The 144,179-nt window shown below is 43.1% G+C and overlaps 1 long non-coding RNA gene across 1 annotated transcript; it reads left to right on the top strand.

The window, feature by feature from the left end:
* The first annotated feature begins 25,854 nt into the window (after window positions 1–25,854).
* LOC137538633 (uncharacterized) lies at window positions 25,855–100,321 on the top strand. Its single transcript, XR_011024855.1, has 4 exons — window positions 25,855–26,068; window positions 61,265–61,362; window positions 94,719–94,767; window positions 100,204–100,321. It is a non-coding gene; the product is annotated as an uncharacterized lncRNA (long non-coding RNA).
* The last annotated feature ends 43,858 nt before the right edge of the window (window positions 100,322–144,179 follow it).

Below are 144,179 nucleotides of genomic sequence, written 5' to 3' on the forward strand. Positions count from 1 at the left end.
GCCATTTTGCACCATTATTGTGAATTTCACTGTAAAATTACTGGTATGCAAAATTCAAATCTTCAGTAACATACACAGGCAGAATATAGAATTGCATGTATATCAATCCATTTCCTATACATACTATATAGGAAAAGAAAGAATCCGTGCTACCTGAGTGATAACATTGTAAACTTTATACAGGTATTGTAAATCATCAGTTCTGAATACATAAAGTTCTATTTAAAACACTTTTTAATAAAACTATAAAATACATCACTGTACAATTACCTGGAGTTAAAGGGAACCTTAAAGTAAACGTGAGGTGAGAGCGATATGGAGGCTGGCATATTTGTTTCCTGTTAAACAATACCAGTTGCCTGGAAGCCCTGCTGATCTATTTGGCTGCAGTTGTGTCTGAGTCACACCATAAACAAGCATGCATCTTGTCAGATCTGACAATATTGTCAGATACACCTGATCTGCATTTGCTATTACAGGGTGTATGGATAAAAGTATTAGAGTCAGAGGATCAGCAGGACAGCCAGGCATCTGGTATTGTTTAAAAGGAGATAAATATGGCATCCTCCATATACCTCTCACCTCGGGTTCACTTTAAGGGCCATAATCCAGGCCAAATCTGCGGCATTTCCCTGCATACAAGAGGGGCAGAGAAAGGCTGCTGCCTATCTAACTAGTGGCTCGCACTGCAGTGTGACTGCTGCATATACCTGAAGCATGCAGCCAAATCCCTATGGCCTTGAGTGGCACAGCAGCTTAGCGATTCGGGCTGAGAACGGGAGCCTCTGCCGAACTGGAAACGGTTGCGTCTTCTAGTGGAAACCGGCCTGAAATGAGAGGGATATGGAGGCTGCCTAATTTATTTCCTTTTAAGCAATACCAGTTGCAGGGCAGTCCTGCTGATCTCTTTCGCTGCTGCTCCCCTACAGAAATCCCTACACTGACTCCTCCCACTACTCCTCATCCACAGCTCCTCTCTGCAAATCTCTACACTGGCTTCTTCTACCATTTCTCATCTGCTACTCCTCACTACAAAGTTTTGCACTGGCTCCTCCCACCACTTCTTATCTGCTGCCCTTCTCTGAAAATTTCCACTTTGGCTCCTCCGACAGTCTCTTTATCCGCTGCTATTCTCTGCAAAACTCTACCCTGGCTCCTCCCACCGCTTTCCATCTTCTTCTCCTCTCTGCAAATCTCTACACTGGCTCCTCCCACTGCATCTCTTCTGCTGCTCCTCTCCGCACTCCCTACACTGGCTCCTCCCATCACCCCTCATCTGCTGCTCCTCTCTGCAAATCTCAAATGTTAATACAGGTTAGGGGTGGAACCTTCCTCTTGTGTTGATCAGGTGACTTATTGCATACTAATATTCCACTAATGACAACCTACCAGATATAACTCACTCATTACTTATTTTCATGTTCTTCTCCAAGATTTTCCCAGGGCTGCTCTCAACCTCTGGAATCCCCCTCCCTTCCCCTGCCCAAACATTTAATACAATTAGACAGGTTTTTCCAACTTGACTACTTATCTGCCTCTCTTTCTAAAACTGCATTAATTAACACATTGTAATTTTCCTGTTCATGGTATCCTAAACTCTCTCTCCTCCCCCCTTCTGGATTGAAGAGGATTCTCCTCTCCATTCTAGATGGTTACTGAACTACTATTACCGTACTTTTAGCAACGCATACAGCACATTGTTCCATTTTATATACAGCTTACCAGCAGCTTCCATCTCCCCCAATACCTCCCCTGACCTCCTCTTATCCCCAATGTCTGTAGCCTTAGGGCCCGTTTCCACTATCGCGAATCCGCATGCGGGCATTCGCACAGTCAGTACAAGTGGATGGGACTGTTTCCACTTGTGCGTTTCCCCGCACGTTTTTCTGTGCAGAAAAAATCTGCAGGGTAGGGGCCTCAGAATTTGCCTGCGTGTGGAATGCAGGCGAATCGCACGCAATGTATTTAATCGGGAAATCGCATGCGTTTTCCCCATGCGTTTTTTGCCGCGATTTCGCATGCGATTTCGCATAGGTACCCATGTTAATTCACACAGGCAGTGACATGGTTAAAAGTAACCTTCTTTCCTGCTGTATCTCGGTATTGCTATATCTGCTCAACTATCCATGTAAGTGTTCTTAGTACAAGGTGTGCTATACTCTGTATTATCTGCCTCTGCTTGTCAATGACACTTATTATTATTATTATTAAATTATAAGGAGCCACTGTCTTCGGTGGTGCTGTACAAAGTAAGAGCCCAATGTGGGTACATAACATACAGATGGGTGGGTGGGTGACAGTATAAATGTTGCAGAGAATAGAGTTATATGTCTTACAAAACACACACACAAAAAGAAAACAAAAGAAACAGAATGCTTAGAGTGGAGGCCTGCGCAGGTCTAATTTTTCAGACCCGCCCCCGCAACCCCGCTAACCCGCCCCCGACCCGCAATCCGCTTTCTGGTGAAGCTGCTACCTGCACCCGACCCGCAACCCGATTAAAATCAAAACCGGGTACCCGACTAGCATTTTGGGTAACCTGCGGGTTCCCGACCTGATGCAGGACTCTAGCTTAGAGGTAATAATAACTTTTGTTGAAGATGCTGTATAAAATAAAAGTAATAGTAATAATATAACTGAATCCTAAACACTTTTAAGGGTTGATAATAACTCCTTTGTGCTTTGGGTCTGATGCTACCCTATTTGCAATTGCAGCAGAGTAAATGATTTCTTGATCATCATTAGCGATGAGCACAAATTTCACATAATTCTAATTTTTCCATCGTAATTTGTAATTACGATGCAAAATCGTCATGCAAAATTTTGGGAAAAATCGTCATTCATTTCATTTGTAACAGTAATTAATGACCATCATATTTGCATAATTTTGTGCTAACTTTACATTTGCAACAGTAATTAGTAATCGTTATTTTTTTATAATTTTCACGTCATTTGTGCTGACTTTGCAGTCTATAACAAAGCCCTATGCTATCGTCACCAAAATTGCTACGTTTATTAAGGGGAATAGTGGACACGTATCTATCCTGTTGTTTTTAGTGTTCATCAATCTGTGTCAGATTTAAGAGAAATGTGATATGAAAAACAAAATAATATTTCTGCTGTATTTCATCTTTACTGTTTCTCTGTGATGCCAAAAGTGACATCACTTCTGCCCTTTCCTTTTTTTTTTTCCTTAATCCAGCTCAGTGTTAATTTACTGTTATTTTGGAGATTACTGTCCCTCTCACTCACAACAACACCTAGATAACAGGCTTACACCACTGTGTAAACTCTTCAAACAGAGGAATGATTCAATAAGCTTCTGGTCACAGTGTCCTTATCTTATCTGAAATGGGAAGCTTCAGTTATTTGCATTTTGAGATAAGCTTGTTACTGTAGCTAAAAAGACTTCCCACAGTCCTGTTGACACTGCCCAGTTCTGCACAGTTCAGCAAAGGCACACAGACCAGGTAAAAAATAAAATAAAAATTAGAGGACACATAGACAAGACACACAAGGTGGACACAAAGTGCTTCAGGGCTGCATCCAATTATGGTGCACTCCATGGGCAACCAGGATCATTAGGGAGTCTTTCCCAAATACTCCCTACTGTTTTATGTACTGGCTTGAGCCAGGACTCTTATATATTTGGGACACTGACTATTTTTTATTTTTATATGTGACATCCCCTTTAATGTTAGTCTTTAGATTGTTGCCCTAAAAGGCTTTTACTGTTAAGTGTTATTGGCATTGCGTTGTTAGTCCTATTTAACTATATTTACAACTGGAGCTTATTAGACCAGTGGTTGAACTAATGCTAGCCCTAAGCTACTTTACTGTACTTTATCATCAGCAGCATTGCATTATGCTGCAGGGTTTTTCCTACTATATTTGCAATGGCAGCAAATAAAACCAGGTATTGGACAGCACTGCTGCTTATTCTCACATTATCATCTTAAACATCTTGCTTTGTGTTGTATTCTACTACAAGGCAACTTGTGTTACTGTAAAGGTCCGTACACACGCCGGACTTTAGGCAACAACGGGTCCGTCGTTGCCTCCCGCTGGGTGGGCGTGCCAGCGACAGTCCGGCGTGTGTACGCTCTGTCGTCAGACTGATACGGCTGTTTCTGAGCGATCCGCCGGGCGGATCGCTCAGAAACAGCCGTATCAGTCTGACGACAGAGCGTACACACGCCGGACTGTCGCTGGCACGCCCACCCAGCGGGAGGCAACGACGGACCCGTCGTTGCCTAAAGTCCGGCGTGTGTACGGACCTTAACACAGAAGCAATTTGCAAGCATAAGTTTCACTTATTCAAAAAGTGACACCTAAGATGCATAACAGTGGGAGGAGCCATAAAAACAATTCTCCGTAGTTCATGGACAGTTGGATTATAGCATTCTATTATTTTATTTTATGTTCTTGTAGCTAGTCACTAAAAGTATAAAAAAATACTTAAAAAGAAAGTTATATTCAATGATGACAGTGTTCAAAGATTAGACAGTTTTATTTAAGGGAAAAAACAACGCATTTCGGGGTCTGATGCCACTGCCTCAGGTAAATAAGCCTTAAAAGAAACCAGAAGCTGTAATCAATCTCAGTATATATAGCTCAATCTTATGCAAGTAAAATGTTCACATAACATACAAAACTAATATACAGTATATATATATATATATATATATATATATATATATATATATATATATTCCTCTATACAGTATTTCTGTAATATCCTATATTGCTCTCTTTCCTTAATAAAAATAAACAACATACATGACAATGACAATATATGTATCACCCATATTTAGAGGCTATACTTCCTTAGATAATGAACAGCAGGTAATTATAGGGGACGGAAGAATGTGTACATTGTATCAGTATGTGTGCACTGTCTGCAACATATTGCACAGCAATAGTACGCATATACACTCGGCACGAGCCTCTGACGAAGCGGTACTTACCGTAAAACGGCTGATAGGCTGCGATTTTCCCCTATCCCCCCACTGCTCTGTTTGTCTGCCATGTGTTTAACCCAAAGAGGGTAATAACATTTTGAAGATCTTTCTGCTGTCCTACCTCTCTGGTTCAATAGTACGCATATATTTGGTATACAGATTGAAATCAGTATATCAAATATTTTTTACTATTTTTTTTCATTAGGGAAAGAGAGTATTATATTAGATAAACACTTCTATCTGTATAGAGAAATGACAGAGATACTTTTTTTTTTAGTTATATTTGTAGAGGAACTCCAGTGAAAATAATGTAGTAAAAATTATGTATAAATGATTTAGTCAGTGTTTGCTCATTGTAAAATCTTTCCTCTCCCCGATTTACATTCTGACATTTATTACATGGTGACATTTTTACTGTGGGCAGGTTATGTAGCTGCTCCTAGCTGTTTTGGCTGTTAGAGACAGCTGTAAACAGCTAATTCCTGTCTGTGAACCTTGTTACATTGTAACAAACTGCCAAAAGTACCGCGGTACTCAGAGCTTCTTGTGGGAGGGGTTTCACCACAATATCAGTCATACAGTGCCCCCTGATGGTCTGTTTGTGAAAATCATTATATTTCTCATGTAAAAGGGGGTATCAGCTACTGATTGGGATAAAGTTCAATTCTAGGTTGGAGTTTCTCTTTAAGCTTTATGTTGCTTGATAAATTGCTTTAGTTGCAAAAGACTGGGCTATTAATACTGAAATTATTTAGAGCTTCTTTTCGTTTCTTTTAAAGCGGACCTGAACTCAGAACTTCTCTGCTCTAAAAAATAGGCAACAGCATAATAACCTTTAAAGAAAAACATTTCTTTTTTACAGATACAAATCCTGCAATAAATCCTGCATTAAATCATCAGTGTGTCTACTTCCTGTTTTCATGGAAGCAGACAAAGGGTTAACATCCTGTTTTTACAAGGCTGATGCAGCCAGCTGACACAGCTGGGAGACCAAATTACACATGTTATTAGTCACAGATGAGGAGGAATTAGAAAGGCTAAACTCTCTAAATACATACAGGGTGCATTTCTCTGTGTTTTCCTTCTGTCCTGTGCAAGAGTTCAAGTCCACTTTAAGGCTTGTTTACCTGAGGAAATGGCTTCAGCCTAGGAAACACTTTTTTCTGCCCTTAGTAATAAAATTTTATAAACTTTGAACGTTGTCATCATTGAAGGTATACTTAGTAGTTATCTTCCCTTCAAACAATTTTTTTTAGCAGGTTTGCCATATTACCTTAAAAGAAACTTCTAATTAAAGGAACACTATCGATTAACCTGTTTTTTTTCAATTGAGATAGGAAATGTTTGGGAAGTGCTTCTAAGTACTGGTGTATACATTTGAATCCTTATCTCTTTGTTTACTGTTATCGAATTCCTTTCACATTTTTCAGACAGCAGTCTGCTGTAATCTGATGCCACAGAGAGCCATGAGGGGGGGGGGGATTTCCCTCACAGTGTATCTGTTAACCCTGTGTGTGCGCAGAGAGCTCAGGCAGAGACAGGCAGAGCTTTCTCTCAAAGAGAGCAGAGGAAATGTATCTTATGTGCACCACTTCCTGCATCCCTTACATATCCCTTCTTCCTGGGATATGTAAGGCTGTTTCATTTCAGTAATCAGTGCTGCTTCTCATACCAGACAGGCCCCACCCACATCCAGACAGTAGTGATGTCACATTGCACGCTCCTCCCCTCATTCAGCTGCTAGTTAGATCTGTCTGCTCCCTTTTTCTTGGTGTGTGTAAAGCAGCTTCATATCACTAATGAGAAAACACCCGTTAGAGTTTTTGCTCCTGCCATATATTTGCTGGTCAAGTAATTGCTTCTAATTGACAGAGAAGATCCTTCAAATACAGTATCAGCTAGGTGCAGGTTGGTGTCAGAGCGCTTCTTGAATCTCTCATTTGTTTCCCTTAAAGTGAACCCAAGATGAAAATAAACTGAAGAGATAAACAATTATATTTATCCTCCTACTACTAAAAATGAATAGTGTTTGGGTTTTCTCTTATATTTAAACATTTACTAAGTAAGTTGAATGTTTTACAGTCTCTAATCAGTGGCAGCCTATTAAGTGTTCCAGAGTTCGAAAAAGGTCATTAGTTCATGTATTTTATCTCTCCCTACCCTCAGAAGTTGTGTTCTGCCAGGAAAACTTTTATGGCTGTAATTTGCTTATCAGTGATGGTTAATAAATTCCCGACAAGGTACAGACAAGACACTTCCATGCCTAGAAATTAACTCTTTTAGGCAGCAAAATTAAACAAGTAAAACAGCCTGGTTATTAATATGTTTTGTGTTTTGTACTGTACATAAATTTGTACTGTACATGAGAGCATTTGGGGGTAGGGCCTGCATTGCTCCTCCCCTCCACCAATGCTTAGGGCTCTCTTTAGGTAAGTAAGCTCCTGAGCCATATTGGATTCTGTATTTTTTTATTTTTTTGGCGAAATTGGGTAACTCTTCAGCAGATTAGGGCAGGGACAGAAAAGAAAACCTAAATGGACCATCCTTGTATAACATGTTGATATGTGGAGACAGTTTCTCTTACAGATATAGAGATTAGTTTACTAGTTTATTAGTGCTGGAGCATCATCGTATGTGAGAAGCCTTTCCTGCAGCCAGATATAAGTCCGGTGCTGCTTGATGTCCTTGATGTCTCCCTCCTTCTGTATGGCTCACTTTGCACATTCCTCTCCCCATAGCAATCCAGTGGGCGTGTCCCTGACTATCCTGCATAAGCCTCCAGGAGGCTGAATTGCGGTCAGAGAGGACACTCTGATGAGATTGATACATGGAGGAGATGGAAGGAAAAAATGAGACAGTTGTAACAGTTATCGCTATTCCAGATGGTTCTGTTTAACAGTAGCAGGAAAAAAGGGCGCCAGTGGCTAGTGATTGAAAAGGGCACCGCAATAGACTCTAATTCAATGATCGTTAATACGGCAAAAAAGCAGAAAAGAGGGCACCCGATAAATATCGTTAACCACATTAGAACATTACTGTTTTTAAAGTATGTTATCATTTTATAAGCTTGCAACGTTATAGTATTTGTCATATTATTTTGTTTGTATGTACAGATTCTACGTTATCAAAGATATTATCGTTTCTATGTGTAAAATAGTATTTCTGCAGAGGGAGTGGTTAGGGTTAAGATACCAATAGGGGGTGGTGGTTATGGTTAGGCACCACCCTGGCAGCGGTTAGTTTTAGGCAACACCAGGGTGGGCGTGGTTAGGGTTGGGCACCACAAGGGGGTGCTTAGGGTTAGGCACCACCAGGGGCATGGTTAGGGTTGGAAACCACCGGGGGGCTGGTTAGGGTTAGGTGCCACCAGGGGAGTAGTTAGTTTTAGGCACCACCAGGGGAGGGTTCTATGTGAGAGCAGAGTTGGGTTAAGATTTCTTGTTGAATTACATAACAATTTTTAACATTCATATCTTTTCGTTATTATCTCCCGTCTGTTTTAAAATGGTAACCAAGTTCAACAACAGTGTTTATCATTATTAAGATTTCGTTATCCACCAGCTTCATTTCGTTATCCAGCTGGGCCATTTTTTCATGGCGCCCTTTTTTTCATGTACGCCAGTTTAACAGAATATATAATAGTCGTATTTACAGGAATTCCTAGCAATTGGTGACTCCAGTGCTCCAGAGTCCAGACCCAAATTGACAGTCCGTGAATATAGTAGAAACAGCGTCTAGGCACATCCAGGGTAAAACATACTTTTAATAATTCACTTTTAAAATTCCAGTTTCATCAATCGTGGGAAAAGCAGGAAAGGGAGGGAGGGATAAGCAGGTTCAGTCGACAGCTGTTTCGCACCCGCTATAGGGGCGCTTCATCAGGACCGTTTCTATTTCCCCCATTGGGTGAGGGGAGTTTATTGACGATGTACGTATTAGTATGCCGCCCAGTCAGTTGGGCACAGGGCCAGCTGAATGATAGCTTACCCTGCTGCCGCTGAATCACTGGGTGATGTTAAATAATATTTCCCCTCCATCGTAGCAACTTGGAGGGAGATGTAATTTGTGGTCAGCAATCATAGGAAGCCTGAATTACTCTTATGCGGGACGCAGATAATAGCATTGCAACTATAGCCGTGCTGTCATTTGGCGCTACGCACCTCTGCGTGTCCCCCACATGATGTGCTTCAGTATATTGGAGGAAAGTGAGTTGTACCTTTCCTCAGATCCATAAAGTCTGATTGAGGAGATCAGTGAAGGGATCATACAGTACGTCACAGCAGAGGCATCATGAGTGAGCATTGCACCCATAGTAACCTCCATATGTACCTTATATATCTGCATCATCATTGCATTCTGGCCTGAGAACTGAGAGACATGCTGGGATTACCTATAGTTACATAGTTACATAGTTATTTTGGTTGAAAAAAGACATACGTCCATCGAGTTCAACCAGTACAAAGTACAACACCAGCCTGCTCCCTCACATATCCCTGTTGATCCAGAGGAAGGCGAAAAACCCCCACAAGGCATGGTCCAATTAGCCCCTAAAGGGAAAAATTCCTTCCCGACTCCAGATGGCAATCAGATAAAATCCCTGGATCAACATCATTAGGCATAACCTAGTAATTGTAGCCATGGATGTCTTTCAATGCAAGGAAAGCATCTAAGCCCCCTTTACATGCAGGTATAGAGTTTGCCATAACGACTTCCTGTGGCAATGCATTCCACATCTTAATCACTCTTACTGTAAAGAACCCTTTCCTAAATAAATGGCTAAAACGTATTTCCTCCATGCGCAGATCATGTCCTCTAGTCCTTTGAGAAGGCCTAGGGACAAAACGCTCATCCGCCAAGCTATTATATTGCCCTCTGATGTATTTATACATGTTAATTAGATCCCCTCTAAGGCGTCTTTTCTCTAGACTAAATAAACCCAGTTTATCTAACCTTTCTTGGTAAGCGAGACCTTCCATCCCACGTATCAATTTTGTTGCTCGTCTCTGCACCTGCTCTAAGACTGCAATATCTTTCCTGTAGCGTGGTGCCCAGAACTGAATTCCATATTCCAGATGTGGCCTTACTAGAGAGTTAAACAGGGGCAATATTATGCTAGCATCTCGAGTTTTTATTTCCCTTTTAATGCATCCCAAAATTTTGTTACCTTTAGCTGCAGCTGCTTGGCATTGTGTACGATTATTTAACTTGTTGTCAATGAGTACTCCTAAGTCCTTCTCCAAGTTTGATGTCCCCAACTGTATCCCATTTATTTTGTATGGTGCTTGACCATTAGTACGTCCAAAATGCATGACTTTACATTTGTCAACATTGAATTTCATCTGCCATGTATGTGCCCATATAGCCATCCTATCCAGATCCTGTTGCAATATGACACTATCTTCCTGAGAGTTGATGATTCTGCACAGTTTTGTATCATCTGCAAAAATAGCAACATTGCTCACTACTGCATCTACTAGGTCATTCATAAATAAATTGAACCTATATACTTTATTTTTCCATATTACACCTTTGTTAAACAAAAACAGCTCTGACCTGTATCATGGCTACTCAAATCAATTCAGCCTTCGGAGGCGCTTTGCTTTGTACTAGAAATACATGAGTTTTATGCTCCGTTCATAGCCTGAGGAAGCGGGATATGCCTGTGAAACGTGTTGCACTTTCTGGAGTATGTGAATACATTTTTGGTTGAACTCTATCAACAGTTTGTTGTGTCTACCTGGAGGAGGGAGATCCACCTTGGCCTCCCACTATTTTTCAACTTTTTCTCGACTTTTATCCTTTTGGCGTCTCTGTTTGCCTGTACATGTTCTAAGTCCACCCTTGGTGGAGGGGTGTTGTCCCCTTTTTTCCGAACTACAGAGAGCGACTTCTTAATAATGAGTGGGGAAAGGTCTAATCTCCCCACCTGCATTGACAGTGGTTGCCTGGATGGTAACCCTGGTTTGTGAGTATTAATATCATATACTTACTTTGTCACACCCATATGACCAGTGCATACTACACTATATTGGGCTCTCTGTGTCTCTTTCCGTACATAAGAAATTGGACACCATGGTCTTGATTCATTCAGCTGTCATGCTAAAGCGGTGGAGCTTAATATGAAGGAGTGCCTGCTATGCACATTTTACATAGCAGCGCTCGCAGCTTTGTAAGGACTGTGCCTTCCTTAGTTACACGCGTTGCTTACATAGCTTAAAGAGACACTGAAGCGAAAAAAAAACTATGATATTATGATTTGTATGTGTAGTACAGCTAAGAAATAAAACATTAAGATCAGATACATCAGTCTAATTGTTTCCAGTACAGGAAGAGTTAAGAAACTCCAGTTGTTATCTCTATGCAAACAAGCCATTAAGCTCTCCGACTAAGTTAGTGGTGGAGAGGGCTGTTATCTGACTTTAATTATCTCAACTGTAAGTGAACTGTTTACTTTTTCTCTGCTAGAGGAGAGGTCATTACTTCACAGACTGCTCTGAAAGAATAATTTTGAATGCTGAGTGTTGTGTAATCTGCACATATTATAGAATGATGCAATGTTAGAAAAAACACTATATACCTGAAAATAAAAGTATGAGAGTATTTTCTTTGCAGCTAATCTTTTAGTAATTATTCATAGTACACAACTAATTCATTATATCATATATTTTTTTTCGCTTCAGTGTCTCTTTAACTTTAAAGAGAATCTGTACTGTAAAATTCTTACAATAAAAAACATACCATTCTATTCATTATGTTCTCCTGGGCCCCTCTGTGCTGTTTCTGCCACTCCTTGCTGCAATCCTGGCTTGTAATTGCCATTTTTATGCAGTGTTTACAAACAAAAGACATAGCAAGTGATAGGCTGAGAGTAGCTCAGTGTGTGAGTCATACAGAGTGTGCAGGGGGCCTGGAGAGGGTGTGTATAGCTTCTATCCAATCACAAGCAGCACAGCACATTCCTGCCTGACTGCCTCAGCCCGACAGAGCCGACAGAGGAGAGAAGATTAGATCATATAACAGAGTTAATACAGCCACTGTGCAACTAAGAAAGGCTGCAGTTAGACAGAGCACATTAGAACAGGTATAGGAACTTATAGGATAGAAGAAATAAGGCTCAACATTTTGTTACAGAGTCTCTTTAAATGTGGGCAGTCCAGTGAAGTATCATCACCACAATACTTCACTAGTAGCTGCTACTAACATAGTAGCGGCCCAGGCCCGGATTTATCTCCCAGAAGCCTATAGGCACATATGTCCTGACACTTTAGACTTTGCCCTCTGTGAACCTCCGCCGAATTGCACCGCAAGTGTGCTGGCTGGCCCAGCCATCACTTCTCCCTTACTTCCTTTGCCTGTCATAGGTAGCTACAGTTACCCCTAACTATCAGGTAGCCAGAGGTACCCTAAATATTAAGTAGCTTGAGATGCCCCCAAGTATTAGGTAGCTAGAGGAACCTCGGTAATAAGTAGCTAGAGGTGCCCCTGACTGAAGGGAGATCTCGTCAGTGGAATGTTGAGAACAGGGTGAGTAACCTCTAGTTTACACTCTCATCAGGACTCTGCATAGGGAAGGAGGGAGCTGCTCTGGGAGGGGAGTGAGCCATCTTTTCATCATCAGGCGCCTGTAGGCACGTGCCTACAATGCCTTATGGTAAATCCGGCCCTGTAGCGGCCGCTAGTAAAGTATCACGGTCGTGATACGTCACAGGACTGCCCACATTTAAAGTTACGTGTGTTGCTATGTAAGCAACGCGTGTAACTAAGGAAGAATGCTCCTTACATAGCTGCAAGCACTGCTATGTAAAGCATGCATAGCAGGCACTCCTTCACATTAAGCTTAACCTCCTTGGCGGTATGGACGAGCTCAGTTCGTCCATGACCGCCGGAGGGCGCCGCTCAGGCCCCGCTGAGACGATTTTAATATATATTTTTTCAAAACATGCAGCAAGCACTTTGCTTGCTGTGTGTTGGGGCCGATCGCCGCCGATCGCCGCCAATGTGCCGCTACCCGATGCGTAACGGGCCACCCCCCCTCCCCCCCGAGACCCCTGCGCAGCACTGAGGGGTGGATCGGGACTCCCTGTGACGTCACGACGTGGATGACGTCATTATGTTCTCCGCCATGGCGACGGGGAAAGCCCTAAAGGAAATCCCATCCAGAATGGGATTTCCTTATGGTAATATGGGCCGGCGGCGATTGGAGGGTACGGGCGGACGCCGCAGAGAGGGGGGCATCATGTAGCTATTGCTAGGCTAGCTACATGATTAAAACAAAATCCCAAAATACCACTGCGCATCCACCCTGGCGCAAACAATAGAACGCCAGGGTGGTTAATAAATCAAACCCCTGTTTACAAAAAAGATTTAAAGATCTGAAAAAAAAGGGAATTTAATTTTTATTAGCAAAATAAAAATATCCTGTTAAAGACAAACTTCAGGACAAAAAAAACCCAAAACAAATAGTTTTGGATAGTCTAGATTGATTTTCTTATTTTCTTAGCTGGTAGCAAGTGGATATATTTTTCTAACAGGGATTTGCCCTATATTGTTCATTCATTAAAAAAACTGACAAAGAACTGCTACCTCCAACCATGCACACATAGGCGAACAAAAACGTACACACAGGCAGATAGGGTCAGAGTATGCAGAGAAGGCGATAGGGTCATGGGGTGCTGTCTGTTACTGGGACCTGTCATGGGGTGCTGACTGTTACTGTGATTTGTCATAAATTGGTGTCTGTTGCCTAGGGGCTGTCATGGGGTGCTGTATGTTACTGGGAGCTGTCATGGGGTGCTGTCTGTTACCTGGGGGCTGTCATGGGGTGCTGTATGTTACTGGGGCCTGTCATGGGGTGCTGTCTATTACTGGAGTATATCATGGGGTGCTGCATGCTACTGGGATCTGTCATGGGGTGTTGTCTGTTACTGGGACCTGTCATGGGGTGCTGTCTGTTACTGTGGCCTGTTATGAGGTGCTGTCTGTAACTGGGGACTGTCATGGGGTGAAGTCTGTTACTAGGGACTGTCATGAGGTGCTGTCTGTTACTGTGGCCTGTCATGAGGTGCTGTCTGTAACTGGGGACTGTCATGGGGTGCTGTCTGTTACTAGGGACTGTCATGAGGAGCTGTCTGTTAATGGGGACTGTCATGGGGTGCAGTCTGTTACTGTGGCCTGTCATGAGGTGCTGTCTGTTACTGGGGACTGTCATGGGGTGTTGTCTGTTACTGGGGCCTGTCATGGGGCGCTGTCTGTTACTGAAGTATGTCATGGGGTGCTGCTACTGTGGCCTGTCATGGGGTGCTGTATTTTACTGGGGCCTGTCGTGGGGTGCTGTTACTGGAATCTGTCATGGGGTGCTGTCTGTTACTGGTGACTGTCATCAGGGGCTGTCTAATACTGGGGACTGCCATGGGATGCTGTCTGTTACTGGAGTATGTCATGGGGTGCTGTCTGTTACTGTGGCCTGTTATGAGGTGCTGTCTGTTATTGGGGACTGTCATGGGGTGCTATCTGTTACTGGGGTCTGCCATGGGGTGCTGTTTGTTATTGGGGGCTGTCATGAGGTGATGTCTGTTACTGGGGACTGTCATGGGGTGCTGTCTGTTTCTGGGGACTTTCATGAGGTGATTTATGTTCCTGGGGACAGCCACGGGGTGCAGTCTGTTACTGTCTGTTACTGGGATTTGCCACTGAGCGCTGTCTTTCACTGGTACCTGTCGTAGGAATCCTGGAGTAGGACTAGGATTACATTTTCTTCAGAATAAAATACATACATGACAGACATGATGAAGTCTTTGTGATCTGATCTATTTTCTCTTAATTTGCAGTTCTTACCGCACAGAAGAGAGAAAAAGAGAGAAGCAGAGAGAAGTGGATGGTGAAATTGAAAGGGGGACACAGGACAGAGTTTCTGGGTAAGTCTCTTTTGCCTCCTCTGTGTGTAGATTTGTCACACAACACTCATGAAGGAATAATTACACACCAGGAAAGGGACTTCATCTTCTAAAGCACAGTTCCCCAACCCTGTCCTCAATGCACAGGTGGGGTAATTAGTGTCTCAGCAGAGCTGATTAACTACCTCTGTGTATTTCCACAAAACATGCACTGTTGGTGGGCCCTGAGGACAGGGTTGGGGAACACTGCTCTAAAGAATGCAGAGAACTGGAAACAGTGACCGGTCAGCAGAGAGGATCCGACACACCTAGGCTGGGATATTATATTTATTTTACTGAGTCATAATAGTGCAGTGTTGGGGTTACCTTAGAGGTGGGAGAAGTTATATTTGTGCAGCCACAATCTTGTTTGCACAACTTCTCTTTTTCATAAATTCAGCAGCTAGACTATCCTGGATGTGTTCAAGATAAGTTCTTGCTGCACAATAGCAATCCCCAAACTTTATTTTCCAGAAATGGTCCCCTTGAGAAAGCACGGCATTACCGGGGGACATCGTGGGAGCTGTCGGGTAACCGGCGCAAAGGAACCTATTTACTGAGAGAGAGAGAGAGAAATGAACTTCCTCAGGTAAAATAATTCCATAATTACAAAAACTACAACTTACCTGAAGAGGTGTGGAATTCATTTTACAAGAAAATAGAGCGATAATTATGTCCCTCCTCCCGCTCACATCTCTGGGATGAAAAAATGGGACACTTTTTAGGGTTAGGACACACCCACTGCAACTCCACATAAAAAAAGGGCTGTAAAGAATCCCTGTAAAGTAAAAAGTGATTGCCATGAATATATAGATATAACAGCAAGAAAAGAGTATTGGGGACGGTTTCTGCGTTCTACTCATCACAACATACTTGAGGCGAACTTTACATTCATCTAAGACTTAAAGGGAACCTTAACTGAGAGGGATATGGATGTTTCCTTTTAAACAATACCAGTTACCTGGCAGTCCTGTTGATCTCTTAGGCTGCAGTCATGGCCGGATTTCTGGCAAGGCCACATAGGCCATGGCCTAGGGCACCAGATAAACAAGGGGCGGCCTGCAGACAGTGGGCATTATTTTCAGGGCATTATTTGCAAGTGTCCAAACAAATGAAAGTGGTCAGGATAACTGCACTATTAGTACCAGCTGGCATCTGCCTGTGCTGTGCTACAGGCAGCTGCAGTCCGTTAACCAAACGTTTGTAATCCGTGTGTGACTAGCAAAAAGCCAGACCTTGTCCAATGACATAACAGCAGCTGCAGGCAGTTACAGAAGGCCGGGTCTCACACACTTGGTGTGGGGGATGAAAGGACCAGGGGCAGCACCAGCAAATAGTACAGAATACAGAAGGCAGCCTCTCACAGTACCCATTTCTTAATTATTGATGGCCAGCGCTGTTACCCTGGAGACAGCAGTGGGTACAGGACTCACTTTTATGTGTTGCTGACCCCACCCAATGTCCAATTGTGAGCCACTTTTGACTATGTGTGTGTGGTGGACGGCTCCCACCACGCCCATCACCTGTAGATGGCTTGATTGACCAGTTCCCCCGTGTGACATGATTGATTCACTTCACGTTGCCATGGAGACCTCGGCACTAGCCCCAATAGTAGACACCATCGGCCCAAAATTTTTTGCGTGGGTGTGTGTGTGGAAAGAGGTAGTAGGATACGGTTTCGGTTGAGGCGGCTGGTAATAGTCGGCCTTGGGCGGTAAGAAGTACAAATCCGGCCCTGGCTGCAGTAGTGGCTGAATCACACACCTGAAACAGGCATGCAGCTAATCCAGTCTGACTTCAGTCAGAGCACCTGATCTGCATGCTTGGTGAGGGGCTGTGGCTGAAAGTATTAGAGACACAGAATCAGCAGGAGAGTCAGGCAACTGGTATTATTTTAAAAGGAAAAATCCATATCCTTACCTTAGTTTAGGTTCCATTTAAATAATGCCCTAACACTAACCTTCACCATAAAGACTAAAACATCAGATCTGAGAGAGGGACATAAGACAAAAAAAGAGCAATGGGGATTTGGTTCTGAAATAAGAACTGTCTCTCTAATAGCAAGGTCTGCTGGGAGCTATTTAGCAAAGTAGCATAAGTAATGTGAGAAAGAAATGGCATGTTATAGTAATCCACTAATCAGAGATGCATCCAGGCAGCTAGTGACCTACTGGATCCATCCAGAAACCTGCCGGCTGGTATGACCAGCTAGGCTTCTATCAGCTTCTCTCTGTCTTTTCAGTTAGGAGGTGTCTGGGTGAGGCAAGCTTATCAGTGACAGTCAATGAGGTTACACCAATCGTATGAGGGCACAGAGGTGAGTGAGGTGCGGGAACATAGCACCAGAGACACAGGAGTGTCAGAGGGGGGCTGCGCTGCACAGTGGGGTGGAATAATAATGGAGGAACAAAAGGGCCTCCGAGGGGAAGAAAAAGTGCCTCAGTGGCATGATGACAAGTTTTCCGTCCTCTACAGAATGGGAAGTGTGATTGTCAGGATTAGGAACACCCGCCACAGGCCACAGTGTGCTGTTCCCCAGGCCACCTGATGTGTGGATAAGGGCTAGGTGATCAATTCTATACACTTCATTTATTATAAGTGGAGAAACTGAAACCTCACAACATGAGTAACATATAACTGACATATAACTAAGATACGTTCCCTAAAGTGTAAATACATAACTGCCACAAAAAGATTATACACTAACTATCATATCTGCAAGTATCAATGTAAAAACAAAGCAAATACCAATACGAAGAAACAAATAGGACTGGCCACTCGCCACGGGAATAAAATACAACTAATGGGTATGCAAAAACAAAATCATTTTTTGCACACACATTTATTTTATTTTATACATTTTTTCTTGTAGTGCTTGGTCAGGTACATTTATCTTTATATTGATATATATATATTGGTATTTGCAGTTTTATATACTGTATATTGGTTTTTGCATTTGTGATATTTATTAAACTGTATATATATATATATATATATATATATATATATATATATATATATACACGTTATTGTCTAATGCTGCAGCTTGACAGCTAGTTAGGTTACTCTGTCAGATAGGTTGGAAGTTGAGTAGGCCATACCAACTAAACGTACATTTAAATAAATTGGATAAGCAGAAACTTATGGCTAAACTGTTACTTCTGCCACAGACGCCAGTGACGCTACTAATTATTGATAATTATTACAGATTATTTTTAAACAGACAGAGCGTATTATTGATTGGTCAAAAAATTCTGAAATAGTTAAACAGAAATACTGTTGTTTTCTTAGACAGGCATTGGCCTTTTTTGGACAGATTAGAAAGATTACCTGTTAAGTTAAACTAGTAAATTTCCTTAAAAAGCCTTTAAATTACAATACAAAACTTGGAACGCAATAATTGACAAGGCTGGGAAAACAAATCATTTCTCACATAGTACATTAGCATCCATATTAATGTTTAAAATGTACAGTGGGTGTGGCCTAGCTGAATAATGTTGAATATTTAAAGTGATGTCGTCAGGTCCAGCCAAGTGTCATGCGTCTGCCGTATATATGTTGGAGATTTAAGTAGAACGTCCTCCCCCCACCACCACACATACAGCTGCTGATTTTCCACTGTCACTTACTCAGCAACAACATCTTTTTTTAATTGTGAAATCTCTCTTAGCTGTGTTTCAACTTTTCCTGTAAGCCATCAATCTCCTTTGATTATAACAGATGCATTAGCAAGGATGAGGCTATGTAGTCAGTAACATAAATGTCTTTCTTATATAGCTCTTTTACAACTAATGAAAAAAAAAACGTAGGTAAAAAAAGATTCCTTTGTATAAATAGAGATCTTTAATCTAAAAATTATTAAAAAATACACTATTAGCTACACAGACAATTCATTTTAACCCTTCTAAATGGAATATTAATGCAAAGCACATTATCACTGTATTAATTACATAGGCCAATATTGTAAAATCTCTACAGCCATGTAATTAGAGTTAAAACTATTTTTTTACCGCTTTCTGGACACAGTCAATTGTCAAACAGGTGCCGACTGATTACCAATATAATGCATAAGAATGAGAGCAGAAAAACGATTGTTTCTGATTGGTAGTTGTACAGACGGCTGTAAATGTGGCAGTTGTACAGGCGTTTGCGGATGTGGGGGTTGTACTGGCATTTGTGACTGTGGCGGTTGGATGCATTTTTAAATGTTACATGACGGGTCTGTTAGTTGGGTCAACCATAGACATGAATAAGAACGGCAGGCAAACGTCTGGATATCGCTGAAGATGGTTGCCCAGGGTTATGGTGTGGTTAATGGACATTGACACATAGGGAAATATACTGCCTTGCCATGCTTATAGCTGATGTCACATATTTGACAAATGCCTACTAACTGCTTGTCCACTACCTTAAATAACCACGTGGAAATGTGGACGCGGTTGTCAGCGATTGATTTGACGCAGCTGAGAAGTAGTGACCAAAATGTTACCCGATCATCCATGTGAACCTGGCAGTAAAGAAACCGAACTGTTTTCAAGCAATTGGAAATAGATATAGTTTATAGACAAGTATTTGGTGCTATACATATTTTACTGACAATCTACAAGGCAAGTAAGAAAATGTACATATAAAAGAAATAAAAAATTATAAAAGTGTATGTGTATGTCTGCAATTCAATTCTTTTTCTATGGTCTACGTGACATAGAAGTAGATTATTTTAATAAAACATGACAGGTATAACATTTGATTATACTTGCAATGTCCCTCATGCCTGGAAAAAAAAAACAGTACCCAAAATATCTAGCACAAAACTAGAAGGAAACACCCAGATGGGCTTATTTGAAAGCAAACTAAATATATCCTGATAAGAATTTTAAACATAGATCATGTCAAAAATGCACAAATATATAAATGCACACACTAATGGGGAATAGATCTACGTCCTGATACACAGCATGCAAGGCTTGAAATTTTGATATGCTGCAGCACAAATTTATCAGTTTTAGGCTTTTGTTTTCTTGCTAAAATATTTAAAATCTACACTATATATAATTGTAGTTCACGTTTAAAATTATTGAATTATATCCCATGTGTGCACTGAATGTACTATCCGAAAAAGTTTGAGGGCCAGAATTCTGACGAGGGCCTGGTTTGGGTTTCTTAAGGAAAGTTATATTGATGCAAATTATAAAGTAACAATAAGTGACACCCCATACAGAAGGGTCAGTCTGCTACACAAAGGTACAATGAAAGTCTCGTGGCCTAAGCTATTATTGTAGAGGACGGAAAAGTAAAATACTGTATAAGATATAAGTAGTAAAGGGCAAGCTGGCATGGGTATTTACCATGGTTATATATATATATGTATATATATATGTATATGTATATGTATATATATATATATATATATATATATATATATATATATATATATATATATATACCCCAATCAGTCAGTGGAGTTATGTTTTTTTTATACAAGGAACACTGGCCTTTATAAAACAAACAATACTCATTCAGTAATATTATGAAGACTTCTCTTCCCTTGGTCTGAATCTTAGTAATTTTTTTGCCCCTTCATTTGATCATACCTGGAAGGTTGGATAGTTCTCAGTTTATCTTCCTGGTCAAAAGGTTAATAACCAAAAGTTATTCTCCATAGAACGTAGACGTGTCTTGTACCCAATGGTTTAACCCTGTAGGTGCTATTGAAGCTCATCCAATATCATTTGACCTTAAATACTTTCATTATTATTTAATTACAAGGCATGATATGTAACAGCTGACGCCCTAACAGCTTATAATAATATCCTTTATGAGTACATATCCACTACATGTTAGGTTCTTATGAGTTGGTAGATGATAAAGATGTAAATGTAATGCACACTTTCAAATAGATCATTTTCCCATGTAAAATCCCAACGTCAAGGCCTATAATGCCTCATAAAAAGTTTCATGATGCACAAAGTATCTAAAAGAACAAAGCATCATTGGGTAGGTTGAACTTGATTGGCTCTTAAGGTGTGAATATAGTGGTAAATAAAAGGCTGTAATAATTTGGCAAGGTCTTCAAGGTAGATTTTTGAAAATTTGGTGATACCCGTATCATTACCCCCGTACTTATGTATCTGTTCTTAGAATAGAGTTAGGATGTAAAAGATAATATGATGAATACAGAAGGGACAGACCGCACATTTTTAACCCTATTGATGCTTTTGGAGTGAAGCCAAAACCCTCTTTATCCCAATTTCCTTGGTCATTATTCAATTATGGAATCTGAGCTCTAACAAATGATCCATGGACAATTAAAATGAAGCAGATGACAGAGTACATATGTTAGAGTTGGGGGGAGGGGTGTTGAAATTGCAAGAGAAGCTTGTTTTATCATGGATAATAAAATATAATTAAAAGGTCAATTGATGAACTTAGGCTGGTTAAAAAAATTAGAGTTGATGATGGCCCTTAGCTTACAGTTGTCTGGTTAGTTTCCACATTGACCCTTAAAGATGCAGTTTTCAACCCAGACAAAATGTATATGTAATAGCATCTATATTATATGACCGTCAGTCTATGTCATAATGGTTCTGTTAAAAAACAGTTCTCAAGGCCCAAGTTTAGGTCTAGCTTTTTTTTTTAAAGCTATAAGGACTTTGCTTGTTGTACTAAAATGTACATAATATATTGCTCTATGCCAGATACGTAAATATAACAACTCGGGTAGATTACAAGCTTTGGGGACTGAGTTAGATATGCCTAATACACAGAGAAGACTACATTATGCTTGTTGTGAGATATGCATTGTACAAATTATAAATAGGAAAAGGGGAATCAATTACAGGAGCTTTGCCATACAGGAGAAAATGTGCTAAGGAACATTTTTTTCATGTTCAGTAAAAAAAAAACTACTCAGGAAAATACACTTTTCCTTATCATACAAGAAATTTCCTCTTAGGCACACATATGAATGTAAATTATTAGTAAAAGGGTATTTTTAGATTTAATTAAACCTCACGACGTACTTTCACAACGTATTTTTGTACAGATATCACAACCGGTTGGCAATAATATCAGCAGCTTAGAGGCAATGAGATGACAAGAATCAAAAGAAATATGCACGCACACAATCCATATTTAGCGTAGTAGATATCATATGTACATTTGTCAATATTACAACTGTTGCCAAGTATACAAATAATTCAATGCAATGAGCCCATTGTACCCAGCCAAACTTTTTGCATTCTGTCTTGTCTTAAAAAACGACTTGGTCAGTAGTGGTTGGCTGACCAGTCCTGTTTGCTAATGATCTGCCTTTATGAGGAAGAATATCTTAATTTTGGTGGTAGTGTTTGCTAATATTTAAAAAAAAAAAAAACTGTGAAAAGTGAGTGATCATATCTGTTCAGTATGTTGTTAAATGTTGCATGTTGGAGGGAAAAAAATGTTGAGTGCATTTCAGCGTAATGTGGACAAAAGTATTTTTTAATTTGTTAAAATTATGCTATTTTCAAGGTCAAACACTGGCTTATGATGATTTCATGTCTCTGACTGAACTTTTCTCATGTTGTGTTGTGTTCTCAGTAATAATTTTCGCAGTTTGTTCCATACGTGCGTTTGAGAATAAAAATGATGGTTGTTATATTTGAGATTGGTGTGGCATATTTCTGTTGCCTTAGATGGGATCTTGTAGACTGGCTGTTTTTTTCTGTATAATAGTCCATGTTTGAAATGTTAGATGGTTGAGTGCAGATTATTATTAAAACATTTTTTTTGGGGGGGTGGGGGGGATAGGAAGTACTGTATATTTATAGCACTCTTTCCTATCGTCTGTAATTGTAATAATAATGTAGATATCGTCCTGGAAAATGCTGAACATCCAATTTTTAATGCAGGCAGTTTTTAAACATTTGACACTTGTGGCCTCTCTCAAACCTTCAAAATATGCTAAGAAGGTGTTGTTGTTGTTGCTGTTGTTTTTTTTTACTTTTGGTACGTTCACAAAAATGTTTTTTCTATTATGATCAAAAGAAAAAGAAGAGTATTTTTTCTGTGGTGCTGAAGGCCTCAATTTAGAATATGTATTACAGAAAATAAGCAGAAATAATGATTAGTGTTATTTTGTGGTAGTTGTATTATGGGACGATAGTCCAAAGTGCCGGAGACTGTTCATAGATAAATTCTGATGACCCCAAATCAATTTTTTGGGGTAAATACCAAATCATTAGAGCTCGAAAAAATTAAAGATGCAATGGGCATTTATTTTAGAAAATAATATTGATTTTCGGACTGTTGCACTAAGATATTGTACTAAAATAAATATTTTATGCAGAAATGATTATTGAGCTTGCAATATTGCCCTAATATAATAAATGAACGTCTAAAATTAATAATATGATAGGAAGTCTGCAAACTTTTTGGATATAGAAATAATGACTTATCGTCACCTGTAATTAGCCCAGATCGATAAAACTGTACAGATGCATATGTTAAGATGACAGAAGCCGAGGTTCAAACTAACTTGTTGCATGTGTGAGAAGAACAGTGTTGTGGATCAGGTCGTAGCATTATAGAAATATCGTTTGCTTTGTACAGTCATAAATGCTGAGTAAACAGCAGTAGAAAATGTTTTTTTTCAATTTTTTATTTAAATGCCTGGCATTTTTGAACTGAGAATTCTATCGGTCGGGCCTCTAAAAAATGCTACTTGCTTCTTGGATTATGCAGAGACTTATGCAATGTGGCAGACCTGGTGGTACATTTAATACTACAGTATTGTGTCATTGGATTAATGTGAATATTGAGAGATATATGGGGGATTTGATTCTACCAATTAATACGACATGTCTTTATTTTTATGCCACAGTTAAATGTATATATATATATATATATATATATATATATATATATATATATATATATATATATATTTGATTATTAAATAGAAGTATTTGGGATACTAAAGAAACAGTGGTGATGAATAAATGTAAAAATAATAAACCATAATAATAAAAGTTGTGGTAGCATTCTTTGTGACTGTAAGTATGTGTGAGGATGTTGGGAAATACATAAGTGTAGAAATTTATGAAATGATTAAAAACAAAACAATGTTTTTCATTGAACTAAATATTCCTAGCTCCTAACACATAACTGTACTCATGTAGAGCAGTAGCTGGCATTGCTAATATGTGCCATAAGGCAGGCCATGACAGCAGATCAACTGTTGGGTTTACAGTGTCATTTTGTACATTTGTTGGGAAAAAGGCTGTGTCTAGTGCAATGTGTGGCAAGAGAAAACAAATAGATTGTCATAAATGTCTCTACCTATGCCTGTACTCAGATGTAGGTCGAGCATGCCTGTGTTTATACTTAGTAACATTACTTCCAAATGGTTGACTGAGTTCTGCTGCTGTCTCCCATTGAAGAAATTTGTGCAAGGGGGAAGGGACTGAGACAGAGGAAAAAAAGAGGGCATTTCAATGAATGAGATGTGAACTTCTTAGAGGGCAAATAAGTCTAGGGGAGAAAAATACCAGTAGATTTTTTTTCATCCAACCAGGCAAAGGACATTGAAGCATTTGCACTTCACTTTATTATGGTCTATTTTTTTTTTACACAATTAGAGATAGACTTAAAATAAAAATTGTATTTTTCAAAAATACTTCACTAAGATTTTTAGGTATGCTAAGGCCTTGCAGGCCTCTGATTATGTTCTTGGGGCCATGAGGGGGGGGGGGGGGGGGGGGTAGTCATGACAACACTATAACATGACACTATAAAAATGTGGAAATGACTATTGAATTTTGAAACATTGTCAACCTATCTTTGGTCTTAATATATAATTTCATACTCAATAGAACTGAGAAATAGAAATTGATATATATGACCCCCTGTCCCCCACACTAAACAAAAATAAAAATAACATTCTTAATAGTGTAGGACTGGCTCCCTAATTCAGTTAAGTTATGTTATGCTGTCATTATATATATATATATATATATATATATACATATATATATATATATATATATATATATATATATATATATACTTGGAGTAATTTTCTCTGTTTCGGGCCTCTTGCACACTACATGCGATTCTGATTTTTTATACGATCCAATTTTTTATTCTGCTTAAAAAAAAGTACAGCATGCTGCTATGTTTCTTAATTGGAATCAAAAATTGGATTATATAAAAAATTGGAATCGCATGTAGTGTGCAAGAGGCCTCAGAATTATCCTTCACCTCCCTGGCATTCAATTTCCCCAAGATTTCTGAGCAAAAAGTTATCCAATTAATTTTCAGGATTTTTTTTTCCTGTAACTTGCCAAAATCTGTCAAGCAAGGGTCTAGTATACAGTGCAGGAGAGTATTGACGTGTATGCACGTCAATACTGTTCACAGCATGTTTTGTATTGATGTGTATAACCGTCAATACCGCTAGGGAGGTTAATCTCATTTATTTGGAGTATGAGCCCCTATGTGATATTTAGTTATCTTGCATAGAAAACTTACAACAGATATATACTGTATTTCAGTGCATATGGCAATAGAAGATGACAGTTATTTCAACTGTCATCAGCATAAATATGGTAACGGAAGAAAGTATTAAATATAGATACATGTTATAGTATCAGCAGATCTTTATATTATTAATGTATTTTATATAGATGGCAGAATTAAAAATGCATAAAACATCTGTCAATACATGTGATCATTTAATAAGAATGGTATATGTATATACATAAATATTTCCCCCACTGTTAAATATTATCATGAAATATTTTATAAAATATATTCAGATTAGAACTGTTTTCTTCATGCTTGAATGTGTTCTGAATATCTTATCAGTGTGGTTTGGTGTTGTAACCAAGGCTACGTAGCAGAGAGGCATGGGTTAAATATCTGGTGCTCCATTTGCATGCTGGGAGTTGAAGGCCCCGTGGAATGCTGGGATATATTTCCTTTCCACTCAGATAGGATGGAGATTCAGTGTGTGGCTGGCCTGGGTGGCATTCTCTGGTGTTGTTTTGACAGAGGGATCTTGCAGGAGACAAAGGATGCATTACTGCAGCAGTGGTTCAGGCTTCATGGTTTTGTATTGTTTCTGGTAAGACAAGGAGATAGAGAGAGAAGAATAGGAGCCGTCTGTGCATTTGGCCAAACGCAGTAGTCTGTCAGGTAATGGTGCTGTTATACGTATGTAGAGCCTGTAACTCATTGTTGGATTCTTCACTTTGGCTTAAGAAATGAAAGGATACAGCTGTGTGTCTGATGACAGTTCCAGCCTGCAAGAAGCAATGATTGTAGTGTGGCGGAGGATATCACAGGGACTAGAAGTCCAAGCATTGACTCTTCATGTGAGGTGTCATATATATATACTGTACTGTCTATTATTATATTACTATATGTTATTTTTTGCTTGCTTTACTAACGAGTAGTACTGCATATGTCACCTTCTGGTATAAAGGTCAAGTACTTGCCATGGAAAACTGACATTTTCTGCAGCACTTTACAGAGTGCATAGTCATGTAGCTGTCCTCAGAAGAGCTCACATTCTAATCCTACCATAGTCATTGTTCTACCATGATATTAGTATGTATTTAGATAGCACTGACATCTTCTGCAGCACTTTACAGAGTGCATAGTCATGTAGCTGTCCTCAGAAGAGCTCACATTCTAATCCTACCATAGTCATTGTTCTACCATGATATTAGTATGTATTTAGATAGCACTGACATCTTCTGCAGCACTTTACAGAGTACATAGTCATGTAGCTGCCCTCAGAAGAGCTCACATTCTAATCCTACCATAGTCATTGTTCTACCATGATATTAGTATGTATTTAGATAGCACTGACATCTTCTGCAGCACTTTACAGAGTACATAGTCATGTAGCTGCCCTCAGAAGAGCTCACATTCTAATCCTACCATAGTCATTGTTCTACCATGATATTAGTATGTATTTATATAGCACTGACATCTTCTGCAGCACTTTACAGAGTACATAGTCAGGTCACTGACTGTCCTCAGAGGAGCCAACAATCTAATCCTGCCATAGTCATATTCTAATGTCCTACCATATTAATATTATGTATTTAGATAGCACTGACATCTTCTGCAGCACTTTACAGAGTGCATAGTCATGTAGCTGCCCTCAGAAGAGCTCACATTCTAATCCTACCATAGTCATAGTCTAATGTTGTACCATGCTATTAGTATGTATTTATATAGCACTGACATCGTCTGCAGCACTTTACAAAGTACATAGTCAGGTCACTGACTGTCCTCAGAGGAGCTCACAATCTAATCCTGCCATAGTCATATTCTAATGTCCTACCATATTAATATTATGTATTTAGATAGCACTGACATCTTCTGCAGCACTTTACAGAGTACATAGTCATGTCACTGACTGTCCTCAGAGGAGCCAACAATCTAATCCTGCCATACTCATAGTCTAATGTCCTACCATATGAATATTATGTATTTAGATAGCACTGACATCTTCTGCAGCACTTTACAGAGTACATAACTCACAATTGAATCCTGCTATAATCATAGTCTAGTGTGCTACCATATTATTATTATTATAATTTTTATATTTATATAACACTGACAACTTATGGGCACTTTACAGAGTACATAGTCATGTCACCGACTGTCCTCAGAGGAGCTCACAATCTAATCTTACCATAGTCATAGTCTAATGTCCGTCCTAGCATATTATTATTATTATGTGCAGTATTTGTATAGCACTGGCATCTTCTGCAGGACTTTACACAGTACATAGTCATGTCCCTGACTATTCTCAGAGAAGCTCACTATATAATCCCAGCCATAGTCATAGTCTAATGCCTTTCCATATTATTATTATGTATTTATCTAGCATTAACATCTTCTGCAGCACTTTACAGAGTACACAGTCATGTCACCAACTGTCCTCAGGAGCTCACAATCCAATTCTACCGTAGATATAGTCCAATGTCCTACCATATTAATATGATTATGTATTTTTCCATCACTGCCATCTTCTGCAGCACTTTACAGAGTACATAGTCACTTCACTGACTGTCCTCAGAGGAGCTCACGATCTAATTCTGTCATAGCCATAGTCTAATGTCCTACCATATAATTAATATGTATTTATATAGCACTGACATATTATGCAGCACTATACAGATTACACAGTAATGTCACTGACCAACTTTAGAGGGGCTCATAATCTAATCCCAGCCATAGTCATAGTCTAATGTCCTACCATATTAATATGTATTAACTGTATATAGCACTGACATCTTCTGAAGCACTTTACAGAGAACATAGTCATGTCACTGACTGTCCTCAGACAAGCTCACAATCTAATTCTACCATAGTCATAGTCTAATGTCCTTTGATATTATTATGTTGTATTTATATAGCACTGACATCTTCTAAAGCACTTTACAGAGAACATAGTCATGTCACTAACTGTCCTCAGAGAAGCTCACTAACTAATCTTACCATAGTCATAGTCTAATGTCCTACCATATTATTATTACACATTTATGTAGCACTGACATCTTCTGCAACACATTAAAGAGTACATAGTCATGTCACTGACTGTCCTCAGGCGAGCTCACACTCTAATCCTACCATAGTCATAGTCTAATATTCTGCCATATAATTAATATGTATTTATATAGCACTGACATCTTCTGCAGCACTTTACAGAGTACATAGTCATGTCATTGACTGTCCTCAGAGGAGCTCACAATCTAATCCTACCATAGTCCTTGTCTAATGTCCTACCATATTATTATTTATTTATATAGCACTGACATATTCTGCAGGACTTCACAGGGCACACAGTTATGTCACTGACTGTTCTCAGAGGAGCTCACAATCCAGTTCTACCATAGATATAGTCTAATGTCCTACCATGTTATTTTTATATCACTGACATATTCTGCAGTACTTCACAGAGTACATAGTCAATCGTCATGTCACTGACTGTCCTCAGAGGAACTTACAATCTAATCCTACCATAGTCATAGTGTAATGTCCTACCATATTATTATTATTATTATAATAATTATTATTATTATTATTATGTATTTATATAGCACTGACATCTTCTGCAGCACTTTACAAAGTACATAGTTATGTTTCTGACTGTCCTTAGAGGACCTCAAAATGTAATCCTACCATAGTCATGGTTTAGTGTCCTACCGTATCATTATTTTGTATTTATATAGCACTGACATCTAATGCATGTCATTGACCGACTTCATAGGGGTTCACAATCTAATTCCAGCTATAGTCATAGCCTAATGTCCTACAATATTATTTTGTAGTGTTTATATAGCACTGGCATCTTCTGCAGCACTTTACAGAGTACATAGTCATGTCACTGACTGTCCTCAGAGAAGTTCAGTAGCTCACTATCTACTCCTACCATATTTGTAGTCTAATGTCCTACCATCAGGTGTGCCGCCAGGGTACAAACAAGGCAAGCCCCTACTGGGGCCTCACTTTAGAGGGAGCCTCGCTGTCCCTAGCAGGTTGCCCTGTGCTCCACGCCCACCGGGGCCCTTTTGCCGTAAATCAAATGCCCTGGTCCAGCGCTGAATGTCACCGTTACCATGGTTAGTTCCGTCATAGGCATTGGCCGGAAGAAACCATGGTAACCGGAGCTAAGCCAGCCGGCAGGGGAGTAGTGAGATTCGGCACTGAATAGGGGATGCAAATTATTTGCTGCTTGGGGCCACAAAAATCTTAGCAGCACCCCTGCCTACCATATTATTATTTATTTGTTTTTATACAGCACTGGCTTCTTTGCAGCACTTTATAGAGAACATAGTCATGTCTCTGACTGTCCTCAGAGGAGCTCACAATCTAATCCTGCCATAGTCATAGTGTAGTGTCCTACCATATTATTAATAGTATGTATTTATATAGCATGACATCTTCTGCAGCACTTTACAGAGTACATAGTCATGTCTCTGACTGTCCTCAGAGGAGCTCACAATCTAATCCTGCCATAGTCATAGTGTAATGTCCTCCCATATTATTAATATTATGTATTTATATAGCACTGACATCTTCTGCAGCACTTTACAGAGTACATAGTCATGTCTCTGACTGTCCTCAGAGGATCTCACAATCTAATCCTGCTATAGTCATAGTGTAATGTCATCCCATATTATTAATATTATGTATTTATATAGCACTGACATCTTCTGCAGCACTTTACAGAGTGCATAGTCATGTCACTGACTGTCCTCAGAGGAGCTCACAATCTAATCCTGCCATAGTCATAGTGTAATGTCCTCCCATATTATTAATATTATGTATTTATATAGCACTGCCATCTTCTGCAGCACTTTATAGAGTACATAGTCATGTCACTGACTGTCCTCAGAGGAGCTCACAATCTAATCCTACCATAGTCATAGTGTAATGTCCTTCCATATTATTAATATTATGTATTTATATAGCATTACATCTTCTGCAGCACTTTACAGAGTACATAGTCATGTTACTGACTGTCCTCAGAGGAGCTCGCAATCTAATCCTGCCATAGTCATAGTGTAATGTCCTCCCATATTATTAATATTATGTATTTATATAGCACTGACATCTTCTGCAGCACTTTATAGAGTACATAGTCATGTCACTGACTGTCCTCAAAGGAGCTCACAATCTAATCCTACCATAGTCATAGTGTAATGTCCTTCCATATTATTAATATTATGTATTTATATAGCATTACATCTTCTGCAGCACTTTACAGAGTACATAGTCATGTCACTGACTGTCCTCAGAGGAGCTCACAATCTAATCCTGCCATAGTCATAGTGTAATGTCCTCCCATATTATTAATATTATGTATTTATATAGCACTGCCATCTTCTGCAGCACTTTATAGAGTACATAGTCATGTCACTGACTGTCCTCAGAGGAGCTCACAATCTAATCCTACCATAGTCATAGTCCATTGTCCTACCATATTATTATTATTACTACTAAAAAAGCCCACCCATTAAAAAAACCGGCTCTAGGCCACGGCCACTACCACCCACAATGTGCATCCAGCTCGCCCGTCCTCCACCGCTGTCTGCAGTATATGCACACAGGGAGATGTTGCTTGCTTGGCAGTTGAAAAAAGCTGTTATTTCCCACAATGCAATGAGGTTCTCAGACAGCAAACTGTCAAGTCTGGAAGCACGGACACACACACAGGGACACGACGCAGAGACAGGGGTGGTTTATTATATAGGATTATTATTATGTATTTTTATATCACTGACGTATTGTGCAGTGCTTTACAGAGTACATCGTCATGTCACTAACTGTCTTCAGAGGAGCTTACAATCTAATCCTACCATAGTCATAGTCTAATGTCCTACCATATTATTATTATTATTATTTATTTATATTGCACTTACATCTTCTGTAGCACATTACAGAGTACATAGTCATGTCACTAACTGTCTTGAGAGGAGCTTACCATCTAATCCTACCATAGTCATAGTCTAATGTCCTACCATATTATTATTATTATTATTTATTTATATTGCACTTACATCTTCTGCAGCACATTATAGAGTACATATTCATGTCACTAACTGTCTTCAGAGGAGCTTCCCATCTAATCCTACCATAGTCATAGTCTAATTTCCTACCATATTGTTGTTATTATTATTATTTATTTATATTGCACTTACATCTTCTGCAGCACTTTACAGAGTACATAGTCATGTCACTGACTGTTCTCAGAGGAGCTCAAAATGTAATCCTACCATAGTCATGGTTTAGTGTCCTACCATATTGTTATTATATGCATTTATATAGCACTGGCATCTTGTGCAGTACTTTACAGAGTACATAGTCATGTCACTGACTGACTTCAGAGGTGAAGACTATCTAATCCCAGCTATAGTCCTACTCTAATATCCTATGATATTATTATGTTGTATTTATATAACACTGACATCTTCTGAAGCACTTTACAGAGTACATAGTCATGTCACTGACTGACTTCAGAGGTGATGACAATCTAATCCCAGCTATAGTCCTATTCTAATAACCTATGCTATTATTATGTTGTATTTATAGTACATAGTCATGGCACTGGCTGTCCACAGATAAGCTCACTATCCAATCCTACCATAGTCATAGTTGAAACTCCTACAATATTATTATTACTATGTTTTTATACAACACTGGCTTCTTCTGCAGCACTTTACAGAGTACATAGTCATGTCACTGACAGTCCTCAGAGGAGGTCACAATCCAATTCTACCATCTCATAGTCCAATGTCCAATGTTATTGTTGTTGTTGTTATTATTATTATTATTATTATTATTATTATTATTATTCTGCAGCACTTTACAGAGTACATAGCCATACCAACCAACATATAATGAATATGTATTTATATAGCACTGATATCTTCTGCAGCACTTTACAGAGCACATAGTCATGTCATTGACTGTCCTCAGAGGAGCTCACAATCTAATCCTACCATAGTCCTAGTCTAATGTCCTACCATATTATTATTATTATTATTATAATAATAATTATTATTATTACTACGTATTTATATAGCACTGACATCTTCTGCAGCACTTTACAAAGTACATAGTTATGTTTCTGACTGTCCTTAGAGGACCTCAAAATGTAATCCTACCATAGTCATGGTTTAGTGTCCTACCGTATCATTATTTTGTATTTATATAGCACTGACATATTATGCATGTCATTGACCGACTTCATAGGGGTTCACAATCTAATTCCAGCTATAGTCATAGCCTAATGTCCTACAATATTATTTTGTAGTGTTTATATAGCACTGGCATCTTCTGCAGCACTTTACAGAGTACATAGTCATGTCACTGACTGTCCTCAGAGAAGTTCAGTAGCTCACTATCTACTCCTACCATATTTGTAGTCTAATGTCCTACCATCAGGTGTGCCGCCAGGGTACAAACAAGGCAAGCCCCTACTGGGGCCTCACTTTAGAGGGAGCCTCGCTGTCCCTAGCAGGTTGCCCTGTGCTCCATGCCCACCGGGGCCCTTTTGCCGTAAATCAAATGCCCTGGTCCAGCGCCGAATGTCACCGTTACCATGGTTACTTCCGTCATAGGCATTGGCCGGAAGAAACCATGGTAACCGGAGCTAAGCCAGCCGGCAGGGGAGTAGTGAGATTCGGCACTGAATAGGGGATGCAAATTATTTGCTGCTTGGGGCCACAAAAATCTTAGCAGCACCCCTGCCAACCATATTATTATTTATTTGTTTTTATACAGCACTGGCTTCTTTGCAGCACTTTATAGAGTACATAGTCATGTCACTAACTGTCTTCAGAGGAGCTTACCATCTAATCCTACCATAGTCATAGTCTAATGTCCTACCATATTATTATTCTTATTATTTATTTATATAGCACTTACATCTTCTGCAGCACATTATAGAGTACATATTCATGTCACTAACTGTCTTCAGAGGAGCTTACCATCTAATCCTACCATAGTCATAGTCTAATTTCCTACCATATTATTATTATTATTATTTATTTATATTGCACTTACATCTTCTGCAGCACTTTACAGAGTACATAGTCATGCCACTGACTGTTCTCAGAGGAGCTCAAAATGTAATCCTACCATAGTCATGGTTTAGTGTCCTACCATATTGTTATTATATGCATTTATATAGCACTGGCATCTTGTGCAGTACTTTACAGAGTACATAGTCATGTCACTGACTGACTTCAGAGGTGAAGACTATCTAATCCCAGCTATAGTCCTACTCTAATATCCTATGATATTATTATGTTGTATTTATAGTACATAGTCATGGCACTGGCTGTCCACAGATAAGCTCACTATCCAATCCTACCATAGTCATAGTTGAAACTCCTACAATATTATTATTACTATGTTTTTATACAACACTGGCTTCTTCTGCAGCACTTTATAGAGTACATAGTCATGTCACTGACAGTCCTCAGAGGAGGTCACAATCCAATTCTACCATCTCATAGTCCAATGTCCAATGTCCAATGTTGTTGTTGTTGTTGTTATTATTATTATTATTATTCTGCAGCACTTTACAGAGTACATAGCCATACCAACCAACATATAATGAATATGTATTTATATAGCACTGATATCTTCTGCAGCACTTTACAGAGCACATAGTCATGTCATTGACTGTCCTCAGAGGAGCTCACAATCTAATCCTACCATAGTCCTAGTCTAATGTCCTACCATATTAATTATTTATTTATATAGCACTGCTACTGCAAGACTTCACAGGGTACACAGTTATGTCACTGACTGTTCTCAGAGGAGCTCACAATCCAGTTCTACCATAGATATAGTCTAATGTCCTACCATGATATTATTATGTATTTATATATCACTGACATATTCTGCAGTACTTTACAGAGTGCATAGTCATGTCACTGACTGTCGTCAGAGGTGCTGCTCACAGTCTAATCCTACCATAGTCATAGTCTAATGTCCTACTATATTATTATTATTATTATGTATTTATACAACACTGACATCTTCTGCAGCACTTTACAGAGTATATAGTCATGTCAATGACTGTCCTCAGAGGAGCTCACAATCTAATCCTACCATAGTCATAGTCTTATGTCCTACCATATTATTATTATATATTTATATAGCACTGACATCTTCTGCAGCAAATTGCAGAGTTACATAGTCATGTCACTGGAGCTAAAAGCTGTATACTCACTTATGTAAAGAGAAGGTTCAGGATCCTCTCATGCGAGTGCGCACTTAAACATGTGCAGTGCGGATGCACCCATGTTCAGAAGCACTCTCTTACACGAGTGCTTCTGAAGCCTTCCAAGGATTCCCAAAGGCGCAGACTTTCATGGGAGGACATTGGAGGACCAAGGACAAAGAGAGGGGACCCAGAAGGCTTTATGGGATCCAGAGAGTTCCCTCTCCATAGGTGAGTATCTAACTTTTTTCAGGTTCACTTTAGATTTGCTTTACGAAGAAGCCTTGCTAGAGGTGCATGCATAGATTAAAGGATACCCGAAATGACATGTGACATGATGAGATAGACATGGGTATGTACAGTGCCTAGCACACTAATAACTATGTTGTGTTCCTTTTTTTCTTTCTCTGCCTGAAAGAGTTAAATATCAGGTATGTAAGTGGCTGTCTCAGTCCTGACTCAGACAGGAAGTGAGTACAGTGTTACCCTCACTGATAAGAAATTCCAACTATAAAGCACTTTCCTAGCAGAAAATGGCTTCTGAGAGCAGGAAAGAGATAAAAATGGTGAATTGTTCATAGATTTTAGCTCTGGCATACTTCAATGAAGGTGTCGTTGAGCAAAAACAGTTAACACTTAAAAATAGATTTGAACATAAAATAAAACTGTGGAATATCTTTAAAAAATCATTTTTAGGAGAAGGAAAATAGATACAATTGTTTATTTCATTAGTTTATTTTCACCTCGGGTGTCCTTTAAGTCAGTCTGGAAGTGCAGCCATGCTGATTTGACAGGAAAATAGAAAAGAAAGCAGACAAGCAAAGAGTTAATTCTCTTTACATTTTATTTTTGAGTTCCTTTTTTTGTAACTTCATATAGAATGTTACGTGGTCATAATAATAACCAGAATCCTATTAAGTACAATCTACTAAATGGAAAGATTACACATTGATATTCCCAGCTTAGTTGATCATGTAAGCATAAGCAGATGGACAGCATCAGCAGAAACCATTGCAGTGTGTTTATATTACTCTGGTGCTCTAGCCTCCAATAAAATGAATAGAAAAACACTGCGTGTACACTTCCATGCTTCGCTATGCATCCCTGACCAGAGATGGTGCCACAACTGCAGAAGAGTGCAATGGCTGTTACAATTGGTGCATGGCAAAATTACCTTTGACATCACTTTGAGCATACGAGTCAAACAAATGTTGATTACTAAGACCTATTAAGCCTTTGCCCCCACACAGGTTGGTATTTTAGTAAAATTCAAAGCCCACAAGCATGGGGTTTCACCACCTGAGCAATACCAGCCCTCATGGTCAACAACATTACAGGGTACTACTCTGCATAAAAATGGTGGAACTCCCCTCCACCCCACACACACTGTACGTACACTATTGTCCAATGTTATGGAAAAAGTCCTCAGGTTCGAAGGTGCAGCACCGTTGTAGGTATGAAGCAGTTGTAGGTATGTAGTGAAGGATTTGGTTAAATATTGGAAGATTCTTTTAATCATTGGGGGAACTCCAGATGTCTCCATCTCCCAGCTAAAAGGGGTCATTTAAGTCCCCAGTACCACATTAAAATATCGGAGTGAAGAGGAATGGTCAAATATTTTATTTCAAATAAATGTATAAAAAAAATAATTTCTATCATTTTTTTCTCAATGTTCAACTGTATTCTTGTGTCTTCTGATTTGTATATTCCTTGCTTCATTTGTATCTTCTTACATCATCTTTTTCTACATACTTTTTCTTCATCTGTATCTTTTTACATCTTTTTTATATACTTCTGTCTTTATCTGTATATTCTTGCATAATCTTCTTCTATATATTTCATTCTTCATCTGTATCTTCTTACATTGTCTTCTTTTGGGTATTTTTTCAATTGTAAAATGCTTAAAAGTTATTTGAAAGAAAATATTAAAATGATCTCCTAGGAGATATCCCAGGTGAAAATGTTAATTGCATATGGGCCCCTGTGTCTTATATGGCGAATTACACCATTACCCCCTCCCCCCTACACACACAACGTTTGTACACCATTGTCCAATGTTATAGAAAAAGTGCTCAGGTTCCAAGCTTTCGACATACTAATGCCCACAGATAGGAACTGCTGACCCACAGCCACATCGGGGATTTCCTGTATTAGCTTCCCCAGTGTGTCCTCAGCTCCCCCTGTGTGGTCCGCTCCCCTCCTGTGTGGTCTGCTCCCCCTGTGTAATTAGCACCAGCGGCTCCCATGGGGATTGAAGACCACTCTTCTCTCTTGCAGCTCCTCCTAGTGATGGCTTTTGCTGATGACACACTGGAGACAGAAGGTGACACATGGGGGACAGAAGGGGACACAGGAGAACACATGGGGAACACAAAATGGACACACCCGTTTTAGAATATATTTTTCCATGTTTTTTGCTCTTTAAAACTAGGTGTGTCTTATATCCCAGAGCGTCTTATACAGCGGAAAATACAGTACCTCTTTCTTCCTCTGGATCTACTTACATTATTTTCCTCTATATTCTTATTTTTTTCCTTTGTATCTTACATCCTCTTCTTCAATGTAATTCTTTCTTCATCTGTATCTTCTTACATCATCTTTTATATACTTTTTTCATTATTTGTATATTCTTACATAATTTTCTTCTATATACTTATTTCTTCATCTGTATCCTTTTATATCATATTCTTCTATAAACTTCTTTCTTCATCTATATCGTCTTATATCATCTTCTTCTATAAACGTATTTCTTTATCTTTATTTCCTACATCATCTTCTTTTACATACTATTTTCTTCATCTGTATCTTCTTACATCGTTTTCTTCTATATTCTTCTTTTTTCCTCTGTATCTTCTTACATCATCTTCTTCTATATAATTATTTCTTTATCTGTATCTTCTTACATCATCTACTTTTTAATTATTTCATCATCTGTATCTTCTTACATCTTCTTTCTATATACTTCTTTCTTATCTGTATTTTCTTACACCATCTTTTTCTAAATAATTATTTCTTCATCTGTATCTGTTTACACCATTTTCTGCTGTATAATTCATTCTTCATATGTATATTCTTACTTCATTTTCTTTTATATACATTTTTCTTCATATGTATCTTCTTACATAATCTTATTTTTTATTGTTTCTTCATCTGTATCTTATTTTATCATCTCCTTTTCACTTCTTTCTTTACTTGTATCTTCTTACATCATCTTCTATATACTTTTTCATTATGTGTATATTCTTACATCATCTTCGTATATATAATTATTTCTTCATCTTTATCTTTTGATATCATATTCTTATATACACCTCTTTCTTACTCTTTCTGTACCTTCTTATATCATCTTCTTCTATAAACTTTTTTCTTCAACTAGATCTTCTGACATTATCTTCTTCTATATAAGTATTTCTTTATCTTTATTTCTTACATCATCTTCTTTTACATACTATTTTCTTCATCTTACATCATCTTTTTCTACATACTTCTTTCTTTATCTGTATCTTCTTACATCATCTGTATCTTCTTACATCATTTCTTCTATATACTTCTTTCTTCATCTGTACCCTTTTACATAATATCCTGCTATATACTTCTTTCTACTTCTGTATATTCTTACATCATTTTCTTCCAAATGTTTCTTTCTTCATCTGTATCTTCTTACATCATCTTTTTTTCAAATAATTCTTTCTTTATCCATATTTTCTTACATCATCTTATTCTATATATTTCTTTCTTAATCTGTATCTTACATCATCTTCTTTGAAATAATTATTTCTTCATCAGTATCTTTTTATAGCATATTTTTCTATATACTTCTTTTTCACCCAAATCTTCTTACATTGCATTCTTTTATATACTTCTATCATTTATATTTTATTACATCATTTTCTTTTATATAATTATTTCTTCTATATCCTATTACTTCTTCTTCTTCTTCTTCTTCTATATACTTCATTCTTTATTTGTATCATCCTACATTATCCTCTCCTATAATTTTGTTCTTTATCTCTATTTTCTTACATCATTTTAGATTCTTCTTTCTTCACTTGTGTATTCTTAAATCTTCTTCTATATATGGGACATCTTTCTTCATTTCTATCTTTTTACAGAATCTTCTTTTATATACTTCTTTCTTAATCTGTATATTATGTCATCATTTTCTTTCATATATTCTTTTTGTTTATTTTGTTTATTTGTATATTCCTATATCATCTTTTTTTAAATACTTATTTCTTTATCTATATTTTCTTACATCATCTTTTTATATTTTCTTCTTTCTTCATCTGTACCTTCTTACATTGACTTCTTCTATACAATTTTTTCTTCATCTGTACCTTCTTACATCATCTTCTTATAAAAATTATTTTTTCATCTGTATCCTTTTTATAGCATCTTTTTCTATATATTTCCTTTTACCTCCAAATCTTCTTACATCTTCGTCTTCTTCTATATTCTTTTTCCTTCCTCTATATCCTATTACATCATCCTCTTCTATATACTTCTTTCTTCATCTACATCCTCTAATATCATCTTCTTTTTTTACACTTCTTTCTTCTCCTGTGTAGTCTTACATCTTCTTCTATACACCAACTTCTTTCTAATCTTCTCACAGCATCTTCTTTATAATACTTCGTTCTTGATCTCTATCTTATTACATTATTGCATCATTTTTAATATTTTTTTTTCTTAATCTGTATTTTTTTCATAATTTTCTTCTTTATACTTATTTGTTATTTGTATCTTTGTACATCATCTTCTATACTTCTTTGTTTATTTGTATCTTCTTAAATCTCTTTCTATTTACATCTTTCTTCATTTATAGCTTATTATTAATTTTTTTCTCTATATACTCCTTTCTTCATCTATATCTTCTTACACCATCTTCTTTTACGTACATTTTTTCTTCATCTACAGTGGGATGTGAAAGTTTGGGCAACCTTGTTAATCGTCATGATTTTCCTTTATAAATTGTTGGTTGTTACGATAAAAAAATGTAAGTTAAATATATCATATAGGATACACACAGTGACATTTGAGAAGTGCAATGAAGTTTTTGAATTTACAGAAAGTGAGCAATAATTGTTAAACAAAATTAGGCAGGTGCATACATTTGGGCACCACAAAAAAGAAATGAAGTCAATATTTAGTAGAGCCTCCTTTTGCAGAAATTACAGCCTCTAAATGCTTCCCGTAGGTTCCATTGAGAATCTGGATTCTGGTTGAAGGTATTTTGGACCATTCCTCTTTACAAAACATCTCTAGCTCATTCAGGTTTGATTGCTTCCGAGCATGGACAGCTCTCTTAAACTCACACCACAGATTTTTTAATTATATTCAGGTCTGGGGACTGAGATGGCCATTCCAGAATGTTGTACTTGTTCCTCTGCATGAATGCCTTAGTGGATTTTGAGCAGTGTTTAGGGTCGTTGTCTTGTTGAAAGATTCATCCCCTGCGCAGCTTCAGCTTTGTCACTGATTCCTGGACATTGGTCTCCAGAATCTGCTGATACTGAGTGGAATGCATGCGTCCCTCAACTTTGACAAGATTCCCAGTTCCTGCTCTGGCCACACGGCCCCACAGCATGATGGAACCACCACCGTATTTTACTGTAAGTAGCAGGTGTTTTTCTTGGAATGCTGTGTTCTTTTTTCTCCATGCATAACACCCCTTGTTATACCCAAATAACTGAATTTTAGTTTCATCAGTCCACAGCACCTTATTCCGAAATGAAGCTGGTTTGTCCAAATGTGCTTTAGCATACCTCAAGTGGCTCTGTTTGTGCTGTGGGTGGAAAAAAGTTTTCCTCTGCATCAATTCTCTCCTTGTGTAATGCACAGTGACTCCATCTGCAGCAAGATGATGTTATAGGTCTTTGGTGCTGGTCTGTGGGTTGACTCTGACCGTTCTCACAATTCGTCGCTTCTGTCTATCCGAAATTTTTCTAGGTCTGCCACTTCGAGCCTTAACTTGAACTGAGCCTGTGGTCTTCCATTTCCTCAATATGTTCCCAACTGTGGAAACAGACAGCGGAGATCTCTGAGACAGCTTTCTGTATCCTTCCCCTAAACCATGATGGTGAACAATCTTTGTCTTCAGGTCATTTGAGAGTTGTTTTGAGACCCTCATGTTGCTTCTCTTCAGAGAAAATTAAAAGAGGAGGCAAACTTACAATCGACCCCTTAAATACTCTTTTTTATAACTGGATTCACCTGTGCATGTAGGTCAGGGGTCACTGAGCTTACTAAGCGAATTTGAGTTCCAATAATTAGTTCTAAAGGTTTTGGAATCAACAAAATGACAAATTTAAGCACCTGTCTAATTGTATTTAAACAATTATTACACGCTTTCTGTAAATCCAATAAACTTAATTTCACTTCTCAAATATCACTGTGCATGTCTCCTATATGATGTATTTAACTGAAATTTTTTATCATAACTACCAACGATTTATACAGGAAAATCATGACGATTAACAAGGTTGCCCAAACTTTCGCATCCCACTGTATATCTTCTTACATCATCTTCTTCTATATACCCATTTCTTCTTCTGTATCTTCCGATATACTGCTTTCTTTTTTTTTTTTTACTGCTTTTCTCGCCTTGCAGCGCTGGGTCCCCGGTTCAAATCCCAGCTAGGCCAACATCTGCAAGGAGTTTGTATGTTCTCTCCGTGTCTGCGTGGCTTTCCTCTGGGTACTCCGGTTTCTTCCCACATGCCAAAACATACAAATAAGTTAATTGGCTTCCCCCTAAATTGGCTCTAGATTATGGTATATGCACTACACGATACATACATAGACATTTGACTATGGTAGGGACTAGATTGGGAGCCCCTCTGAAGGACAGTTAGTGACAAGACAATATACTCTGTACTGCGGCGCTATATAAATAAATAAATAAATAAAAGCTATATATCCATACATCAGCTTCTTCTATATACAGTACTTTTTACTTCATCTGTATATTTTTACATTTTCTTCTATATGCATCCTCTTTCATCCAAAAATTGTTTATTTGTATCTTCTTACATTGTCTTCTTATATATACTTCTTTCTTCATCTATATCTTATTACAAAATGTTCTTCTATGTACTTGTAACGATTGGTGTCAGCACACAAAGAGAATCTGATTATTGGTGATCTGCAGTATCACCAACAATACAGATATATACCCGATTATTGATGATCTGCAGAATCACCAATAATACAAGTATGACTAACCTCTGGACACCTGATAAAATGTAAGTGTTTTGGTGCAACAGTAGACTGTCTCCCGTGGGGCGGGAGACGCAGATAACAATGAGCATGGACCACCTGAGGAGCAGATGGCCCTTGACTGGGTGTGAACTATCTCCTAGGAGAGGAGATAGAGATAAGCTGCGAGCCAGTGATTACCTGCAATACTGGGAAACAGACTATACTGCAGCCAAAGGACTCCTAAGGGAGAGAGCCCCTGACTGGACTGCCGAGAGGCCTCTCTGAGGAACAGGAGGTCTCTGCGACTACCGGACACTTGGCTGGGTAGTGTCACAGGTAGTACAGACAGACTGAACACTCAAGGTATGAGTGACAGCCAGAAGGGTCGGCCAGGACAGGTCGGCAACACACGAGCAGATAAGGTACAGAGACAGAAGGCTGATTCGGTAACCAGGTTCAGGCAGGGTTTGGCAACAGGTAGGCAGATATGCAAAGGTACAGAATCAGAAAGCAGGAGAGAGGTCTAGAGAGCAATAGGTCATAACAGATAAAGCAGAGGCCTAGTCTAGAGTGTGAGGTCCGTGGCCTCAACACCCAGGAACTGGTCTAAAGTATAACACAGCAATGACACAGTATCCCTAAGCTTGGGTGTGAGGTCCTTGGTCACAACACCCTGGAACTGGTCTAAAGTATAACACAGCAATGACACAGTATCCCTAAGCTTGGGTGTGAGGTCCTTGGTCACAACACCCTGGAACTGGTCTAAAGTATAACACAGTAATGACACAAGCGTAATCTGGCTAATTGTGAATTCCCAGGTCCACCTGGTTCTAACACACTGTGGGATCTGACTATGGTCTGAGTGCTCACACGTATGTATTCGCAACGGTAGACAACCTGAGACTGACCAGCGAGATCTATATATAGTGCATCGCTCCTCAGCGCCACCCAGCGCTACTCAGCCAATGACAGTCTGCGCTGGGATCAGCTGACCAACCTGATCAGCTGATCCCTCTCCTCCTGGCATAAAGGTCCTGCCTCCCAGCGCGCGCGCGCAGCTCTCCATCTGTGTGCACTAGAAGGCTCAGACAAACCAGACGCATGCTGCTGTGCGGAAACCGCCGGTCTGGACACGGAGACAGCCACCCCGCCGCCAGACCGCGCGGCGGCATCTCCGCACACCTTTACAATACTTCATTCTTTATTTGTATTTTCTTACATTATCTTCTTCTATATACTTCCTCTTTCATCCAAATCTTCTTTCATCGTCTTCTTCTATATACTTCTATCTTCATCTATTTCTTATTACATCATCTTCTTCTATATACCTTTTTCCAACTGTATATTCTTACTTCATCTTCTTCTATATACTTCTTTCTTCATCTGTTTCTTCTTACGTCATCATCTTCTGTATCATTATTTTCATCTCTATCTTCTTACGTCATCTTCTTCTATATGATTGTTCCTCCATCTGTATCTTCTTACATCATTTTCTTCTATATATTTCTTTCTTCATCTATATCTTCGTATATCTTCTTCCTCTTCTTCTATATACCGTTTTCTTCATCTGTACATCTTCACATCTTTTTCTAAATACTTATTTCTTCATCTGTATCTTTTTACATATTCTTCTTCCATATACTTATTTTTTTTTTAATCTAAATCTTCTTACATTGAGCCATATGCAATTCACTTTTTCTCCTGAGTTTTCTCCTAGTTGATATTTTCACAATTTGTCAATAAAATGTCTTTTAAGCCACCAGGAAGCAATAAAATACTGTAAATGATTTTGAAAGTACTTTTTCAACTACTTTTGGTACGTTTTCAACTGCAAAAAGCTGGAAAGTTATTTTGAAGAGAAGATGGAAAATTATCTCCAATGAGAAAACGTTTATTGCATATGTGCCATGGTCTACCTCTATATACGTCTTCCTTTATCTGTATCTTCTTACAGGAGACAGAGACAGACAAGAGACAGGAGTACACCTGTTTCTGTGTCGCTGGGTCCGTGCTTTTAGCTATTGCACATGTGCGCAGCACGGACCTACACAGCCGTTGGGACTTGCGGACGGGGCCAGTGAGCTGCACGGGCATGTGTGTGGGTGGACGGGAGCGCGCGCATGCACCAGCGGAGGGAATGCGCACTGCACAAAGACAGACCTAGAGCCCGTTTTTAAACGGGCTTGGGTGAACTAGTTCTTCTATAAACCTCTTTCTTTATTTGTATCTTCTTACATCATCCTCTATAAATTTATTTCTGCATCTATATCCTATTACATCATTTTCTTCTATACACTTTTTCCTTCATCTTTATCTTATTACATCGTGTTCCTCTATGTACTTCATTCTTTATGTGTTTCTTCTTAAATGATCTTCTTTTGTATTCTGCCTTTTCCATTCAAATATTCTTACATCTTCTTCTATATACTTCTGTCTTTATCTATATCTTATTATATCATTTTCTTCTATATTCTTTTTTCTTTATCTGTATCTTCTTACATCATCCTCTTCTATTTTCTTTCCTCATCTATATCTTCTTTTATCATCTCCTTTTATATACTTCTTCCTTCATCTGTGTATCCGTACATCTTTTTCTATATTTGTGATGTCTTTCTTCATTTTCATATTCTTTTATATACTCCTTTCTTGATCTGCACATACTCATATTACATATTTTTCAAATACATGTTTTTTTTTTCTTGATATGTATACCAGGGTTGCTCGTAAACTACGCCAGCGCGAATCTATGCATCGTAGTACGCAACTACGCATCGTAGTTCATAGGCGAAGTTTAAGAACTACACTTACGCATTTCCGCGTAGTCGTAGTCCCGCTATGCGTAGCTTCGCCCGCTACGCGTAGTTGACGTATGTATTGCGAAGTCAACTACGCGTGCGGTAACTGCATTTATATGGGTCATTGCGCATGCGCAGAAATTTTATTGCCCTTTATACGCATACAATTCCGCATTGGATGTTGGAATGTATGCTAAAATTAGTTTGTGTATGCGCATAGTTAGCAGATTATTGCGGAAATTTTTCCGCATAAGGGCATAAGCGGTCGCATCAACTACGCTACGCAATACGTGAAGCTTGCGTATTTTAATGCGTAGTCTACGGTATGCTAACGTAGCGAAGTGGCTGATTTCGGAGCCGTAGATTGCGAAGCGTATTTGCGTAAAAATACGCGTAGTTCCAGCGTAGCGAAGTTGGCTGCCTACGACCATCCCTGATGTATACTTCTTTCTTTATCTGTATTGTTTATATCATCATCTTCTATATCCTTCTTTCTTCATATTTAGCTTATTATTAATTTTTCATACATCATCTTCTTTTATATACTTTTTTCTTTATCTATTTCTTCTTACGTCATCTTCTTCTATATGATTTTATTTCATCTGTATCTTCTTACATCATTTTCTTCTATATACTTCTTTCTTCATCTATATCTTGCTACATCATCTTCTTCTATATACTTCCCCTTCATCTGTACATCTTCACATCTATTCTATATATTTATATACATAATCTTCTTTTATATCCTTATTTTTTCATCTATATTTTCTTCCATTTTCTTCTTCTATATACGGTACTTCTTCCTTCATCTGTATCTTCTTACATAGTCTTTTTTAATATATTTTGTATCTGTATCTTCTTATATCATTTTCTTCTGTATACTTCTTCCTTTATTTGTATCTTCTTACATCATCTTTTTCTATATACTTTTTTCTTCATCTGTATCTTCTTACATCAACTTATTTTATTTACATCTTACTTCATTTGTGTATTTTTACATTATCTTTAATATACTTTTTGTTTATCTGTATCTTCTTACATTGTATTATTCTATATATGTATTTCTTCATCTATATCTTATTACATTATTTTCTTCTATATACTTCTTCCTTCACCTATATCTTATTATATCATCTTCTTCTATGTGCTTCATTCTTTATTTGTTTCTTCTCACATTGGGCCATATGCAATTAACTTTTTCACCTGAATTATCTCCTAGGAGATAATTTTCATCTTCTCTTTAAACTAAATTTCCAGCATTTTACAATTGAAAAACTACCCAAAAGTTGGTGAAAAAGTACTATCAAAATTATTTTGAGTATTTTCTTGCTTGTTAGTGGCTTAAACGGCATTTTGTGACAAGTTGGGAAAATATCACTTAGAAGAAAACTTAGGTGAAAAAGGTAATTGCATATGGGCCATTATCTTCTTTTATATACTTTCTTTTCATCCAAATCTTCTTACATTGTCTTCTTCTATATACTTCTGTCTTCATCTATATCTTCTATATACTTTATTTTCATTTGTATCTTCTTACATCATCTTCTTTTATATACTTCTTCATTCATCTGTGTATTCTTACATATTATATATATGGAATGTCTTTCTTTATTTGCATCTTCTTACAACATCTTCTTTTATAGACTTCCTTCGTGATCTGTATCTTATTACATCACCATCTTCATCTTAATACATATTGTTTTCTTTTATATACCCCATCCTTCTTTTTTATTTTCTTACATCATCTTCTTTATACTTCTTACTTTATTTGTATTTTCTTACATTATTTTCTTATATATATATATATATATATATATATATATATATATATATATATATATATATATATATATATATATATATATATACATACATCTACTATATACTGTGTCCTTCATCCGTACATTAGTGCAGCTTTTTCTATATACTTCTTTCTTCATCTATTTCTTATATCATCATAATCCTCTTCTTTATCTTTTTTTTTTTTTTACTATGTCTCCTTACATCATCTCCTTCTATTTGATTCTTCCTTCATCTTTTATATACCCCATCCTTCTTTTTTATTTTCTTACATCATCTTCTTTATACTTCTTACTTTATTTGTATTTTCTTACATTATTTTCTTATATATATATATATATATATATATATATATATATATATATATATATATATATATATATATATATATATATATATATATACATACATCTACTATATACTGTGTCCTTCATCCATACATTAGTGCAGCTTTTTCTATATACTTCTTTCTTCATCTATTTCTTATATCATCATAATCCTCTTCTTTATCTTTTTTTTTTTTTTACTATGTCTCCTTACATCATCTCCTTCTATTTGATTCTTCCTTCATCTGTATCTTCTTAAATAATTTTTTTCTATATACTTCTTTCTTCATCTATATCTTTTTATATCTTCTTCTATATACATCTATTTCTTATTACATATTTTTTCTTCTATATACTTTTTCTTTATTTGTATCTTCTTACATCATGTTCTTCAGTTTACTTTGCTCTTTATCTGGTTCTTCTTACACTATCTTCTTCTATGTACTTCCTACTTCATCTGTATATTCTTATATCTTCTATGTACTTCTTTGTTTATCTATATCTTCTTACATTGTATTCTTCTATATACGTCTTTCTTCACCCATATCTTATTACATCATTTTCTTCTATATACTTATTTCTTGATCTTAATATTTTTACATCATCTTCTTTTATGTATTTCTTCCTTCACCTGTGTCTTATTACATACATTTCTTCTATATGATTTTTTTTGACCTGTATTGTTTTTAATCATCTTCTGCTATATACTTTTTTCAACATCTATATTTTATTAGATATATTTCTTCTATATACTTCTTCCTTCATCTGTATAAACTTACATCATCTTCTTCTATATACTTCTTTCTTCATCTGTATCTTCTTACATCATCTTCTATAATATTTGTTTATTCATATCTTCATACATCGTCTTCTTCTACACTGCTCAAAAAAAATAAAGGGAACACTTATCTACTTAAAGACTGCCTCACGCCAATGGGCGTGAATGTGGCGGCAGCCCCAGGACCGCCTAACGCCAATTAGTCCTGGGGATGCAGTTTGCCAGGGAATGGCCGCGCGCATGCGCGATCGTTCCCTGCCGCTTCACGGAGCGGAGTTCTGTGAATAGCTGCTTGTAAAAGTAAGCGGAAAGAAATCCTCATTGTTTACATGCATACAGCGCGGCCGGGGGCCGCAGCGCTGTACGAGATCGGCGATCCCCGGCCTCTAATTGGCCGGGGAGCACTGTCCTCTCATAGGCTAATGCCTATGAGGGGCGGACCAGGACGGATCGCCGTCCTGTTCCAAATCAGATGCCGGAGGGAAGGAGGGAGGGGGAGGGAGGGGGAGGGAGGAGGGAGGGAGGGAGAGAGAGCCTCAAAGAGGCTAAAGAAAAAAAATACAAACTGCCGCAGTGATCGGACCCCTCCGGCGACATGTTGCCTTAGGGACAAAAAAAGGAGGTGAGTCCGATCGCTGGACTCTTAAGCTGGGCTGTGTTGGTGGCTGAAAAGCCTGCACAGCCCAGTACTGCAGAAAACGGCCTGGTCTTTAGGGGAGTTAGCACTGTGGGCGTGAAGTGGTTAACCTATTTTGGTTCCTGGACGTAGTTTCTACGTCCAGGAACCATGCACGCTACCGCGCGCTCCCATGGCCCATCGCGCGCGTGCACGCGCACTCCCGGCCGCGGATTCAGTAGCCAGGGAATCAATGTATCAGGCTATGGTGCCCGATCATTGATTCCTCTCCCCCGCTGAAAAAGCAACAGCTTCTCTCGGAAGCTGCGCCTTTTCTGGCCGTTCCCTTCCCGCTGCGTCACTGTAAGCGAATGTTACGCTTAGAGTGACGTCATGTAAACAAACTCATGGCCGCCATCTTGTGGCCAAAAAGTAATACTACACCTGTAAAAAAAAAAATTAAAATTAACACACATTTACATTATAAATCTATTGTTTACCTCCCACCCTCCCAAAACTACCCAAATAAAATGTTTACTATAAAAAAAAAAAAACATTGCAATAAAAAAAAACCATGTAAATATTTACCTAAGGGTCTAAACTTTTTAAATATCAATGTAAAGATAAAATATTTCTATATTTTTTTATTTTAAACTTGTAAATAGTGATAGATGCAAAACGGAAAAAATGCACCTTTATTTCCAAATAAAATATTGTCGCCATACATTGTGATAGGGACATAATTTTAACGGTGTAATAACCGGGACATATGGGCAAATACAATACGTGAGTTTTAATTATGGAGGCATGTATTATTTTAAAACTATAATGACTGAAAACTGAGAAATAATGAATTTTTTCCGTTTTTTCTTATTCTTCCTGTTAAAATGCATTTACAGTAAAGTGGCTCTTAGCAAAATGTACCCCCCAAAGAAAGCCTAATTGGTGGTGGAAAAAACAAGATATAGATCAGTGCATTGTGATAAGTAGTGATAAAGTTGTAGGCTAATGAATGGGAGGTGAACATTTCTCACGTGAAAATGACGGAACCTGAATGGGTTAAACAGCAAGTCGATCATACATATGTTAATGTGAAATTAAACTGTCCACCTAGGTAGCAACATTGATTGACAATCAATTTCACATGCTGTTATGCAAATGGAATAGACAGCAGGTGGAAATTATAGGCAATTAACAAGACATCCCCAATAAAGGAGTGGTTCTGCAGGTGGTGACCACAGACCACTTCTCAGTTTCTATCCTTTTTGGGTGATGTTGTGGTCCCTTTTGAATGCTGGCAATGCTTTTGCTCTAGTGGTAGCATGAGACGGAGTCTACAAACCACACAAGTAGCTCAAGTTGTGCAGCTCATCCAGGATGGCACATGAATGCGAGCTGTGGCAAGGTGGTTTGCTGTGTCTGTCAGTGTAGTGTCCAAAACATGGAGGTGCTACCAGGAGACAGGCCAGTACATCAGGAGACATGGAGGAGGGCAACACCCCAACAGCTACTTCTGCCTTTGTGCAAGAAGAACAGGAGGAGCACTGCCAGAGCCTTGAAAAATGACCTCCAGTGGGCCACAAATGTGCATGTGTCTGCTCAAACGGTCAGAAACAGACTCCATGAGGGTGGTAGGAGGGCCCAACATCCACAGGTAGGGGTTGTGCTTAAAGCCCAACACCACGCATTTGCCATATAACAAGATTGGAAATTTTGCCACTGGTGCCCTGTGCTCTTCACATATGAAACCAGGTTCACATTGAGCACATGTGACAGAGGTGACAGAGTCTGTAGACTCAGTTTGTCCACTGCCTGCCTCATCCTCCAGCATGACCGGTTTGGCAGTGTGTCAGTAATCATGTGGAGTGGCATTTCTTTGGATTGGCCACACAGCCCACCATATGCTCGCCAAATGTAGCCTGACTGCCATTAGGTACCGAGATGAGATCCTCAGACCCCTTGTGAGACCATATGCTTGTGCAGTTGGACCTGGGTTCCTCCTAATGCAAGACAATGTTAAACCTCATGCGGCTGGAGTATGTGAGCAGTTCGTGCAAGGCGAAGGCATTTATGCTATGGACTGGCCCGCCCATTCCCCAGGCCTGAATCCAGTTGAGCACATCTGGGACATCATGTCTCAGTCCATTCACCAACACCACGTTGCACCACAGACTGCCCAGGAGTTGGTGAATGCTTTAGTCCAGGTCTGGGAGGAGATCCTTCAGGAGACCATCCACAACCTCATCAGGAGTATGCCTAAGCATTGTAGGGAAGTGATACAGGCACGCGGAGGCCACACACTACTGAGCCTCACTTTCTCTTGTTTTAAGGACATTACATCAACATTGGATCAGCCTGTAGTATTTTTTTTCCACTTTAATTTTGAGTGTGATTCCAAATCCAGACCTCTATGGGTTGATAAATCTGATTTTCATTGATAACGTTTGTGTAATTTTGTTGTCAGCACATTAATTTATGTAAAGAATGAAGTAATTAATAAGAATATTTCACTCATTCAGATTTAGGATGTTTTATTGTGTTACTTTTATTTTTCTGAGCAGTGTATATACATCTTTCTTCATCTATATCTTACTACTTACATTTTCTTAAATCATCTTCTTTTATATACATTTTTCTTCATCTATATCTTCTTACATCATCTTCTTCAATATACCCTTTTTTTCAACTGTATCTTCTTACTTAATCTTCTTCTATACACTTTTTTCTTCATCTGTACTGGTTGAACTCGATGGACGTATGTCTTTTTTTAACCAAAATAACTATGTATCTTCTTACATTATCATCTTCTGGTATTATTAAGGTATAGGAGTGGGCAAATGGAGGTAGGAAAGAGGGAGAGGGAGGTTTAATTAAGTTAATGATCAATGGAATATGGTAATTAGATGTACATGAGTAATTGATATGTGTATTTATGCAGTGTATTTATTTGTGTTCATTTTATTCTTATATTTATACCTTTGGAATACAGCTAATTTTTGAACAATTATTTTATCTGTATATTTACCCACCTCACTAATGCAGTAAACTGTCTAAATGAATCACAGAGCTAACATTTTCTAATCTAACTGTCTAACTGAATCACAAAACTATCACTCAAATACACAGCACTGCTCTCTCCAACACAACCTCTCACAGTAGAGAAAAACACAGGAAGGAGTTAATACAAAATGGCATCCGCCTTATAGAGGGATATAGTAGGAAAGATGGGTCGGCACTACCAAGGTATATTATAGCGCTTTAATTAGTGCATAGGCAGCAGTAACAGATGCTGTTTTGGGCTATGTTAGACCTTTCTCAAACTGCTTAAAGCCAAACAATGTAAAGTAAAACAAACCACCATTAATATACACCCACCAAAGTGGGCGGGACAACAGGTGGACCTGATGGGAAACTGTTATAAATCTGCATAGTGTATACAACGTGAACTCACCATAAAAGCTGAAGGCTGGCTGCTCACATACACACTGTATACCCATTCAAAAAAAAGTCCAGGGGCGGTCATAACCCAGCGCCAATCGGGTCCTGACCAAGATCCAGATCGAAGCAGGGAGTCTCCTGCCGTACAACATCACAGGAGACCCCTTGGAACGCACGGGGGTGGTCCAAACTCCCCACCAATCACGCCCAGACCAAGACACCACCCGCCGCATGATGTCACAAAGAGGTCCCACACTTGCGCGCGCCAGCATTACCGATAGTTACAAAAAACAAGAGACCAATCTGTCCACCATAGCCGGGGTCAATGCGCAGATGCGCTGCACATATCAAATTACACACATTCTGGCTAATGCGGAAGCGCGCTACATCTGTCAGAAACTCACGTTATAATATTATACATATAAATAGGACCGCGCATGTGTGCAGCCAACCCACTAGTAATCCTAAAGACAAAACAGCATCCTATACGTTTAGAGGGAAGGAACAATACACATTACAGAAAAACAAATGCACCTATAAAAAAAATGTTAAAAACTCACAGTTAAACGATCAGATCTGCACCACAGTCCTATAAAAACAAAATAAGAGCATGATTCCAAACATCAATAAATACTAATAGAAAAAAATATGGATGAGACAGCCAAGATCCCTCTTTATAGAGGGATATAGTGAGGGGTGGGTCCAAGCTCAGCTGATTCCTATAGGGTGCTAGAGACATGCTAAGGATACTTTAATTGGTCTGAATTTTTTTTTTAAATGCACTTCTGAAATTACTCGCAGTACTCAAAATTACGGCTTGTAATCAAAATTAAAAGTGTACTCATAGTCAGAAATCGTAATCAGAGGCGTTCCGATTACGGGTTCCGATTACGATGTCATAACCACATATTATGACTCGCAATTATAGAAATAAGTCATTTTTGAGTTACTATGAGTACCACTACATCAGTGGCATAGCTAAGGCGCTATGGGAACCAGTGCAAGTTTTACATTGGGATCCCCAAGCACGCTATACATAACAATTGATACGGCGCACGAAAACCTGCCAAAGACAACCACAGTGTCAGAGGTGCAAGAAGGGGATGGGAATAGGGATGATCGGAACAGGCAATTTCCAATATCGCGGTAATTCTGCATTTCACGGTAATGAAATTCTGTCACCGCTACATTCCGGCGCATCCCCACGGTATTCCGCATTCCGGCAGAACCATTTCCACAATGTTAAAGGGAACCTAATGGATGTTTCCTTTTAAACAAATACCAGTTCCCTGGCAATCCTGCTGATAACTTTGGCTTTATTGGTGGCTGAATCACAATCCTGATTACAATTTTTTTGGAGCAACAGGAGTTGTCGTAAGCCATAGGACCTAGAGGTGGTTTCACAGCGGTCATCACAAATTTTTTCTCTGGAGCAGCAGGAGTTGTCGTAGGCCATGGGACCTAGAGGTGTTTCCACGGCAGTCATTTCAATTTTTGTTTGGAGCAGCAGGAGTTGTCGTAGGCCATGGGACCTAGAGGTGGTTCCACGGCAGTCATTACAATTTTTGTTTGGAGCAGCAGGAGTTGTCATAGGCCATGGGACCTAGAGGTGGTTCCACGGATGTCATTGCAATTTGTGTTTGGAGCAGCAGGAGTTGTCGTAGGCCATGGGACCTAGAGGTGGTCATTACAGCAAAATTTTAATTTAGTCTGTCCAATCTTCATCATGAATCAGTTAGAGGGGCCTTGTAAATATCACTGATCCATGACTCATTCATTTTTATGAACGTTAGTATGTCCACATTGTCTGTGGACAGATGGGTCCGTTGGTCGGTGACCACCCCACCTGCAGCACTAAATACTCGCTCAGAAAGAACAATGGCAGCGGGGCATGCAAGAACATCCAGCGCATACTGAGCAAGTTCAGGCCAGGTATCCAGTTGTTTTGTCCAATACTCCATGGGGTCATCATTATTCTTCATATTGTCTGGAGCACTGGCCGACCCCAAGTAATCATTCACCATACGGGCCAGCCACTGGCGGTGACCACTTTGTCCGCTGGTGGTGCTGCTGCTAGGAGTATCTGGCATTGGCTGATAAAATTACTTCAACATACTCAGCAGGTTCACAGATTGGCTATTGGTGCTGCTGCTGGAAGTGGGACCACTAGACCTTTGCTGAGTATGATGAGGCTTGGTAGCTTGGGCCTGGGATACAGGTTCAGGAAACGCATCTTCTACCAAATGAAGAAGGGCATCCCGGATGTGGCTCATCCTGGTGTCTGCTTGTGAGGGGGGTATGAACTGCCGCATTTTCCCCTTGCACCGGGGATCTAAGATGATGGTGACCCACATGTCGAGCCTTGATTTTAAAGTTTTAATCCGGGGGTCCTTACGGAGGCACTGGAGCATATGCACAGCCATAGGGAAGAGATGTCTGCCATTAATCACCTCTTCTTGGCTGTCAGAACTGTCGTCATGCTCCAGCTCTACATCAGAATCTTCTTCCCACCTTCCCAATGGGCTCTTCCGCTTCCCCAAGCTCTGCCTCCTCATCCAGGACTTGAGCATGCTCACTCACTCCCCCACTTGACTGACCACTGTTCAGTAGGGCTTCCTCCCCCTGTCCGAGCACTTTGTCAAGAGCCTTGTCCAGCATGAAGACAATAGGGAGCACTTCTGATATGCTGCAGTGCTCCTCATTGACCAATTTTGTTGCCTGCTCAAACGACGCCAAGACTTTACAGACCTGTCCAATCAGCTGCCACTGGTCCCCAGTAATGTAGTCCAGTGGCCCTGTTCTGGAGGAAGATGTCTGAGACAGGTATAGCCTGACCACCATTCGCTGCTCCCACAACCTCTCCGGAGGGTGGAGTACCACCGTGTCAGACAATCAGAAATAAGCCTGTGCTGCGACAGGCTATGGCGGCGCTGCAGGAGTTTCAAGGCTGCGGTGGTGTTTGCAGAGTGACGGATGTGGGCTGACACTTTTCGTGCTGAGGCCACAGCGTCCTTCAACCCATCAAAAGTTCGTAGAAATTTCGGGACTACAAGGTTGAAGACATGGGCCAAGCAAAGTAAGTGAGTGTAGCCACCTTCCGAAATGGCGGCCAGCATGTTAGCACCATTATCAGACACCACTACACCTGTCTCCAGTTTTCAGGGGAAAAGGCACTGCCGAATCTGATCCTGTAAGGCTGCAAGGATTACAGATCCGGTTTGCCTGTTCGCGTCCATGGATTCGAGTTTCAGCCCTGCTTGGCATCAATGGTGCTGCAGACCAGTGTAGGAGTGGGACCACTTGCTGGGAGGTTCAGCAACGGTGGACTGGCCTTGGACAGAACAGGTAGCAGAGGGAAGTAGAACAGGCCTCCCCTGCAACCCACATGGCGGCACCACCAGCTGAGATGCCCCAGATCTTGAACCCTCCTCAGCACCATGGAGGGTGACCCAATGGGGCGGTAAAAGTTAGATACTTTCCCTGCCCATGCCTGCTGCTCCAGCCATCTATAGTGAAGTGCACCTTGCCACCGACAGCGTGATCTATAGACCGGCCGACACACTCCACAATGTGCTGGTGAAGGGCAGGGATAGCATTCATGGCAAAATAATAGCGGCTGGAGATCCGCCATTGTGGAGCAACACTGTTCCTCAGTCTGCAGAAGGGGGCACAGTCCACAAACTGGTAGGGCAGCAGCTGTTGGTCCAACAGCATTGCCAGGAGCGCATTATTTTTCACAACAAACGGATCAGTTGCAGGGAACATCCGTTTCCTCTGCAACATTTCTGGCACAGAGGCCTGACACTGGAACACTGGTGACTCAGAGGAAACCAACAAGGGTGATGATGAGGTGCTTGCCGAGGTCTGGAGTCCTCTTCCAGCCTGGCATGCAGAGGGATTTCAACTAGAATGGGACTGAGCAGGTTGGATAGGGACAGGATGACTAGAAAAAGAAGAGGAGGGGCCTGTTGCTTCTTTTCCTCCACCCATCTTATTGTAATTCTTTACATATTCAAACTCCCGACTGTGGTGGTTGCGCAGAAGGCTTATCAGCCCTGAAGTGCCAAACCCGCTGATTTGCCTCTGCTCACCGATTTACGGTACACAGAACAGACTGCCCTGGATTCATCCTCTTCTAGAACAGTAAAATAATTCCATGCAGGGGACGTGCGTGCACGTGGAGCAGTGGTGTGACCTGTTCTAGCACGACGATACTCAGCATTGGACTGGTGGGTACTGACAGACGGGAAAGCACTTGCAAGCTGCTGGCCAACCGTCTGCTCTGTTTCTCCATGCTAGTGCCTAACCCACCAGATGGCAACCACGGTGGATCTCATCAACCAAAACATCATCCAGTTCAACCAAATCACTGGAACCCATAAGTGACTCTTCTGGACTCTCCACCTGGCCACAAAACACCTCTGTAATTGACTGGTGGTGATGTAGATTGGTGGTGACACAAGCTCCCAGTTGTGATGGATTACTACTGGATGAAGAAAACACAGTGGACATTTCTGTCACCACAGAACCCACCACTTCTTGGAACCTTGGTCCCATGGTCTCGTCCAATGCCTCATCCCAATCCTTCTGCACATCTCTCTCATCTCTCTCATCAACATAGGTGTGCTTTAATTCTGGAGGAGAGTACTGGGAGAAAGCAACCTCGTCAAGAGAAGCAGCTGCGGTCGGGTTCTGGTCAGGAGGAACCTGGACACTACTGGTGCTGCTGCAACTAGCTTCAAGTTCCTCACACTGGGTAAAGGGTTCCTGATCAAAATAATCAACTACCCTGTTCGCCTGCTGCTCTGTCAAAATTTTCCTGTGTGCGAACACAGGGAAGACATCTCTGATCAGGGCGGAATGCTTCCTGCTGCTGCTGCCGCCCTCAACCTGATCACGTACTTGACAAGATCCACCAACACCACCATCACTCCATTTTCTTTTAGGAGTGGCAAGAAATTGCTGCTGCTCTCACTCCATTCTTTTGAGGCCAAAAATTTTATTTGGGAAGGGGTATGAGCGACAGAACCAAAGTAAAATAAATCCACCTAACTTGAAATAGAAAACAGATAAGAAAATAAGGGGGTGAAATAAAGAAAATAAATCAAAAACAAAATAAACAAAACAAAAAACAAAAAAACCTAGAAAAAAAAAAACTTGCACTACACTCAACTAATCAATCACCTCTCTCACTCTGTCAAACACTAAGCTTGCGGCCTGGCTGGCTCTGTCTAACCCTCTCCACACAGCACCTACTAGTACACTACACTACTATCTATCACTCAAACTAACAATCTACTGTCACTCTCTCACAAATACACCTAGCTTACTACTACTAATAGCTCACACTCAATCTAACTCTCTCTCACAGTCTTTAAAAAGACTTTTGTTTTATATACAGTCTTTAAAAAAGCTATTGTTTTATGTTGAAACAACTAATATGGGTCTGTCTCTCCTCTCTCCAACACCAGACTGAAACCCATAAGCTTTGTGACTGTCACACCTCTCTTATATACAAAATGGGTGGGATAGCTGATGATAGGTAGCTAGGAGCTGGTTGCTAACATAGGATTGTTTGGTTTTTGTTAAGACTCTAATTGGTGCAGAAATTCCATTTTTAATGCAGAAATCATCATGTTTTAAGCTTCTGTGATGGGTCTATCCCTTCCGATCCTTCTGATTGGCTAATGCAGCTTTTACACGCTTCTGTTTAAATTCTGACAGAATTCCACATAGAAATTCCGCTATTTCCGATTAGCACTATAGCTTTTCCATTCCAATTCACAGGAATTGCCAATTTCCGAGCGGAATTGCGGAAATCTCCATTCCCGTGGAATCCGACGAGCATCCCTAATGGGGAACAATTTGATAATGATTACTACTATTCAAAGCATCTATAGAAGTGATTATTACCAGCACAGGGCCAACTAAGAGCTAAAACTGTGGCTAAGGGAGGGCCCCTTGGACATGCGCAACCTCTGCACCCCTTATTGCTACGCCACTGGACTATGTATCACTTCCAGTCCCCTTGTCCATGACAGATGCCATCTTCCTTTGAGCAACAAGCATAGCATTTAATGCTGGTCCACAACCAGAGTCAGCCCTACAGGCTCTCAAAGCCGTGCTACACTGATCTCAAGCCACTCTTCATTGACCTGAAGATGTGGGTTTAAACCTGTGAAAAGCGTTGTGTGGTGTGTTTTTCAATGAAATTGCTATATTTTTACTTTAACTTTGCTTCATTCTAGCTAGACGTAGGTTTTTCTTACTTTTTAATCTGTTTTTAGATACTTTATATTTTTGGGGCGTCTCCTTCCCTTCCAATAAATCAATTGTGTACCATAAAACATGTGCAGTCATCATGTCTCATATAAATAAATTGTTACATAATAACATGGTTATTTGGATTAAAAAAAACATACGTACATTGAGTTCAACCAAAAAATAATATACAACACTAGCCTACCTCCTCATGTATGCCTGTTGATCCAGAGGAAGGTGAAACACTCTTACAAGGCATGGTCTAATTAACCACAAAAGGGAAAAAAATGTCTTCCCAACTCCAGATGACAATAAGATAAAATCCCTGGATCAACATCACTGGGCATTACCTAGTAATTATAGCCATGGGTGTCTTTCAATGCAAGGAAAGGATCTAAGCCCCCTTGAATGCTGATAAAGAATTAGCCATTAATACTTACTGTGGCAATGCATTCCACATTGTATCACTCTTGCTGTAAAGAATCCTTTCCTAAATAAATGGCTAAAACCTTTTTCATCCATATGCAGTTCTTGTCCCTAGTCCTTGATACAAGCCTAGGGACAATAAACTCATCTATAACGCTTTTATATTGACCTCTAATGTATTTATACATGTTAATTAAATCTCCTCTAATGCGTCTTTTCTCCAGACTAAATAAGCCCAGCTTATCTGACATTTCTTGGTAAGTGAGATTTACCATCCCTCGCATCAGTTGTGTTGCTCGTCTGCACCTGCTCTAAAACTGCAATGTCCCTCTTGTAATGTGAAGCCCAGAACTGAATTCCATATTCCAGATGTGGCCTTACTAGAAAGTTAAAGTGAAACTCCGACCAAGAATTGAACTTTATCCCAATCAGTAGCTGATACCCACTTTTACATGAGAAATCTATTCGTTTTCACAAACAGACCATCAGGGGGCGCTGTATAACTGATATTGTGGTGAAACCCCTCCTACAAGAAACTCTTGAGTACGTACTCCTGGCAGTTTCCTGTCTGGGAACCTTGCTGCATTGTGGGAAATAGCTGTTTACAGCTGTTTCCAACTGCCAAAAAAGCATGCAGCAGCTACATTACCTGCCAGCAGTAAAAATGTCACCATGTAATAAATGTCAGAATGTAAATCAGGGATTTAAAAGAATTTACAATGGGCAAACACTGACTAAATCATTTATACATAATTATTGTAAAAATGAAGCACTTTTTTTTATTACATTATTTTCACTGGAGTTCCTCTTTAAAGGACACCTGTAGTGAGTGGTATATGAAGGCTGCCATATTTTCTTCCTTTTAAGTAATACCAGTTGCCTGAATATCCTGCTGATCCTCTGTCTCTAATACTTTTAGCCATAGACCCTGAACAAACATGCAGGAGATCAGGTGTTTCTGACATGACATTATTGCCAGATCTGGCAAGATTAGCTGCATGCTTGTTTCTGATGTGATTCAGACACTACTGCAGCCAGGTAACTGGTATTGTAGAAAAGGAAATAAATATGGCAGCCTCCGTATACCTCTCACTACAATTGTCCTTTAAATAGGGGCAGTATTATGCTAGCATCCCAAGTTTTTATTTCTCTTTTAATGCATCCCAATTATGCAAAATTCTGGGGAAAATCCTAATTAATTTTGTCTGAAATTGTAATCATGCGTAATTTTGCATACATTTTTGCATAATTTTGTGGTGACTTTAGCAGTTAATAGCAAAGCCCTCACACATGCTATTCACACCAACATTGCTACATACAGTATGTTAAGGAGAAGAGTGGGTACCAGTAAAAAAATAATTTTTCAAAAAGACCTTGTAGTTTGTTAGAAAATTAATTTTAAATATGCAAAGGAAAAATGTTTTTAAACTAATTTTTTTGAGTTTTTTTCTTTGCATTTTAAAATTGATTTTCTTAAAAACTACAATCACTTTTTAATTTTTTTTGACTGTTTACCAACTATTCTCCGTAACTACCTAAAGACCGCATCACGCCAATGGGCGTAACCGCGGCGGCAGCCCCAGGACCGCCTGACGCCAATTGGCTTCAAGTCCTGGGGCCAGCTACTGCAGGTGATCGCGCTACTGCAGGTGATCGCGCAGGCTGCGCGCGCATCTCCTGCTTGGTAGGCAGAGCTCTGCTCTGCCTTTAGTCTCCCAGCGGCAATCGCAGCTTGGGAGACTGTCAGACTGCGACACCTCCGTCTTTTTACTTGGTACAGCGCTGCGAACTGCAGCAGCGCTGTACTGGGGACAGCCATGTGACACGGCTGTCCCCTCTGTTGCTACGGAAGTGATTCGCTGTCATAGGCTGAAGCCTATGACAGCCGATCACGTTGATTGGCTGGCGGGGGGAGGGAGGAGGGATTATAAAATTAAAAAAATTGAAAAAAATATTATTAAAATAAAGAAATAAATATTTATAAAAAAGGTGTTTTTTTATAAATATTTATTTCTTCATTTTAATATTTTTTACTATTCTTGTTTTTATTTTATAATCCCCCCTCCCTCCCCCCGCCAGCCAATCAACGTGATCAGACTCCACCAACAGAGACCTCTGTTGGTGGGGAGAAAAGAGGAGGGGGGGGGGAAATCACTTGTGTGCTGTGTTGTGCGGCCCTGCAGCGTGGCCTTAAAGCTGCAGTGGCAAATTTCTCAAAACATAAAAAAATGACCGACTGTACCAGGTTTGAGGCTTGTGCCATTAGCAGTGCAAGAATGGCAGCAATTAAATATTCCCCTTAAAAATGAATAGGTGAATTTTGACTGGCTTTTGTAGGCTCCACCTTCTTTTCTGAATATTAATCTCAGTTACCCAGTGACCAACTGTTCAAACTTTGAGAACCCTACCATTAAAAGTGTAAGAATGGCTGCAGTTTACATTTTTCCAGTGAAATTTGTATTTGTCTCCGCCCACTGATGACCTGGCATTTCCTGGGAATGTACTTGGCTGGTGGTGGCTGTGCCCACCTTTTCTAACCCTAACACACAATTACTCAATGACCAAGTTTGTGAGATTTGTGGTCTTTGGCATGAATAATTTGCATTGAAATGAAACAAATCTGATTGGCTTTTGTAGGCTCCACCCACTTTTCTGAATATTAATCTCAGTTACCCAGTGACCAACTGTTCAAACTTTGAGAACCCTACCATAAACAGTGTAAGAATAGCTGCAGTTTACATTTTCCCAGTGAAATTTGTATTTGTCTCCGCCCCACGTTTTGGTTATGGGGATAAAAAGTATCCTGTATGTTATTTCAGGTAATGTACTATGTGTGTGCCAAATTTCATTCAAATCCGTTCAGCCATTGCTGCGTGATTGAGCAACAAACATCCAAACTTTCACATTTATAATATTAGTGAGATAGTTTTAATTTTTGTATTTTATTTGTGTGTCTTCTGTTCTTCTTTAATAATGTGTTGATCTTTGTACAGAATGCCACCCTGCTTTCCTTCCCTGCTGTCCCCATCGGAAACCAAGTTGGAGACCAGGATTTTGCATACTTACCAGTTCTACAACGGATGAGATTCAGGTTGGTAAAAAAAAAAGAAAAAAAAAAAAAGAGAGAAAATGTTTCTAGAACATCTTTGCATGTATTAATGAGCCACACCTCCCTCGCCAGCACTGACACCATTTTCAGTAGCTCCAAACATTGCCTTGTCCAAAACAAAGGTCACACACTCTGATAATTCCTTAGCTTTGATTATGGCACGCATTCACTGTTACAAAGTTTCAAAGAGCTTCTGCAATGCCACAACATGTATCTCCTTCCAGAGTTGCATTAATTTTTCATCAAGAATAAAGATGATGGGACAGTTGCAAATTCTTCTGCAGCACATCCCAAAGCTTCTCAATGGGGTTGAGGTCTGGACTCTCCATGTGTGACAATAATGTCACATGCTCCCTGAACCACTCTGAACCAGAGGAATCCTGGCTTTGTCATGGAAAATTCCCATGACAATCGGGGAAGAGGAAATTCACTAATGGAATAACCTGGTCATTCAGAATATTCAGTTATTCATTTGGCCTCATTATTTGGGCACAAAATATTGTCATCTATGCAGTAATTATCCAATGGGAGGTTTGCTTTGTTAAATGTAGGTAGTGACCTAATTTTGGACAGACAGTGTAGTAAACTCTATCACTAGTTATGCATGCACACAGTTTCATTAACACACCAGTGATGGTTGGAATGTGCTAAGTTCAATTATATGGAATTTCATGCAAAATTTTGCAATTACAATGAAACATTATTCCAATTTCAAAATTGAATTTATTTTGTGCAATCCATTTGTAGAGTTTGCATGTTACCCAAAATTATGAACGAATGCGCAAACTGGAATTTACATTTACGTAAATGCTGCCAATTTTAGCAATTTATAGCAAAGCTCCGGTACATACTATTGTGCTAACCAATATAGTGGGAATAGTGGGAACAAGTAAAAAAAAAGACAATGAAAACAAATTATGAAAAAAACGTTTTTCAAGTTTAGTAAAGTTAAATTTTACTGTCAGATCTGGATGTCCCCTTTGGACCTCCAGTGCTCCCAATCCCAGGTGTAAAGGGTATAGGGTACTAATGTACCCCTTACCTATTTTCACAAAGGGTTAAAGTTAAAACAAAAAAGTAGCATAAAAAATCCCATATTGTTCTAAATTCACCATAAATACTTACCTTTACATAATGATCCCACGGTAATATCTTCGAGAATGATCGCACACTGATATTTTCTGGATTATGATAGAAGATTCCTATTGCACTTGCTATACTAATGTATTGCAAGCCCCGGCCCCCGGCAAAACCATCTTTAAAAGTGACGCTGGACTCCCCATTGGTCCTTTAACAGACTAATGGAAATCCTTCTAGTGTGCTTTTAGAGAGAAGAGTAGTGATGGAGTGAACATCAAATTTTGTGTTCTCAAATGCAAATACGAATTGGCAGGTGAACTTCAGGGCATCTCTGCAGCCACAATTTCTTTAAAAAAGGTGAAAAAAGTTGGACCTGGACAGTGGCTTGGCAGAGGAGGGTCAAGTGCGAAAAAAAAAACACTTTTTGAATGGTTATTTTAAAAGTTTAATGGCCGCCGACTTCAACAAGACTTTATAGTTTTGGAGAAAATTGATTTTAAAGTTCATGTGCTGTGTGTGGGAAATTGGTTCATAGCAAAGCCCCTGTATGTGCTAGAAATGCCAAAATTTGCAGGGTATGTAAAGGAAGACAGTGGGAACAAGAGGAAACATTTTTTTTTCAAAACAATCTTGTAGTTTTTAAAATAGAATCACTGTTCAAGTTAGAGGAAAATAGTTGCTATTTAAATGCGTATATATATACATATGTATATTGTATATATATATATATATATATATATATATATATATATATGTCAGCCCACTCCCTAGGAGAAATGAGTATAGGGGTACATAGACTACCGCTTACCCATTTCCACAAAGGGTTAAATTAACTGAAAACACAAAAACAACAACAAAAAAGTCCTTTATTGATCTTTATTAACCATGAATACTTACCTTTAAAAAAAATTCCCATGCCAATATCCTCTATGAGCTTGATTGAACATCTCCACCGGCTGCTGCCACACACCTCCACTCCCTGTCGCAGCTCTAGCTAAACTAAGTATAACTAGAACTTAAGCGACTTTAAATTTCCCTCCAAGGCTCCCCATTGGTCTATTAACCGACCAATTGGGAGCCCTGGGGGGAAATTTAAATATTCTTATGCTCTAGCTATACTTAGTATAGCTAGAGCTTCATCCATCAGTCCTGCCATCTCCCACTGTTCTACCCACCCACGACACCAATCGCCCTCACCCACGCCAGCACCCTGAAGCACCCATAGCACCCTGAGGTGGGGAAGAGCCTCTAGTCGATGGATTGGACAAGTGCTCTGGAGGAGAGCGGGAAGCTTGGCTCCTGCAGAGCCCCCTCATACCATGGACAATGCGGGCTCTTATAGCTTAGGGTGTGAAGCCCCACGTGGCCGGGGCTCTGTATTATGGCTATCCCAGCCTGCATGGGGGACAAGGGGTTAAATATGCTCAGGAGGGGGGGGGGGGCAGGTCAATTATTTTTTTTATTTCCCACACTCTGAACATCAACAACAAGACCTTATTTGCAAGAATAATAGTAACATACCCTCATGGCATAAATATTTAACCACTTTCCCAACCACTACAGTATATCTACGTCAGCTGTGGCACTCTCCAAGCCACAGCAACGTAGATATACTGACCTGCCTTAAGCCCTTTTGTGCAGGGACAGGTGCGCTTCAGAGCGCACCCCCCGGCACTGTCGGTTGCCTTACTAATTGGCGAAAGGGAACATGTTCCCTTGTAGCCAATTAGTGACCCTCCCGCGGATGAACGATCACCGCTGTAACAAACAGCGTGATCCTTCATCCCCCCCTCCTCCGTGCACAGATGGCTAAAAAAAATGTAAATAAAGCTGCCTCTCTCACCTTTCCTAGTTCCAGCGATGAGCCTGCATCCTGAGCATCCGATCCCAGCTCTGAACTCAGCCGCGTATTGCCAGTGACCCGGATCCCGGCTTGATGACGTCATCAAGCCGGGACCCGGGTCACCGGCAATACACGGCTGAGTTCAGAGCTGGGATCGGATGCTCAGGCTGCAGGCTCATCGCTGGAACGAGGTAAGGTGAGAGAGGCAGCTTTATTTACATTTTTTTTGTGCACGGAGGGGCTGCCTGATGGGGGAGGGGGGACATCTGGCTATCCACACTGGGGGGGGGGGAGGGGGGTTTGGGGATGCAAACAACTGCCAGGCATCTGGGTAACTGGGGGGGATGACATCTGACAATGGGGGATCATTTGATTATCTGGGGGGGGGGGTAACCTAATACTGGGGGAACATCTGGCTATAATTGGTGGGGGGGGGGCAATTCTGGGGGCACATATGGCTATAATGGGGGAAATTTTATCCTGGGGACACAACTGCCTATAATGAGGGGTGCCAATCCTGGCGGCGTTACTGTCTCTCTGTACTGGGTGGTGGTAGATACATGGGACACATCTGACTATACGGGGGTGCTGATATTGCTGATATTGGGGTCACATCTGGCTAAACTGGGAAGGTTAGGCTGATACTCGGGGCACATCTGACTATATTAGGGGGGACATTAACTGGTGGAATGGTTTTATCACTGTGGCACTTTTTATTTTTAAACTGGAATTGTTAAAAATAAGAAATAATGCATTTTTTTAATTTTTGTTCCCTTTTTTTCAATTAAAATGCCTAGAAAACAAAATTGTTCTTGGGACTAAATACCCCCCATTGAAAGCCTGGTTTGTCTTGAAAAAAATGATATATAGATCATTTAGGTGTAGTGAGTAGGGATAAAGTTATTGCTGATTGAATAGGGACACCGCTAAAGCGTCAAAACTGCTCTGGTCAATAAGGGGAAAACAAGGTCTGGATGCGAAGTGGTTAAAAAGCCAGGTTCCTAAGGTAACAATATATGCTTTTTTCTTTTAGATTCTGTCACTTTGTTTTCATTTTACATGTCTTTTATTTTGGTACAGAATATGCGAAAATGTAATTTTTTTTGATCCAGTTTGTGAAAGAATAAACAAGACATGGTGCTTAACACTAAAACTCTGTCCTGTGTCCCCCACCACTAGCTACTTTCACTTTGCTGACAGGCCTGGCCACACGTAGCCTTCTATGCGCTCCTGTCGGCAATAGCATTCTGCGCCTGTGCAGGGCGCTATTGCAGATGGGAACGTGTAGAAGGAGATGCGTGGCTAGGCCTGCGCAGATGCAGTAAGCCTTAAGGCCGAAAACAAAAGTAGCTGGCTGTGGGGGACAGGAGGATCATGACTGCGAGGCACGGGATAGCTGTAGTGGGCTGGTAGAAGCCCCAGGTGAGTAAAAATGTTTTTTTTTTCCTTAGGCTTAAAGGTAAACATTTATTATTCATTAAGTACAATTGAATACTTTTTTAGTCGTTACATTTTTATTTAACTTTAACCCCTTGTGGAAATGGGTGGGGGATACATTAGTAAGCCTAACCTATTTCAGCTGGGGGGCAGGTGATTTGTGTACCGAGTTTATAAATAAATATTTCTTTACATTTTTTACAATAGATTTTTTCAAAAAGTTCAAGGTCTTTTTTTTTGACTTGTTCCCAAAGAAGCAAATTTTGCACTTTTCTTTAATTACGAGTAATCGTAAAATTAGGGATCATAATGACGGTTATGAAGAAAATGAATTACAAATTTGTTGGAAAATTTTGCATTAAACCTTTTGCATTGGTAATTGTGAATTTTAATGTGAAATTTCGATTACGCGCAGCACTAGAACACACACAGCTGGATTTTATCTAGTAAATTTACAGTCCCTGATCTTCAGACGTGACCTTCTCTGCCTTTTTGGTGTTGGGGAGGCTTCCAAAAATATGTGTTGGAGTAGATTACTATGCAAAATTAATATTAAAAGAAGTTTCTTACCTCTTGCAATGACTCAGAACAAGAATTTGGAAAATAATCTTTAATGTTCAAAAGATGTGTTGTTGACAATGCGTTTCACGGGTTCCAGCCCTCTTCTTCAGGTCAATACAACAAAAAAACACCTAAAATTATATATATATATATATATATATATATATATATATATATATATATATATATATATATACACAATTGCTAAATTCACATTCAATATACGGAAATACTTTTTACCACACAGTCATGCAATAAGTTTCCTTTTTGTAAATTAAAACTGATAAGAAGGTAATATCAGTTTGAATTTACGAAAAGGAAACTCATTTTATGACTGTGTGGTAAAAAGAATGCAATATACTGAACGTGAATTTAGCAATTATATATCTATATACCAGGTGATGGCCCAATGTTGTATGTATTTGGCTGGTATTGACCCCACCCACTTTTCCTAACCCTAACACACAATTACTCAATTACTCAATGACTACGTTTGTGAGCTTTGTGGTCTTTGGCATAAATAATTTGCATTGAAATGAAACAAATCTGATTGAATGTTTGTAGCTCCACCCCCTTTTCTGAATTTGGACCCCAGTCACCCAATGACCAACTGTACCAGGTTTGAGGCTTGTGCCATTAACAGTGCAAGAACGGCAGCAATTAAATATTCCCCTTGAAAATCAATAGGTGAATTTTGATTGGCTTTTATAGACTCCACCCACTTTGTTGAATATTAATCCCAGTCACCCAGTGACCAACTGTGCACAGTTTGAGAACCCTGCCATTAACAGTGTAAGAATGGCTGCAGTTTACATTTTTGGTTATGGGGATAAAAAGTATCCTATATGTTATTCCAGGAAATGTACTATGTGTGCGCCAAATTTCATTCATATCCGTTCTGCCATTGTTGCGTGATCGAGTAACAAACATCCAAACTTTCACATTTATAATATTAAAGATATATATATATATATATATATATATATATATATATATATATATATATATATACACACACACACATATATATATATATATATATATATAGATATATATATAGATATATAGATATATATATATATAGATATATATAGATATACACACACACATATATATATATATATATATATATATATATATATATATATATATATATATATATATATATATGTATATATATATATATATATATATATATATATATATACATATATATATATATATATATATATATATGCTTTTAGGCGTATTTTGTTGTATTGACCTGAAGAAGCATGCTAGGACCCATGAAACGCGTTGTCAACAACCTTTTCCAAATTTTCGTTACATAGTTACTTGGGTTGAAAAAAGACATACGTCCATTGAGTTTAACCAGAGAACAAAGTACAACACCCGCCTGCTCCCTCACATATCCCTGTTGATCCAGAGGAAGGCGAAAAACCCTTACAAGGCCTGGTCCAATTAGCCCCGAAAGGAAAAAAAAATCCTTCCCGACCCTAGATGGCAATCAGATAAAATCCCTGGATCAACATCATTGGGCATTCCTAGTAATTGTAGCCGTGGATGTCTTTCAATGCAAGGAAAGCATCTAAGCCCCCTTTAAATGCAGGTATAGAATTTGCCATAACTACTTCCTGTGGCAATGCATTCCACATCTTAATCACTCTTACTGTAAAGAACCCTTTCCTAAATAAATGGCTAAAACATTTTTCTTCCATGCACAGATCATGTCCTTTAGTCCTTTGAGAAGGCCTAGGGACAAAAAGCTCACCCGCCAAGCTTTTATATTGCCCTCTGACGTATTTATACATGTTAATTAGATCCCCTCTAAGGCGTCTTTTCTCTAGACTAAATAAACCCAGTTTATCTAACCTTTCTTGGTAAGTGAGACCTTCCATCCCACGTATCAATTTTGTTGCTCGTCTCTGCACCTGCTCTAAGACTGCAATATCTTTCCTGTAATGTGGTGCCCAGAACTGAATTCTATATACCAGATGTGGCCTTACTAGAGAGTTAAACAGGGGCAATATTATGCTAGCATCTCGAGTTTTTATTTCCCTTTTAAAGGGAAGGTTCAAGCAAAATAAAAAAATGAGTTTGACTTACCTAGGGCTTCTCCCAGCCCCATGCAGCCATCCTGTGCCCTCCTAGTCACTCACTGCTGCTCCAGTCCCCCGCTGGCAGCTTGCCGACCTCGGAGGTCAGCGGGACGCATTGCGTACATGTTTACGCATTCCCGCTAGTGCAGGAACATTAACACATACATTTTTACGCATTACTGGTTCAATGCGTAAAAATTTACGCATTGAACCAGTAACGCGTAAAAATATATGTGTTAATGTTCCTGCACTAGCGGGAATGCGTAAAAATGTACGCAATGCGGCCTGCCGACCTCCGAGGTCGGCAAGCTGCCAGCGGGGGACTGGAGCAGCAGTGAGTGACTAGGAGGGCACAGGATGGCTGCATGGGGCTGGGAGAAGCCCCAGGTAAGTCAAACTCATTTTTTTATTTTGCTTGAACCTTCCCTTTAATGCATCCCAAAATTTTGTTAGCTTTAGCTGCAGCGGCTTGGCATTGAGTACGATTATTTAACTTGTTGTCGATGTTGTCGACTCCTAAGTCCTTCTCCAAGTTTGATTTCCTGAACTGTATCCCATTTATTTTGTATGGTGCTAGACCATTGGTACGACCAAAATGCATGACTTTACATTTTTCAACATTGAATTTCATCTGCCATTTATGTGCCCATAAAGCCATCCTATCCAGATCCTGTTGCAGTATGTCCCTATCTTCCTGTGAGTTGATGATTCTGCACAATTTTGTGTCATCTGCAAAAATAGCAACATTGCTCACTACTGCATCTACTAGGTCATTAATAAATAAATTGAAGAGCACTGGACCCAGTACAGACCCCTGTGGGTATCCCACTGCTTACAGTCACCCATTTTGAGTATGATCCATTGACTACAACTCTTTGTTTTCTGTCCATTAGCCAGTTCCCTATCCATGCACACAGACGATCTTCCCCTAGTCCTTGCATCCTCAACTTTTGCACCAAACTTTTGTGTGGAACAGTGTCGAAGGCCTTTGCAAAGTCCAAGTATTTCACATCTACAGCATTCCCAATATCCATATTAGCGTTCACTACCTCATAAAAGCTGAGCATGTTAGTCAAACAGGACCTGTCTTTAGTTAACCCATGTTGATGCTGAGAAATAAGATTGTTTTCTACTATGAAGTCATGTATAGTATCTCTTAGTAACCCCTCAAATAGTTTGCATACAACTGATGTTAAGCTTACAGGTCTATAATTTCCTGGATCTGTTTTTTTGCCCTTCTTAAATAATGGGAAAACGTGAGCTGTAAGCCAATCCACTGGGACTCTACCAGTTGAAAGAGAGTCATCACCAGAGGTAAGAAACACCTTTTAATCTTAATTCTGTGTAATAATCCACTTCAAATCAAATTTTTTTGGGCCCCTCCCCAACACCAAAAACCCCAGTGTCTTGGACACCTCTTTGGAAGTGTTAGTCTGCATTAGTTGTAGTCATCCATGACTAGGAAAGAACATAGGAAACAGCGGCCACCGGGACCCAGGAGGATCCGGTATACCGAAAGGGAACAACACTAGTCCGTTTCGGGTCAATTTGACCCTTCATCAAGCCTGTTGAAGGGTCAAACTAAAACAGACTAGTGTCATTGCCTGAAACTGTCTAAAACTATATACAACAAAGCACTTCCTGTTTGTTCAAAATTGCATGATCTTTAAACTGCAAATCTTATGAAGATCTCTATCTTGGATTTTTGATGTAATAAAGTTTGATACTGATTTTTTGCACAAAATTACTTTTGATGTGGTCTCATAAATACAAACTGATCCGCCTACATACAAAATGATTTGTTACCAAGTGTGGTGGGTGGCTAACTCAAATGAGGATCCTATTACTTTCCTGAAACGAGTCTACTTTGGACTCCTAACTATTATTAACACAACTTAGTGGAAATTTCAGGCACTTTTCATTTGTAAGTATTGTTCTTTTAATAAGTTGTGAGCTTTCTTTCAGGCCTATTTGAGGACTGGTGTTCTTTTCGGTCAGGATGGAAGGATGGTCTGGCTGTAAGAGGAGTCATTGCCAACGTGGTACATGGAGCTAAAATGTTGAAATATTATGTCACAAAAAGATTCAAAATGTAATAGATAAATGTGCAATGGCGCGGATGTATGGTCTATGCTGAAGTGGCTGAACATAACAATTTCTAGGCAGGTAGCCGTGGCGGCCATTCTAAAGACTTTTATTTGAAATAAATAGAAACTATATGTGATTTTTGGCATGTACACATCAAAAAAAGTCTTGGCATAAAATACGTATTTTTTGCGGAACATTTCAACCATTGATCCACCTCCATCATGTTACTGTTCAGGTTTCTGTACACTTTGTACACCCTTTTTAAAGAAATTGTGGCTGCAGAGATGCCCTGAAAGTTTCAGAAGCTTGCCTACCATTAATGTCAATGGGGCTGGCTGCAAACGATCAAAAGTGGTGAGCTGGAGCTGCTCTGACTTGAACTAATAGTGATGTAGAGTTCTGGAACCCCACTGGTTTGCACTGATTAGGACATGGTGAAGATCTACTAACACTGACCAAGAAATGGAGAACTGGAGCCTAACAGTCTCACACAGATCAAAAAGTGTAGGATTGGAATCTCACGGACATACTCTGGCCAAAAAGTTGAGAACTGAAACCAGACTGACTTGTACTAAACAAGACATGGAGAACTGAAACCCTATTGACTTGCACTGACCAAGCAGTAGATCACTAGAGCCACACTGACCAAGAAGTACAGAGCACCACTGACTTGGCTAGCAATGTTCAAGAAAAGTAGAAGTGGAGCCCCGCCTACTTCTACTGGCCAAGTAGGGGCAATCTGAAAGTCTACGTATATTACATTGACCAAGTAATGGAGAACTGAAGCCCCATTGACTATGCTGTTCAAAAAAATGGTGAACTGAAACACAACCAATTTGCCCTGACAAAGAAGCAGATAATTTGAGTTGTACTGCTTTGCACTGACAAAGATATATAGAGCTTAAGCCCCACTGGCTAGCACTGATCAAGAAATTGAAAACTGGAGTCCTACTGCTTTGCAGTAGCCACAGGGTGGAGAACAGGAGCCTCACTGGTTCAAACTGACCAAGAATAGAGTACTGGAGACCCACAGTCTTGCACTGACTAAGAAGTGAAGAACTGAAGCTCCATTAAACAAGAAACGGAGAACTGGAGCCAAAAACTGAGAAGTGAAGATTGACGAACTCACGCTGACCAAGAAGTGGTAGACTAGAGCCCTTTTGACTCACACCAATGATGATGTGGAGATTTGGAGCCTTGCTGACTTACACTTACCAAGATGTGATTAAGTAGAGGCACACTGCCTCATACTGACCAATATGTGGACAGCTGGAGCCCGACTCACTAGTAATGATCATGAAATGGAGAAGAAAAGCCCTACCTATCTACACTGACCAAGTAGTAAAGATCTGGAGACCCACTGAGTTACACTGACCAAGAAGTGAAGAATTGGAACCACACTTACTTGTAATTAATGAGATGTGGAAAAATATAACCTACGTGATTCAACAAAACATGGAGGATTGAAACCCATTGACTTCCACTGACTAAGAAATGAAGAAATGAAGCCCCACTGACTCAGATTGAACAACAAGTGGATAACTAAAGCCACACTGACTTGTACTGACTGAGAAATTGAGAACTGAAGTCCCACTGACTCGCACTAACCAAGGAGTATAGAGCTGGAGATCTACTAACTTCAACTTGCTAAGAAATAGAGAACGGAACCAAGAAGAAGGGAACTGGAGCTCCACTGACCAAGAAATTGAGAACTGGATTTTTACTGATTTCCACTAACCAGAAAGTGGAGAACTGGAGACCAGTTAACTTACACTAACCAAGAAGTGAAGAATTATAGCTTCACTAAATTGCACTTATCAGCAAAGAACTTGAGTACCACTAACTTGCACTGACGAAGAAGTGGAGAACCAGAGCCCCACTAACTCACGCTGACCAAATAGAGAAGAATTAGAGCACAGATAAAAATGTGGATGTAATGCCTGGGTACTAGATACTTGCAGATATATAGAAATCAAAAAGTCGGGGATAGCCAAAGGTCATACACGTATCAGAAACAGAGGTACCAGGAGTCAGACAAAATCAGAGTCATTAATAGGCCGAGGTCTAAACCGAGTATCAGATGTCTGCAGTACAGGAAGGATGAGGCAAAGACAGAGTCGTAAACAGGCCGAGGTCAAAACCGAGTATCAGAGATATAACGGACAGCGAGTAACTGAATGCCCAGGGCTTATATAGAAGGAATAGATCACAGACCAAGCTCCCAGGAAAATCGGACCAATCAGCAACATCCCTGCAGCAAGTGTCAGCTGACTGCAGGAATCAGATGACACACCTCAGACACACCTCCTTAACCTATAAAGGCAGCTCTGAGCTGTGCGTGTCCTCCTAGGGAGACTGCCAGAAACAACACACTGACTCACATCTACAGGGGAGCCAGGGATGCGCCTGAACAAAGAGGAAGAGGAAGCTTCTTGCAGCTGCTCAACATTGTCAGAGCAGCCTCCAGAGACAACACCACATAAGTTTGTTACAATTCCCCCCCCCCACCCACCCTCAAGGGGTGGACTCCGGACACTCCCTACCTGGCTTATCAGGATGTTGACAATGAAAACCCAACTCCTCTCCTCAGGCCCATAAACTTTCCAGTCCACCAAGTACTTTACGAAATTTCCGAGAGTCGAGAATCCTTTCCACCTCATACTCAGGTTTACCATCCACCTCAATCGGAGGTGGAGGGGTGGATGACAGTGAGACATTGGCCGCCGGCTTCAATAAAGACACATGAAACGAACGTACTCCCCTCATAGATTGGGGCAAGGTTACTCGATAAACGACTTCATTCAATTTTTCTGAAACAGAATAAGGGCCAATGTACTTGGGCCCCGGCTTGGCAGGATGCTGGCACAGAGGAATGTTACAAGTCAAAAACCTAAACAAGATCCCCAGGTTTAAATTCCCACTAAGGGGTTCAATGATGATCAGCATGATGTTTTTGTTGAGAAACCACCTTTTGCAAATTCTGCCTGACCTGAGATTAGACTGACTGCATATGAGAAATCCAATCTTCCAAAGCCAGATAAATGGAAATGTGAACTGGAAAAAGAGGAGAACTTAGGACTCCGGCCAGTAACCACCTGAAAGGGTGACAACTTGGTAGAAGAACTTGGAAGATTGTTGAATGCAAATTCAGCAAAAGGTAGAAATTTCAGCCAGGTTTCCTGACGGTCAGACACGAAACACCGGAGATATTGCTCCAAGGATTGGTTGGTTCTTTTAGTCTGACCCACTGGCGTACCGATAGGCCCTGCAGCACCTGCGCCTGCTGGGGGGCCCGGCCCCCCCCCTGGGGCCCGCTCGGGGCCGTGGTGTGGGAGCTGGAGGGGTGGCAACATGAGGGGAAAGCCTTGGCCACAGTCGGCGGGGAGAGGGGAAGTTCCCCCCTCTCCCTCACCTCGGGGCTGTCCCCTCTGCGTTTCCCTCCAGCTAACGTTATACTGTGGGCAGCGGGCAGCGGCGGGCAGATACATACCTTCCTTGCGTTCCACCGCATAATCTTCGCTCTGGCCTATGACGTCACTTCCGGAAGTGACGTCACTTCCGGAAGTGACGCCAGAGCGAAGATTATGCGGTGGAACGCAAGGAAGGTATGTATCTGCCCGCCGCTGCCCGCTGCCCACAGTATAACGTTAGCTGGAGGGAAGCGCAGAGGGGAGAGCCCCGAGGTGAGGGAGAGGGGGGAACTTCCCCTCTCCCCGCCGACTGTGGCCAAGGCTTTCCCCTCATGTTGCCACCCCTCCAGCTCCCACACCACGGCCCCGAGCGGGCCCCAGGGAGAGAGGGGGGTCCCGCTCTGAAATTTTGCAGGGGGCCCGGTGGGGCCTAGTTACGCCCCTGGTCTGACCGTTGGTCTCAGGATGGAAATCAGATGAAAACGACAAGGAGATACCTAAACGAGAACAGAAGGACCGCCACAATCTGGAGATAAACTGAACTCCTCCGCTATCAGACACAATATTCTCTGGAATACCATGTAAACGACACAATATTCTCTGGAATACCATGTAAACGAAAGACATGTTCCATAAATAATTCTGCCAACTCTTGGCAGAAGGCAATTTACACAATGGGACAAAGTGAGCCATCTTACTGAACCTGTTCACGATCACCCAGATTACACTTTTCCCACCAGAGGAAGGCAAATCGACCACAAAATCCATAGAAGTATGGGTCCAAGGGACCTGAGGAATGGGTAAGGGCATCAAATTACCTCTAGGAGCATTCCTAGAGACTTTGCTTCTGGCACAGATGCTGCATGCATCAAGAAAAGCCTTACAGTCCTTCCTTACAGTAGGCCACCAAACATGACGTGTTAGTAATTCTAAAGTTTTAGCCTCACCAGGGTGCCCAGCCAGTTTGGTATCATGGAATTGATGAAGCACCTGTAGACGAAGATGAATCGGTACATAATACACATTCAAAGATTTTCCAGGTGGACAGTCCTCCTGGAAAGAAGACAATACTTCAGACAAATCAGAGGAATCCTGAGTGTCTGTGGCGGCGACCACACAGTGCTTAGGTATAATAGAAACAGGAGACTTAGGTTGTGAAATTTCAGAATCAAAAAACCTGGATAAAGCATTGGCTTTCACATTTTTACTTCCCGGTTTATAAGTGATGGTGAAATTGAAACGTGAGAAGAACAATGCCCATTGTGCCTGTCTGGGATTGAGTCTCTTGGCCTTTTCTACATATTCAAGGTTTTTATGATCGGTGTAAACCAGGCATGGGCAAACTTGGCCCTCCAGCTGTTAAGGAACTACAAGTCCCACAATGCATTGCAGGAGTCTGACAGCCACAGTCATGACTCATGAAGGCAAATGCATTGTGGGACTTGTAGTTCCGTAACAGCTGGAGGGCCGAGTTTGCCAATGCCTAGTGTAAACCGTGAAGGGATGTTCAGCGCCCTCCAACCAATGCCTCCATTCTACGAAAGCCATTTTGACTGCCAAGAGTTCCCCGTTCCCTATATCATAATTGCGCTCTGCCGGTGAAAGCTTTTTAGAGAAGAAAGCACAGGGGTGAAAACGCTCTGGATGACCCGAATACTGTGAGAGAACAGCCCCCACTCCCATTTCAGAAGCATCAACTTCCACACAGAAAGGCAATGAAACATTAGGGTGCGTCAATATAGGAGCGGAACAAAAAGCTGTTTTCATGACCAGGGCAGGGCCCAAATGGGATGGCCCGCCCTTACCTTCAAACACACCCATAACAAAAAACGCTGTGACACCAGTTGGCGAAAAACGGCCACAGCTTTATTAAATTTCAGTTAACAATTGTATAAAAGCTCGCGCTCTGGAAGTCCCTTGACAAATGCCTCTGCTTCTTTCCTTGAATTAAAACACTGTACCAGCCACTAGCCTACCAAATTCCATCTTATTGTAATCCACATTTATTCCATTGTGCCATTGGCCAACCTCTGCTGATGTTGGCTCCATTTAATTGGCTCAGTGGGTACTTCCTTGAAGGTAGAAAAGCCGGCATTGTCAAGGGGCCCGCCTTCCGACAATTCCTCCGGCCTTCTACCCTCCTTTGCCCCCGTACCAGCCACTGGCCTACCAGATCTTCGTCTAGTTGACTTCCGTATCTGACTCAGTGGATACGTCCCTGGGGTGAACCAGGAAAAGTGGGGGGGAGGTACCCTTTTGCACCATCCCTGTATCTCACCAGCCTACCAGCCAGAGCGGCCTCTCCAGGGCACGCTCTGCTCCAAACATTGTTTACTCTTTGACTCAGCGGCATGACCTGGCTCGGCGGATACGTCCCTGGGTGAGACCCCGGGAAGTGAAAGGGGAGTGATACCCTTCTGCACCACCCCCGTATCGCGCCTGCCACCACTCATAGTGGATGGGTACTTCTTGTGAAGACATACCGGCATTGTCAGGGGGCGACCACCTGCTGTGACGAAAAGGTTAGTGATGCCACATATCATGAGATATACATATTGCCATAGATGGAGAGTATGCCTCCCTTACCCTGCCAGACCACCAGCGACGTTCTGACCGGTGATCATAGCGCGGGTGGGATAACATGTTGTGTTAAAAGGAAGTGTGTATCCCTTCACCCCCTAGACCACCAGCGACGTTCTGACCAGTGACCATAGGGTGGGTGGGTGGGACCGATTGTTGTACCCAGTTGGATCTCTCCTGCAATAGACTGAACTCGCTGCCTGCCTGCAGTTTTGTTCCCCTCACCTGGCCCACCTTCTTTTGACACCTGGCTAGGTCTATCGCCCTCCCCCTAGCCATCTGATCTCCCCCATCCACCCCAGCCAGACCATCCCTGGGCCCGCCCTGTCATGTGCCCTATCTCCTATGCTGCGCTCGGCTCCCGGGGCTTCTTGACCAGGGCAGGGCCCAAATGGGATGGCCCGCCCTTACCTTCAAACACACCCATAACAAAAAACGCTGTGACACCAGTTGGCGAAAAACGGCCACAGCTTTATTAAATTTCAGTTAACAATTGTATAAAAGCTCGCGCTCTGGAAGTCCCTTGACAAATGCCTCTGCTTCTTTCCTTGAATTAAAACACTGTACCAGCCACTAGCCTACCAAATTCCATCTTATTGTAATCCACATTTATTCCATTGTGCCATTGGCCAACCTCTGCTGATGTTGGCTCCATTTAATTGGCTCAGTGGGTACTTCCTTGAAGGTAGAAAAGCCGGCATTGTCAAGGGGCCCGCCACAGCACTTCGGGCCTGACCCTCAGGGCCGAATGCCCGCCCACCTATCGAGCGCGGCTTCCAATGCTTCCCTAAGCCCAAACAGAAAAATGTCATGACCCAGATCATTGAGGTGCACTCCGTCGCCATTAAAATGTCCTGCCTGACTTTCTAATAGCCTATGACGTACTGCTATCCCTCCTACCCTGCAGATAAACTTTGACATATCCCTGTTTATTTTTGTTCTGGTGCGGTTCATCACTCTTGGGGGGACTGGGGGCCGCCACCTGAGTCTGGGAATTATTTCTGACCATACCAGCACTATGCCGCTTGCCATCCCCCGCACCTGATGGCAAAGGGATTTGATTTCCTGCAATACCAGGTGTTTTGGGTTGTGCCCTATGTCATTGCCCCCAATATGTAATATTAGGATGTCGGGGCAGCCTCTCTCTTGGGCCAGGTTGGTGAACCTTTCTGCTAACCTGCCCACCGTCAGACCCGAGAACCCAAACCAGTGCACCTCAACGTCACGATTTACCTGTCCGAGGTTCCGGCCCCCTTCCTTCCTCCTGGCTCGACGCTCTGCCCTTACCACAAAGGAATGGCCCATAACCCAAACCTGACGGACCTGCTTTCCTGTAGAGACAAATTATTAAAAACAGACACAGCCAATTATTATCTGTCATGCCATGAGCCTATTACATATTCACATCTCCTGTAACGCCTGGAATATATATAATAATTTTTTTTTTTCTCTCTTCCCCCTCTCCCTTCTTCCCCCCCCTCTCTCTCCCCTCCCCCCCTTCGTATGTATGCCGCCTATACTGTCTCCACCAGCTGAGGTCGGATGTATGATTTGAATCTGTGGGACTCCCACCTCCCGATTTTCTTGATTAGTTCCTCGCCCAAACCCCATCTTGTGGCTTCCGTTGCTGCGCCGATGCGAAACGAGTGCGAACCATATTCGCCCGCCGTGCATCCGATGTGTGTTAGGCATTGGCGCAGTACTGAGCTGAATTGAAATCTAGATAACGCTGCGCCATTACGGTGAATTAGGAGCGGGCCTGCCCTCTCGGGCCGCTGCTCCATAAAGCGCCTGTATGCCCGCACTGGGCATGACTTGCACGCTCCCACCTCTCCCAATTGCAGGGTCACCCCCCTGGCTCCCTGGTCCGTTTTGGATTTCGGTATGTGCACCAGCAGCCTGTCATTCGCTGCTGACACATCCCGTAGCTGTAGGCCCCCCTCCCTGTCCCTCCGGGGGCTCACGAGTTCCCCGATGCGCAGGGCACCGTAGAACGCGAGGGCGAAGGCTAGTTGAAATAGGCAGGCCTCGTACCCGTCGCGGCATGTCTCGCCCGCGGCGCCCATTAGTTTTTTAAGCAGCGCGTGTGTGATCGGCCGCCGCTTGTCTGCCAATGTCCATCTCCGCTTGCAACCCTTTGCTATCCGCCGCACCATGAAACCCTTCGTAAGGTCTACCCAACCCCTTAATTTAAACAGAAACGCCAGAGCTGCTAATACCCCGTCTACCCCTGCCGTGGATCTCGCTGTGGTGCATGTATCGAAAAGGAAACACATCATTAGATCTTCCTTAGTGGCGAAAGCGCCGCTGTCATCAAAATACGCCTCCATGGCCACCCACCTGTTCCACACCCTGGAATATGCCTTCCAAGTGGCTGGTGCTAGGGACTGTCTTACCCAACCTGCCATCTGCTCGAGGCGATGTCCCACAGATGCGGGGGCATCGGCATGGGGTGCTCGTCTGCTTCCGGCGCCAATTCGCGGAAACGATCCAGCTGGAAACGAGACAGTGCGTCAGCAATCCCGTTGTCCACCCCCGGGATGTGCACCGCCCTGAAAGTAATGTTGTGGCGCAGGCATTGCAAAACAAATTGGCGCACCAGATTGACTACCGGTGGCGATTTGGATGTCAGGTTGTTGGCCGCAGCCACCACCGCTGTATTATCAGTGTAAAACTTAACTTTCTTGTTCTGCAGGGAGTGGCCCCATACAGTTACCGCCACTACGAGCGGGAAAAACTCCAGAAATGCCAAATTTTTTACCAAAGGGGATCCCAACCAGGCCTCCGGCCACTGATGAGTCACCCAGTGCCCTTGGAAGTAAGCCCCAAAACCCCTGCTGCCCGCGGCATCTGTGTACAAATGGAGTTCCTCATTGGTACTCCATTCCTGAGGCCACAGGGTCCGCCCGTTGTAACTGGCCAGGAAAGATTGCCACACTCCGAGGTCATCCTTTGCCTCTCGAGTGAGCCTGATAAAATGGCGTGGGAGTCGCGCCCCTGATGTGAGGAAAGCCAGTCTCCTGCAGAAAATTCTGCCCATGGGCATGATTCTGCAGGCAAAGTTAAACTTACCTAGCAATGACTGCAGCTCCTTCAATGTTATCTTTTTGAGTTCTACGGCCCGGCCGATTGAGCGAGCGAGATCGCTGATCTTGTCCGGGGGGAGACGGTACTCCATGGCATTGGTATCGATTTCGATCCCCAAAAATTTTATCACCTCGGTTGGGCCCTCTGTCTTCTCCGGGGCTAGTGGGACCCCGAAGCGTGAAAATATCCCGCTTAGCTTGTCCATCACGTGTTTGCATTCCCCGGTCCCCGGTGGCCCCACGCACAGGAAATCATCAAGATAGTGTACCAGCCCCTTGGATTTGCTCTCCGCTCGTACTACCCATTCTAGAAATGTGCTGAAAGCCTCAAAGTATGCGCACGAGATGGCGCAGCCCATAGGCAAGCATCGATCCACGTAGTAGCTGGCTCCGACCTTGCACCCTAGGAGGTGCAGACTATCCTGATGCACTGGAAGCAGGCGGAAAGCCGCTTCGATGTCTACCTTCGCCATGAGCGCCCCGCGGCCCATACCCCGGATGAGCGCTGCTGCTTTATCAAAAGATGTGTAGGTGACTCTGGCCAATTCCACGTCAATCCCATCGTTCACCGATGCCCCAAAGGGGTGCGATAAGTGATGGATTAACCGGAACTTCCTGGGTTCTTTCTTGGGTACTACACCCAGTGGGGATATTTTCAGGTCTGGTATTGGGGGCTGGGGGAATGGACCCGCCATCCTCCCCAATGAAATTTCTTTTTCTAATTTCGATTTTACCACCTCAGGGTATTGGTAAGCCGACTTAAGATTTCTGCAGTTGTGGTTCGATAGCTTTGCTGCGCATGGTATGCGGAACCCGTCTGCAAAACCCCGCTTCAGCAGCTCGGCATGTTCCCTGTTGTGATACCTATCTAGCCACGGGACCATTGCCTCGACGATCACTGGGGTCTCCCCTTTTTGTATTGGCGCTCTCTCCCCCTTGTGCTGTATTTGGCCTTTTAAAGCATCTTGTAGCGGGATGGTTATTTCTGTTGCAAAAGGTGCACTCGTGCTTGTACCTGCAGCCCACCCCCCATTGACAGTCTCCATTATTGAACTTAAAGCAAATTCCCCGTTTCTTAAGGGCCGACGGGCCGGCCCCGCTCTGAAAGGGGGAATGGCCAGCGGGACCATGCTGTCCTGAACTCCCATTCCCTAACACCGATGGTTGTAACCTCTGCGTGGTCATAATCGTCAACCACAAGGTGACGTCTCTCTGGTCCCACGTCATGGCTGGTCTTACGGCCATGCGCTGCCGGAATTGATCATCGTAGCGCAACCAGGCCGTTCCCCCGAAAGCCCTATATGCTTCCCTAATGTTGTCACAATAACACCAGAGTGCTGGGCCCTGTTCTGGGAATTTCTCTGTTATTATTGTGGACAAGATAGCGAAGGCCTGGGACCAATTTTGGTGTGTTCTGGGGATAAGCCTATACCGTCTCCTCTCATCGTCTTCCTCTTTCCGATGCTCCCTACCCTTTTCCCATTTGTCTATCTGGTATTTGTCTAGCGGGAGCAGTGTGAAAATGTCGATGTACTGTCTTTTTTGGACTTTCTCTTTTGTCTCTAGTGGTACGTGGGCTGCTAGCGGCCCCTCGTAACAGAGGTAAAGTGTGTTTTTTGCGCTGTCCGACACGGGTGGGTCGCGAGCCCCCCCGGCCGCAGCGCTCATTTCTCCTTGCGGGGCGGTTTCTGTGCCGGTAGAAACGCTGCCGTTCGTGACCGGGTTTTGGTTAGGGGCTGCCTGCAGAGCCCCCGACAATTGCGGGATGCTCTGCAGGAGGGTATTTGCCTGCCTAACTACTTCCCTTATTGAACTTAACCAATCCACCGACTCCCCCCTTCCATCATTATTATGCACTGTAAGACTTGAGAGCTCACCTGGTGTGTTGCGTGTACCCTGCGATGTGCTTGCTCCGATCTGCGGTGCTCCCTGAGCTAATTGCTCCACGGGTGCGGCTTGCGTAGCGACTCCTCCCTGCAGCCCCTGAGCCATCTGCTCCCCGGGGTTACGTTCCCGATGCGCCTCCTGAGCTACCTGCTCCACAGAGGTATTCCTGGATGGGACCTGTAACGGCAAGAGTAAAGAAGCAACTCCCTGCGACCACCCTGTTGGGTAGCCGATATTGTGCGCCCCCTGCGTCGTGTGCGGGTGGGCCTGGGCCTTCCGAGCCGAGCGCGGTTGGGCCCGATACTCACCTCCTGCCTGCTTGCACGCTTGCTTTTTGGGGGGTTTCTGCCTGGCTTGCGCTGGGGGGCCCGGGACTGCTGGCTGGGGCCTATCCCAGGTGGGTGTGGTGGGCTCCGAAAAGTGGGGGTAGGGGGCCTGCTGGCACCTGACCCCCCTGCTAGGCTGTTCTGTTGGGGCTGGGCGGACTGTGCACCCCCCCTCCCCATCGGAGCATGCTTCTTCTCCCCCCGAGGAACTGTCATCCCCCTGCCCCCCCTGCGGTGGGGGCTGGTGGGGCCTGCTGCCGCTTTGGGGGGGGCTACCCCCCCTTGCGTAATGTAGCCCTGCACTGCTATGGGCCCTAATGGCTCTGACCCCCTTAGACTGTACTGCGTGTCGGGGCTGCCCTTTTTTCCTTTTAAGCCCCTTACTATTGGAGCTGTAGTGGGGGGGTGGCATGGGGTCCCAGGCCGCTAGCGGTGACCCTGCATCGGCCCCGCTGCCTGGAGCCCTCTTTGCCGGTCCGGAGCGCTCTGACCGGCCGCCGCCATTTTGCTGAAGCCCCGCCGCTTGGGGGGCGCCATTTTGCTGTAGGCCGCCGCGATATGCAGCGGCGCCATCTTGCTGTAGCCCGTCCGTGCGCATCTCTGGCCCGAGCTCGTCCGGGTCTCCAATGCGGAGATGCGCCGGACATGCGGAGGGGGAACAGGGCGGCTCTGCTTCCAGCGAGCGCCGCTGCCCGGACGGGCGGCGCCCGGCTGCCCTCAATTGGGTAAGTTTTTGCCGCTTAGGCGGCGCGGGGGGTAGATCCTGCCCACTGATCCCCCTGTGGTCCCGCGCTGGGGGCTGGGCGGGCTGCTCCGGAACCTGGTGCAGCAATCGGAGCAGCCAGCCCTCGCCCTGATCGGAAGGTAAGGCCCTGAGTCTGCCGAGCAGTATGCTCAGGCCTTCCTCCATTGCCCCGGGACGTCCAGGGGAACCGGGAGTAGCGGAAACGGAGGCGTGGGATGGGGGTTGTCGATCGGGAGGCCCCTGCCCAGCAGAGTGATGCAGGGAGAAGGGTTGAAGAGGGGTTGCGGATGGGCCTACGCAGGGCTGAGGTGGGGTGAATTGGGCTTATTTGCGCAGGGGAGCTGGAGCACCCTGTGTTGCTGTGCAAGCACCCTGGCTTGCTCCTTGCCTGTGGCTAAGAATGAGGGGTGAGGAGGGGTGAGGATGGAGCTGCAGGACTTACCATACCCAGGGGACCAGCGCTGCAACCGATTGTTGTACCCAGTTGGATCTCTCCTGCAATAGACTGAACTCGCTGCCTGCCTGCAGTTTTGTTCCCCTCACCTGGCCCACCTTCTTTTGACACCTGGCTAGGTCTATCGCCCTCCCCCTAGCCATCTGATCTCCCCCATCCACCCCAGCCAGACCATCCCTGGGCCCGCCCTGTCATGTGCCCTATCTCCTATGCTGCGCTCGGCTCCCGGGGCTTCTGTGTGGCAAAGGCTTCACAGGCTGAAACTGGCCAATTAGAAGGTTCAGCTCCTTTCTTAGTCAGGTCTGTCAAAGGTGTCACCAAGGTGGAGAAATTCCAAATAAATGTGCAATAATAATTGGCGAAACCTAGAAAACGTTGCAAGGCCTTAAGATCTCCGGGCTGAGACCAATCCAAAACTGTGGATACTTTTTTCTTATCCATAGACAGACCAGAGCCAGAAATCACATACCCCCAAAAAGGTACCTGAGTAACCTCAAAAAGGCATTTTTCTAGTTTTGCAAACAGGGAGTGCTCTCTAAGCCTCTGAAGAACCCATTTAACGTGTTCCCGATGTTCTGACAATGAGTGAGAGTAGATCAAGATATCATCCAAATAAACCATGACATATTTGCCCAGAACATCTCTGAATACATCATTAACAAAGTCTTGGAAGACGGCTGGAGCATTACATAGGCCAAAAGGCATAACGAGATACTCGTAATGTCCATCCTGGGTGTTAAAAGCCGTCTTCCATTCGTCACCCTGACGTATCCTTCTCAAATTATATGCCCCCCTTAAGTCCAACTTACTGAAAATTCTTGCGCCAGATACCTGAGAAAACAAATCATCGATAAGAGGTAATGGATATCTGTTTTTTACAATAATCTTATTCAGGCTCCTGTAGTCTATGCACGGATGTAATACACCATCTTTTTTCTCAACAAAGAAAAAACCTGCCCTAGCTGGGGAGGTAGAAAGCCGAATAAAACCCTTGTCGAGGTTCTCTTTAATATACTCTCTCATAGCTTGTTTTTCAGGGCCAGAGAGGTTATATAAATGTCCCCAGGAGGGCATAGTACCTGGTAGTAAATCAATAGGACAGGCATAGGGTCTGTGAGGGGGCAACTTGTCAGCAGACTGAGGAGAAAAAACATCAGAAAGATTTATAATGACATGGTAACTGATCAGACGAGATCTCTATGTTATGTAGTGGAATATTTTTTAAACAATTCTCGGAACACAAAGAACACCAATTGGTAAGTTGACCAGAGTACCAATCAATGTGAGGGTTGTGTGTCTGCAACCACGGGAGTCCTAGAAGCACGGGACTAGATGGCATTCTAAGAATAAATAAAACTGCAGTTTTTTTAAATGCAACACTCCAATCTGTAGAGAAACCTCAGAGTAATAGCAATGAGTTGACCACTTTGCACAGGAGAATCGTCTATGGCAGTAACATACAGCTTGTTCAGCAACGGCAAGGCTGGAATTCCTAAACTTGCGGCAATTTCAGAATCAATAAAATTACCCACCACCCCAGAGTCAACAAACGCCTGAGCAGAACTAGACTGATTATTCCAAAAAATAGTTTCTGGCAATAATATTTTTTTTATTTTAAGGGGAAAAATTTGCTCGCCCAAGTGAGATTCCCCAAATACACCTAGGCGCGGAAGTTTTCCGCCTTCCTTTTTTGCTGGGCAATTTTGAACAAAATGCCCCTTTTCACCACAGTACATACACAACCCCTCATGACGTCTTCTAAGTTTCTCCGAGGGAGACAATTTGGTATACCCTAACTGCATGGGTTCTTCCCCAGAGGATGTAGCAGCACTAAGAGAATGAGGAGCAGACGTGGCAGAAGAATGAGCACCACCATGACGGTGATATCTGATTCGCCTATCTACATGGATGGCCAAATAAATGGCCTCCTCAAGAGTTAGGTTCAGGGTGACTGACCAGAGCATCATTTACAGAATCTGCTAAACCTAATAAAAATTGGTCAAGAAGTGCAGCCTCCCCCCACTTAGAGGAAACTGACCAACGCTTAAATTCAGCGGCGTAGTCTTCTGCAGTATGACAGCCCTTCCGGAGTTCGCAAAGCTTATGAACTGCAGTAGAGGCTACGTCTGGATCGGCATAAATCACAGCCATAACCTCAAAGGACTTGCTTACAGATGTAAGAGCTTCGTGCTCGGGGGATAACCCGTAAGCCCAAGTTTGCGAGTCACCCTGTAAGAGGGTCTTAATGAGAGATATTTACTGGGAATAAGAACCAGATGACCTTGTTCTAACCTCAAAGTATGTCAAACATTGATTCATAAAATTATTGAAAACAGATCTGGAACCTGAGAATTTTTCAGGCAGTGGCATCTTAGGCTCAATAATAGGAGGAACTACAAACTGCTCTCTTCGACCTGCTGAGTGCACAGGTTGAGGTGCGTTTAGCAACTGTGTCAACTGATCTTGCTGAGCAGCAACTGTTGTATTGAGTTGATTCACAGCAGTCGCAAGAAGCTGAACCTGACGTTGCAACTTCTCCATGATAGTACTTTACTGGTCTGTTATAATGTAATGCCTGGGCACTAGATACTAGCAGATATATAGAAATCGTGAAGTCTGGGATATCCAAAGGTCATACATGTATCAGAAACAGAAGTACCAGGAGTCAGACAAAATCAGAGTCGTTAATAGGCTGAGGTCTAAACCGAGTATCAGATGTCTGCAGTACAGGAAGGATGAGACTAAACAAAGTGAGAGGCACGCTGGGTCATACACAGGAAAACAAACAGGATAATATACAATATACAATACTGATCTAACTATAGTACATATATATCGGCAGTGTCTGCATATATATATATATATATATATATATATATATATATATATATATATATATATATATAGCTCTGAAAACTAGCTGACTTAGGCACAACAGCAAGGCAAGGTCCAGCGCTCAGCGAACTAATAGCTATAACGGACAGCAAGTAATTGAATGCCCAGGGCTTATATAGAAGGAATAAATCACAGACCAAGCCCCCAGGAAAATCGGACCAATCAGCAACATCCCTGCAGCAAGTGTCAGCTGACTGCAGGAATCAGCTGACACACCTCAGTCACGCCTCCTTAACCAATAAAGGCAGCTCTGAACTGCACGAGTCCTCCTAGGGAGACTGCCAGAAACAACACGCTGACTCACATCTACAGGGGAGCGGGGGATGCGTCTGAACAAAGAGGAAGAGAAAGCTTCTTGCAGCTGCTCAACATTGTCAGAGCAGCCTCCAGAGACAACACCAGATAAGTTTGTTACAGTCAATCCAATTCAAAGTTTTCTCCTAGGTGATATATTTTACATCTTATCAATAAGATACCTTTGAACCCACCAGCAAGTAAGAAAATACTTATAGTAATTCTGATAGTACTTTTAACCTATTTTTGATACTTTTTTCAGTTGCAGAATACTGGAAAGTTTTTTTAAACAATAGATGAAAATTATCTCCTAGAAGAAAACTTGTGAAAAGTGAATTGGAGTGGGCCCACTGACTCAAACTGACCACTGTGATGTCACCCGCCAACCCCACCTTACTATGCCACAGTTGCCATTCAGATCTCATCCACTAGGGGCTTCTAATGGCTATTACACTGTGAGCAAAGTTAACATTTAGGACTGGATGGTGTGCACACACATGACACAAGCTCGATTGTATGTACTATCGGTGAAAATTATCAACTTCGTGCTGGAAATCATGTATTTTGCTGCGACCACTCTCCAGATTGAAATGAACTAGATATTCCTATAAGGAAGAAAACAGTTATTTTCAACCTAACTATCAAATCGAACAATTTATAAAAGTTAAACAATGCGGTAGTGGGCCTTTTCTGAGGACTGTGTTTTAGCTTGTATCAGACATAATCAGGTAAAAAGGGCAAAACTGGAACAAATAAATTGTTAGTTTATTAAAAAGGGCTAAACACAAAAAATGTACAGCAACCTGCCAAAAAATATATTTAGTAGTTGAGCAGAGATTGGTTGGATAGGACAGAAATAAGCAGAGAAGAGAAAATGATGGAGATTGTCCAAAAACATTCAAAAGACTGTGGTTGTAATGTTTTTGTATGTAAAGTCTCTGTTTAGAATAATCCAAAGTATTGTGTTTTGGCCAGTGTCTTGCTGGCTTGTTAATGGATGGAATTCAACTAACGGATAATGGACTTAGGACGCAGAGATCTGTTGTACCAGATCACTTAAAGGGCTCGTCCTGACGGGGGGGCTGACATGAGAGCTGATAAGAAGTGGAATCTTCAGCCCCCTTTCAGAAAGGAAGAAATCTGGCAGATGATCTGTTAGGCTGATTTCTCCATGCACATAAGTCCTCTCGATAAATGGGTTGCATATTTGCATTCAGTAAAGCGTTATGAATTCACACATATGAAACATGATTATTAAATCATAAAGTATAATGAGAACCTTTTTTTTTCTCAGTGGCTGGATGTGTGGTCTGCCTGAAAACATCTCAGTGACTAGCATGCTCACTATACCCAGATATCCATGAAATATGAAAAATATGAATTTTTAGGGTTACAGTGAGTTCAGCTGTCATACTTTTAGTGCAGCTGTGTGGGAGATTCACAGATAGCACCAGAGTGGGAGGAAGTCCTCTCTTTTGAACTCTGGCAGAAGTTTTACGACATGCAGAGGTGTGAATTGTTGTTTTCATGTGTGGAACTTTGGAGACTGTCTTCTTAGGACAAGGACCATTTTATTAGCTCCTGTCAGGGCCATTTCTGGATGGATTGCGAGCAATGGCGTAGCAGTAGCGGGTGCAGAGGCTTAGGCTTGCAGAGAATTGTCCCCAATATTACTTAGCAAGAATCTCCCAAAATCAGCCATGGACATTTCACCGTGTAAAGTTTGCCATTTATGAAGTGTGAAAAAATAAAAATTACCATTTTTACTCAACAATGTATTACACTGAGCTCTGTTAATCTATTGCGATGATGGCTAATTCCTGCTGTTTCTATTAACCATTACATTTTTATGACACAAACACACCTGCACTCATTGCGTCAGAAGAGAGCGGGACCAGTTCTCTATGTCCACCATTTATGGAGTGTGAAAAAATAAAAATGACAAGAGGTGGAAAACCAGCGACTTGCATTAAAGAAGAAATGGAAACGAAATGGAGCCTCACTGACTTGAACTGACAAAGAAGTGGTGAACTGGAGTCCTACTGACTCACACTGACCAATTAGATTGAAACCTAGGCCATACAAACTCACCCCGATGTAAAAACTGTAGACCTGGAGCCACTATGACTCTTTTTGACCAAAAAATGGAAAACGGGTGCCCCACATCTTCAGGGGCGTAGGAATAGACCCTGCAGCCCCTGCAGTTGCAGGGGGGCCCCTAGCAAGTCAGGGGCCCGGAGGAGGAAAGGCTGTCACCACCGGCGTACCTACCGGGGATGCGACTCTCTCAGCCGCAGGGGGGCCCGGCCTCCCGGGGCTGATCTGGGGCCCGCTCACTGTGCGTGGGGGGAGCGCTGCTCTGGACCCCCCAGCAAGGTGCTCAACTGGCCGCAGCGTCTAATAGACGCTGCGCCAGTTCATTCCCCGCAGCCCCGCTCCACCAGCAGCCTGCATAGTCTCCGGCAGGCAGAGCAGGGCTACGGCAAGATGGCCGCCGAAGAAGCCCTACACTGGAGACTATTTGTGTCTCTAGTACAGGGCTTCGGCAGCCATCTTGCCATAGCCCTGCACTCTGCCTGTCAGCGCGGGAGATGTGCTGCAGGAGGACTCGGGGAGCTGCGAGCCAGATGCCGGGAGAGGAGAAGACTTCTGTCAGGTAAGTGAATTGTTTTTTTTTCATGTGTCTGCTGCCTACATTGCGATTTTCTGGTCACTGCTGCCCACATTGTGATTTTCAGGTGTCTGCTGCCCACATTACGATTTTCTGGTGTCTGCTGCCCACATTGTGATTTTCAGGTGTCTGCTGCCCACATTATGATTTTCTGGTCACTGCTGCCCACATTGTGATTTTCAGGTGTCTGCTGCCCACATTATGATTTTCTGGTCACTGCTGCCCACATTGTGATTTTCAGGTGTCTGCTGCCCACATTGCGATTTTCTGGTGTCTGCTGCCCACATTATGATTTTCTGGTGCCTGCTGCCCACATTACGATTTTCTGGTCACTGCTGCCCACATTGCGATTTTCTGGTCACTGCTGCCCACATTGCGATTTTCTGGTGTCTGCTGCCCACATTGCGATTTTCTGGTGTCTGCTGCCCACATTGCGATTTTCTGGTCACTGCTGCCCACATTGCGATTTTCTGGTGTCTGCTGCCCACATTGCGATTTTCTGGTGTCTGCTGCCCACATTGCGATTTTCTGGTCACTGCTGCCCACATTGCGATTTTCTGGTGTCTGCTGCCCACATTGTGATTTTCTGGTGTCTGCTGCCCACATTACGATTTTCTGGTCACTGCTGCCCACATTGCGATTTTCTGGTCACTGCTGCCCACATTGCGATTTTCTGGTGTCTGCTGCCCACATTATGATTTTCTGGTGTCTGCTGCCCACATTACGATTTTCAGGTGTCTGCTGCCCACATTACGATTTTCAGGTGTCTGCTGCCCACATTACGATTTTCAGGTGTCTGCTGCCCACATTAGGATTTTCTGGTGTCTGCTGCCCACATTAGGATTTTCTGGTGTCTGCTGCCCACATTGCAATTTTCTGGTGTCTGCTGCCCACATTGCGATTTTCTGGTGTCTGCTGCCCACATTACGATTTTCAGGTGTCTGCTGCCCACATTGTGATTTTCAGGTGTCTGCTGCCCACATTACGATTTTCTGGTCACTGCTGCCCACATTAGGATTTTCTGGTCACTGCTGCCCACATTGCGATTTTCAGGTGTCTGCTGCCCTCATTACGATTTTCAGGTGTCTGCTGCCCACATTACGATTTTCAGGTGTCTGCTGCCTACATTACGATTTTCAGGTGTCTGCTGCCCACATTGCGATTTTCAGGTGTCTGCTGCCCACATTGCGATTTTCTGGTGTCTGCTGCCCACATTACGATTTTCTGGTGTATGCTGCCCACATTAGGATTTTCTGGTGACTGCTGCCCACATTGCGATTTTCTGGTGACTGCTGCCCACATTGCGATTTTTCTGGTGACTGCTGCCCACATAAGGATTTTCTGGTGACTGCTGCCCACATTAGGATTTTCTGGTGTCTGCTGCCCACATTACGACATTCTGGTGACTGACTGCTGCCCACATTAGGATTTTCTGGTGACTGCTGCCCACATTACGATATTCTGGTGACTGCTGCCCACATTAGGATTTTCTGGTGACTGATGCCCACATTGCAATTTTCTGGTGACTGCTGCCCACATGGCGATTTTCTGGTGACTGCTGCCCACATTGCGATTTTCTGGTGAACTCTGCCCACATTACGATTTGCTGGCCCACATTACGATTTTCTGGTGAACACTGCCCACGTTACGATTGTCTGGTGAATGCTGTCCACGTTACGATTTTCTGGTGAACGCTGCCCACATTACGATTTTCTGGCCCACATTACGATTTTCTGGTGAACACTGCCCAAGTTACGATTGTCTGGTGAATGCTGTCCATGTTACAATTTTCTGGTGAACTCTGCCCACATTACGATTTTCTGTCCCACATTACGATATTCTGGTGAACGCTGCCCACATTACGATTGTCTGGTGAATGCTGCCCACGTTACAATTTTCTGGTGACTGCTGCTCACGTTACTATTTTCTGGTGACTGGTGCCCACATTACGATTTTCTGGTGAACTCTGCCCACATTATGATTTTCTAAAGGCCCACATTACGATTTTCTGGTGAACTCTGCCCACATTACGATTTTCTGGCCCACATTACGATTGTCTGGTAAAATGCTGCCCACTTTACAATTAATTTACAGTGAAACGCTGCCCCATTACGATTATTTGGCACCTATGGGGGGGGGGGCCCCATCCAAATATTCGCAGGGGGGCCCAGTGATTTCTAGTTACGCCCCTGCTCACTGACCAAGAAGTGAAGAACCAGAGTCCCACTAACTTAAACTGACCAAAAAAAATGAAGAGTTAGAGCCCTACTGACTAGTAGGGTAGAGCTGCCGAGTTCTTGGTCTTCAATGAAACAGAGCCTTTAAACATGCATTCCGTGGTGGGGCCGCTCGCCCTTGTTGCCTCCTTTGGCTGCTGCGCTCCATGTTGCATATCCTTACTCTGACACTTCCTACTTCAAAGCCAGAAAGGAGGAAGTATCAGAGTGATGTGAAACATGAAGTGGAGTGCAGTAGCCAGAGGCAGTTATGAGTGTGAGTTAACCCCCCACCCTGGCATGGCTTGTATGTGTAAAGGCTCTGTTTCATCAGGAATTCAGAATTCCAATTTGTAAGCACATTCCTACTGACTAGAACCAAGAAATAGAGAACTGGACCCCACTGGCTCACAATGACCAAACTGAGGATAATGGGATCCCCACTGACTTGCACTGACCAAGAAGTGGAGAATTGGAGTCTCACAGAAGAACCGACAGTGAGCAAGTAGTGGAGAACCAGTGACTTGCACTAACCAAAAAGTAGAGAACTGAAGTCTCACTGACTTACACTGACCAAGTGGTGGAAAACTGAAACCCCAATGACTGACTCGAAACAAGAAAAAGTCATACTGGAGCCTCACTATGTTTTACTGACCAAGAAGAGGAGAAGTGGGACCCAATGACTTGAAATAACTTAGAAATTGAGAACGGGAACCCTACTGATTCACACTGACCAACAAGTGGTAAACCCGACCCCACTGATTCACACTGACCAAGAAGTGAAAAACTGCCCCACCCGAGACACACTCACCAAGAAATAGAGAACTAGGGTCTTTTTTACTAGAACTGATCAAGAAATGGAGTTCTGGAATCCCAATGAGTTCTGGCATCCCAAGAAGAGGAGAGCTCAAGCCCAACTAATAAGTATTAATCAACAAATGGCAGTGGCCGGATAGTGTAACGGTTAAGGGCTCTGCCCCTGACACAGGAGACCTGGGTTTAAATCTCAGCTCTGCCTGTTCCAGCACCTATTCAGTAAGGAGTTTCTTGGGCAAGTCTCCTTAACACTGCTACTGCCCACTGAGTGCGCTCTAGTGGCTGCCTCGCAAGCGCTTTGAGTCCGACAGGAGAAAGGCGCTATACAAATACTGCAATTATTAAGAAATGGAGAACTGGCGCTGCACTGACTTGCACTGATGATGAAGAAGTAAATAACAAGAGCCCTACAAATCCTTTTGACCAAGAAGTGGAGAACTGACTCCCCACTGACTCATACTAACCAAGAGGTGGAGAGTTGGAGCCCCACTAACTAGCACCGGTCAAGAAATGGAGAACTGGAGCTCCAAGTGACTAAGTAGAGGAGAATGGGAGCCCAACTGAAGTGCACTGTCTTAAACGTGGAGAACTGGAGTATCACTCACTCGTGGTGGCCACGTAATGGAGGTGTAAAGCACTTTGAGTTCAACAGGAGAAAAGTGCTATAGAAACACTGGAATTATTATTAAAGACCCACTGAGTCACATTGACCATGAACTGGAGATGAACACACTCCCACTGACCATGAAGCAGAGAATGGGAGCCCCACTGGCTAATCAAGAAATGGAGAACTGAAACCCCATTGATACATACAAAGCTTCTTTGATTCTGAATTTCTGCTTGAGTCAAATTTTTCAGTATTAAATTGTATAAAATAGAATAAAAATATCTATTTCTTAAATAACCATGCGATAGATCATCCTCTATAATAAAACCCTAACGGTCGCTGCGTCCAGCAGCTGTCCCTGTGTCCCAGGTTTTTTGTTAGTGCGCATGTGTGCAGTAACGGATAGCTGGATGGGACCAGGGAGCAAGGCGGGCGGGTGTGGGTGCACAAGCGGTAGTTGCGTGCGAGGCGGGCCCGCGCATGCACACTGGCGGCGGCCAGAAAAAACCTAGAGCCCGTTTTTAAACAGACTTGGGTCTACTAGTACATGCAGAATATATCATATAAAACAGAGCACATAAAATCCTGGAGGGTTATAGTCTATAGAACAGGCTTTCACAACCAGCATTCCTTGAGGACTCTGCGGGGGTTCCTTGGCATTTTCCCCCCATCATGGGGGAAGTATGATAGAAAGCGCATTATAAGACGGGTACTGTAAAAAGAAGCACTAAATTGGGGGTCAGAACAATAATGAGCACATTAATAAAAAGCAGTAGAATAAAGAGACATTTTAATGAAGGGCACTGACATAAACAGCCACACAAGGTTGTAAAGACCATGCCACCTGCAAAATAAATTTAGGGGTTCCTTGAGATCCAAAAATTAATTGCAGGGACTCCTTGAGAAATAACAAAAATTATATCTGTTTTTATTAAACCTATAAATGAGTTAATTAATTGCTCATTATTTGAAAATCCGACATTCTTGCTGCTGCATTAAGCAGGTGATCAAACACCCACAGGACGGCGCTTCATTCGGGGGATGGGGCTTAACCACTTAATGACATGCTGACTTATAAAAACGTCCTGCTAGAGCCTCTTAATGGCACCAGGACGTTTTTATAAGTCCGACAGTGCTGCTGCCGCTGTGCTCGTGCATGTGCGTGCTCCCGTGCGTGCACGTGCATCCCCGTGCGTGTGAAAATTGTGAAAAAAAACCCACCCCCCAAAAAATACACCTTTATTTCCAAACAATATATTGTGACCATACTTTGTACTAGGGACATAATTAAAATCTTGTGATAACCAGGACAAATGGCCAGATAAAAGGTGTGGGTTTTATGTACAGTAGCAGTGTTTATATTAAAACCATAGGGCATGAAATTGGAGAAATAGTGTATTTTTTCATTTTTTCCTTGTATTTCACTTTAAAATGCATAGAAAATAACGTAATTACTGAAAACAAATATCAACCCCAAAAAGCCCAATTGGTGGTGAAAAAAACAAGATATAGATCATTTCATTGTGATTAGTAGTGATTAAGCTATTGGCAAATGAAAGGGATGAGCACTGAAAAGCGAAAATTGCTCTTGTCCGTTTGGGTAAAAATCGCCTTTGGGTGAAGTGGTTAATCCAGGGGCACGGCGCCCCCCAAGACCAATGGCATTCCAGCCAATGGCCTGGAATGCCTTTGGTTAAAAAGAGCCCTGAAGTGGCTGAGAAGTTGGTGCAGGAAGGAATGGCTCAGGTTTTCGGAGAACTGGGCAGACTTTTCAATCGGCTACAGGCTCTGCAGTAGGGACGGCCTGCACCTAAACGGGGAGGATATAGCAAGATGGTTACAAAGCTGGAGGAGATTTCAAACTAGAATTTAGGGGAGGTGGAGGGATTTCAGAGTACATGGGGCTTAGGCAAAGTAGACAGACAATGGGATACTGGGATTATAAAAGCTGCAGAGGGACAAGGGATAACAAAACACAACTGTTCCATCAAGTGTTACTGAAAAGTAAAGTGAAGTAGTCATAACATAATAAAATGCATGCTAACCGATGCTAGACACCTTTCCATTAAAATAGATGAACTTGAGTTACTGATGAGAAATAAAAACTACGATATTGTAGGCGTAACAGCTATATGGATGGACAGTAGCCATGATTGGATGGTTACAGTGAGTTTGCAAAAGATAGTTTAAATAGAAAAGAGGAGGGGTCTGTATATTTTTTTAAACCTTTTTTGTATCTCCAGGTATGAAGAAAGACATGGCTGAGGACTGCGACAATGTGGATCTGTATTGGTAAGTGTACATTCCAGAAGTAAGTATTGCCAATTGCTTATCAGGGCTGTGGAGTCGGTACAAAAATCATCCAACTCCGACTCCTCAGTTGATGAAACCACCGACTCAGTCTCCAGGTACCCCTAATCGACTCCGACTCCACAGCCCTGTTGCTTATAGTGGTCTGTTATAACCCTCCACACATAAACAACATAAAGGGAGTGCAATTACTGCTGCCCACAGATTGATAATACTGCAAGCAAACATTGGGCCATAATTAGGGGTGATTTCAATAATCCCGACATCAACTGTGATATTGAAGCTACTCGCTCTAGTAAGGGTTAATTCATGGTGTGAGCGACTGCGCTCCATTTGCCGATTGCCCTAGAGCTGCGTTACCCTATGAGGGTGTTCTCACAGCAGAGTTTCGATTTTTAAAAAATCAAAAACATGCTGCTTGTGTCATTTTTAGAGCATTTTTTCCTAAAGGAAAGTGCAAAAACACACACCCCTTTAAAAATCACTCTGAAAATCACTACCGCTAAGCACTAAGCGCACATTCACACTTGCTGATCGCAAAACGCTTGCTCTGGTGTTTTTTGGCGATTACCGCCCCCAAAAAAAATCACCATTCGCACCTGGCGATTTTTTAGCAATCACGTTTTGTGCTTATCCGGGAAATCGCCTGAACATGGTGCAGGCTACGTGTTTACATTTAGCGTTTTTGGGCGATTTGCGACGATTAGCGCAAATCGCCCAAATGAGAATGGGCCTATAAACCTTAATTAGCCTAGCGCTTTGAAAAGCGCTAGCGTTTGAGCGTTTTGCTGAAATCGCCGGCAAAACGCACAAGGGTGAATGGGCCCTTAGTGTTTGCAATTGCGTTTTGTAGTGTGAACTAAGCCAAAAAGTGAGTGCTTTTTTATGATAACTACTAGACTATTACTTGACTGAAAAGGTAGCCAAACCAATCGGGGGATTCTCAGCTTGATTTGCTCATTTTAAACCATATAAGGTTAGGTGTGTGCACAGGGGCTTAATAATAGACCTTGCAGAGGATGCAGCTGCAGGGGGTCCCGTGGGGGACGTTTCTTTTCCATGTCCTGAGAGATTGACAGCTAAGGGCACAAAAAAGAAAACCTTTCTGGTCTCTGTACAATTGTTCTAATGACTGCATCTGCTCAGCCACTAATAAGGAAAAATACAAAGTTTTGTAGACAAAGATTTGAAGACAGTACCTATTCAGTGTGCAGCAGGGTCTTGTGTACAGCGTGGGGGCATCCAAAGTTTAGTAGGAAGGCTCAGTGGTTTCTAGTTACGCCCCTGTGTGTGCGAGTGAACGAGCGAACTGTACAAGTTCGGTCTTGCAGTTAATTAGTCCCGAGCTTGATTACCCAGATTTTCACGAATTTGTAGGCCAAGTTTGCAATGTGACCAGCGATGATCGTAATCAGCTAATTACGATTACGCAAACTTTTGCATAAACTTTTGCAATTACGCCTATACATAATTCCAAATTGTTAATTCAATTAACTTTGTATAATCCTTTGTAATTATGCATGAATTTATGCATATTTACATGTCATTTTGTGCCGACTGTGGCGATGAATAGCAAAGCCCCCATACATGCTATTGCTACCAATACTGCTACATATGTTAAAGAGACTCTGTAACAAAATGTTCATCCTTATTTCTTCTATCCTATAAGTTCCTATACGTGTTCTAATGTGTTCTGTCTAACTGCAGCCTTTCCTAGTTGCACAGTGGCTGTATTATCTCTGTTATATAATCTAATCTTCTTTCATCTGTCGGCTCTGTCGGGCTGAGGCAGTCAGACTGGAATGTGCAGGGCTGCTTGTGATTGGATAGAAGCCCCCTGCACACTCTGTATGACTCACACACTCTGCTTATGTGAGCCTATCACAAGCTGGTTAGTTTGTTTGTAAACACTGCCTAAAACTGGCAATTACAAGCCAGGATTGCAGCAGGGAGTGGCAGAAACAGCACAGAGGGGCCCAGGAGAACATAATGAATAGAATGGTATTCAAGTCAAAAAAATAATTTTTGAAAAAGACATTGTAGTTTTTGAGCAAATCGATGTTAAATCTGCAAAGAAAAATGGTTTTAAAACTCAGAAAATTACAGTTTAAAAAACGTTTTTCTTTGTATTTTTATTTTTTTTCTCAAATTACAAGGTCTTTTTGAAAAATTCTTTTTTTTTATCTTGTACCCACTGTTCTCTTTAATATATGTAGCCATTTTGGTAGCAATAACATGTATAGGGGCTTTGCTATTCATCGCCATTGTGTAATTTACTCGTAAACTAAATTAATGCGTAATTATGAATGCTTACAATTACATACAAATTTTATTAGCTTTTCCCTGAAATTTCGCATTACAATTATGATGCCTAATTGCAAATTATGATAATTACGCAAAGGTGTCATTTCTGCTTATCACTAAATGTGACTGGCTGAAGCGAAAACAAAAAAGTACATGTGGCAAATCAGGGCGTGGTCAGGCCGAAAGAAAATGGGCGGGAAGCATTGGAAACTGCTTCTGCTCAGTCAAGAACTTCTTCACACAATGCACAGCTTCCCCTAGCCAGTGGCGGCACCAGGGGGGTGGTTTGGTTGCTAAAGCACCCCCTAAAATTCCCCAAGCACCCTATTAGCACCCCCCAGCTTCAGTTCACCGCAGCAGCAGCCAGCAGCTCCGGCAGCGGCAGAGCAGGGCTACAGTAAAATTGCGTCTGAAGCCCTGCTCTGGAGACTTCGAGTCTGCAGTGCAGGGCTTCGGGCGCCATTTTCCCATAGCCCCGCTCTCAGCGCGGGAGTTTCAGTTGCTTGCTGCAGAGGATCGTGGGAGCTGCGCGCCGGAAGCAGGGTCGGACAGGAATTCTGCTTCAGGTGAGTAAATGTTTTTTTTATTTACAGTAGCAGGTGTATCGTGTATGTTCTGGCCAGGTCTGCTACATGATTGAAGTGTTTTCTGGCCAGGTCTGACACATATTGCACGTATTTTCTGGTCAAATCTTCCACATGATTGCATGTATTTTCTGGTCAAATCTTCCGCATGACTGCATATATTTTCTGGTCAAATCTGCCAACATGATTGCATGTATTTTCTGGCCAGGTCTGCTACATGATTGCATGTATTTTCTGGTTAAATCTGCCGACATGATTGCATGTATTTTCTGGCCAGGTCTGCTACATGATTGCATGTATTTTGTGGTCAAATCTGCCGACACAATTGCATATATTTTCTGGCCAGGTCTGCTACATGATTGAAGTGTTTTCTGGCCAGGTCTGCCACAAGATTGCATGTATTTTCTGGTCAAATCTGCCGCATGATTGCACATATTTTCTAGTCACATCTGCCGACATGATTGAACGTGCTTTCTAGTCAAATCTGCCACATGATTGAACGTGTTTTTTGGTCAAATCTGCCGACATGATTGAACACGTTTTCTGGTCAAATCTGCCGACATGATTGAACGTATTTTCTGGTTAAATCTGCTCACATTACGTGTATTTTCTTGAAAACCTGCACAATTATGTGAATTTTCTGGGGAAAGGGTCACCAAAACTTGGGCCCTCTGTCTTTGCGTTGCAGTTTTAAAGGGAACCCGAGGTGAGAATAATATTGAGGCTGCCATATTTATCTCCTTTTAAGCAATACCAGTTGCCTGGCTGCCGTGCTGGTCCTCTGCCTCTAATTCTTTCAACCATAGACCCTGAACAAGCATGCAGCAGGTCAGGGGTTTCTGACAATATTGTCAGAACTGACAAGATTAGCTGCATGCTTGTTTCTGGTGTAATTCAGTTCACTACTGCAGCCAAATAGATGAGCAGGGCTGCCAGGCAACTAGAATTGTTTAAAAGGAAATAAATATGTCAGCCTCCATATCACTCTCACCCCAGGTTCACTTTAAATTACAGTTAGCTCCGCCCTCATCCGGACATGGCCACGCCCAGCGCGGGTCATCAGCTACCCCAGAAATTGGTCCAGCACCTGCATAGCAACCCCCAAAAAAATCCTGGAGCCGAGACTACCCCTAGCAGACAATGGAGGAGGGAACGAGTTTCAATTCACTTTTTCCTCCCGGGTTTTCTCCTAAGTGATAATATCACACTTATGAGTAAAATGCCCTTTAAACCATCAGCAAGCAATAATATACTCAGAATAATTTTAATCGTACTTTTTCAAGTACATTTTGGAACTTTTTCAATTGCAAAATGTTAAAAAAAAATTTAAAAGAGAAGATTAAAAATTATCTCCTAGAGAAAAAAACAGGTGAAAACGTTAATTGCATACGTGCCCAGGAGCCTTATGCAATTAAGCAGTGATATTTTCATACCTTGTTAATATCTTGATAAAATGCTTTTCAAACCACCAACTTTTGAGTACTTTTTCAATTGTAAAATTCTTAAAAGTTATTTTAAAGAGAATATGAAAATTATTGATCTACTAGGAGATAACTCTAGAAGGTTAGCTCAGTTGTATTGTAGTTAGAATTATTTAGCTTTGTCGTTGTATTGTAGATATTGTGGAGATACTGAACGTTAGCCATGCTGCCCATTGCATTGTTTAGAAATGTTTTTTTCTCAGAAATCATATCACTACTTTGGCTATGGCTGATACTATGGGTTGATGCTACCTTCTGATAGTTGGACACAGGACTACACTTCCCATCATTCCAACTGTTAATGACTGTTAATTCATTGGGTGGCATTAGTTTGTGCTTCTGCTGACCACTGGGTGACACTAGAAAGATAAATTTAGTTACCCACTATAGGACCGCTCTTCATATTAAAACATCCTGTTTGCCCCTGTTAATGGCAAACTGACCATTTAGTATGTTGCTCGCCTCTGCCGCCTTGTGCTTGCGTGTGCGCACTCCAGCTGCACATACCCACCGAGACTGACATGTCTTTAATTGGCGAAGGGTGAACATGTGTTCCCTGAGCCAATCAAAGTGTCTGAAAGAGAAAGATCATTGCTTTAATGAGACGCCAATGATCTTTCCTATAACAACACTGAACTCTGTTCAGAACAGACAGAAAGGTGGGAGATCAAGTGGTAAAAAAAATACACATTTTAAATTACATTTTACACTATAAAAATTAAACTAAATAAATTACCCTCCTTTCCTCTCCCTTGCCCCCCCCCCTCCTCCCCAATTACCAAAATTAAACAAAAAAGTGACAGAGCATTCAACCCCTCAAACACCTAAGATAGAGATCATTTCAGTGTGATAAGTAGTAATAAAGTTATTGGCGAATGAAAGGGAGGAGCGCTGACAGGGGAAAATTGCTCAGGTTCGTAAGAGTAAAAACTCCTTACTGGTAAAATGGTTAATATAGATAATTCAGATCTTTGTTTCCAAATGTTGTGTTTTGTTTTATTCTACAATATGCATGCGTATAATAAAATTAAATATTGTTATTTCTCCAGACTATTTATTACATGAAGTTTTTGACTTACAAAATAAAGTGATTTAAACCAGCCTCCTCTTAAAATGTAATGGTGGGTCGACTGGCTCACCTGGAAATTGGCGCTTAACCTGCAGGGACATGGGAACACCACCAGGAACGACCAGCAGGGACATCAAACTGTGGACATCTCTGAGGGCCAGTGAGTGATGTGTTCTTATCTGTTCTGCAGGTCAGTGCTGTGGATATATCGTCTATACCTGAACAATAAATACGTAAATAAAATCTGTTCCGTCTTCTTGTGTCTCGTTTTTTATGCTTTGGAAAGTAACTGTTTAATATTTATCACTTAAAAATTGTAACAGAATTACCTGCTGAAAGTGACCTTTTAGTTTATCCATATAGGAATCCACTATTATATCTGGAAATAGAAGTGTTTAATAAAAGCAACCCTGGATAATGTGTCTTTTGTCTTATCCAGCCATATGAAAATTTCCGCAGGTCCAGTTCACTAATGAATCAAGTACTTCTGCTCAGTGACGTAACTACAAATTGGGGGGCCCACCGGGGAAACTTTGATGGGCCCCCCCAATGTCACACCCCTTCTCTTGCCTCCCCCCCCCTTCCCTTGGTGCCCTTCACAGCCTGGGTCATAATAAAACAAGTGTGGCCATCAGGATCTTCACACCCATAACAAGCGTGGCCACAAGAACACCTGATCTGAAGTATAGTCCCCTGTATCGGAGAAAGGGAAGGTTAGTAGTTGGCGCCACCAACAGCTCGGGCCAGGTTTACCATAATAAGGCACTGTAGGCACATGCCTACAGGCGCCTGATGATGGAAAGGTGGCTCACTCCCCTCCCCAAGCGCGAGAGGTTACTCACCCTGCTCTCAGCATTCCACTGATGAGATCTCCCTTCAGTCAGGGGCACCTCTAGCTACTTTATTACTGAGGGTTCCTCTACCTACCTAATACTTGGTTACACCTCGAGCTACTTAATAATGAGGGTACTTCTGGCTGCCTTATACTAAGGGGCACCCGTAGTTACCTGTGAAGGGCAAGGCAAGTAAAGGAGAAGTGACAGTTGGGACAAACAGCACACTTGTGGTGCAGTAGGGCGGGGGTTGTAGGTTCATGGAGGGTGAAATCTAAGGTGCTAGGATATCTTTGCCTATAGGCTTCTATGAGGTTAATCCAGGCCTACCTCTGCCCTCTTGGGGAAAGAGCTGTAACTGGCCCAGACGCAATCGGTACTTTGTGCTACATGGACTATTAACCACGTTTGACCATTATCATTCCCCACCCAGCTGCATGACTGTGCACCAACCTTGAAAATGGAGCAGAGCCTGGCTAATAGTAAGGTGGATGGGCGGTGGCACTGAGCATAACCCCGCCTTGCAAGGCCATAACCGCACCCTCACAGTGTATAATTAAAGTGGATCCGAGGTGAAATTTTACACATTGCATAATTGTGTTCCTTTCCTATTGTTTACAGGGCATTCCTCAAGCCAAATACTTTTTTGTTTTTGTTGTAATACTCTAATTCCATTTAAACTAAAAAAGCCACGCCCACAGGGTTTCAGAGAGCCTTGGCAATAGCAAGGGCTCATGGGAGCTCAGTCTGGGCAGGAGGGGGGGAGGTGTTACTAGCCATTGATTTCAGAGGCAGAGGGGAGGAGGGAAGAGGAGAGGGGATTAGGCTGATGGCTTAAGATACAGATAAGCCTGCCTCTGTGTAATGTTTACAAACCACATGGATGCTGTCATTGTATCACATGAATAAATAATCATATTCTACTAAAACTGTTTGCAGCTAGATTTGCTGTGTAAACTATCTAAACTTTAGATAACATATATAGACAAGTACTTGTTATAGTTCGTTTTTCATCTCGGATCCGCTTTAAAGTGAACCTCCAGACTAAAAATCTACTCAGCAGCACTGGAAAGGCTTGGTGTTTCTTTAACTGTTTCACAGCATCAGAACTTTTTTTCTCTTATACAAGCCTCATTTTTAGCTGCACAGAAAAAACTGCCCTGGCATTTTTCCCCTAATGCTGTGCAAAGCATGATGGGATTTCTGATGTTGTTGTTCTCGTTCTGCTGTTTTGGGGCAATTTTTTTTTTTTTACATTTTGAATTTGACATTTGAAGCCTAGCGCACGCAGCTGGGAGGGGTTATCAGGACACAGGACAGTTGGAACTGTGTCTTCTGCTCCCTGTCACCTCCTTTCAACCAAAAAGATGGCTGCCCCATGACAAAGATGGCAGCCCCCATGAATCATAAACATTTGCCTGTTCTTTTAAAACGGGGTGGGTAAGAGGTTATATTACCTATCTATTCTAATTAACATAACTAATGTAACTTAAAGGGAAGGTTCAAGCAAAATAAAAAAAATGAGGTTCACTTACCTGGGGCTTCTACCAGCCCCATACAGCCATCCTGTGCTCTCGTAGTCACTCACTGCTGCTCCAGTCCCCCGCTGGCAGCTTGCCGACCTCGGAGGTCGGCAGGACGCATTGCGTACATTTTTACGCATTCCCACTAGTGCAGGAACATTAACACATAAATTTTTACGCGTTACTGGTTCAATGCGTAAATTTTTACGCATTGAACCAGTAATGAGTAAAAATGTATGTGTTAATGTTCCTGCACTAGTGGGAATGCGTAAAAATGTACGCAATGCATCCCGCCGACCTCAGAGGTCGGCAAGCTGCCAGCGGGGGACTGGAGCAGCAGTGAGTGACTACGAGAGCACAGGATGGCTGCATGGAGCTGGTAGAAGCTCCAGGTAAGTGAACCTCATTTTTTTATTTTGCTTGGACATTCCCTTTAATGACAGTAAGTTTGTTTAGGCTAAAGTTCCCCTTTAAGTACTGTTATGAATCCTGCATTTCCCAGTTCTACCTGCTGGTGGCAGTGTGTGACAGGACTATGAAGGTTTCCGTGGTTCACCAGCAGGTGGCCTTTCACTGACTGTTAAAACACTTGTAGTTCTCTGGATGGCATGCAGGTAGTATGAAGAACAATTTCAACAGGATCAATCACCACCAGCTGCATCCTGTTTATGGTATTGTATTGTCTATTTCAATGCTTATACACACGTCCAACTTAATGCACAACCAAGCGCACAACATGACCAACCGCAGGACAAGTTATTCGCCTGACAAGTACATACACACATGCCAACTAACTAAGCAACCAACTCCCTTAACCACTTCAGCCTTTAGTGTTGTTTCACCTTATGCATCCGTGCAACTTTTACCTCCTATTCATTCGCCAATAACTTTATCACTACTTATCACAATTAAATCATCTATATCTTGTTTTTTCTGCCACCATTTAGGCTTTCTTTGAGTGGTACTTTTTGCTAAGAATTATTTTATTATAAATCCATTTTAACAGGAATATTAAGAAAAAATGGAAAAAATGCATTATTTCTCAGTTTTCGGCCATTATAGTTTTAAAATAATACACCATAATTTAACCTCTTGACGACCAGCTAACGCCGATTGGCGTAAACTGGTCGTCTGCAAGTTTCCATGGAAACGGCCTTTCCATGTCTGTTCACAGAGGCTGTCTCCGTGAACAGCTGGAGAGCCGCCGATCGCGGCTCGCGGGCAAAATGTAAACACGCGGGGAAGAAATCCCCGCTGTTTACATCATACGGGGCTGCTGCGCAGCAGCGCCGTAAGGCAGATCGGCGATCCCCGGCCTCTGATTGGCCGGGGATCGCCGTCATTTGATAGGCTGAAGCCTATCCAACAATGCGCAGGAAGGATATCCGTCCTGCGCAGCTCAGAGGGGAAGGGAGGGAGAGGGACGGAGCGCCGAAAGCGCTCACACAGTAGGAATTACCACACACAGTAGGAATTACCAAGGCTGTCAAAAGAAGATTAGCTCTCAAAAGAACTGTTGTGGGGTGCTTTTTTAGCAATAAGAATCAGCAAGGAGCACAGGAGGGAGTGTAGCCTAATTGGCTACAATGTACCTGCTGACTGTGATGTAGAGGATAAAAGTTGACCCTCATGATGCACTATGGGTGCGAACTTCCGGAAAAGTTTGCGGTTCTCCGCGATTGCGAACCCCGGAAGTTCATCGGGAACCGTTCGGGCCATATCTAACTGTGATATTCTGTCCAACGCAGAGAGGAAAGTGCAGTCCTTAAAGAGAATCTGTATTATTAAAATCGCACAAAAGTAAACATACCAGTGCGTTAGGGGACATCTCCTATTCCCCTCTGTCACAATTTCGCCGCTCCCCGCCGCATTAAAAGTGGTTAAAAACAGTTTTAAAAAGTTTGTTTATAAACAAACAAAATGGCCACCAAAACAGGAAGTAGGTTGATGTACAGTATGTCCACACATAGAAAATACATCCATACACAATCAGGCTGTATACAGCATTCCTTTTGAATCTCAAGAGATCATTTGTGTGTTTCTTTCCCCCCTGAGGGGGGAGTGCAAAGCAGAACCACAACACTGAAGAACTTGGCAGCCTTCCAGACACAGGCTGACAAGTCTGACAGGGGAAAGATACATTGATTTATTACAGAGACTGTGATAGTACAAAGTGCTGCAGTAAGCCAGAACACCTTAGAATAGCTTTTGGAACTTGTAGGATGATAAAAAACAGGATGCAATTTTTGTTACGGAGTCTCTTTAAAGAGAATCTGTATTGTTAAAATCGCACAAAAGTAAACATACCAGTGCATTAGGGGACATCTCCTATTACCCTCTGTCACAATTTCGCCGCTCCCCGCCGCATTAAAAGTGGTTAAAAACGTTTGTTTATAAACAAACAAAATGGCCACCAAAACAGGAAGTAGGTTGATGTACAGCATGTCCACACATAGAAAATACATCCATACACAAGCAGGCTGTATACAGCCTTCCTTATGAATCTCAAGAGATCATTTGTGTGTTTCTTTCCCCCTGTTCTCATGCACTGAAGTTTCAGGCTGCTCTTTTCTTCCTGCAAACAGCTTTGCCCTTGTCTGTAATTCTTCAGTATGTGAAAGCCCAGCCAGCTCAGAGGACGATTTATCCAGCTTGTAAAAGATAAGAGAGAAGAGAGAAGCTGCTCTAATCCTAAATAACACACAGGCAGTGTGCAGAGAGGGGCCTGGAAGGGGGAGTTCATAGCAGAACCACAACACTGAAGAACTTGGCAGCCTTCCAGACACAGGCCGACAAGTCTGACAGGGGAAAGATACATTGATTTATTACAGAGACAGTGATAGTATAAAGTGCTGCAGTAAGCCAGAACACATTAGAATAGCTTTTGGAACATGTAGGATGATAAAAAACAGGATGCAATTTTTGTTACGGAGTCTCTTTAAGGTACATTCTCACCAGATGATGGATCGGGGGAATCCACAGTGGTGCGACCAGATGAACAAGTGTACCCTGCTCCATCTTCCTACCGTGGGAACATTCAACGGCACATGAAGGGCAAAAACGAGAGTTCAAACAATCGCGGCCCTTGGGCCGGGAGTTGTCTGGGATCTTTAAGACCAGATCCGCTGCGACGGTCATAAAAAAACTTTTGTTGGGATAGTGTATGGAATGATCTCCACCAGGGGTGTACCTAGAAATCCCCGGGCCCCTCTGCAAAAAAATAATCCGCCCCCCCCTAGGGTCCGCTCAGGGACTTTTGTGGGGCAGGAGGGGTCGCAGCATAAGAGGAGAGCGTGGCCGCAGATCAGTTGGGAGGGGGGACATTTCCCCCCCCTCACCTCGGGCTCTCCTTTCAGCGCTCCCCTCCTGCAATCATTGGTGGCAGTGGCGGCGGCAGGCTGAACACATTACCTCCTTCTCGCCGGAGGTCTTCTGATCTCTAAGAGCAACTTCCTGTTTACACAGGAAGTTGCATGAAGCTCTTAGTGATCGGAAGACCTCTGGCGAGAAGGAGGTAATGGGTTCAGCCTGCCGCCGCCGCCGCCACCAATGATTGCAGGAGGGGAGCGCTGAGAGGAGAGCCCGAGGTGAGGGGGGGTATGTCCCCCCTCCCCACCGATCTGCGACCACGCTCTCCTCTTATGCTGCGACCCCTCCTGCCCCACAAAAGTTCCTGAGCGGGACCTAGGGGTATTGGTATTGCCTCTGCTGCATGTAGGGGCCTCTGATTAGTGAACTGTGGCTGGGGGGGGGGGGGGGGGGTATCACTTCTCTGTATTGTTCTGCTGCATGTAGGGGCCTCTGACTGGTGAACTGTGACTGGTGGAAGGGGGGGATATCACTTCTCTGTATTGCCTCTGCTGCATATAGGGGGCCTCTGACTGGTGAACTGTGACTGGTGGGGGGGGGGGGTGATGTAACCTCTCTGTATTGCCTGTGCTGCATGTAGTGGGCCTCTGACTCTGACTGGTGAACTGTGACTGGTGGGGGGTATCACCTCTCTGTATTGCCTGTGCTGCATGTAGGGGGCCTCTGCCTGGTGAACTGTGACTGGGGGGTTATCACTTCTCTGTATTGTTTTTCTGCATGTAGGGGGGCCTCCTCTGATCAGTGAACTGTGACTTTCCTCCTTTGTTAACAATTAACCACCCTTATCAGCTGGAAGCAGCGTATTCATACCGTGCTGTCATTTGGACTCTGTACCTTTTCCATCAGAAACTTGGATAAGATGTCACAGATAAAAGGTCTGTGTCTGCAGCCTTTCTGTAAGATTTAGAATATTACCGGTATTTTTTATATTAGACAATGTATTAGATTTTACCCCTATGATCAAACTACATCATTAGAAAAGTAAAACGGCAACAACACAAAAACACTCTGAGGTTGTTCTGGGGAAGCAAGGTAACCCGCACCCACTGGTCAGCCCCGTTGGTACATTCAAATATAACCTTGACCTGCAGCGTTCACCTACTCACTGCATCCCATTATCTACTCCTCCCCCCTCCATCTATAGCCATGGCACGACCCAACGTTCCATCAACCTTAACTCAACACTACATAAATGACGTTACTACTTCTTATTGGAATGATACATTATTTATTGTAACGGCCACAGCTTCTTTCCTCACAAGAAAAATATATAACGTGGTAAATATGATAACAATTAACATCGACTTTTATCTCCATGAAAATTGTAAACAATTAATAAACATAAGTAAACACATAACATCATCAGTAATTATTCATCCCCTTGCTAGCAACCGGAAGAGGGGTCCCCCAACCAAATCTCCCAGCATGAAACCATTAACCCCCAGCCGCGCCATGGGCTTGGGTGTCCTCCGGGCTTGCATGCCTCACCTTTATACCAAAGCCTTCCACAAGCTTATGGCCTCACCAAAAGACCTCCGGTTACCCCTCATTCCTTCTTTAACCACTTCAGCCTACAGCTTCGAAAATCTTATGCATCCGAGCAATGTTCACCTCCCATTAATTCGCTAATAACTTTATCGCTACTTATCAAAATTAATTGATCTATATCTCGTTTTTTCCGCCACTAATTAGGCTTTCTTTAGGTATACATTTTGCTAAGAGCCACTTTACTGTAAATACATTTTAACAGGAAGATTAAGATAGAAATGGAAAAAAATCATTATTTCTCAGTTTTTGGCCATTATAGTTTAAAATTAATACATGCTACAGTAATTAAAACCCATGCATTTTATGTGCCCATTTGTCCCGCTTATTACACCATTTAAATTACATCCCTATCACAATTTATGGCGCCGATACTTTATTTAGAAATAAAGGTGCATTTTTTCAATTTGCGTCCATCACTATTTACAAGCTTATAATTTTAAAAAAATTAATAAGATACTCTCTTGACATGTATATTTAAAAAGTTCAGACCCTTAGGTAACTATTTATGTAGTTTTTTTTTTTTTAATTGTAATTTTTTTTATTTTTTTTTTAATACAAAAATGTATTTGGGTAATTTTAGTTTGGGAGGTAAATAGCCAATTTTAGATGTAATGTAATGTATTTTTTTATTCAATACAGGTATGTGGGTGCAGTTTACTATTTGGCCACAAGATGGCCACATTCAAAAAATTCCTAGATGCGGACGATGTCGCATCTAGGAACTAAAAAGAAGAGAAGAAGTTTCCTGGGGGCAGAAATACCACGCTCTCTGATGAGAAAGCGTCGGTATTTCTGCAGGGGACTTAGATCGGTGAATGGGAATTATATTCCCATTCACTGATCGGGGGGGCAGCGGGAGGCAGCGGGAGCGCGCGCCCGATCGCGCGCACCACACGGCTGCAGCACCACTGCCTATCTGGACGGATATATGCGTCCAGATATGGCGAAGTGGTTAAAGGGATACTGTAGGGGGTCGGGAGAAAATGAGTTGAACTTACCCAGGGCTTCTAATGGTCGCCCACAGACATCCTGTGCCCGCGCAGCCGCTCACCGATGTTCCGGCCCCGCCTCCGGGTCACTTCTGGAATTTCAGACTTTAAAGTCTGAAAACCACTGCGCCTGCGTTGCCGTGTCCTCGCTCCCGCTGATGTCACCAGGAGCATACTGCATAGGCCAGTATGGTCTGTGCCTGCGCCGTGCGCTCCTGGTGACATCAGCGGGAGTGAGGACACAGCAACGCAGGCACAGTGGTTTTCAGACTTTAAAGTTTGAAATTCCAGAGGTGAACTAGAGGCGGGGCCGGAGCATCGGTGAGTGGCTGCGTGGGCACAGGATGTCTGCGGGGGACCATTAGAAGCTCCGGGTAAGTTCAACTCATTTTCCCCCGACCCCCCTACAGTATCCCTTTAACCACCTCCGCTAGCAAGGGGACCGCCTCCACTAACAGGCCTGTAGTGACCCCTTACTTCAGGCCTGTCCGCCAAAGCTCAACCGGGAACTCGATCTTCTCTTGCAACAGTAAATTGAATAGGTTGGTCCCGACCCCATTCAAATGGACCCCATCACTCCAGAAGTACATTCGCTTCCCTTCCAGAGTCATCTGCCTGGCAACAATTCCTCCCCGAGCACGCACAAATTTGGACTTAATCAGCCGCCGCATGGGTGTAACACCCAAATCATTCCCCCCAGCATGTAAACAATCACACTTGGTGCGGGCTCAGACTGCAACTTGCGATAAAATAAAGCCAGCATCTCGTTCCATTCCAGCCCACGCACTCCATCCCAGGTCAACTTCACCTGACTCTCGATGAAGCCCAACTGGGAACCACTGCGTCTAGCTGCAGCCCTTCTTTCCGCCCAGTAGAGAAAGGAATGGCCCAACAACCACACGACACACTGGGAAGCGGCTGAAATAAAATAATTAACGACGTAAACCGAAAGTAAACTCTCCCCCCCCCCCCCCCCCCGCTCATGGTTACCTAAAAATAATCATGTGACCCCCCCTTTCCAACTTTTTTTTTTTTTTTTTAAATTGCTGTGCAACTCTAAACCATTGGCCTCTGCACCCTGTGTGGTCTTACATATACCAAAAAACGATTGGATTTCCAGTGCCCGATCTTCTGCACCATCTCTCTGGACAGGCCGCACCGTTTTAGTTGCCGCATGATCCTAAAAGAATGGGATCCATATTCGCTCTGCTGGAAACCCAACCCCGCCAGACAACGCTTCAAATATGCTTGGAACTGAAAACGCGACATAGGTGATCCATCCTTGTGGACCAGCAGCTTGCTTCCCCCTTTTTGACGAACTCTCCCAAAAGCTTCCCATGCCCGCATTGGACACGTGACGCACCCTGGCAAGGGGGACAGTTCCAGAATCACTCCCCTACCTAACTGATCCGTTTTCGACTACCTCAATAAAACAGCCAGCGTTCCCTCTTGCAAATACACATCCCCCTCATCCAAACCACCCTCACCCTTTTTATTCCTGCTAACCAACTCGCCTACACGCAATGCTCCGTTCCTTTCTCTTTTTAGTGCTTGTCTCACTACGAACGTTTTCGTAAAATCCGCCCACCCCATCAACTTGGCTAAAAAGGACAAGGCCGACATTTTTTAATCAATTACAGATGGAGAATCCTGATTCTCAAAAGCACTGACCCGACAACCAAAACAAAAGATTGCGCCTCCCTTCGTCCGAATCTGGGAAGCCTAAGTCCTCCCGCCACTGAAACCACCACTGCCATACCTTATTGTAGTCCCCCCACGTAGCGGGTGCTACCGACCTCTGAATCCATAACCACAAACCTCCTAAAGTATCCTCCACAGGTGTTCCGGGCATCTCTCCCCCTCCGCCCGAGCTTCCGGTGCAAGTTGCCTGAAGCGGGGCCACTGGAAACGAGACAAAGCGTCCGCTGACCGCTATCTCATTATGCTTGCCGGGAATGTGCACAGAACGAAAGTAAATATTCAAACATAAACACAACAAAACAAAATATTGCAACAATTTGAGCACTCGCAACGATGATGAGGATAACGAATTGATTGCTGAGACCACAGCCATGTTGTCAGAGCGGAAGAGAATGGAATGGTTCCTCAGTCGCACTCCCCAAATTTCCACCGCTACAACCACAGGAAAGAGCTCCAAAAAGGCTAAATTCCCCAAGAACTCTTTTCCTGCCCAATCCCCTGGCCAAGCCTCAGCGCACCACCTACCCTCAAAGTACGCCCTGAAATCTCTTGATCCATGCCGTGTCCAGGCCCAGGCAGGGGTACAGCAGAAGTAGATGTTCCCTCCGCTCCTGCTCCGGCCGTATCCATCTGTAACGCTAAAACATGGGCCCGAGTATTCTGTGAAGGACCCCATGTTCCCCCTGCTGCCCCAGCCTGCCACCCTCCCCCTACACCCTGCCACTGGTGTGTCAGACCGAAAAACATCGGTCCACTGGCTGGAAAATTGGTCTCCTGCCCCCCTCCTATCATAGCATGCTGGGTTCCCGCAACCTCGGACCGCACCACCTGGCCTGAGCCAGGATCATGCGCCCCTCCCGTTTGCCACCCTCCCATGAAGGGTGCAGGCATTCTTCCACTTGAAGGGCCCACATCTGACCTCTCTGGCTCCCCACTAGCCCTCTGCACCTGGTTGCTGACTGCCATCCCCCCCCCCCCGGCTGCTACGATAAAGACCTAATGCCCCTTGAACAGACCCACTCACCCTGGCTTGCTGCAAGAGTGCCTGGCTGATGCTGCCCGGGGAGCAGCTGCTGCTGACCCTGTTTGCCTGCCTCCCACTTGTCCCCTACTCTTTCCTCTGCTGCTCTTATTCTTCCCCCCAGCCTTCCCCTCCCCCCCCTTTTTTCCCCTTCCAGCCGCAGGCCCTGGAGGAGGCCCAGCACACCCTCTTGCCGGAATGGCACTTACCCCACTGTGGCTTGGGCCAGCCTGGCCGGATGTCCTATCCACGCTGGCCACCCGTGCTCTGGCCGCAGGGGGAGAGGGGGAGAGCCTGTCCGTGAGTCTCCTGGTGCGCTTGGGCCGCTCTGCCTGTGCCTCCGCTGGGCCCCCCGAACTTCCGCCCGCTTAAACGGCTGCAAGCAGCTGCTGCAGCCATCCTTCGCCCCTCTTCGCTGCCTCCTCCCTCAGAATTCTGGCCAGGTCCTGCATCTTCCGGTCCACCATGTCCCTACCGCTCTCTCAGCCCTAAATCTTTGCAGCGGCGGTGAACAGAATGTTCACTCTCGCTGCCTAATGGAGGATAACAGGCGTTGTCCTCGCTCCCTCTCACTAACTTCCTGGCGCCCTCTCCCCGCTGGCCAATCAAATTAAACCTCCCCTCTCCACCAATCCCCTGCCTACCTCCCTTAACCCTATGTGGGGTTCGTGGAACCCGCAGCGGTCATGGTGCTGCTGTGATAACCACAGCACACCTCTTTATTAATACAAAAGATAAAAAAGGCCTAATAGGCACTAAGTGTGAAGATAACATGTAAGGACGAGTGGAGCAATAAAAACAGATCAGCTGGTAGAGAAAGAGGGAGCCCCTAGGACTCAATGTTAACCTTACTATGCAGGGATAGTCTTGTGGGGATTGGGACACACATTGACTCAGCCTCCCCCTGCATCTGCCACAGTATAGCCGGCCAGTAGCCAACACAGTAGCTGCAAGGCACCGTGTGGACGGAGGTGTGTTACCCACAGACATAAGATTATTCTCTGCTATGAAGTCTTGAATGGCATCTCTTAGGAACCCTTAAAATGTACCAGAGACCAATGATACTTACCTTTTTATATTTACCCGGGGCTTCTTCCAGCTCCATAGGCACGGATCACTCCCACGCTGCCGCCCTCCGCTGCCTGGAGATCCGGTATTGGGTTCCGTTAGTTTGGCCAGTGTGGCCAGTCTGCGCAAGAGGAAGGGCCCGTTTTCACTAGAGCGAATCTGCATGCGTTTCCTGCATGCAGATTCGCATAGACAATATAAGTGGATGGGACTCTTTCCACATGTCAGGATTCCTGAGCATTTTTCTGTGCAGAAAAAATCTGCAAGGCAGAGCCATCAGAATTCGCATACCGCATACCACTATGCGATTCGCATACAATGTATTTAATAGGAAATTTGCATGCGGTTTTGGTATGCGCATTTTCATGCAAATTCGCATACGATTTCGCATAGAAACAATGGAAAAGAACACAGGCACTACCTTGGTTAAATTCGCATACATAGTCATCCATGCAAAATCGTATGTGAATTTGCATGAAAACTCACATACAACCGCATGCAAAATTCGCATGCACATGCAATTTTTTCCCGCTGCGATTCCCACTGGAGAGATATGTCCGGCTGAAGTAACGGGACGGGCAGGCAGAGGAGGACGGTGGCGAGGGAGCGATCTGTGCCCATGGGGCTGAAGAAAGCCTTAGGTATGTATAAAAAGGTAAGTATCATTGGTTTCTGGTTTCCTTTAACCTCCCTGGCGGTATTCACGAGCAGAGCTCGGGCTGGCTGACACATGTCAGGAGCGGTAAGCCCAAGCTCTGCTCGTGTGAGCGAAATACATGGCTGCATTGAGTTCCTGGGTCCCGCGCGCGATCAGCGCTTGTCAGCGGGACCCAGGCTTCTTCCCCCCGGCCGCCGGAGTCCGCATTACCTTCAGATCTTCTGGGACCCGGCGGCCAATTAGCTGGGAGGATCGGCGGTGCGTCGTGACGTCGTGGGCGGCGAGAAATCATCGGGGAGGGAGCCTGTTGAAAAATAAAAAAATGCCTGCAGCCAATCCCTGGGTCCCGCGCTTGTCAGCGGGACCCAGGCTTCTTCCACCCAGCCAAAATTAGCCCATAAAATTAGCCGATCAGCGGCAGAGTGACAGGGGCAGCGTAGGGTCACAGGGGAGGGAGGGGAGGGGAGGGCGGGAGGGAGGAAGTATAAAAAAAATTGAAATAAACTCCTCTGATTGGGCCAAAACAGCATTGTATTGAATACAATGGGATTTTGTATCCAATGCAATGTTGCCTTTTGCTTCCTGGATTGCTGAGGTGTTGTGGCTGTTGAGCTGGAGAGGAGCTGGCTGTGATCTCTGTGAGTGCTTATCTAATCTTGATTTCTGCCTACCTGTTTACCGATTTTTGCCTGGACTTTGACTACTCTTTTTGCCTTCTGCCTGGATTTGATTGATTACCCGTTGCTGATTTTGCCTGGACTTTGACTACTCTTTCTGCCTTCTGCCTGGATTTGATTGATTACCCGTTGACGATTTTTGCCTGGACTTGGACTACTCTTTGCCTGCTGCCTGCACCGACCTCTGCCTGGATTTACTATGGCATCATCCTCCAGAAGACGTCTCACCGCGGAAGCGCTGGCGGAGTTGGAGGACAGCGATCTGCAGTCACTGGCGGACTCCAGTGACAGCGACGCACCTGGGGATCTGTCATCCGACCCAGATAGCGACAGCGACGCCATCACCAGCGATGTTAGTGATGTCCGGGTTTGGTGCCCCATCGACCTTTCTCAGTCTCCGCCACCGCCCCCACGTTTCCCTTTTACTGGGGAGCCTGGCCTGAAGAAGGAGTGCGAGTGCAACCCCCTGGCATACCTGCAGCTTTTCTTCTCGGAGGCGGTTATTGAGAGGATAGTGGAGGAGACTAATCGCTATGCGACCCAACAATTGGCTACTCCTCAAGGACCCTTTTCCAGAAGCAGGACCTGGGAGCCGGTAACAGCAGCGGATATTTGGCTGTTTTTGGGCCTGATCATTCTGCAGGGAGTGGTGGGGAAGCCCCTGCAGAAATGGTACTGGAGCACGAATAAGATCATTGCAACCCCCTTCTTCGGTACAGTTATGTCCGAGTACCGTTTTTCCCTTATAATGAAATTTCTCCACTTTTCTAACAATGAAACTTTTGAGGAGTCGACCCACCCTGCTCCAAAACTAAAAAAAATTTGGGAGGTCTACCAGATGGTGGTGGAAAATTTCAGGACCACGTATGTGCCACAGAGGGACATCAGCGTGGACGAGAGCCTGATGGCCTATAAGGGGAGGCTGAGCTGGCTCCAATATATTGCTTCCAAGCGGGCCCGCTTTGGGATCAAGTCATACACGCTATGCGAGTCAAGTACCGGTTACATCTGGAATACTATTTTGTATACGGGAAAAGGCACAAAATTTTGTCCCAGGTTTAGCGAGTTTGGAGTGGCGACATCGTCTGTATTGTCCCTTCTGGAGCCTTTGTTGGACAAAGGCTACTGTCTCACCACAGATAATTTCTACACCTCCCCTGAACTGTCTGAGATTCTTATAAAGCATAAGACTGACATCTATGGCACTGTTAGGCCTAACAGGAGGGAGATGCCGTCGGCCTTTGCCAAGCAGAAGCTGAAGACTGGGGACATAGCTGCTTGGCAGAAAGGGAAGATGTTAGCCCTCCGGTGGCGGGACAAAAAAGACGTCTGTCTCCTCTCTACTGTTCACGACACCTCCACTGTCCCCACCAGAACGAGAGGAGGAAAAGATATGGTAAAACCGCAGGTCGTGGTGGACTATAACCACACCATGGGTGGTGTGGACAAAGCTGACCAGGCGGTGACCTTTTATCCTGCTGTCAGGAAACAGCAGAAAAAGTATTACAAGAAGATTTTCCGGCACCTACTGGAACAAAGCATTTGGAATGCATACATTCTGCACAAGCAGGGAAGTGACAGGCCAGTGACGCACGCTGATTTCATCTGGAAACTGTGCGAATGTATCTGTCTAAGGTACCAGACTGCATCGGATGCCAGAGTTGGACGCCGTGCCTCTTATGTGGTAAATCCGGAGCGCCTCACTGGCCGCCATTTTATGGAATACATTCCACCAACTCCCAAAAAAAATGCCCCAACTAGGACATGTCATGTGTGCTGCAGCAAAAGCGACGAGAAGGGGAAAAGAATCCGGAAAGAATCACGATTCTACTGTCCAGACTGTGATGTTGCCCTGTGTGCAATTCCTTTCTTTAAAATATATTGTTATAAACTGTTCTTATCACCTTGCTTCGACACCATCGTCTCACAGACTGTGAGATCACTTGACTCTCCACACAGCAAACAGGAAATAGACTTTCTCAGGCTTCTCCAATGTTTCCGTTATTTATTCAAATCACAGAAAGACAGATAGATACAGTCATCATATCCTAGCTATGCAAATCTTCATGTTGCTCGTGATTAGACTCCCTACCGAAGTCTATCAGGTACCTTCTTCCTACCTACGTTACACTAAACTACCTATGTACATAGCATACATTATATCAGCTTACATAAAGGAATAACATGCTTAGAGGTCCAAGTCGGCCTTGCGAGCTAGTGCAGAAGGAAGAAGCAGAAGTGAGTTCTCCATCACTCGCTCCAGATTTAATACCGGCTAGGAAAAAGTTAAATATGACATCATCTTCGCCACCCCCTATATCAGTCTATTGGTGGACCCACTCATGGTGTCATCATACCCGCCTTCTCGATTAATAATCAATGAGACATTTGACATACATGCAGGAATGTGAATATTTACAAAACATGACTGATGTTTATTGTTCCAGGCCCAGGTCAGGGAGACCTGCGGCCTTGTTCAGAACAGCTTCTTGGTATGTTCTAGTTCTGCTGACAGAACTGCAGATTTTCTCTCTTCAGAGAAAATCCCCTTAAAGGGCAGGTCTGCTCATCAAGCCTTTTTTGACTAACCCAGTCCAAATAACTGAGGCCTACTTAAATTATAACAATCCCCCCTAAAACGGCTTGACCCGCAGATCCCAGCGTCTGAACCTCCCAGTACCTGGTTTCTTTCGTTTGTTTCACTTTTCGATGTTCGTGCTCACACAACTTCTCTGCTCTCGGTGGTTACCCCTGGAAGAGAGAGAGCAAGACCTCTTGGTCTTCCTGTAACCAGGCTCTCTGGGGAAGCCCTACTTCTAAGTCCCTCAATACCACATGCTCAGCATTTGCGTCACTTGCGTATCACTCACAAACTTGCATGACCACAGAAAAGTGAAACTCGTTTGGTTGTTACAAAACGGAGCAGTGCCAGGTGCCTTCTAAAAGAGCGCCTTTATACAATCAGCTCCTAGGTACTACTAAACCTATACCCGTAACCCTGTTTATCCCTTAATTTAACCACCCTGGCGTTCTGATTAAATCGCCAGGGTGGCTGCGGGAGGGTTTTTTTTAAATAAAAAAAAAACTATTTCATGCAGCCAACTGAAAGTTGGCTGCATGAAAGCCCACTAGAGGGCGCTCCGGAGGCGATCTTCCGATCGCCTCCGGCGCCCAGAATAAACAAGGAAGGCCGCAATGAGCGGCCTTCCTTGTTTTGCTTATATCGTCGCCATAGCGACGAGCGGAGTGACGTCATCGACGTCAGCCGACGTCCTGACGTCAGCCGCCTCCGATCCAGCCCTTAGCGCTGGCCGGAACTTTTTGTTCCGGCTACGCTGGGCTCAGGCGGCTGGGGGGACCCTCTTTCGCCGCTGCTCGCGGCGGATCGCCGCAGAGCGGCGGCGATCAGGCAGCACATGCGGCTGGCAAAGTGCCGGCTGCGTGTGCTGCTTTTTATTTGATGAAAATCGGCCCAGCAGGGCCTGAGCGGCGACCTCCGGCGGTGTTGGACGAGCTGAGCTCGTCCAGACCGCTCAGGTGGTTAAACTATTGGTTCAGTAGATTGTTTATGAGGCACCAATCTCTGGACCAGGTTAATTTATTTTACGTAATTTTAACCCGCAACCTCACCTGGACAATGATGCCTAAAGTTGTCATCCCCATCCAGACGACCAGTGGGTGTAGAAAGAACTTTGGAACTGCAGATGCCCCGTCCGAGTGTCCCTGGAACATCACCGGAACCTTTGTCCACCAGGGCAGACTGGAACTCACCTGCTCATTTTTGTGTTCTACCTCGTTAAGATCACCTGTATCATGGTGAAATCTTACCTCTAACTTAGTGTACTGTTTGTTTAACCTTTGTAACAAAATGTGGTCGTCTTGGATCAAACCCTGTTCCCCTTTGTCCCATGTCGGGTTCTCTTTCAGGACGGGAACTACCCGTGAAACTTTGACCTTTAGAGTTCTCTTAACAATTTGAGAAACAACGTCATCAAACCTGGATGACAGGATCCATATGGGATCTCCACTCACACAATATGTTCCCCTTGGAAACTCCCCCTTATCGGAACAATTATGAGAATATACCTTGAATGTATCATTAGACCTTATGTTAAAAAAACAAACCTTTCCTTCAGCCACCGGAACTATCGGTTGGGCTTCAGGGTGGATCTTTTGAATGGTAGCCTCGCAGTCTGCGTTATTGAGCCCGCAGGCTTCTCCACTAAATTTGACTTGCCCCGGCCAACGCAGGTACTTCTGCAAGAATTGCCCGCATGAGGACAACTCTACTTGTTTCACCTCCCCGTCTAGCACCAAAAAAGGTTGACCTCTCAGGTCCTGGTGTAAGACATGTGTTGAGGTGGGAACTAAGGAAGTGGCGGTGCCTAAAGGAATTTTGCACCATTTCCATTTGTTCACCCAAACATCTCGAAGCTGCCATGCAAAAGATCCTTCTCCAGAAAAGTTACTATACCTCCCCTTGTCCAATCTCAGTTGCACAGGATCTTTTTGCCTCTCCCTGACAAAATATGCCCCCAACTGTCCTGATTGGACCTCTTCCCCCCTTATGTCCTGAGGCACACTATGCACCTGAGGTCGGGAAGACTGTACTCTCTGCAATCTTTCAATTAAGAGTACCTCTTCACTTACCCAACTATCATGAGGATAAGCTGCTGCACATGGACTGTGTAATGTTCTCCCCTGTTGTGACCCGTGTAGTGTGGATGGGGTTCCCTGTGTTGGCTTTCCCTCCCCCGGGACCGCTCTCCCCACCCTTTGCCACCTGGCGATGTGGCTTTATCTCGATCTTTACTTCTTGTTTCGAGAACCACACACCCTCGGCTTTCCAGCCTTTACGTGTGTATAGCTGTTTCAGAGGCACTCTCTGTTGGTAGCTCCAGAGTGTGATGTTGTCCCCTGCGTCTCTCTGGTATGAGAATTGACGCCTCCTGCTCGTTCCTCTCCAATCTGGAACCATCTCACTCTGCATAACCAAGACAAGGTACCTCTGAATCACACACTCCACCTTTTGCATGTACCCATTGTACTGCAATGTCCCTTTTAACAAACCTTTGGATCAGTGCATCCATTCTGGGAGTGTGGCATTCAATAGCAGAATTACGCTGCCATTCAATTCCCACTGCCCGCACACCTGACCCTTCCGACCTTTCACCCACATTGTGCCATGAAGTTTGATTTCTCCTGGCACAAGTGCTCTTTTCCTCCATCCCTGCATGGTCCATCTGTGCCCATCAGAGGGAGGTGTGAAAGGATCAGTACCTTTGTCACCCAACATCAACATGTTTGGGCCTTGTATTCTCATTAACCCCTTATTATACATGAGAATGTCCTCTCTTCGTTCTCCTAGGACAAACTGGCAACCTAGGATCACCATCAGCACGGTACTCTTCATTATAAAAGCACCACCTTGGGAAAGAAAAACATTAGCACTTTGCATTATGCTTTGCTCAGACAGGTTTGTTAGTCTCTTTCCGATCTCCGAAATCTCGTGTTTTAGTCTCTTTCCAATTTCAGGAATCTCGCTTTTTAGTCTCTTTCCAATCTCAGGAATCTCGCTGTTCTCCAAGCTTAGATTGGCATCTGGAACCTTTCGCGTATCCGACTGACATCTCCATCTTTGCTGCCAGCACTGCAGCTGTCTCAATTCCATATTGCCAAACACCTGAAATCGAAATACAAACAAATCAATTCTTATTAATGATTTGGGATTCGCCCTGTGGCTTGTACTCTTTACACTTTAAATTGATCAATATATACCGTAATTGATCTCGTTGCTTTATGGTTCTCATGAACTCTGTTTACTCTTATTGGTAGACTGGAGTTAAACTTCACCCCCCTACCTCAGTACTATCCTCAGTACTTAACTGTTTAAAATATGCTCCCGCGGACTTCACCTATGGAAGCTCGCTTCACCTTTGGAAGCTCTCACCCCATTGCAGCTCACTCCACATCCCCCCTTAGCTGTCCATGCGCGGCCGTCGCATGCACAGATTACGGATGCCACACCTGATGCTGCTTTGCAGGTGAGCCTGCAATGCTCTTACTCATTATCGCATTTACTTATCTAGAACTTCATCGCGATACCAGCTCTGCTAGAAGTTCTGTGTGTTGTACCCTCTGATCAATGTTTGCCGTGCCACTACCTAAACTACCAAAAAAAAATTGCTGCCTCCCTGTAGGAAGGAGCACTTTGCACTTAACCTACACAGGGTGCAGGGCTAAGCATACCAGCGTCACATGCCTGTATGCAGATCCCTGAATGCCCACTTGGTAGGTAGTCACATGGAAAACACCGTACTGACACACTGTCACTCTGTAAACGGCAATTCTATCATCTGTATAATTGCCCCATGAACTGCTGTCAGTCCTTGTTCTTTGTGCTACAATTGATAGGAGCTGGAAAAAACATATTTGACCAATCAGTGGACGGAAAAAAAAAACCGCACAAAAAAACAGCCCAGCATAGACCTCTCAGTCAAGCTCTGGCCCTGTCCACGACAAAAACCGGAAAAAACGTTACCGCTCTGCATCAGCGGCGACGGAAACCCGTATTGGTCAACTCCCTTTTTTCCACCTCCGGCACCCCCCCTGATGCGCTGTCCCCCCTTATCTATTGGGAACTCATGCTGCCCCGCCCATCAAGGTGCCTCACTTACAGGAATAATCCCATAAGCAACCCAGTACAGATACTTCCCTGATCTGCGCAGCACTCGCAAATCACTCCCTGGGGACTATCTGACTTATACGTGTTTTCCTAGCTGGGAAACACTTCCTATCTGTGAGCCTGCAACTTGCTTGGCTCACGTATGCGGACACTCCCTGTGTCCAGACTTCTTCTGAGGAAATCATCTGGAAGCCAAGAAACCCAGTAGAATCTCTCTACTGTCCCCACTCTGGACCCCCCTCCCACCAGCTGCTTCCGTGCACGGCGCCTTGTGCCCAGCTGTGACGTGGGACCTGGGATCCCCCCCAGCACATCCTCCCCCCTGCCATCGGGGCGTGCCTATCAGTGGGCGCTTCCCGCCCCCTCCCCTGCTGATACATCATGCAGATGGGAGTGGCTTTCTCAGAAACCCGACGCCATGTTGAGTCATGGCATGCCAGCCAAAATGGCTGCTATCAATCTCCCGTAGCAACCGCTTAATCCTATACACATTAGGAGAAAAAAACAGTTAGAACATACATACAATGTATATGCACACTAAACATTTCAGCAGAAAAAGCTCTTCCCCAAGCTTAGCATACCGCTCTACACACTCTCGGATGGAAAAACATCCCAAAAGAGAAATACCAGAAATTCCACCGTGGAGTCTCCTATCTCTGAACCACAGACTCTACCCAGCAGAACATCTCCCGAACACCCCTGCTGACAAAAAAAAAGAAAAAACTACGTCTGAGCCCCATACAGTAGCACCACCCACTATCTCAGCTGTCACTCTAACTGTTGCATACCTTCAAAGCGACCCAGGTCCGTGGGCTGCGTGCATCTGTATAGCTCCCCGAGAAGAGAAAAAAACATACTTCCGACAGCTAACACAGTGCTTTAAACCCTTCTAAAACCGCACAGCTGTCTCTCTCTCACTTTCCTCACTGCCAGTCTCCTCTCTCTTCCCTCTCTCTCCTTCTCCTCTCCCCCCCCCTCTACTACTCGAAAGCCTTAGCCCCCCCCTTATCTCTCCTGCGGGGGACTCCCATATCTGGCAAACCTCCCAGACACACGGGAGAAAGAGAAAGGAGAGGAAAAAAAACCTGAAACCGCACGCAGCAGCCACTAGCACAACCCGAGAGAGAGAAAAAAAACCTACACAGGAAAACCAGTACGAACATACATTGGAAAATTTAGAGAGAAAACACTGCTGGAACAAACTGTCAACATATAATACCAACACTTTCATTAGAATTAAACAAATGAAACACTATACTTGCCTGGCTCTACAGACTTGTACCGACTTCCAATCCGATCAGCTGACGGCAAGTTTTTTCCCACGAGTCGATGGACCTCGGTGAGCGTTTAGTGAGCGTTCTCTCAGCGGATTCTCGGTCCCGAAGGTAACTTGCTCAAAACCTTTGCCTGGGATACCTCACCAAGGAATCCTTTGTTCGGCTAGATTGCGTGTACAGCACAATCCAAATAAAACCGGTCCATGACTCGCCGCTGATCATCACCCGGATTGCAGCCCGTGTGTTGGCCTTTCTCTAGCGGCCTCCCACACACTACTTATCCTCTTGATAAGTTTTCCAGTCCGCGTCAACTCCGCTTATGTCGCTGTGGAATATCTTGAAAACTAGATAACTGACTGACATCTGGCCCGGTCCTTGCCTGCCTTTTCTGCTAGACAGCGCAGCTGGGTTCACGGCACCACTGTTATAAACTGTTCTTATCACCTTGCTTCGACACCATCGTCTCTCAGGCTTCTCCAATGTTTCCGTTATTTATTCAAATCACAGAAAGACAGATAGATACAGTCATCATATCCTAGCTATGCAAATCTTCATGTTGCTCGTGATTAGACTCCCTACCGAAGTCTATCAGGTACCTTCTTCCTACCTACGTTACACTAAACTACCTATGTACATAGCATACATTATATCAGCTTACATAAAGGAATAACATGCTTAGAGGTCCAAGTCGGCCTTGCGAGCTAGTGCAGAAGGAAGAAGCAGAAGTGAGTTCTCCATCGCTCGCTCCAGATTTAATACCGGCTAGGAAAAAGTTAAATATGACATCATCTTCGCCACCCCCTATATCAGTCTATTGGTGGACCCACTCATGGTGTCATCATACCCGCCTACTCGATTAATAATCAATGAGACATTTGACATACATGCAGGAATGTGAATATTTACAAAACATGACTGATGTTTATTGTTCCAGGCCCAGGTCAGGGAGACCTGCGGCCTTGTTCAGAACAGCTTCTTGGTATGTTCTAGTTCTGCTGACAGAACTGCAGATTTTCTCTCTTCAGAGAAAATCCCCTTAAAGGGCAGGTCTGCTCATCAAGCCTTTTTGACTAACTCAGTCCAAATAACTGAGGCCTACTTAAATTATAACATATACCACACACGGGAGGTGTATTAGGAGTATATATGTACATACTGCATAATCTGCTGCATTATTTATACAATTTTATTTCAGATTATTGATAAATTTATTTACTTCAACAATTTTGTGTTCCTGACTTTTATTTATATGCAGAATGTCTACCACACTTTTATTCGGATGTATTTTGGTGAGTTAAGACTTAAAAATCGGAGGCCTAAAATTAACGAAAAAAAATGTACCGCTTTTGACTCCTAATTCCTGACAGAAATGCACCGCCAGGGAGGTTAAATTGCTTTCATACAACTGATGTTAAAGAGGACCTTTAGCAAAAAAGGGGGAAAAATCCTATACTATAAAACCCCTGTGTCCCTGCGTCCCCTCCTCTCCCTACTACTGCACATGTGTAGCGCGGGCGGCCGTTAGGACAGGGGAGGATGGGGCCAGGGGGCAGGCGTGTGCGGACGTGGTCCAGTTAATATCTGGTTACTTGATTATATTACAGGATAATTCACTGGAAATGTCGACACTAAGGCAGTCCTGTGTTCGGTTTAAGCTTTTTAGATAACCATAACAATGGGGTACACTTTATGTCATACAAGAGATGTTGGTCGACAGCTAAATCAATATATAATACATGTGTGGTGACAGAGGACAAAAGGGTGGAATAAGATTTTCATGACTAGCAGAGAGTATCGTATCATTGTAAAAATGATGGAAGGGGAAAGGTAAGATAGGTATCGGTATCGTTCCTTACTTTGGAAGTCAATCCATAGAGCCCAAATAATATAGTGTTTTTCAGGGGTTCCCTTTTGTGGGAATGTCATTTCTTTGTGATTCAAAATAGAGTCAACCGATTGAAACCACTCTGTTATTGACGGGACTTGGGTTGATTTCCAGTATCTGGGAATAAGACCCTTGGCAGCATTTAGGAGGAATGGAATGAGAGATTTCTTGTAACTCCCAACACTTCCAGAGGTCTTATGAAATAGCACCGTTCATGGATCCTTAGAAAGATTAACATCTGTGATGGTTTTAAATAGTTTAAGTATTGTCTTCCAAAATTTAGTTAGCGTTGGGCAGATCCACCATATATGTAGGTATGTCCCAGGATTCCCACATTCCCTCCAGCAGTTTTCTGAAAGGTCAGGGTCGATTGTGGTCAAAACACTCGGGGTATAGTACCATAGGGTGACCAGATGGGGTCGGCTAAAAAGGAGGACAGAGACCGTTAGAAAGAAGAACAAATACTGTATGACCAAATAACTCCAACTCCATGGTTACCATCAGAGCAGGGTCATTCACCGGGAAACCTAGGCAAGTGCCAGGGGTCTAAAGGGTGTCAAGAGGCCCACCTGCTTCCTTCTTTGACCTCTCTCCACTTCAGCTTACCAAAGGCACCACAAAGGGGTGGCAAATATAACCAACTTGCCTAAGGTCCTATTACATCTTAATCCATCTCTGGTTAGTACCAATGCCATACGTGACAGTTTCTTTTTGTCCTGCCTCAAAACATGGACCTTTTGTCTTGTCACTCATAAAACTTGCAATTTCTCTGTTTTAGACATTTCTGTTTCTTTTTCATTTGACAGTTTACAAAAAGTCGGATGAAACTAGAATATAAACAGTGTTGCCATGCTCCCACTTCTTAAGGTTATAAATATTGATAACCTGGAAACTGAAGTCTGCTCAATCTCAGTATATCTCATAAGTATCTCATATGTATATCACATATGTAATAAGTAAAATGCAGTCAACTCTGTTTCTGATTCTGTGAAAGGAGGACATTTTAATGAACTTTTGGAGTGCCTGGAGGACAGAGGAAACCATGCTAAAAAAGAGGACATGTCCTCCTTTTGGAGGATGTCTGGTCACCCAATACAGGAGTCAAACTACATATTGCTAGCAAGGTGGTACCAAGTACCACATTGCTAGCAAATTGTAGTTTGACTCCTGTATTGTTGAGCTAATGGAGGACACCTGAGCCAGCTCCAGCACCAGGTCTCTTTCATCATCAGTCAGGGTAGTTCCAATTTCTAGTTCCCATTTGTTGAGGAAAATAGGGTATTCTTTATGTACTTGGTCTAATATAGTATCATAGAATAGAGATATACCATGTGCTGGTCTGGAACTTGAGGATATGATTTTTATCAAAGGGATGGGGGAGGCCAGTACAATGTTAGCTGTGAGAAGGATGGAAAGAAAGTACTGGAGCTGACCCCAGTGCCAGGTGTAAAACGGAAGGGTGCCAGCTTTGTCTCTGAAGAATTCAATAGGCTGTAGGTTCTTCTCTGAATGGAGTACATCTGATAGCCTAAGCATTCCTTCTGGAGTACCTGACCATTTTTGGAATATGGCGTTATCAAAACCCGGTGGGAAACATGTCGAACCTGAGAGGGCGAGTAATGGGGAGATCCCTTGTGTATCGTATAGACTGCAAGATATTTTGTGCCAAAGGGATAGCGTCCCCGAGACTGTAGGAAAGGAAATGTTTAGAGCTCTGATACTAGTTTCAGGGATCCATAGTAGGTCTTTTAATGGCTGTAGGCTACAAATTTGTTCCAATTGAACCCATTTCCTGCTAGGTAGGGAAAAAGTCCAGTCTAATATGCGGTTAAGGTGAGTCGCCCAATAATAATATTTCAAGCAGGTGGAACCCAGTCCTCCTCTGTGTTTCTTTCTATAGAGTATAGAGGCACTAATTCTATTTCTACGTTTTTTCCAAATAAAATTACGAAACTTACTATGGATTTTCCGGAAATACGAATTATGTGGATAGAGAGCATCTGCATTAAAAATAAGATCCTTGGAAGAACATTCATTTTTAGGACTGCGATTCTACCTAGCCAAGTTATTCCCAAAGAGTTCCATCTAGCTAGTCAAGATAGGGGAAAACTTAAGAGAAAGGTGTTGGGAGTATGAGGGGCATAACTGTATCCCAAGATGTTTTAGAGACGTGGGTTGCCATTTAAAAGGCAAAAGAGGTCTGAATAGATTTCCACACATGTGAGGGAAGAAATAGATTCAGGGTCTCTGATTTGTTCCAAATGATTTTGAAATTGGATATGTTGCTATACTTGTCCATTTCTTTCAGAAAATTCGGTACGGAGATATGGGGATTAGTTAAGAAACACAAAATATCGTCAGGGTATGCAGCTAGTATTTTATTCATACCGCCAACTGTAATACCAGTAATATCAGGATTGGTTCTAACTTTCTGAAGAAAAGGTTCAAGGACAAGGGCGAAGATAAGCGGGGATAGGGGACAGCCTTGTCTGGTTCCGTTCTGATATTGAAAGGATCAGACAGCACTCCATTGACTCTGACCCCCGCAGAAGGTGGACAGTACAAAGCCAAGATCAAGGATCGGATCTTTATACCAAACCCAAATTTAGCTAGTGTGGCCTCCATGAAATTCCAATCCACTCTGTCGAACGCCTTTTCCGAGCCAGTAGAGAGCAGGAAAGCAGGTATGTGTAGGCGTCCGACAGAGTGGATGAGAGCCAGAGCACTAGTGGAGTTGTCTCTAGCTTCTCTTTCCGGAATAAATACGACTTGGTCGCGGTTAACAAGTTTGGGTAGGAGAGAGCCTTAAGGTGCCCATACACCTAACAATTCTGCCGCCGATATACAGCAGATTCGATCACTGTGATCTGCTGTGAAATTGTTGCGCAAACACTGACAGAACGATCGATTTCCATCCGAAATCAATCATTCCCGTCGATTCCCGTCGATCCATCCATGCGGAAGATTATTCACGATCGCCGGCAGGTCGATAGCGGCGTTTGAGTGCCCGACAACCGACGCAATACAGCTGCAATACATTACCTGCTCCGCCGGCGCGACTCCCCCGGTCTCTGCTGTCTCTCTTCTCTGCTCTGGTCTCCGGGTCCGGCAGGCTTCACTTCTTCCTGTCCCGGCAGGAAGTTTAAACAGTAGAGGGCGCTCTACTGTTTAAACTTCCCCCAGACAGGAAGAAGTGAAGCCTGCTGGACCCGGAGACCAGAGCGGAAAAGAGAGACAGCGGAGACCGGGGGAGTCGCGCCGGCGGAGCAGGTAATGTATGCGGGCGGGGGGCAGCAGCAGCACCACCACCATCACAGATTGTGAACGGTTTCATGCTGAAATCGATTCACAATCTGTTTGCAGTAAGGGCAGCCATACGATCCCTCTCTGATCAGATTCGATCAGAGAGGGCTCTATCTGTTGGTCGATCTGATGGCAAATTGACCAGTGTATGGCTACCTTAATCGTAGTGCAAGCACCTTTGCATAAAGTTTAATATCACCATTTAGAAGGTAAATAGGACGATAGCTTTGACATTGGTTCACATCTTTATCCTCTTTATGGATTACTGAGATGTGGGCATGTAAGGCATTAATAGAAAAAGGGGATTCCTTGGAAGTATTTTTGCAAAGGGGTTAGTAGGATCTGGCTATATGTTTTATAATTTAGGGTGGGCAAGCCGTCTGGTCCTGGGGTTTTTCCCAATGGAGTCTTTCTAAGGGCAGTGTATAGTTCGAACTCAGTGATCTCCTCCTCAAGCAACTTGTTCTCAGCCTGGGAAAGTTTAGGTAAGTGAATATTTTTTAAATAGGATTCAATCCTATGTTTTCTGGCTTCTGGGCTCTCATTAGACCTAATGTCGTATAGGGATTGGTAGTACTCTCTGAAAACTGCTGCAATGTCTTTGGATAATGCGACTGGTTTTAATTTGAGGGATGTAATTGGTTTGATTACGTTTCCTAAGTGCCCGTGCGAGCCTACGACCACATTTATTTCCCCATTCATAATATTTGTGAGATACTCTGAAGAGCATGGATCTGGCTTTAGAGTCTAAATGGGCATTGAGTTTAGCTTTCAAGGATGTGAGGGTTTCTAGTTCACTAGGAGAATAAGTTTGTTTTGCTCGGGTTTCAAGGGCTGCAATTTGAGCTATTAGTGTGTCAGTTATAGCCGTATATTCTTTTCTGAGTCTACTGCTGTGTTGTATAAAGTGACCACGTATATAAGCTTTGTGGGCTTCCCAGAGCGTTGAGCGCCTGATAGAGGGTTGATCATTGAGTTCAAAATATTCCATCAGTTTCTGTTTGATTATATTACATACAATCTGATCAGAGAGCAGACTTTCATTCAGCGGCCAAGAATTAGACTTAACATGAGGCAGCATTAGGTTCATATCCACTATAACCGGGGCATGATCTGAAATGGTAAAATCTTTAATTTGTGCCGAGACAAGTCTCTGGAGATCTTTGTGTGCTACAAACACAGTATCAATTCTGGTATAGGTATTGTGCGAGTGAGCGAAAAAAGAGTAATCTCTCTCTTTTGGGTTCATAATTCTCCATGCATCTATAAGCTCTGCATTATGAAATTGGGTTTTCACTTTTCTCAGATCTTTAAGAGAAATAGAGATCTTGTTAGAGCTTGAATCCATTTTAGCATCCCAGATCATGTTAAAATTTCCTGCCACTAATATTATACCTTCTTGGAACTGTTCCAGTTTGTATAGATAGGAGCCTAAGGTTGAAGTTTGATCTACGTTTGGGAGATATACTAAAGCAAATGTTACCTTTAGGCGCTGTATAGTGCCTTCAACCGCTAGCCATCTACCTGCAGAGTCAGAAAGAGAGCCAGTATGAACGAAGAGGATCCCAGAGTGGAAGCCTATTGCCACACCTTTTGAATTTGAGGAGGTGGAATTTGAATAAAACCATTGAGGATATTTTTTAGACTTAAAGGGGAACTGAAGAGAGAGGTATATGGAGGCTGTCATGTTTATTTCCTTTTAATCAATACCAGTTGCCTGGCAGCCCTGCTGGTCTATTTCTCTGCAGTAGTATCTGATTAAAACCAGAAACAAGCATGCAGATAGTCTTGTCAGATCAGACTTATAAGTCTGATCCACTGAAACACCTGATCTGCTGCATGCTTGTTCAGGGGCTATGGCTAATAGTATTAAAGGCAGAGGATCAGCAGGGCTGCCAGGCAACTGGTATTGTCTAAAAGGAAATAAACATGACAGCCTCCATAAACCTCTCTCTTCAGTTCCCCTTTAAAGTGGCTCCGAGGTGAACTTTTACTCATTGCATAATTGTGTTCCTTTCCTATTGTTTATAGGGAATTCCTCAAGCCAAATACTTTTTTGTTTTTTTGTTTTAATACTCTAATTCCCTATAAACTAAATAAACCACGCCCACAGGTTTTCAGAGAGCCTTGGCAGTAGCAAGGGCTCATGGGAGCTCAGTCTGGGCAGGAGGAGGGGGAGGTATTACTAGCCAGAGATTTCAGAGGCAGAGGGGAGGAGGGAGGAGGAAGGGGGGGTTAGGTTTTTTCAGTCTGAGAGCTGATGGTGCAGATAAGCCTGCCTCTGTGTAATGTTTACAAACAATGGCTGCTGTCATTGTATCACAGGAAGAAATAATCATTTTCTATTAACCTCCTTGGCGGTAACCCCGTGTGTGACACGGGGTAAGCCGCCGGAGGGTGCCGCTCAGGCCCTGCTGGGCCGATTTACATAATTTTTTTTTTGCTGGACGCAGCTAGCACTTTGCTAGCTGCGCCAGCACACATATCGCCGCCGCCCCGCGCCCGATCGTTGCTATCCGTTGCGGCGCGCGCCCCCCCCCCCCCAGACCCCGTGCGCTGCCTGGCCAATCAGTGCCAGGCAGCGCCGAGGGGTGGATCGGGACTTCCAATGACGTCACGACGTCGGAAGTCTTTGGGAGCACTCGGGCTCCCGAAGGCCGGCGGCTCCATACTGCGCACGCGCAAGTGCATCTATGATGGCGCTCGCGCATGCGCAGTATGCAGCGGCCCAGCTTCGGGAGCCCGAGTGCTCCCGAAGACTTCCGAAACCTCCCTTCGGCGGCGGAAGTGCCAGTATTTGACCAAAACGGTTGAATACTGCTACGGGGGGTCCTGCGCGGGACCGGGCACCGGGAGAGGGAAGGCTCATTAGGACCGAGCCTTCCCTCTCCTTAGGTGAGTATCTGACTTTTTTTTTTTACACAGGTTCCCATTAGCTTTAAGAGCGTAGAGCTTTCCTTCGTGTCTCACCAAGAAAGCAAAAAGGGGAATCCCCACCAGTATTGGATGTTGCAGGCTCAGAGAGCTTCCATTACCGGGTGGAGGATCCGCCTTTGTTACAGGGTCTCAAATGCTAAGTCTGGATACAGTTTAATTGCAGCACCATCAAATTCCAGTTCGTTTAGAGCTCTCATCTTACTTAGCAATTCCTCTTTCTTGTGGTAGTAATGGAGCCTACATATAACGTCACGTGGGCCTGCATTGGGGCGATTGCACGCTCTCAGGCCTCTGTGCACTCGATAGAATTGAATATGAGTGGATTCGGGCCTAGCAAGGATTCTGTTAAAGATAACACGAACTACAGAAGGTAAGTCCTCGTCTGAGGTAGCTTCAGGAGACCACCTCGTCTGAGGTAGCTTCAGGCAAACCTTTCAGCCGGACATTGCTACGCCTATTGCGATTTTCGTGGTCTCCTTGTTTGTAGATCACCTGCCTGATAAGGCGACTATAATCAGCGAGGGTGGTGGTAATGTCAGCTATAGTAAGATCATGTGTAAGTACTCGCTCCTCCTCCACCACCTCTACCCTATGTCCAATATGGACAATGTCTGTTCGTAGGCCCGCTACTTCTGAACGGTTTACTGATTCCATTCTGGCCAGCATGCGATCAAGGTCAGCTTTTGTCGAGGTGCTATGCAGGTGCTGGACCAACTTCTGGGGTAGCTGATAAAAAAGGGGTTTGGGCAAAAAATGGGCATGGCCATGACCGGATGAGGGCAGAGCTAACTGTAATTTAAAGTGAACCCGAGGTGAGAGTGATATGGAGGCTGCCATATTTATTTCCTTGTAAACAATACCAGTTGCCTGGCAGCCCTGCTGATCTATTTGGCTGCAGTAGTGAACTGAATTACACCAGAAACAAGCATGCAGCTAATCTTGTCAGTTCTGACAATATTGTCAGAAACCCCTGACCTGCTGCATGCTTGTTCAGGGTCTATGGTTGAAAGAATTAAAGGAAGAGGACCAGCATGGCAGCCAGGCAACTGGTATTGCTTAAAAGGAGATGAATATGGCAGCCTCAATATTATTCTCACCTCGGGTTGCCTTTAAAAGTGCAACCCAAAGACAGTGGGCCCAAGTTTTGGTGACACGTTCCCCATAAATTCACATAATTGTGCAGGTTTTCAGAAGAAAATACTCGTAATGTGAGCAGATTTGCCCAGAAAATATGTTCAATCATGTCGGCACATTTGACCAAAAAACACATTCAATCATGTCGGCAGATTTGACCAAAAAGCACGTTCAATCATGTTGGCAGATTTGACCATAAAACACGTTCAATCATGTCGGCAGATTTGACCAGAAAATAGTTCAATCATGTCAGCAGATTTGACCAGAAAATACGTTCAATCATGTGGCAAATTTGACCAGAAAACACATTCAATCATGTGGCAGATTTGACCAGAAAATAGTTAAATCATGTCGGCAGATTTGACCAGAAAATACGTTCAATCATGTGGCAGATTTGACCAGAAAATATGTTCAATCATGTGGCAGATTTGACCAGAAAATAGTACAATCATGTCAGCAGATTTGACTAGAAAATATTTTCAATCATGTCGGCAGATTTGACCAAAAAACACATTCAGTTATGTCGGCAGACCTGACCAAAAACACTTAATTCATGTAGCAGACTTGATCAGAAAACACTTCAATCATGTGGCAGACTTGATCAGAAAACACTTCAATCATGTGGCAGACTTGATCAGAGAACTCTTCAATCATGTGGCAGACTTGATCAGAAAACACTTCAATCAGGTAGAGACTTGATCAGAAAACACTTAAATCATGTGGCAGACCTGACCAGAAAACACTTCAATCATGTGGCAGACTTGAGCAGAAAACACTTCAATCATGTGGCAGACTTGAGGAGAAAACACTTCAATCATGTAGCAGACTTGATCAGAAAACACTTCAATCATGTAGCAGACTTGATCAGAAAACACTTCAATCATGTGGCAGATTGGATCAGAAAACACTTCAATCATGTAGCAGACTTGATCAGAAAACACTTTAATCATGTGGCAGACTTGCCCAGAAAATACACCGGCTAATAAAAAAAAACAAAAAACAATTTACTCACCTGCAGAAGACCCCCTGTCCCAGCCTCCGTCCTCTGCCAGCCAACAACTGAAACTCCCGTGCTGAGAGCAGGGCTCCGGGAAAATGGCGCCCGAAGCCCTCCCCTGCAGACTCGAAGTCTCCAGAGCAGGGCTTCGGACGCCATTTTTACCGTAGCCCTGCTCTGCCGCTGCTGGAGCTGCAGGCTGCCGGTGAGCTGAAAGTCAGTTCACGCTAGGGGGGGTGCTTGGAGAATTTTAGGGGGTGCTTCAGCACCCCCCTGGCGCCGCCACTGCTGAGCCTCGTACTCACGGTCCGGTGAATCTGCTCTTGGAATAGCGCTCCACCTAGGACTGTTAATTAACGGACTGTGTTTGGTGTATGACACTGTTTGCTAGCTTGGTTTTTAGTAGTGAATTCATTGATTCATTTTATATGAGCATTTTTATGCTAAAATCCATTTATCCATTATATATGAGCGCTGTATCTGGGTGCTTTTGTTTTATCTCTTGGATCATTTGTCACGGGTATAGGGGAGGCTGTTTGCTGCCAATCTGACCATTAAGCCCAAAATATGTCAGATTGCCATTAGAGATGGCTCGAACCTCCGATTTTCGGTTTGCGAACTTCGATCGCGAACTTCCGCAAAAGTTCGGTTCGTGCAAACTTTCAATGGGGAGGCGAACTTTGAAAACTACAAACATGTATGCTGGCCACAAAAGTGATGGAAAAGATGTTTCAAGGGATCTAACATCTGGAGCGGGCATGGCGGAGTTGGATACAAACCAAAAGTCTTGGGGAAAAATCAGGATTTGACGCACAGCAGCGTTTTAAGGGCAGAAATCACATTGCATGCTAAATTGGAGGCCAAAAGTGCTTTAAAACATCTTGCATGTGTATACATCAATCAGGTAGTGTAATTAGTTTACTGCTTCACACTGACAGACCAAACTCACTATGTAACGCACCGCAAACAGCTGTTTGTGTAGTGACGGCCATGCTGGACTGGTGCGTACCATGGTGTGAGTGCAAGCCATGGCAGTTTTCAAGCCCATATGGTTGCCAGGCTGAGTTAGTTCAATGACAGAAATGAGCTGATCGAATTTGGTCTGTCCACAATGAAGCAACGACCTTATTATCTTGGGTGTCCCCCCCCCCCCCCCCAAAGACACTCATATAGCCGGCGATCATTGCTTCATTGTGATACGCAAGCCCCTTCACCGGGGCAAGGTACCGATCACGAAGGGGAATTGACACATGTACATGTCTTTTGTTTTGTTGTTGCAGCTGCAGTGCAGCCAGAAAAATTAGGCAGGCTTGAACACGCACCAGAAAAATTATTCAGGAATCCGCCTGGAGTCCTGGACCCTGTTGGTGGTGGCGGAGTAGGCAATCGAGCGGCCTGCAAGCAGAGATGCTGTGTGGGGACCGACTTAGTCTTGGGGCAGGCAGTCACACGGCGTGCAGGCAGAGATGCTGTGTGTGGGGACTGACTTAGTCTTCGAGTGGTAGCCCTCCGGGATTCATGCCTCATTCATTTTGATAAAGGTGAGGTACTGAACACTTTTGTGACTTAGGTAACTTCTCTTCTCAGTGACAATGCCTCCAGCTGCGCTGAAGGTCCTTTCTGACAGGACGCTTGAGGCAGAGCAAGCAGAAGTTGGATGGCAAAATGTGACAGCTCTGGCCACAGGTCAAACCTGCGCACCCAGTAGTCCAGGGGTTCATCGCTGCTCATAGTGTCTACATCCACACTTAAGGCCAGGTAGTCAGCTACCTGCCGATCAAGGCATTGGTGGAGGGTGGATTCGGAAGGACTAAGGCGAGGTGTTGGAACAAAGAATGTCCGCATGTTCGACATCACCATGAGATCGCTGGAGCGTCCTGTCCTTGCCTGCGTGGACATGGGAGAAGGACTACTGGCAGTGGCACCTTTATTCCATTGTGCTGTGACATCACCCTTAAACGCACTGTAAAGCATACTTGCCAGCTTGTTCTGCAAGTGCTGCATCCTTTCTGCCTTCAGGTGAGTTGGTAAGATCTCCACCACTTTGTGCTTATACCGAGGGTCTAGTAGCATGGTCACCCAGTACAGTTCATTCCCCTTGAGTTTTTTTATACGGGTGTCCCTTAACAGGCTGGACAGCATGAAAGACACCATCTGCACAAATTTGGATGCAGATGTACTATCCATCTCCTTTTGCTCTTCCTCAGTGATGTCAGGTAAGTCCTCCTCCTCCCCCCAGCCACGAAGAATACCACAGGAACATTGAGCAGCACAAGCCCCCTGCGAAGCCTGCTGCGGTTGTTCTTCCACCTCCTCCTCAAAAAAAAGACCTTCCTCATCATCTGACTCCTCTTCCCCACACGACTCTTCCTCCTCCTCCTCCCCCCTGTGCTGCCGCAGGTGTTGAGGAAACATCTAGTTCTGCTGAGAATTAATCCCACAACTCTTTCTCCTGTTCCTGTAACTGTTCCCGCTCCTCCACAGCTTGATCCACGACTCTACGCACAGCACGCTCCAGCAGGAAAGCATATGGGATCAAGTCGCTGATGGCACCTTCACTGCGACTCACCATGTTTGTCACTTCCTCAAACGGCCGCACGAGCCTGCAGGCATCCGCATGAGTGTCCAGTACTTCGGCCAGAACATCCCCATCTCCCCAGAGCATGTCCTTTCACCGTAGTTGTAGAGATACTGGTTGACGGCTTTCTCCTGTTGTAGTAGGCGGTTAAACATCAGGAGCGTTGAATTCCAGCGAGTCGGGCTATCGCAAATCAAGCTCCAAGTTGTTTCTCAGCTAAATATCGGCCAAGCGTAGAGTTGAGCCGAAATTTTCGTAATTTCGCATTACTATAATTACGCATGCGAAATTTGCGATTACGATGCGAAATTAGCGTAGCGAAATTGCCATTAAAATCGCAATTGAAAATACCGTAAGCGTAATTTTCAACGCGAAATTTCGTGTTTCGTTCATGCCGTAATTTCGCATTAAACGCTACCGTAATTTCGCGTTAAACCGTAACGCTCCGTATAATATAAAAAAGCCGCCGACTTTAAGGGTTAATAGCAAAGCCCCCTTAAATGCTAAGAGCCTCAAATTTGGAGAATATATTAAGGAGATCAGGAGGAATAAGAGGAAATTTTTTTTTTTCAAAAAGACCTTATAGTTTTTGAGAAAATCGATGTTAAAGTTTCAAAGTAAAAATGTATACATTTAAAAACCCGCCGACTTTAACGGTTAATAGCAAAGCCTGCTTAAAGTTTAGGAACACCAAATTCCTAGGGTATATTAAGGGGATCAGTGGGAATAAGAGGAAAATTTTTTTTTTCAAAAAGACCTTATAGTTTTTGAGAAAATCGATGTTTAAGTTTCAAGGGCAAAAATGTCTTTTAAATGCGGAAAATGTCAGGTTTTTTTGCACAGGTAACAATAGTGTATTATTTTCATAGATTCCCCCAAGTGGGAAGAGTTTTACTTACTTCGTTCTGAGTGTGGGAAATATAAAAAAAAAACGACGTGGGGTCCCCCCTCCCAGACCTCTTTAACCCCTTGTCCCCCATGCAGGCTGGGATAGCCAGAATGCGGAGCACCGGCCGCGTGGGGCTCCGCACCCTGACTATACCAGCCCGCATGGTCCATGGATTGGGGGGTCTCGGAAGGGGAGGGGCAGCCAAGCTTTCCCCTCCCCCTCCGAGCCCTTGTCCAATCCAAGGACAAGGGGCTCTTCTCCACCTCCGATGGGCGGTGGAGGTGGAGGCCGCGATTTCCTGGGTGGGGGGTTCATGGTGGAATCTGGGAGTCCCCTTTAAAAAGGGGTCCCCCAGATGCCCACCCCCCCTCCCAGGAGAAATGAGTATAGAGGTACTTGTACCCCTTACCCATTTCCTTTAAGAGTTAAAAGTAAATAAACACACAAACACATAGAAAAAGTATTTTAATTGAACAAAAAACATAACCACGAAAAAAGTCCTTTAATATTCTTAATTAACCATTAATACTTACCTGTCCCTTTAAATAAATGATCCTACGCAATATCCTCGGAAATGTTCTATCAGTTACAATGTAACAAAGTTATTACAATGTAACAACTTTGTTACATTGTAACTACGCCGCACCCGACGTCACTCGCCGCTCACCCGCCGCACGGACCCGACAGAGCTCTGAGCTATATAGCTCAGAGCTCTCTAAGCATCTTTGTATTTGGGCTCCAAGGAGCCCCATTGGTCCTTAGCAGACCAATGGGGTTCCTTCTGATTTGAAGGAACCCCATTGGTCTGCTAAGGACCAATGGGGCTCCTTGGAGCCCAAATACAAAGATGCTTCTCAGAGCTCTGAGCTATATAGCTCAGAGCTCTGTCGGGTCCGGACTCCGTGCAGGACGCTAAGTCCCCGCTGGCTCCGCTGCCCTCCCCGCCTCTCCCACATGTCACCCACATCTGGGTGACATGTGGGTGACAGATGTGGGCGGGGTGGACAGCGGGAGCCGGCGGGGACTTAGCGCGTAAGTGTATGCGGCGGGTGAGCGGCGAGTGACGTCGGGTGCGGCGTAGTTACAATGTAACAAAGTTGTTACATTGTAATAACTTTGTTACATTGTAACTGATAGAACATTTCCGAGGATATTTCGAGGGATCATTTATTTAAAGGGACAGGTAAGTATTAATGGTTAATTAAGAATATTAAAGGACTTTTTCGTGGTTATGTTTTTTGTTCAATTAAAATACTTTTTCTATGTGTTTGTGTGTTTATTTTTGCTTTTAACTCTTAAAGGAAATGGGTAAGGGGTACAAGTACCTCTATACTCATTTCTCCTGGGAGGGGGGGTGGGCATCTGGGGGACCCCTTTTTAAAGGGGACTCCCAGATTCCACCATGAACCCCCCACCCAGGAAATCGCGGCCTCCACCGCCCATCGGAGGTGGAGAAGAGCCCCTTGTCCTTGGATTGGACAAGGGCTCGGAGGGGGAGGGGAAAGCTTGGCTGCCCCTCCCCTTCCGAGACCCCCCAATCCATGGACCATGCGGGCTGGTATAGTCAGGGTGCGGAGCCCCACGCGGCCGGTGCTCCGCATTCTGGCTATCCCAGCCTGCATGGGGGACAAGGGGTTAAAGAGGTCTGGGAGGGGGGACCCCACGTCGTTTTTTTTTATATTTCCCACACTCAGAACGAAGTAAGTAAAACTCTTCCCACTTGGGGGAATCTATGAAAATAATACACTATTGTTACCTGTGCAAAAAAAACTGACATTTTCCGCATTTAAAAGACATTTTTGCCCTTGAAACTTAAACATCGATTTTCTCAAAAACTATAAGGTCTTTTTGAAAAAAAATTTTTTCCCCTTATTCCCACTGATCCCCTTAATATACCCTAGGAATTTGGTGTTCCTAAACTTTAAGCAGGCTTTGCTATTAACCGTTAAAGTCGGCGGGTTTTTAAATGTATACATTTTTACTTTGAAACTTTAACATCGATTTTCTCAAAAACTATAAGGTCTTTTTGAAAAAAAAAATTTCCTCTTATTCCTCCGAATCTCCTTAATATATTCTCCAAATTTGAGGCTCTTAGCATTTAAGGGGGCTTTGCTATTAACCCTTAAAGTCGGTGGCTTTTTTACATTATACGGAGCGTTACGGTTTAACGCGAAATTAAGGTAGCGTTTAATGCGAAATTACGGCATGAACAAACAACCATTGTAATGCGAAAATTACGCTTACGCGAAATTTCGCGAAATCCTTCTGCATTACGATTATGTACTTACGGCCATAATCGTAATTACACTAATTACGCGAAATTTCGCGAAATCGTAATTAGGTCATTACGCTCATCTCTAGCCAAGCGTGCCATGGCCGTGTAAGACCACCTAAAATGCCCACACACCTTCCTAGACTGCTTCAGGACGTCCTGTAAGTCTGGGTACTTAAACACAAATCTCTGAATTATTAGATTCAGCACATGTGCCATGCAGGGTACATGTGTCATCTTTCCCAAATTCAAAGCCGAAATGAGATTGCTGCCGTTTGTCACACACCACTTTGCTATTTGGTGTGGGGTCAGCCACTGATCCACCTGTTTGTTAAGAGCAGCTATGAGAGCTGCTCCAGTGTGACTCTCCGCTTTGAGGTACGACATGTCTAAGATGGCGTGACACCGTCGTACCTGTCGTGCAGCATAGGCCCTGGGGAGCTGGGATGTAGCAGGAGGAGAAAGAGAGGAGGTGGCAGGAGGCCTGCCTGCAAGCCGTGGAGGTGTCACAACTAGGTCCGCTGCACAGCCATGTACTCCCTGCTTGCCAGCGGTCACCAGGTTGACCCAATGGGCAGTATAAGTAATGTACCTGCCCTGACCGTGCTTGGCAGACCAGGCATCCGTGGTCAGATGGACCCTTGAACCAACGCTGTGTGCCAGAGATGACACCACTTGCCTTTCAACTTCATGGTACAGTTTGGGTTTCGCCTTTTTAGAGAAATATATGAATCAAGGAACATGCGCTAATATATGCTATTTTCTTTTATTCTAAATATACTTTCTTCCATAAAATGACAATAAAACAGTATAAAATTTATATAATCACCCTTACTAATTATGCATTATACACGCTCTCATTCATACCATCCACATTCAAGAAATTCTCCAGATCTCGGAAAATTAACTAAAAAAGGATGAAGCGAATCCCAAATCTTATGCAAAACTTTCAGATCCAGTCAATATTGTGATCAGAAGAAAGGGGGATTGATTCTCCAATATGCATAAAATTGATTGCAATCAATTGTGGGCGTAATCTAGGTTGCAAGACTCCCCACCGTTTAGTCTGTCACTGTGGGACCCATCTTGTTAGTATACAACGGGTTTGGTGTAAGTCTTTTATACTTCTTTAAATAATAGTTAGGCACATTGTCTCAGCTGTATACGCAGCTGAACAAACGGAGTGACTCCAGACTGTTTAAAGGTATCCCTTGATGAGACAATGTGCCAATCAATTTTATGCATATTGGAGAATGAATCCCCTTTTCTTCTGATCACAATATTTACTGTGGATCTGAAAGTTTTGCATAAGATTTGGGATTCGCTTCATCCTTTTTTAGTTAATTTTCCGAGATCTGGAGAATTTCTTGAATGTGGATGGTATGAATGAGAGCGTGTATAATGCATAATTAGTAAGGGTGATTATATGAATTTTAAACTGTTTTATTGTCATTTTATGGAAGAAAGTATATTTAGAATAAAAGAAAATAGCATATATTAGCGCATGTTCCTTGATTCATAATTTTCTGTATTTTATTTTAGAGGTTTTGGGAACCCCCTGTTTGGAACCTGCAGCTTAGTTAATCCCTAAAGCGCCGCTTCATTTACATTCTTTGATATTTTTAGAGAAATAATTGCGGCCTGGTATCTTCCACTGTGGTGTCCCAATGGCCACAAATTTTCGGAAGGCCTCAGAGTCCACCAGCTGGTATGGTAACAGCTGCCAAGCTAACAGTTCCGCCAAGCCCAAGCCCGCTGTCAGACGCCGGGCTAGGGGGTGACTGGCAGACATTGGCTTCTTCCACTCAAAGATTTCCCTTACGGACACCTGGCTGCTGCTGTGCACAGAGGAGAAGGAACCGCTCAAGGGCAGAGGGGGAGTGGAGGAGGGTGGCTGTGATTGTGAAGGGAGAAAGCAGCTGAAGATAATGCACCTGAAGGAGGAAGAGGAGAAGGAGGGTGGCTTGTCTTTTGTGTGCTGCTTTTTCTCAGGTGGTCTTCCCATTGCAGTTTGTGCCTTTTCTCCATGTGCCTTCATAAGGCAGTTGTCCCTACGCGGGTGTTGGCCTTTCCACGGCTTAATTTTTGGTGGCAGAGAGAACAGATGGCATTGCTCTCATCTGAGGCAGACACACAAAAAAATGTCCACACCGCTGAGCCCCCCCTGGGGTGATGGCACCATGGTGGCCATTAGAAGCTAACGTTGATGGGCATGTTGGCTGGCTGTCAATAGGTGGCGATGCATGGCGCCGGACACTGCCACCAGCTGTTTCTGACAACGAGCTCCCCCTGCTTCTTTCAGGAACTCGTCTCCTCCTACTCCTCTCTGACTCCCCCTCTGAACTGTTCATCTCCTCTATTGGGAACCCACGTGACATCCGTATCATCATAATCATCATCATCATCATCATCCTTCCCAGCTTCGCTTGCATCAGACACCTCCAAAACTGCACCAACAGCAGGTACTTCATCATCCTCCTCCTGACACCTTACGTCCATAGTGTCGCCTAACTCAGACATATGAGGGGGTGTAACTTGCTTAGCGCCTTCATGTTGTTGTAACAATAATGGCTGTGAATCAGTGACTGTGATGTAGAGGTTCAAAGTTGACCCTAATGATGTAGTATAGGGGCGGGTCGAACTCGCATATAGTTTGCGGTTCACCGCGAACGCGAACCCCAATTCGGGCCATCTCTAATTGCCATGACAGAGGTTCAGTACCTTGGGCACCGAGTAGGTAGTCAGACCGAGAACCCAGTTAGGGAAGGCCGATGCCATTGTGGCATGGCCACAGCCTACCCCCAAGGAACAAATACAGTCTTTCCTGGGAACGGCAGAGTATTATAGTAAGTTTGTTCTATCCTATAGTACTCTGGCTAAATCACTGACCGATACCACAGGTATAAAAACAACCCAATAAGGTCAGTTGGAACCCAAAATTAGAAACAGGAAGATCAAGCTGGTTGCTTGATCTTCCTGTTTTTATGATGATTTGAAACTTTAATAAAAGAGCTTATTTATTGAAGACGGTGCTTACTCATTGGATTCGCTACTTGGAAGGACACCTACAGTGCAAAGGTGACTGGAGTGGAGAGCACGTCATACCTTTCCTCGGTCCACCATAGGTGCTTGCTACACATTGCTTGGAACCCAAAATTAGAACAGGTGTTTCAGACCTTGAAGGAAGGGCTCCTATTCTTCAAGCTCTCGACTTCCCCCATCAGTTTATCGCACAAACTGACGCTTCGGACCATGGTCTGGAGGCAGTACTTAGTCAGGTGGACACGACCAGGAATGAGCATCCTGTCCTCTAACTGAGCAGGAAGCTACTTCCAAGGGAGGCCACATATCCCATGGAAGAGAAAGAGCCATTGTGTGCGCCCTAAAGAAGTTAATACCTATATGGAAAATACTTTAGGGTCATCACAAACCATAACCCCCCTCAGCTGACTGAAACATACTGCTGGTATCAACGGAAATCTCCTCTGTTGGAGCTTAGTTCTCCAGAAATATGATTTCACGATCCGGCATAAAGTGGGAAGATGCCATCAGAATGCCGATGGACTTTCCCACTGTAACAAACCCAATTAGTAAGTGGGGATTGCATCAGTCATGATCTTGCTTGACCATTCCTTCCCTAATCTTTCTAAAGGGGGGAGAAGTGATGCCTTCGTGATTTTTTTAATACCGATATCGAAGTTGTGACACCTTCACATTTTTCTCTATACTGATATCAAAGAAATGGTGACTGCATCATGTTTCAATTACAAGGAAGACATGAAAGATCACAGACCAATCTTACCACCGTTAATGTAGTATGAGAGCCATACTCTACACAGTCTTTTCTATGGAGCTGAACTCCCCATCAGAAAAAAATCTTTGCAAGATGCTGAACACACAGATCCTGTACAGACACAAAAGATCAGTATCTGCAAAAGATCTGTTCCTGCCAAAAATCCATTCCTGCAAATTGCAATGATAGTCTATGAGATCTGCAGATCATCATACACACATGATTTAACTGACATTCATCTGCAGATCAGATCCACCAGGATGGATTTTCAGATCTGCAGATGATCGCTTGATCTGCAGATTAATGTCAGTTAAATCATGTGTGTATGATGATCTGCAGATCTCATAGACTATCATTGCAATCTGCAGGAATCGATTTTTGGCAGGAACAGATCTTTTGCAGATACTGATCTTTTGTGTCTGTACAGCATCTGTGTGTGCAGCATCTTGCAAAGATTTTTTTTCTGATGTGGAGTTCAGCTCCATAGAAAAGACTGTGTAGAGTATGGCTCTCATACTACATGAAGGGTGGTAAGCTTGGTCTGTGATCTTTCATTTTCCAAAGACTATAGTCTGATGTGTGTATGAGCCTTAAAGTGAACCTCCGGAGTAAAAATCTACTCAGTAGAACTGAAAAGGTTTGGTGTTTTTTTATCAGTTTCACAGCATCAGAACTTTGTTTTTCTTACCAAAGCATCATTTTTAGCTGCATTTTTAGCTAAGCTCAACCCATCAAAGAAAAAAAGCACTGGCTTTTTTCCCCTGATGCTGTGCAGAGAATGATGGGATTTCCTATGTTGTTGTTCATGTTGCCTAGCAACTGGGAGAGGTGCTCAGTACATAGGACAGTTGGAACTCTGTCTCATACTCCCTGTCACCTCCTTTCAACCAAAAATATGGCTGCCATCATGAAATCAAACATTTGGCTGTTCTTTTAAAACAGCGTGGGTGAGAGATTATGTTACCTATCTATTTTAATTAACATAACTAATGTAACTTAATTACAGTATGTTTGTTTAGGCTGGAGTTCCTCTTTAAGGCCCAGTGCACACCAAAAACCTCTACCAGATCTGCAAAACACTAGAGGTTTTTGAAGCAGATTTCTGAGTGATTCTAGGCATGTTTAGAGACGTTTTCTAAACATGCCTAGCATTTTTTAGGGCATTTTTGTGTAGCAGATTACAAATATTGTTACAGTAAAAGGTGTTACTGAACAGCTTCTGTAACAAAAACGCCTGGAAAACCGCTCTGATCTAGCGTTTTTCACAGCGATTTCAGCTTTTCCTATACTTTACATTGAGGCAGAAACGCCTCAGAGATCTAGAAAATGCTGCAGCCCCCGAGTTTGCGTTTGTGGAAAAAACGAACCGCTCTGGTGTGCACCAGCCCATTCACTTTCATTAGCCAAGCGGTTTTTCCCCTGCAAACATTTTAAAAAACGCTCCAGAACCGCTCCGGTGTGCACTAGCCCTAACAGTGCAGCTGTCCTTGGTAGGTTTTAGGGCTCCATATCAATACAGTGGTTGTGGCCCTATGTAAAACTTGCATTGGGGCCCCAAGCTCTTTAGTTATGCCACTGCTGCCAGATATAGTTACAGTCAGGTCCATAAATATTGGGACATCAACTCAATTCTAATATTTTTGGCTCTATACACAACCACAATGGATTTGAAATTAAACGACCATGACGTGCTTTAAGGGCTGGTGCACACCGAGCGGCTTTTTCAGCGTGGATCCGCTTGGTCAATGTATCTCAATGGGGTGGTGCACACCAGAGCGGGAGGCATTTTGCAGAAACGAAAAATGCCTGGGTGAGGCATTTTTTGGATTGTGGATGCGTTTCTGCCTCAATGTTAAGTATAGGAAAAACGCAAACCGCTCTGAAAAACGGCACTTCAGAGCGGTTTGCCAGGCGTTTTTGTTACAGTAGCTGTTCAGTAACAGCTTTACTGTAACAATACGGGAAATCTACTATACCAAAACCGCTAGACAAAACCGCAAAACGCTAGCTGAAACGCTATAGAAAAATAAGAAAAAGCGTTTCAAAATCTGCTAGCATTTTGCGGATCTGCTAGCGGGTTTTGGTGTGCACCAGGCCTAACTGCAGACTATGGGCTTGATTCACAAAGCGGTGCTAAGGGTCTTCCCTCTTTCTTGCTGCCACACATTCACGGGTAAGTCCCAGCTATACATTGACACAATTTACACTATCTTGAGATGGATATTCACCATCTCTCTTCCGTTGGTTTCACTCGACACTTTATTAGCTTTTAGTCACAGTTTATCAACTTATCTATAAGGAGATTTAGGATAGAATTTTGCACTGTTTAGATTGTTTGGTTTATGTACGCTTTTACGCACTATTTGTTTACAGCACAAAGCACCTTGAAACTCTGACTAAGGCCACATACACACATCAGACCATAGTCTTTTGAAAATGAAAGATCACAGACCAATTTTACCCCCTTCCATGTAGTATGAGAGCCATACCTACACAGTCTTTTCTATGGAGCTGAACTCCCCATCAGAAAAAAATCTTTGCAAGATGCTGAACACACAGATGCTGTACAGACACAAAAGATCTGTATCTGCAAAAGATCTGTTCCTGCCAGAAATCCATTCCTGCAAATTGCAATGATAGTCTATGAGATCTGCAGATCATCATACACACATGATTTAACTGACATTCATCTGCAGATCAGATCCACCAGGATGGATTTTCAGATCTGCGGATCTGCAGATGAATGTCAGTTAAATCATGTGTGTATGATGATCTGCAGATCTCATAGACTATCACTGCAATTTGCAGGAATGGATTTC

Source organism: Hyperolius riggenbachi, chromosome 11, assembly GCF_040937935.1.
Source record: "Hyperolius riggenbachi isolate aHypRig1 chromosome 11, aHypRig1.pri, whole genome shotgun sequence".
In the NCBI taxonomy this organism is placed as follows: Eukaryota; Metazoa; Chordata; class Amphibia; order Anura; family Hyperoliidae; genus Hyperolius; species Hyperolius riggenbachi.